Consider the following 135005-nt stretch of genomic DNA (forward strand, 5'->3'; position numbering starts at 1 on the left):
TTCGGCAAGCAGAAGTCGCCTTTCCATGTCGGCACATCTAGACTCCAAAGCTGTGCACTTAGCCCAAAGAAGCTCATTTTGATCACCAATGCGTAGCTCTATATTTCATGTGCCTATTTGTTGCCCCTCTTCCCACAACTTGTTATCTAAGATGGGGGCCACGAAATTGGAAGCTTATTTAGGTAAGTAAGAGGTGGATGCTGAGGTGAACCTCCCCGCCACCCGAGTGTACGGAAACTCTTCGCTCACCCATGGCTTTGCACCTGTGAGCATGAGCTCTCAATGGCTCTGCTAAAAAAGACGGCTTTTAGTATGGAAGTTATGTGTAAAACAAAGGTGCGGAATAGACCAACTGATGCATGCCGTAGTCATACATAGAGTGCCATGGGAATCGTGAAAGCAGGTTATTCTCAAATATTGCATTCGAGAAGCTGACCGAGTTCATTCCTCTATCCGTGATAGCTGGCTTCTCTCTGATTGCTAATGAATCTGTAGCCCTCTGAACTGGGGTATAGTGGTTAGTTTTCTTTTTTTTTCAAAGTAGCATAAAGTCAAGGTTATGTCGCTGGGCATTGAACCCAGATGGCTTACTCAATAGAACCGATAAAAAGAAATCACTATTTAGAAAATGCATAGGTCATGAATTCGAATATTTATTCAAGTGTTGCGCTAGAATATATGCTTCAGTGCCTACACAATTTTCTCCTTATCTTTTTCAGGTTTTAAATACAGCAGCGGTGTGACCCCGACGGTGCTACAAGGGACCCTATCATCAGTGCAAAATGCATCGGTGTAGGCATTAGAAAGCGTATTAGACTGACATTAGACAGTTTGTTGATTGTGATGTAGAACGACAAAAGACTGAATATAAAAGCACATTATTTTTTTCATGTAGGATGGTACTTACGTATTTTGGCTGCGGAGTGTGCTTGGCGACGATCGTCTTTTGCATAGCTTGCACAGCTATAGTATTGCCATGGGGTCGCGACGTAACGAAGGCAGTATGCAGTCGGCCGGTAAACGGAATATCAGAATATAGCAATACACACTGGCACCACCGAATACAGCATCGACCACGGAAAAGATGACCATCGCTGGGATGCCCCGTCTTCTATACCTCACGCATCAAACTTTCCAGCCACCCCGCCGTGGTGGTCTAGTGGCTAAGGTACTCGGCTGCTGACCCGCACGGCGTGGGTTCAATTCCCGGCTGCGGCGGCTGCATTTCCGATGGAGGCGGAAATGTTGTAGGCCCGTGTGCTCAGATTTGGGTGCACGTTAAAGAACCGCAGGTGGTCTAAATTTCCGGAGCCCTCCACTACGGCGTCTCTCATAATCATAGAGTGGTATTGGGACGTTAAACCCTACATATCAATCAAATCAAACTTTCCAGCCGTATCACCTGTGGTCATGCAAGCTCTGAAATTAGCTTGACTCTACACGTGTTGCGCATAATCTTAACAAAATGATCAACTACAATCGTGAAGCTTCTCGAACTGTGAGGTGCGGTCTGCGCTGACTATTGCTGACCGTTTTTGTGGGCGTAAAACGAATACAGAAAAACTGAAACTAGACACGCGTGTGGCAGTATTGTGCCGCAACTATTGTCTAACCACTCTATATTGTGCCTGCACCAGAGTTTTGATACTGTCAACAAGTGCCGTAGCCCGAAATTTCTTTCGAGAGGAAGAGCGGGAAGGGGACACTTGTTGAAACTTTGAAAACAACCTATTTTTATTATTTATTCGTGGTAAAACACCCCCATCTGTTTTTCATATGACCCCCCGCCCCCCCCCCCCCTTGGCAACGCACCTGCCAGTGTAAACGTAAACATTTGCGAAGCGCTTACCCGAATATCCTAGACACAGGTATACGCCACAATTTTCGTTTACTACACATGGAACCTACGAAAGGCGGAATAACACTAAGAAATGATTGATTGATATCTGAGGTTTACCGTCTCAAAACCACCATATGATTATGAGAGACACCGTAGTGAAGGGCTCCGGAAATTTAGACTACCTGCGGTTCTTTAACGTGCACCCAAATCTGCGCACACGGGCCTACAACATTTCCGCCTGCATGGGAATTGCAGCCGCCGCAGCCGGGATTCGATCCCGCGACCTGCGGGTCAGCAGCCGAGTAACTGCGGCACTAGATCACCAGAGCGGGGCTTAACACTAAGAAAACCTTCTGAACAGCGTAAAATTTTCTGTGCTGGAGTATATACACAGTACAGCAAAAGTATGCACGCTCAAGGTTTAACTCAAGTGTGCCCATAATGCATGCATACGTTTTTCTAAACACACTAGCCTTGGGAGCAAGAAAAAACCAAAGCTAGAACTCAAATATACGGCCGGACTATACTAGCGCAGTAACACAAATGGGCGGAGGCCCCCCCTCTGTAGCATTCGCCGCGATGTCGTGAGAAATCACTGAGCAACTGTGCTCACTCTCCGTTTTTTGTGTTCTGCAACTAAAGCACAATAAAGCTGCGCTCTACAGTCATGGCATGTGTTCGCTGTCTTCATATAGTCACATACAAAGTAGCCCAGTGCCCATGCTCGATTCGCAATGTGGATTCATGCAGTAAGCCTGCTTTATTAGCTGAAATGTGCAAGTCGCTACACCCTGCCAAAATAATGTAGATTTTCCTAAGTATCGTTATTAGACATCATAGTGCTCAGTAGCTGAAATACATGTAATTTCAATTGCACATAGCAGAGTCACAGTTATTGTGTCTGTGCTAGCCGCTCAGCCCTTAGCCCTCTCACCTCTTCAAAGACTGCTCGCTGATTCTCATTGAGCGTTGTGAGAGGGTCAAAAGATGATGCGCAGCAAAGGTGCTGGTCCGGTGTGTAGCCTGCCGTGGCATTGTAGGTTTCCGTGCAGTTCAAGGCAAACTCTGTGTAAGCACATCAAAAGAACTGCGAAATCGTTGGACGCATAAATTGTAGTTGCAACATAATGAAGCGACTCGACGAACATAAAGCTTACTGCGTGCTTGCAAGCTAAAAGAAAATACGTTTTCACACTAAAACTTGAAAATGATGAGTTACACTTCTTAAGAAGTTAACATGCCTAACTCTATCGAAGTTGTAAAGGGTATGTCTATTTGGACAGATAATAACCGCGGAGCCGAACCACGAGATTGAAGTAACTAGAAGAATAAGAATAGGTTGGAGCAAACTTGGTAGGCACTCTCAAATCATGACAGGTAAGATTGCCACTATTCCTTAGGAGGAAGGTATATAACAAATGCATCTTGACGCTACTTAGCTACGGAACAGAAACCTGGAGACTTACAAAGTGGGTTCAGCTTTAATTGAGAGAAAGAGAGAGAAACATTTTAATGGGAAGCTGGAGAGGCTTAAATTCAGGACGGCGCAGCAAGCGATGGAAAGGAAACTGTAGGTGTAACCTTAAAAGACAAGAAGAGAACAGAGTGGATTGAGTACCAAACAGGGGCTAAGGATATCGTAGTTGAAACGAACATGAGGCAATCTACATGGGCTGGGCATATTTCACGTAGACAGGATAACCACTGGTCATTAAGGGTAACTAACTAGATTCCTAGAGAAGGCAAGCGAGTTAGGGGGAAACAGAAGGTTAGGTGGGCAGATGAGATTAAGAAGTTTGCGGGTATGAATTGGCAGCAGCAGGAACAGAACCGAGTTGACTGGTAGAACAAGGAAGAGATCATTGTTCTGCAGAGGACCTTGACAGGCTGACGATGAACTATATTGCCCCACCAGTGTTTGTAGCCATAACGTGGTTCTATGAGCGATCTGCTGTTGTTCACATGGTACAAGGCGAGTATCTTAAACCAGCGTGTTATGGATAGCTGTAAAGGAGTGTCCTCCACTGATGTCTCCATTGTGTTCGTTGGATTCTGTGGCATCTGCTTAATTTAGCTAAACAGAAACTCGGAAACACACTTTCTATGTCTTCAAAGAATCACTACTGAAAGCTATATGTGGCTAAATTGTACAATATTTAAGTAAACATGCTTCTCTATACTATACACCAATCTGGTCAGGCATGCATATATCAGGTGAATATGTCACTATGGCGTAACATATCCTTTAAGACGTCCGTTTTTCCTGTAGTTTCTTCAGTTTCCGCTTGGAAGCCACCCTATCGTGGTGGCCTAACAAGAAGCAATATAACCGCTTGCGTTATTAACTACTTAACATAGCGGCGACCTCCAAAAACTTGGCAGATCCCACGTACAGTGGGAATCGATTAATGCAAAGCACAAAATGAGGAAGGTTGATAGGTCAATTTAAAATCAGCATGTTGTTACGACGTGGCGGTAAATTATGCCGCTCACGACTTCCGTGTCATGATATCGTGTTTGATTATGGCGGTTACCTTTGTCATCTGTTCACGTCACGTGAGGCTAAACTTAGTACGTGTGAAGCTAGCGAAACAATAGCGAGCCCAGTATTAACGTGATATGTTGTCATGTTCATGCATCAGACGCGTGTCACGATTACGATGTTTGCACACGGGATATAGCTTCGTCATTCATTGACATCACGTAACACCAAATTCTGTATATGCGAAGCTGTCGAAGTGGCCGTGAGTGAATCATGAAGACACAATATACTTCATCGTGACGTTGACGTGTGCGCTCGCTGAGCACAGCGACGTCATACGTTAGCAAAACGCGAGAACTCTATAGTTTCAAGCCAGGCGCAACCAGCGTTCATCGGCGCGGCCCGATGGCAACAGGTGCGAAACGCGACATGCTGCATTTCGCGCCCATGCGTTGCCCATACAGCACTGCGTATCCCTCTTTTCGTGCCGAATAGTGCGCCGGACGTGCTGAAACGGGCAGGCGTCAAAGCAACGCAGCGCGGCGCACACCTGCGTGTATACGGCAGGACCGGTGTCGGGCGTGGCAACGCCGGTGCGACGCAAGAAAACGAATGCCAGCGCGCACGCACGCCGTGTCACGTCGAAGTATATCGGTGCCTTTTTTTGGCATGTAGTCATGTTGTCACAAGACACCCTTCTCATGATTATCACGTTTGCACCAGTCGCATACCTTCGTCATCTATTGACTTCACAAAATAGCGAATTTCGCATCTATGAAGCTACCGAAATTGTCGTGAGCGCATCATGAGTGTGCCATGTAATCATAATGTTACATGACACGCATGTCGCGATTACCATGTTAGCACCATCCATTCATGTACCGTAATAGCAAATTTTGTATATGTGACGCTAGCAAAATGGCCACGAGTGCATCCTGAGCGTGGCATGTGGTCATGTTGTTGAAGGACACGCATCTTATCTTTATCATGGTTGCACCAGTCTCATACCTTTGTCATTTATTGACGTCTCGTAATACCAAATTTGGTATAAGAAAAGCTTGTGAAACGGCCACCAGCGCATCATGAGCGCGGCATGTAGTCATGTTGTTTCATGACACGCATCTCATGATTATCATGTTCGCACCGTTTATTAACGTACCATAATAACAAATTTTGTATATGTGGCACTAGCGAAATGGCCGTGAGCGCATAATCAGCGTGGATTGTAGTCATGTTGTTACATGGCACGGTTGTCATAATTTTCATGTAGATGTGTGTCACTTGTGTTCACCATGCAATCAATTCATACCATGCCAGTTATCAGATTATGTCCTGTGAACGACACCACCGCAACAACACCAAGACCATGAAATGTAAATCATTACATTCATGACATATATGTCGTAACCACCTTATGACTAGACGAATATGCTGTTCATACTGTCATGCTATGCCAGACTAAGTTTGGTATCGATACCTTTATGCAACGGCCAGGAAAGCTAAATGCCGTTGGTGGCTAGATAGATAGATAGTTAAGGAAATAGATCGATCGACCGATAGATAGATAGATAGATAGATAGATAGATAGATAGATAGATAGATAGATAGATAGATAGATAGATAGATAGATAGATAGATAGATAGATAGATAGATAGATAGATAGATAGATAGATAGATACGCTCAAACTCGCCGAAGTTCGCTAAGAAATGCTTCGCATTTAAAAACAGGGAGTGCCCACAGCCAACCACACGGTCCCACCTGGCATCTTGCCGCCTAGCCCCGACAGCTTGCCACCGGCGGTCACGCTGCATTTCCCACACTATATTAGTGAGTTTACTGCTATATAAAAACGCAAAAACTGCAACATGTGGCACTGAATCATTTATTTTACGTGACAAAACCTTAGTGGCGGCAAGTATATGAAAAAAAAATAAACTGAATGAGGCATCCGCTAAATCAGATAACTTAGGTGCATTCTAACGAATTTTGTAGCGCGGCCGCCGAGCGATGCTCGACATTTCTGGGTACCGCAATTTTTAAAAACTATGGAATAAACTTTTCCTTACGTTGTAGCATCTGACATCATGGCAGCGTCCTTTTTAAATTGGCCGATTAATTCGTTCCAGAATCACCACGATCCTGTCACATCATTGGTCGCAGGCCCCATGTATTTCAGCATTGTCACCACTGTGAGCACTATAGTACCTCCTAGCTCCAAGATAGGCTTTGCCAGAGTTGGGTGGCCCTAAAGAAATGCAACTAAAGCCTCTTTTTGAAGGAGGGAAACATGCCGGCCTGACTGAGCCTTTTTGACAGGAGGTTCTGTGGGTTCGAGGTCATCAATATCAAAATTAGCGAAGTTAGGGCGTTGGATTCATTTATATCTAGTACGCGTGCGTATCCTGAAGAGTAGTGCGCATGTCCTAACACCGCTGTATTTATCAACCGGTACGAAGTGCGAGGAGATAGAGGGTGTTAATTGGGATATAATAGGGCTCAGTGAGGTTAGGATGACAAATGAGGCCTAGACGGTGCTACAGAATGAACACGTCCTTTACTATCGGAGCTTGGCTGACAGAAGAGAACTGTGAGTGGGGTTCCTAATTCACAGAAACATAGCTGGCAACGTAGAGTAATGCTATAGCTAAAATAAAAGTGTTGTAGGTATCGTAATTAAGCTAAATAAGAGATACAAGACAAAGGTGCTACAGGCTTACGCACCCACATCCAGCCTTGATGACGCCTGTGTTGAAAGCTTTTATGAAGACATGGACTTATCAAAGAGTAAGATGAAAACACTGCATACTGTACTGATGGGAGACTTTAATGCAAAGGTAGGGAAGAAGCAGGCTGGAAACCAGGCATTTGGATATTATGACATCATTACTAGAAATGCGAGAGGAGAGCTACTTGTAGAATTCGCAGAACGCAATATTTACGAATTTCGAATGCCTTCTACCGAAAACAGGGAAACTATAAGTGGACATGGAGGAGCCCTAATGGCGAAAGTAAGAACAAAATAGACTTTATAATGAGTGTACACCCAGATATCGTGCAGGATGTGGAAGTGGTTTGACAAGGTACGATGCAGTGACCATAAAATGGTACGGTCTCAAATTCGCCTATACATGAAGAAGGAACAACAGAGACTGATACGCAAGAAGCCAATCAAAGAGGTAGCACTTAGAGGAAAAGTACAGAAATTCAGAGTCTCACTTCGGAACAGGTACTCGGCTATTATTGAGGAAACCACCCTTAGCGTAAATACAATGAATGATAATCTGGCGAATATCATTACGGAGTGTGCAGTCGAAGTTGGAGGCATGGTAGTTAGACAGGACACTTGCAAGCATTCCCAGGAAACAAAGAATCTCATTAGGAAGCGTCAAAGCATGAAAGTCTCAAGTACGACAGACAAAATAGAACTGGTAGAGCATTCGAAGTTGGTTAATAAGCGTAAGGTATCCGATGTAAGAAGCTATAACATGGAGAGCACTGAACTTGCTTTGAAAAACGGAGAACGCGTCAAAGCACTGAAGAAGACACTTTGGGTAGGCAAAAATCGGATGTATGCACTAAGGGACAAAGAAGGCAAAATAAGTACCAATATGAATAAGATAGGTAATGTAGCGGAGGAGTTTTACAGAAATCTGTGCAGTAGCCGGGATAACCACGAGATGTATTACTATAAGAAATAGCAGTAACCGAGACGATACCCCACCAGTAATAATAAAAGCAGTCAAAAAAGCCTTGGAGAGCAAGCAAAGAGGCAAAGCTGCTGGTGAGGATAAGGTAACATCAGATCTGCTGAAAGATGGAGGACAGATTGTGTTTGAAAAACTAGTCACCCTGCTGAAACGTTCTTTATGCGAGTCCAATAATTCCATGTTTACATACAGAATTCATATGTTTTTCCTTATACTTTCTATATATTTTTCGTATATTTCCACAGGATTCTTGAAGAAACATACGAAATTATTAGACATCGCATAGGCAACGTTTTAATAGGGCACCCTGTTTCCGAGTTGTCTTCTGGCGGGAAGAGTACCAGAGTCTCGGAAGACTGCTAGCATGATCTCAGTACGTAAGAAAGTAGATGACAAGAAATTGAAGAATTAAAGGCTGATCAGCTTGCTCTCCGTAGTATACAAGCTATTCGCAAAGACAAATGGTAACAGAGTTAAGAAAACTTTATAATTCAATCAACCAAAAGAACAAGCAGGATTTCAAACAGGCTACTCAACAATTTACCACACTCATACTATCAATTAGGTAATAGAGAAATGCTAAAAATATAGCCAACCACTATATATAGCCTTTATAGATTACGAGAAGGCGTTTGATTCAGTAGAAATATCAGCAGTTATGCAGACACTGCGGAATCAGGGCGTCGATGAAGCATATATAAACATCGTGGAAGAAATCTACTGGGGATCATTTGCTACCATAATGCTTCATAAAAAAAGCAACATAATGCCAATCAAGAAGGGTGTAAGGAAGGGGGATACAATCTTCTCAATGCTATTTACCGCATGCTTACAGGAGGTTTTCAGAGGCCTAGAACGGAAACAGTTAGGGATAATAGTTTACTGAGAGTACTTTAGTAACCTGCGCTTCGCGGATGACATTCAATTGCTGAGTAACTCAGGAAATCAATTGCAACTCATGAATATGAATTTAGACAAGGAGACCTGAAAGATGGGTCTTAAAATTAATCTGAAAAAACGAAAGTAATGTACAACAGCCTAACAAGAGAGCAGTGCTTCGAGATTGGTAATAGTCCACTTCAAGTTATAAAAGGCAATGTTTACTTGGGCAGGTAATAACCACGAAGCCGAACTAAGAGATTCAAGTAGCTAGAAGCATAAGAGTGGAATGGAGCGCACTTGGCAAGAACTCTCAAATTATGATAGGTAGATTGCCACTATCTCTCAAGTAGAAGATATATAACAGCTATATCTTGGCGGTAATTAGCTACGGAGCAGTAACCTGAAGACTCACAAAGAGGGTGTAGCTTAAATTGGGGATTACGCAGCGAGCAATTGAAATAAAAATGGTAGGTACGTGTAACCTTAAGAGACGAGAATAGAGCAGAGTGGATTAGAGAAGAAATGAGGTTTAAGGATATCATAGTTGAAATCAAGAAGAAATGGACATGGGCCGGGCATGTAGCGCGTAGACAGGATAACCACTGGTCATTAAGGGTAACTAACTGGATTCTCATAGAAGGCAGGCTGATCACGGGGAGAAAGAATGTTGGGTGGGCAGATGAGATTAAGAAATTCGCGGGTATAAATTGGCAACAGCTAGCACAGGACCGGGTTAACTGGGGGAACATGCGAGAAGCCTTTGTCCTGAAGTAGGCATAGTCAGGCTGATGATGATGATGATGATGATGATGATGATGATGATGACGAAAGGCATTGAAAGCGCTATACTAAGTAAATAGGCGCCTACATCGACGACATACATAGAAAAGATTACTTATCTTTGCAGATGTCGGCTGCCACAGCTGTGTGTTCAGTTGCAGCAGATTAGGTCCTCACAGTCATGCATTGCCTTACAAAACTCATTTTTCTTCGTACAGAGTTTGGGCAGGACGCATGTTATCATGCTTATTTTTAAGTGAATAACGGCCGCGCGAACACAACACTTATGCATGTTTTGCTTGTAAAACGCACGCGGAGTCGTTAAGCGAAAGTACGCTGCGTCATCTGTGTATGCAACCAGCGCATTTCTTAACGGAACATATTCTAAAGTCACGAACTTACGCTTTTTCCAAACTTAATCACCATGCATATAAACCTTAAAGGAATACCTTACAGACTTTCATTGTGCGTAATAAATACTGACAATAATGTTTCGCTATGTAAACAACAATACACCACGTCGTGCATTCATGCACTTGGTGGAACTACAAAGAAAATAGACGCCACTGAGTTGAGCATGGCCACGGGGGCACGCCAGCCCAGCCTCGTCCATTCCTCACAAGATGACGCCGCCTTCCATCACAACCAAGTGAACACAACGCGTGCTGAAAGCCGAAGGATCTATATTTTAGCCTTTAATCCTGTTAGTCCTTCCGAAAGGGGGTCTAGCGAGAGCTCGTAAACATCCCAAGTTTCGCGAAACTCGGCCGATCATGCATATCACCACTGGTATATTTAAGTCACTGTTAGAGCTAATTTTTTTGTGACTTGTGCTATTTAGGTGTTCACGAAACATCTTTTTGAAAGCCTTGTTGTTTTATAGACGGTAGTCTTTCTGGGTACCTTCGACGCAAAAATTTGGCGCGTCTCTTTGTTCACTTGTCTGTTTGCCCCCCTTAAATGGTACCAGGCACTTGAACGGCAACAGCGTATATTCCAAACGGCCGACCCCATCCGCAGAGCCCACCGATGTTGCTGAAGATTCAGTTTTCATAGTTGTGCGATCGTCAATTAAAAAAAATAATCGCGCATATCTGAGGCACAATAACAACACGTATATGTTCTGTATGTGCGTCTTTTACTAGAAAAGGCATATTTAAGTTATTCTAAGAACCGTAGCGTTTATCACGGGGCGCTGACCATGCAACGCTTGCACGAAAAGGAAAGTGTTTCCAACGCTTTGCTAAGACGACATGGCGGCGCCTACTCGTCGTCTTGCGTTCTACACCCTATCACCTCTGAGACAGGCGCGCACGACCGTCTCAGGGTCGCGCATTTTATTTTCCCAGATAACTGCCAAATAGCGTTCATGTCTCACGTGTGACGTGACTTGTTGCGCTCGTTCGCCTCCATTGCACGTTCGAGGCACTGTAACGAAGCGCCTCCAAAATACCATTCATTAATTTTCTTGCTCAGAACATCACATAAACCTTTTTGTCATGCGTATTGCGTGTCTTATAGCTTAGCGGATCGGAACTGGCACTTCTTTTTTCATTTTTGCGACGTTTTAGTGGGGCGTTAAACCCCGGGGTTGTTGACCGTATGGTGAAAGTGATAGTGGGAACAGAATCTTTCATAAGGCGCAGTAGTTTGATTTTAAATAGGTGCTAGTTTGATTTGAACAGTAGGCAAGAAAAAGTCGATTAAGAAGTATTCAGAGCAAGCATCTAGTCCATCGTTCAAAGCCACGTAGATGCCCTTATCGTATATCGTTTTTCGTTCACCATTTTTTTTCAAGATTAGGTAAATAGCAATGAAAGGTTGTGCGAAAAGCTGAATGGTCGTAAATGCAAAATAAATATAACGCTGTACTAAAATTATCTGTGTTAGACGTTAGAAATAGGTCTAGAATTCAAGATGAGTGTTCAATTTGTCACGTCAGTTTAGAGAAGAGTTGCGAGAGCCCCAATGTTCATGAATCGTTTAGGAAGTCACTTTTGGTGTTGTGTGTTGATGCATTAGTGCTACAATGGACCATGTTATACCGCCAAAATCGATATTCTTGAATAAGATAAGCGAAGCGTTCTGAAACGCTGTTTGACAGAATAAATATCACAAATCAGTTCGAAAGGCGTATCATAATCAGGTGGGCGGTAACACACTCTGATTAGAACAGTTTGATTAGACGATTGGTATTGTACAAGAAAAAACATTGCAAGGTAGAGGACACATCAACTATGTGGTAGTGTATGCTGTTACAGGCGACTATCGATTCGGCGCCAGAGTTTCTCAAAAGGTAAATAGATGTCAGATTCTGGAGGAACTGGAAGGAATTCAGTATAACATGGATGACATACTGAGCATGGGAGTGACTCATGAACACCTCTTTGCCAAGTGAAAGACTGGGGTTCACTTTTAACGGAAAGGAAAGGTTGAATTTTTTTTTTTGCATTTTTCAGAATCGTTTCATCGGGACAACGTTTTTTTTTCGTCACAACTAACGAAGCTTCTAAGTATACAAACATTTCTGCGAAACAAGTTTTTTTATGCTTCTGTGCTTTAAATGTGAGGATAACATTGAATTTAGTTCTATTATTCAACACAAGAGCTGGCCACTATTATCAACTTGAAAATTCTGACACGTCAACACTTTCACAAAACGCCAACTTTTTTGTGAAACTGCCTCTTGCACTTCAACACGTTGCTCTCACACATGTGGTCACCTCACCACCTAGGACCTCTGCCGAGAGGCACACTCTTTCATGCACACCACCAACCAAAGAAGGCAGCCCTGTTGTTGTGTCAAGTCTACACTTTTGCATTTATACTAAGGGCAGCAGATGTTTCCAACACACCAAATGCGAAGCTGATTTCTTAGAGCAAGGAACACAACGGGTTCAAGAACGTAAAGAGAGTAACTTTTCATATTTCGCAGAAACTGCTTTAATAGTTTTACTCGAAATGCCTTTCTTTACAAACGGCGCTGTCAAAGTGAACAGCTTTATGCGTTAACTTTCTGATCCTGCTCGTGCAACATATATACATTACGAGGATGTCTAGTCTGAAATGTCTGTATTTTGAGCTCATAATTATCACACCATAAGCGAACAATTAAGTCTTTTCCCCGTACAGGCTTGTTCGAAGTCGCTCTTTGCAGCGCTGTTTATTTTTAAGTAGAACTTCTGTTATTTTTATGCGTATTGCTATGTAGCGCTTTTGTATTTTGTATACGCTCAAAATAGAAGAGAGTCTTTTTTGCGTTGAAAGACGTCATTTGAAGGGCTGTAAACGAATCTGCCTTTTTGTGTGGCGTACGCTTTTATGAATGTTTCTAGTCTTCTCAAAGATCATATAATACGCTACACTCATAATATCAGTGGCCTCCTCATAAAATACAAAGTCGTGCGCAAACATATAGTCCATATGGTATGCCTTTGAGCCTTTTGGAGGTCACCTGCTGATGATTCAAGTAGAGAGCAAGGCATCAGTTACGCCATGTCCTCTGCGGGTGCTTGGGCCATCGTTGTCATCGTACTAGCAGACGCAGCGTGCAATGTACTATCCTGTAAGTAGTGTACATTCCACAGAGAGTGCACCGTGCAAGAACAAATAGATAGCTTGAAAACACAGAACAACAACAAAAAAAAATTGTCTGAAGCTCTCATTTTAGAATGTCTCACCCCGTTTTGAAGTGTTTCAAGAAAAATATACCCCTGTAGGTTCTTTTTTTCAATACGTGCAAATGCATTCGAGTACGTTGATTATGAAATAATTGTGTAATTTATTGTTAAAATATAGGTGATCGTATAATGCTGTGCTACGAAAACTCTAACGGACATATGGCGAATCTTTTAGGCGCGGTTTACGTCATTTCTTGCTGCGAAGTCAATCACCACCGTTAGTAAATAACCGATCCATTGTTTTTCTATTCTGGGGCTAGCAGTAAGCGGTAAACGGTCATTCTTCGGCACTGGAGTGGTACACAGAAGTGAAAAATAAGTAAAGCGTTATAGTCACTCACTTCAAAAGCATATTAAAATATAAAATAATTCTTCTTTGTGCATGAAATAAAATACGGCCATTGAGTAGCCGATAGCCTTTTGGTTACGCTACTCCTCAGCTATAATAATGTCGCAGAAATATGGCATTCATACAGCTCCATGCCTGAGCTATTACATGGTGCCAGGAAAGTCTTTGTTGTCGTACGTGACGGAATTTCCACATCAATCATGTCATGACCAGACACTCATACATCGTCAAACCATCTTACCCTCCCGTACTCATTTGCCTGCTTAAAACTAAGAAAGTGATCGAGAGAGAGTCCCGACATAGCGGCTTGACATACATACATACATACATACATACATACATACATACATACATACATACATACATACATACATACAAATAGATAGATAGATAGGTAGATAGGTAAATAGATAGATAAATAGATAGAGAGATAGATAGATAGATAGATAGCTACATAAATAGATAGATACATAGATATATAGATAGATAGATAGAGTGATGGATAGATAGATGGATAGATAGATAGATAGATAGATAGATAGATAGATAGATAAATAAATAAATAGATGAATAGATAGATAGATAGATAGATAGATAGATAGATAGATAGATAGATAGATAGATAGATAGATAGATAGATAGATAGATAGATAGATAGATAGATGCTCAGCGTCAGGAGTACGCAAAGAAATGCCTTGCATTTTAAAACATATATTTGAATGTGACGTGGTGCAAGATGGTGGTGCGCCGAAATAGTGTGGCGTGATGGCAAGTGTCAAAATATTTGCATTGCGCGACGAGCGCCTATTTTGAAGGCCCACTCTTTACAAAGCACTTGCACATATATGAGTCTCATCAGCTGCTGAAGCTTCAACAAAGTCAGTGGCTGTGTACCTTTGCGCGTTGCTTTCAAGGGGTACTAAAGAGAAACAACGACTTGGTTTTGATTGATAAAGTGCATTCTCAAATTTTAGTGCCATGAGTTTCCCCGTCATAAATTAAGTATCAGTGGAGAGAATGAAAACTGTTATTTCATTTTTAAATTTCTCGCTCAAGTTCCCCACGTGACGTCGCACAATAAAGGTGAATTGTTTATAATTTTCTGAGATTGACGCAATGATTGAAATTTCTAGATAACTTGTTTTCCATGGGTGCCCTAAAATAAGCTTGTGCTGTGCCTAATCTTAATCGAGTAGAAGCTATGTTGGACCCAGTAGACACCCACAAGATTTACTAGGTCTTCACGTTTTGAGCGAGAATGTCACAGTGGCATCTCCACTTGCATTTTCTTTTTGCCCGTTTTATAGTCACCGGTGTGCACCAGCCTTTACCGCGACATGACGCTTGGTTAGTGAGCACTCTCAGCCAAAACGGAGCAACAGGGGTATAGGGGTTGCTCCTTTCAGGGAGCAATTGCATTGCCACTCCCATTACTCTCCTGAAAGGAGTAACTGCAGAGGGAGGAACCGTTGCTCTCCTTTCAGTTCCTCCTTCGGGGGATTAACAGTTACTCCCTCCAGTTCCTCCCTGCAGACCAACAGTTACTCCCACCAGTTGCTCCCTGCCGACCAACCATTACTCCCACCAGTAGCTCTTCTAAGAGCAACAGTTACTCTTTACCGTTCCTCCCACGTGTTCGCAGTTACTCTCTGAAAACCAACTGCACATGCTTCCAGTTAATCCTTGGGGAAATGAGTATTTATCTTGAGTATGCTTGTCACATGCTTAGCACTTGGCGAGAGCTCCTTGGAAAAGCACTGCTTGGGTGCTTCTAACACAAAAAGTGGACAATATTGAAAGGAAAATAAATGCTTTATTGTTCTTTTTATGAGGCGACGTGTGACCACACGTAAAAGTAGACTTCGCCACACCACAGCCAGCACTATACAAACACCATAATACATCAAAGGTTCTCTGCGTCATCCGTGGAAAAACAATCTTGAATTTCTAGCATAGGGCAGTCTGTGTCATCATTGGTGAGAGAAGGGCAACTTCTCCAATTCTGAAGAACTCAAGTTTCGCAGCTGGTGTTTCCATCAGGCTAGCGCAGCAGAACGTCACCGCAGGCATATGTGAAGCATCTCATTGCTGCAAGAAAAAAAATAGAAGTGTGAGGTGAAACATGCCAGAATCAATTCATAACAATGAGTCACACACACTGCAGCAGCGCTTACATTCTAGGATGTCTACTGCAAAACGAAATGTGAAAAAAAGAAAGGTTCGGCCAAACGTTACTTGGCAAGCCATATAAATGCTGATGTGGTAGACGCTCTTCACATGATGTCTCAGACAGCAATATTCTGGAAGAAAATGTGCAGCACCTCAACAAGGCATATTTGTAGCAGTTAAAGATACCCTTAGGTTCAGTAAACTTGTTTCCTATACACAGCTGAGTGACATTTCTAGGAGCCCATTCACCAATGGGCATTCTAAATGAGGTCATGTGTGTGGCAAATAACACGTCCTGTCCGCTCATGTTAAAATACATGTTAAAAGCTCGTGCACATAGTTGCTCTTGATTCTACTGTTCTATCATACGCTGCTGCTTCTTGAATTGTGCAATACCTGTAGGCACAAGCCAAGCATGCAAAGCCTGCTTGAAAGCAACCATTTGCAGAGGCTACATGATAATCTTCAGTATATTTCTTTGTACCTAACGCAAACGGCTGGACAAAACTATAGACAAATAAATGTAGACCGTGCTACCTTCAAAAAATGCTTTAGATTTAGAAAACTAGGGTGCATTTGTTCACTCGGTTGACGAGTCACAGCCACGAGATATGTAAATGAAGCAATATATCTTAAGGCATGCACAGATATTCTGATTCTTTGTTTGACAGTGTCACAGATAGCTTGCCAATACATATATATTTGAGAGCAACAAGATGTGAAGCTTTTATTAGTTCAACGTCTTGTTGGTTCACAGCCAAACAGGTTACTGCTTGTTAGACAAATTGGAATAAGCACACCATGGTTTCCAAAAAAAAGCATTATTAGAAGTTAGCTCCCGGTGTGAATGTCTGCCTATTTATTTTGTACTGCCTTCTACATGTGCCACAAAGACATTTGTTGAGGATGTGCTACCAGTCAAGCCAAGATCGCGTACTTGGTCAATGTGATGGAAATACAAACATTAGAAACACTGCCACCTCTAGTAAGAGCATAACACTTCAGTATCTTGGACTAGCAAAGAGGTGCACAAGAAAGTTAAGCCCACTCTTGCGGAACTTTGAACGCGAATATTTCAGAGTGGGGGAGGTCAACATGCTGTGGCACTTTTAAACCCACGAAACATCTGCAGAAAACAGGGTAAAGGCAAGTCAAGAAACGCTGTTATGAAGGCCTGCGCATGGACAGCTTTGTGAATCTAGGCCCAAGTGTTATGCTTTGTGCAAGCCAAAATCCATGTAAATAGGGAAAGCATACTTTTAGGAGTACCAGCGTAAACAAATCTTGGCAGTTGGCTTTTTAGTACAAACAGCAATCCCTGCAATGAAAACATAAACATTTTATCTTAACGGTAACAGTGTGAGCACACACATGGGCCAGCGGAGCCATGTCGAATTGTCAGTGCCAGTGTAACCATGTGGCATAATGAACTATTCTCTGGCCAACACATGCACAGTTTGCCCCTAAAAGCGATGCTTTCATATACGTAGTACAAAAAGCCTGCACTTACCAAAATTCACTTGCTTTCTGTACTTTAGCATCGTTGGGAGCATCTTTATCTGCAGTATAACCAAATTTGTGTCATATCCCTGAAAAAAAAGTAACAGACATGCATCAAATATTGTTTCATTTGGTAACAGTGAAGTCAGGTTAAGAACAGCCAAGTGGGAATCAGCCTAATTATGTGCATGCGGCAAATCCCAAACGGCGTTATTGAGGTTGTCGAAATTTTCGTCGATTGGTATTAACGTCGATATGTGACTTCAACGGCAAGCCAAGTTTTCACAGCGCATAAAGATTTCATGATGCAGAATAATGACAGCGCTAACAAGAACATACAGCGTTTATGATTGTCTTTTACAATATTCAGTTTTGCTAAGGTTTTGCATCACTAAAGAAATCTGAAAGATTTGGGTCATTCCTCCTCCAATTGTTCTGTCAATATGTAAACTGCTCGCTTGATGGTGCGCTTATAAAATAGTACGTTCAGCGCAGAGGTGAAGCAAGTGACGCAGTGATGTGGGCAGATTTTTTTTTTTCAGGCGTGCGGGGAGGGGGGGGGGGGGGGTCCGCTTATCTGAATAGGCCGGGCAAGCGAATATGGTCGTCAATTTGGGCTCCCTACGCCCGGCCTAAAAAAATTCTGTGCGCAACCGCCTGGCTATGCCAGTGAAGTTATGCGACAATGATTTGTTCACTTACTGATCTACATACACTTTACATCTCTAAAAAATGCGGCCCAAGGCCCCAACACTCAGCCGTTAACACTACATAAAGCCAATGGTAGAAAAGTGCCAGTATGAATGCAGCTACAACCCCGCCCCAATGTTTTTTCAAGCGAGGTAGTGTTGCGGAAATGAACTTTTAACTGCAAAAGTACACTGGCACTGCAGTGGTGACAGGGGAAGCAAGAGGGTATGCAGGCGGTAATAGAGGTAATTTAGTCCGATACGGCTAGCAATGGATACGGTGAATAAGAGCAAATCATTTCTCTTTCAATAGCGCAACCACTCAACAATGTATTGTAAGAGCATTAAATGTTGCTGGAAATGCCACTCACCTGCACGCTGATGCATGCACAGTCCTTTGTCCGACGAGCGAACAGGCTTGCAGATAGCTGAAGACGTGTTTACGATGTGTTTGTTCCACCCAGCAGCAAAATCCACAACTACTTCGCGCTCCATAAAGATAAATATACACTAACCTTCATCACGAATAAGTAGAAACGCAAATCTGCGACACACACACACGATCAAAATATAGCTAACAAGCTCGCACGTCCATGTGCTCGCCAACCACAGACCATATGAAAATGAGTAAGTAGTGCGAACGCGAACCTAGTTGCGCCGAAAAAAAAAACGTCGAGCAGTGGCAGCACAGGCGTCAACGCAATAATTTCAGTGTGTTCTCCTAATACAATTATAAAAAAAACTGAGGTACACTAAAACTCATAAATAAATATAAAAAGTTGAGTGTAATTTCTATTTAGTGCTAGTCAACATAAACACTGAATAAAAATTACTTTGTAACTTACATCGTTTGCTACACTGGCGCCACACTTGTCGTGCGGGCGCAGATGGCGCAGATTTGTCATTCTGCCCTCAAACTACACGGTGAAGCGTGCTACTAAGTGTATGGCTGATGAGAAGCGCGTCTGGGTTCCGCTTTTTTTTTTCTTCTCCGATATATCTGGGCGGGGGGGAAGGGGGGCTCCTTATGCACGTGTTTCGGTGCTTGATCGACTTTGACGCCCTTACTTCGCGGACGAACGGCGTGTCTAGGCTTTTTTTATCGTTGTTTTGCACGTGTTTCGGCGTTCGGTCCGCTTCGGCGTGCCAACTCTCCATTCTGCTGCTGCGTGTGTTAAGTATTTGCCGTACTGTATTCTCAGGCCTTCTGTGTTCAGCCAGCGCTGCTATCTTATTATCTACGGATGCTAAAATAAATCACTGTTTTGGTTTGGTGAAGTTTGGCACACAGAACAATTAATAATCTGGCCCATGAACATCAATGTGGGCGGCATGCATATTTGTGTGCGGTGTCCTGCCGGGGAGTAACCGTTGCGTGACGAGAGCATTTACAGCGGTTCCTCCTTCCGTTGCTCCCTTACAAACTTAAGATGAATACAGTTGCTCCCACATTCTCAAACAAGTCGGCCATCTTGTTCCGCTTGGTCTTTTCGGAGAGTAACAGTCGGTCTGAAGGAGTAAGAACAGCCGTTGCTCCCATTTTGACCATTTTTGGCTTAGAGTGTAGCTGTGGTCGCACGACCGTTTGCGACTGGCGACCGAAAAGCGCCTGATGTCAAAGGGGCTGCAAGTGAGCGAACGGAAGTCACAAAACCGGAAAGTCACGTCCGCATCTCGTTATCAGCGAGAACTCTGGAGACCGGCGCCGATCAGTTGATCACCGCCAGCTGAGTGAGCGAAGCAAACCGAGCGCGCCCAATTTGTTGTTTTTGTCCGTTCTGGCACAGCGTTCTCAGCAGCGTCAAGGAGTTCGATTCAAGCAAAGAATAAGAGATTATCATGGCGCTGATGCGCTATGCCATGGTGCTGGTGCTGGCAGCACAGAATTCTCCAAAGAAGAAAAAATGGCCCGAATCTACAACTTACACTGTAAATGTCGTCGCAAGACGATAGTCATGCGTCTGGAGAGAGTGAACAAAACATTTATTTGATGTTCTGCGCAAGAAAATCGGTGATTGGTATTCTGAAGATGCTGCGTTAGAGTGCCTCGAGCGTGTAGCGGAGGCGAACAAGCGCATCTAGAATGAATTGGTGGATTGGATGGATTGATATGAATGTACCCTTCAATCGTGTGGCGGCTAACGCCATCAAGCCATAATACTTATTGAACCAAAAAATAGATTTCTTTTTTTTTCCTTTAAATACTGAGGTTGAGGACTCTGACTTTGCAGTGAAGGGTTTTATTTTAACTCGTGCCTTGACTTTAGCCACCAATCGGATAACCCCATTCGAGTTCATTCTACCCGCTTAAAGTCTATATTTCCCTCGCTGTCTCAAAACCCCGGTGCTTTTAAAACTCTGCACCATCATCTTGAACTATAGGGTGAAGTATTTACAGAACAATATCAAGTGTTCGGCAGTTTCTTCCTACTCTCCACACGTACTGCATACCGTGTCTACCCCTTCGTATTTGTCCCGATATACTTTCGTTCGCAATACTCCCGTCCTGGTCTCAAACAGCACAGAACTACCCCGAATATTATCATAGATTCTTTCCTTGTCAATTTCCTGCTTAAAAGTTCGATAGATCTCCAGTGCGGACTTCCTAATTATGCCAATTCTCGACATATCAGTCTCAACTTCCTTCACCTTCTTCTTAACCGATAATTTTTTTTTTGGTTTAGCTCCCTGCTGTTTTTTAAGTATTTACCAGTCAGTTTTCCGGTTTGCTTCCTCCAAGTTGTATCGATATTCTTCAAGTACAAGTAGCTGAATACCTTCCTTGCCCAACGCTCCTCCCCCATTTCCGTAAATTGCTTCTCAAGTTTTATCTTGTTGCTAGCTCCCCTGCCCTCAATTGATGTCCATCCAATATCACCTTGTACTCCCTGATTGAGTGTATTCCCGTGAGCTCCTAAGGCAAACCTACCCAGTACACATCGCTCAATTTCTAATCTTGCTTGAACTTTTGGCCTCATGCACAAGACCGCATTGCCGAACGTCAGGCCAGGAACCATGTTCCCTTTTCATATTCCTCTCACAGCCTCATACCTATTGTGATTCCAAGTGCCCTGTTTATCATCACTGCTGCATTCCTGTTAGCTTTAGTCGTCACGTATATTTCTTGTTCCCTTAGGTATTCGGCCCCATTGCTTATTCATACGCCAAGACATTTGTATTTATCCTTTATCTCTAGCGTTACCTCCTGCATTCTAAGCTCACTAGATTCATTATCATTAAAATCATGACTGCTGATTTTTTCTGACTGAATCTGAAATCTAACCTATCTCCCTCATTACCGTGAATGTCCATTGATGACTGCAAATCTTCCTTGTTGTCAGCCATTAGCACTATATCATCTGCGTACATCATTGCTGGTAGTGCCTGTTCAATGAATTTTCCTTGTTTGACGAAAAAGAGGTTGAAGCCCAGTCCACTTCCCTCTAATTCTGCCTCTAATCCTTGTAGGTACATCAAGAATAACAAGGGTGACAGAGGCCACCCAAGCCAAGCCCCCGTGTTACTTCTGTAGGCTTGGATACTTGTTTTTTTTGATTTTGTAACTGCCTTGTTACCTTTATAGATATCTTTTAAAAGATTAGTGACTCTATCTTCTACACCTAGTGTGTCCAGTATTCCCTACAAGTACTCTTGAACCACGCTATCGTAGCTCCCGTGATATCCAAAACTGCTAGCCACAGGTGCCAGTGTTTCTTTTCTGCTATTTCAATGCACTGCGTCGGTGAGAACAGATTGCCTTCCAACCTCCTGTGTTTCCGAAACCGATTCGGAAGTTCCCCCAGCACCGCCTCATCCTCTATTCATGCCTGCAGTCTTTCGTTTATAATATGCATCGCTAGCCTGTAGACCACTGATGTCACTGTTATAGGAGGGTAGTTCTTTATGTCAGCTTTGTCCCCGTTTCCTTTATAGATCATGCTCATCCTGTTAAGTTTCCATCCATCAGGGACTTCACCATCGATTATTATCTTGTTCACTGCTTCTCTGATAGCCTGCTTAGACTTCGGACCTAATGTCTTTATCAGCATAATGAAATACCATCTGGGCCTGTTGATGTATTCTCGGCACTCTCTTCTCAGCCCTTTCCTACTCTCGGTGTGAAATTGGAGCCATTGCGCCACTTGATCCATCCTTGTCTATTGTGGAGCATAAAGCATTTCTTTAGTGAAATTTTTCTGTCGCCCTTGTTCTAATATATTCAATAGCTTCTTCCCCTTCTAGCCTGGCACATTGAGCTGTATTTATAAACCTCTGCTCTAGGCTCTATCATTTCTTAGGGAGTTTATATGGTTCCAAAATTTCGCAGCTACCTTTCTATCTTTTTTTTGTACTTCTGCCAGACACTGAGCTCCTTTCCTTCAAATCTTTTCATTAATCAGAAGGGATGCATCCCTTCTACAGCTTAGAAAGCTTTTCCGTTTTCTTTCGACATCATCTGTCGGTTCACCCTGTTGTCTGTGTCTGTTGGCATGTCTGTGTTCCGTAGAGGCTTTCTGAGGTTTTGCCATGGCTCTCTTAACTTCCTCATCTTACCAACTTCTGGGTTTGTGTCTTCTTTTCCGGTGTGACTTGTCGCATGCCTTCGCAAGCTTTAGCTCAAACAGTCTAATTAGATTCGTGTATGTCCACACTGTTTTATTATCCTCAGTGATTACTTCCTGAATTTGTTTAGTAGCTATCTCTATTTGACTTTCAGAATAAAACTTTTTCTGTATTTGCTCATTTTCTCTCCTTCACGCTTTCACTGCTGTTCCAAAAGTTAGCTTGATACGTTTGTGATCACTACCCAGACTTCTGGAGCAACCTTCATCTATTTGCATTCCCCTGAGCTTATCATACATCGTATGAAACATCAGTGCGTAATCTATCGTGGACTGTAGCGTTCCTACCTTCCATGTTATTTGCCCGTCACACTTCTCAATACTGTTGCAAACGGGCAGGTGCCTTCACCGTGTCGTCGTAGCAAAACGTCGGAAACACTTTCTTTAGCATCGCGTTGCACTGTCAGCGCAGCGCAATAAACGCTACAGTCCTTATTGTTACTTGTGTGGGCCCCTTCTAGTATAAAGGCAGACATATAAAACATAGACATGTTTTTATGGTGCCTCAAATATGCGCGATATTTGCTTTTTTATATGACAATTGCACAACCATGAACGCTAAACCTTGAGCAATATTGGTGGGCGCTGCGGATGTGGTTGGCTGGTTTGTGCCGTTTGAGGTATCGTTAGGGTGGACAATCAAACAAACGTACAGACAGACAGACAAAAAATTTTCCGTCGAAGGTCCCGAAAAAAGACTATCGTATATAAAAAAAGCCACTCGTGGGTGTGACCATCCGTTGGCTCGCCAGAGTAGGCCGGCCATGCAAGTCGCCAGCCTCCCGAGCTGCGCTGAGATGGCGAAAAGTATTTCCTAGAGTAGTGCATATACAGAAAGGCTCTTCGAATTAATCTTGACTTGCCACAGCCTCCAATGCAGCACAAGTACGTCTCAAACGCGTTGCTTTAGTCGGTGCCAAAGCATGAAGCACAAACACATTCTGAACGCGCTGCATTGTAGGCGGTGGCAAGTTCAGTTCAAGATAAAAACGATTCTGAATACGGGTGAAGGTAGTGAACGATCCATTTTCTTTTTATTTCTGACGGTGTTTAGTTTTATGCGAATACTGCCACAAAAATGCGGCACTTTGCTGGAGCTGTTGCGCCCCAACATCTCCAAGCCAAGTACTCGATGGTAGCCATAGTGCCACAAACCCAGAGACACGCACTGGTTCGTATCTGGCGACAAGCGGCTATCGCAATGAAGAAACCCCCCAAAAAAAAGGACGAGAAAATGAGACTGCATGTAAATAAATGCTGGTGTAACTTCTGGGCATCGCTTATTGGTTCCACCAGTTTTGCGACTGCAGTCACGCGACTGAAAACTGAGCGAAAAGTGACTAGCCAGAGCAGTCGCTTAACGACCGCTTGCCGCCGTTCCCGACTGTTTGCGACAAGTCGCAAATCGTTTAGCGACTGCTGCTACTCGCTGTTGTGCACCACTCTTACGAGTGCTCTTTTCAAGATTGTGAAATTGTACTTTAATGATAGGCGAAAATTTGTTTTGTTTTTTAGTGTTCCTTCAAGGAAGTATAGGGAAACGCTGAAACCTACGCGTCTCTTCGCTGATTCTCATAAAAGGAAGAATTAAGGCATAGTGGGCAGTGTATACTTGCACTAGGTATTCTAGAGTACCTTGAAGTCAGAGTTATTCAGTCATATGAGTTAAAACTCGCCATGGATCCATGCATCAAATATCAGACACGTCAGTGCCCCCTCCTCTCTCCTGTCGGCAGTCAGCACACTGTCGCACCACCTGTTGATCCACATGCCCACTATTAAGCGCATTAATTGTGTTCTGTGTTGCTGCTCCCAGGTGACGCGACAGTCAGCTCCAAAAGATCGGGCCTACTGCGTGTGTGGATTTTAGAACGCAGTTTTGATGCTGGTATGATTGCACAACTCTGCTTTGAAGCAGACAATGTTATGCGTACTGTCATTCGTTTCCAAAATGCCTGTATTAAGCTTGTCACGAGGACAGACGCAAGGCTAGCAGTTGAGACGGTGACGTGCGCGGAGCCCATTTACGGTATCGCGTTCTGCATGAAGGCGAAGCTCAAGTGTCTTCCACATTTTTTTTCAAGTTATTGTTGTATTTTGCCTGATCTGTTGTACAGGAATATTATAGCATTGTTTGTTATGACTCACATTAGGTAGAAATCATATTTTGCAGGCCAGAAATCCGTTTTCAATGCCGACCTTTCCTCCTTTTTCTTAATAAACACCTTCCTCTCCTTCTTCTTTATGCAAGAGCCAAAAACAAACTAAGGGAACATTTACGCTTCGACTTCACGAGTTGAATGCAACAGTATTATGTGGACGTACGCACGCACAAAAAAACAACTACACAAGCAAAAACACATACACACAGACACAACATATTAAAGTATTAGAATATACAGCAGCACAACACCTAGCCCGCCAATGCGTTTTAATCGTAATAAAGGTAAACAGATTTGGCGGTAAAACAAAACTTCCTCATGGCTTGACGATATGTAATGAAAAGTAACGCAGGATTGAAAAAACAAAAGAAAGGCTATGTTGGGTGTGCGATAAGGTGCAGAAATTCAGGTTGCGCCTTGATAAAGTTGTTTTTTTTTTGCTGAATGCCACCCTTAATTTCACTTGACAAGATTCACTTGTTATGTAATAATTATTAACACGATGAAAATCGCAAGCTTACCAAACTCTTCCCGATGGGGTGGTCACCCCAGGTAACCACCTTTCTTTTTGTGTTCCTCTTAAAACACGTCAGTTCCTCGCGTCATTTTTTAAATAGCGTATATGTAATCTGATGAAGGTGACAATACTTCGTTTGGGCTTCAATGTGACAAGTATTGTTTGCTTTCGTCCGGTTGTCGTCATTCTCAAGCCGCACTAGATGGTGGGCCCTAGATATTTTATAGATATTGGTGTGTGCGTGTGCTGTTGCTGTTATATATGTTTATTGTAGTCAAGCATGTTGTATGAGTACCTAATGCTAAGGTCTATAGAAATTAAAACATGTTTTACCGAAAGTGACTAGTACACTTTTACTTTATGGTGGTAACTTCCGGTGACGACCACATATTTTTAACGAAATTTTTGGTTGTTTCTTCCGAGAAAATAATTCCCTGCAAACAATTTTTACCATTGTATAAAACACCTCGGTTTCCCTCCCAAAGGGACTTCTGTGCATGCAAGAGTCAAGAAGAGGTTTATCTATTCATATTTAGCAAAAAATGGGAAAGTAAGCTACGTTAGAGAAGGCTATTTCAACATCAAGGTAGTAATGTACAAATTAAATAAAAAATACAAAAATAAAAAAAATGTTAAAAGAAGATGTATAGTGCGTCCTATGTACTGATGTACAATATAGGGCGTGTAACAGTTGAAGCAGAGGTCAGCACCCAGTTATAAATACGATGCTTTTTCATCAGTAGATAAATTTAATACTTGCGTCGGAAAAACTCGTATGGCCCACGGTGCCATCGAGTTTCTTGAATAAACACTAGAGTGTACACTGCCGCTAGCGTCTGTGGAAGCTGCAACGCATGGTGCTTCAGTGAGCATGAGATTGTTCGGTAGTCCACAGATTTGTCCAATCTTCGTACTTCTGACTCCGTGTGTATTAGTGCGCCTTGAAGCAGTTATGTCGCGATAGAAAAATCAGCAAGTGTTCAGTTGTTGCGCTTCACCACCGTAATCTTTCCGGCTTGTCATTCCAAATCGGGTCATGAAGCTCAAAAGAGTACTTTCTTTCTTTCGAAAGAAAACCACAACATAGCAATAAACACAGCAACAAGTGCGATTCATCGCCGGCAAGTACTCCATGCGCTACCCATTATTCCATTTACTACCCATTTTTCCCATGGTCGCTGAACGGTCACAGCACCAGAGTCCTCTCCAGGTAATTTTTGGAAACACCATGGTTGGTGCAGCCTTGTAAGATGACAAGATTTCGAACACTATTTTTTTGTTCTTCATCCTCGCTTTCGATTGTTTTCATGTACCCTGCCTAGAAAGAATTCTGCTCCTCAGTGTTCTGCACCTCAGTGGTTTTGCATGGCCTCAGTGATCAGAAACGTAGCCACCTCTCTGCACCTCACTTGCCCACGGGTTCCCTTAAGCTATGACCAAACGACAATTTACTGTGATGAAGTCACGTCATAACATTGTCTCATATTTTTTTGCAATCTGTGAAGCCATGATGACAACCTGAGGTAACATGTTAGATTATGTAGATTTTTTAATCGCTCGAGCTCATGCTGATCTTAAATTTCATGTTCAATGAGGCATCTATGGTTATCGCCTTATGAACTGAAACCACCTCAGATCGCAAAACTTAAACGCCCTTACAGACTACACATAAATGGGAGGAGAGAGGGATAAAAAATAAACGGCCATGAGAAAAACCCACAATGGAAGCATAGGGCGGGTATCACAAAATATTACTTTTTAACGCGATAGCGTTATTAAGCTCGTGTTGCAGAAATTCCACCATTAGCGTCGGCACCGTTGGTTGTGAGCGAAAATTCGTTCATGAGAGAAATATTCAGAAAAAATAAAATAAAATTAGGAATACAGTTTTCGGCCCCATTCAAGATAGAACCTGGGCCGTTTGCGGGTCAAGCAAGAGTTCTAACGCAAAGTTACAATATTACTTGCAGCCACTAGGAGGGGAAAAACATTACACAAATGCCTTGTAGTGAAAGAAGTCTTTCACTTTCTTGCACTTGCACATTCTTCGACAGGTGTCCCAAAGAAAACGAGCCGATTCGGTGATTTGTGGGCATGTTTGAGAGGCCATCAAACTACGCCTAAAAAGGCCGGGATAGTGCAGCCATTGCCGCTAAAAAAACCCACAGAAACTTTATTACAGCTATAAAAATGGACGACTATGTCTATCTATCGGAAAATATAGCATGCCCTTCCCGAGTCGTTGATCAAGCAATCAGCAAACACTAGATATTGCTCTGTCATCTACAAAGTATTATGAGACTCTTTTTAAGCTACAAGATGGCAAGCGTGTGGCGTGTATTTTGAAGGTCATGCGACTCTTGCTTTATAACAAAAACCTGTATGTACCATTCATGCGCGCGCGTGTGTGTTTGTGTGTGTTTGCGTGTGTGCGTGGGTGTGTGTCATCTGCAAGACATTGTGAAAAACGTGTCTCGACTACAGAAGAGCGCCGTTCTAGCAGAGGGAAGTGGCCACACTGCACAGTCACTGCTTTACTATAGATACGTCGCGTTTGCGGGCGCTTGCTTGCATGTGTATGTAACAAAAATATTAATAAGTATGCACTTAGTCGTTGAAGGACGCACAAGAGGCCGGATTTCGCTATGGCGTTGAACTCTACAAAACGAAACTTAAGGGTTCCCTATTTTTTGTCTCTGCCCTATGCTGGTGACATGTGATCGAAGACAGTTCAAAATTCAATGTATGATAATTTTTGATTATCTTCTAAACAGCAGCCCTTTGAAATTCCAAGTGGATCTGATCGTCGACTTTTTTTATCTACTCCACGACGAGCAAAGTGTTACTGTTACAGTACGTTTTCTAAAAAAATTGACAGTACTTTCCTATTACCTTATAATAGGCTTGAAAGTATTAAAGTTACTTTAGAGGTCGGGTAAATATGATATCGTTGCCACTGTTGTGCCTCTGCTATTCTGCGTTCTTACGCGGAAAATTCACTTCCTGCACACGCACTCGCTGGCCTCTTAACTAGTAGCAGTCGAAGTTATTGCATCAGAACTGTCTCTCACAAAAGAGTCAGCAGCCTCAGTGGCTCTGGGGAACATATAGCGTGGAATAAATTTTTTTCAAGGTATCAATATCTTCCTACGTGTGTGAAAAAGAATGCATTCGCGTATGTGAGTGCGCTTTGGTTTTAACTAGCAAAACATCAACCAAGTGTTTTTAAGGGAAAATACTAGCGCGGCGTGGTCACACGATTTCTCGGAACAGGCCTTTGTATGGATGAGTGTATGCTATGAGCATTTTATTTATAGCGAGGTAGTCACGTGTGTGACACCAGCCTCTAAAAAATGAAAAGTTTTTTTTCTGACTAGGTCTTTTCCCAGTCACAACAGTGCTTTCAGCGGGAGCAGACAAAAACAAAAGTGGTTGTTCGTTGCCTTCGTGTTCTACGAGGGCAGGCTGGTTACAAATCACAAAAGCTATTGTTGCATTTATGTGTACACTCGCCGCCTGCAACGGCAGGTGTCGCCCTTCTCGTCGCGCCTTGTGAAACCCTTCGGCTACATCTGCAGCCTCCGCTGTGTGCGCGCTCTTTGTTGCATTATCTATGTCTATTATTGTTGTATAATATATGGAAGTTTTACTGGCAGTCTATGCACCATATGTTTTTGCTGGACGAGTTGTGGTGGCGCTATGACTACGGAGAGTCATGGACGACCAACCCAACTTATGTGACCTGTCTCGCCAAACGTGCCACGGATGACCTCTTCAGTAGCTTACTTTATCAGAAAAAGAAAAAAGTGGGCCTCTAAAAAAGAGCGGTACATACGCCCCATTGCATTCAAAGTACACCATCACCCCTGCAGCTGCAAGTGGTTTTTCATACGCAGCATATGCTTATATCCTATGAAGTCCGGACACTACCAACAGATCGTTGCGAAGCAGGAGCTGATTCGCACTTCTCGAAAGAATACTGCGACTCCATTGCTGGGTGAGTAGCTGGTTCTGTCATGTGAAGTATGTGCGGCAAAGCACCGTCCAGTAAATTGACCACTTATTTCAATATCTGCTCAGCTGTAACTCTTCGTCAGTGTTTAAGGGGCCTGTTTCGGTGAACGTTCCTGCTACTTACTGTGAGGGCGTTCAGTATCTTAAGTTTTGCAGATGTTCAGTGGCGATTCCTAATGAAGCACATTCTGAAGTGAACGCTAACGTTTCTTGCAACATCATTGGGAAGCCTTTAGCGATAATTCGATAGTACCGATATTTAGTAACACTCTGCGACCCCCGACACTTCAACACCGAAGTGCTTTTATGAGGGTCGTCGATCTCACAGAAAGCGGGGAAAGAAATGACAAATACCTGCTAATCTTCAATAGCTAGGTATAACAGTATTTTTTTGCTATGTATCGTGCTTCGATTGCTTTAGCATGCTTTCCAAGTGAAGGAAGCAGTCGTGAGGTGGTGAAAAAGGTCAAATTATGATAGCGTTACCATTTGAATGAGGTCTTACTCTCACTGATCACGTGAAAAATAAATCCAGTTCTGAACAAAAAATTCTTTGTGCTTGTTAGACAGTTTTCCTAAGTCGTGAATGGAAAGTGTGTGGATTCAAGTATAACTTTTTTTGCAGGCGGAGCGAGAGGTGCCACCATGTTGATACCTTGATGTTTGCCCTCATCAATGTAAAGTCACCCTCATGAACTGATATGCCGGGGAAATGGATGGCACCGAGTCAAGTTAACTCCTTGTCATCGCAAGCTACAATGAAAATATATTTTGACAAACACTGAAGAATACAAGTTATCACTATGAGTGTGCTGGATATTATGCTCAAAGAGGTTCAGCTGCTGCCCGTATTTGTGCAGCAGCTGAACAATTTAAGAGGCCTGATACGTTATTGCTGCGAATCTTTCAGAAAAAAATGTGCATGTAGGATGTCCAGCTCACGTTGCAAATTAAACAGACAAAACCCATACGACAGAGCACGTTGCATAAAGCTGCGTTTTGTAACTGGGTCATTTCGGCCTATGAATAAAAAATTGTGAGAGCAGCGCAGTTAAGGCTTTAGTATATATTTCCCATGTATGTGCATTGTTTATAAAATCAATCCAGCGTATATTGTTTTTTATTCTATAATGATATTTTTCATTGCACATGGACAGTCGTGATGCCTCAACCACAATATAGGATGTTGACGCTTTGAGAAAATCAATGGAAACTAAGGTAGTTGGAGTAAATATTAAAAAAAAAGCTATACTCGTGCAGCTGTTCATTTTGTTTCACTGTGTTCATTGACTGCTGTTTTGACTTCACCATAAAATGCTTGAACTCTAAAAGCAACACCATTTTCATTTACCTTGAGGTAAGAACTTTTTGCTGTAACACCCATTTCTGATATAAATTTCACGAAAAATGTAATAAATAGTGTTTCGTGCAAGGTGAAGCGTCGCCTTTAACACGCCTTTCCACTCAATGGAGCAGACGCAGACTGACAGTTTTCGTCTGATATCAAAAAGACTGTGCCAAATATATTATTTATTAGATACAGCACAGAATCTCCGCCACTCCTTCACAATGAAGGCGCCCTGCAAGACAGAAAAAACTTGCACTCTGAAAGGTGCATAGAAAGGTTACATTCATATGTGCAACAGCAGGCAGTGCTGTTGCCAGCAGAAGCAGCGGGAATATGCAAGACAACATTTCGTCAAGCTGAGAAACCGGAGTGTATAAAGGAAACAACTGCCCAACTGACAGCGTCCAACTTTTGAATGCGGAACATCTCTTAGCGAAGTTCGGCGACTTTGAGCGTATCTATCTATCTATCTATCTATCTATCTATCTATCTATCTATCTATCTATCTATCTATCTATCTATCTATCTATCTATCTATCTATCTATCTATCTATCTATCTATCTATCTATCTATCTATCTATCTATCTATCTGTTACAACCGGCCCCGCGGCTGGGCCGCGCCCCGAAATGCACGAACAGAGTGGCCAGGGCAAAAAGAGAGCGTTTATTGTCCGGCTTGGGTTTTTATAAGAACGAAAGGTAAGGGAACGGGAAGAGGGAGGTAAGGTAGAAGGCGCGCGCAGCGTAGACTGGCAGCGCTTGTTTAGCGGTGGCCAACAGTTCGTGGCATTCCTTCTTCCTTAGAATCCATAACGCTCCACTGGCTTCTTGATACGTGTGGAACGTCTTAGCTCTGGGGGCGGGTGGCCCGGAATACCGGGGCCAGTAGCCGTTGTAGCTTCGCAGTCTTGTACTGGAGGGTCCTGGCTTATCTGGGGGCTAGTGAGAGCCTCTGGACTTGACGGTTCTTCGATGCTTCTCCGCCTGAGCTAGTCCATGTGCTGGTGAAAAGCTTGTTCTCCGTGTCGACAGACATGATGCGTGCACCAGAGGTTGACCGGACCTTCCCGGGTGTCCACTTGTCGCCACGGCCGTAATTGCGAAGGTACACAGGATCTCCCGGCGCGAAGTTCCGCCCGGCGCTGTCAGCAGAGTGGACTTCCCCTGTTGCTCGGCTCCTGGGAGGAAAACACATGTCTAATCGTGTACGGAGCTGGTAACCCAACAACATTTCTGATGGTGAGCACCCGGACGGAAGCGGCGTGTTTCTATAGCGGCACAGTGCTCTAGCCAGCGTCTTTGAGAAGTCTGCGTCCCCACACTTTTTATTCCGTCTTTGATGGTTCGCACCGCACGTTCGGCGAGTCCATTACTCTGTGGATGGTAGGGGGGTGCCCGCACGTGAAGTACCCCGTTCTGTTGCAAGAACTCGTTGAACTTCCATCCGGTGAATGGCGTGCCATTATCAGACACTACTGTGTGTGGCAGACCAAATCTACTGAACAGCGTTCGCAGGTCATCGACTGTGTTGCGCGAGGTCGCGTGAGCCAGGGAATGGCCTCAACCCATTTACTGTGAGAGTCCACGACGACAAGAAGCATCTTGTTTTGGATCGGACCCGTGAAGTCGACATGGAGTCGCGACCATTTTTCCTGCGTCTCTGGCCAGCGAATGGGTGCTTGCGCGGGTGGCATGGGCAACGCCAGTACGCAGTGCTGACACACAGCGGCTAAGCGCTCAATATCGTGGTCCAAGCCAGGCCACCAAAATTTCGACCATGCAACTGCCTTCATTGCAGAAACTCCTTGATGAGCTTTATGTAATAACTTCAGTAGCTTCTTCCTGGCTTTCGCCGGAACCACAACACGATGACCCCAGTGAAGCAATTATGCTGCACGGACAGCTCGTTCCGCCTTTTTTGATACTCCCGCATCTCTGTGCCTTCCTCCGCAGTGCGTTGTGGCCAACCTTGGATGACGTACCTGCACACACTTGACAGTACGCCGTCCGACTGCGTGAGGGATGAAAGCTCTTTCATGGGCACCACCGGCTCGTCCCACTGGTCCACGACGAGGACGTACTCAGCCGCATCCTTGTCGTCCTGCAGCTCCTGTTCAAGAGATTGGGGTAACCGGCTTAATGCATCCACGTTGAGCATAAATTTTCCCGGCTTGTACTGCAGTTTATACTTGTATGCACCGAGTAGTAGCGCCCATCTTTGTATTCTGGCTGCGGCCATGACGGGGGTCTGACGGTCGTGCCTTGACAGGCCCAGCAACGGCTGGTGATTCGTAACCAGAGTGAACTCTCGTCCCAACAGGTAGTTCCTAAACCTAGTAACACCAAATATCAAGGCTAACGCCTCGCGCTCAATCTGAGAGTACTTTCTTTCGGCAGTTGTCAGCGTTCTCGATCGAAAGCCTACGGGTCGCTTCTCGCCTTCGGTGTGATGAAAAAGTGCAGCACCAACTCCGTATGGGGACGCATCACACTCCAAGAAGAGCTCACGGTTCGGCTCAAAATGAGTGAGTACGGTTGCCGCGCACAACGCATTTTTCACCTGGACAAAGGCTTTCTTTTCTTTGGTGCTCCACGTCCACTTAGCGCCCTTTTCAGCAGTTTGTAGAACGGTGTTAGAATGGTAGACAAGTCGGGCATAAACTTGTTATAAAAGTTTACCATGCCCAGAAATGAGCGTAGCTCGCAGACGTTCTGTGAAGAGGGGGCTAGCCTGATAGCATCCACGTTCTTTTCTATGGGACGCAGTCCGTTCGCGTCAACACGGTGACCTAGATGTGTAACAGAGGGCTCGCTAACGCGGCACTTATCAGCACGAAGCTGAATGCCATGTTCACGGAAGCGTTCGAGCACAGCCATCATATTGCGGTTTTGGCTGTAACCCTCTTCCGCTATCAACACGTCAACCAGGTACACTTGCACCCCAGGCAAGCCCTGTAGGATTGATTCAATCCGCCTCTGAAATATCGCCGGTGCCGAAGCAATCGCAAATGGGAGGCGGTTGAAGCAAAAGAGGCCCTTGTGGGTGTTTATCACGGCCAATTTGCGAGACTCTTCCTCTAGCGAGATCTGGTTGTAGGCGTCGCGCAAATCCAAAATGCTGAACCGCTCCCCACCACCTAATCGCGCAAAAATATCCTGAATACGAGGCAGCGGGTATTGTTCCAGCTCGTAAACTAAGTTCAAAGTAATCTTGAAGTCACCGCAAATGTGAACTGTGCCGTCTTTCTTTAAGACTGGAACAATGGGCGTAGCCCATTCCGAGTGCGTCACTGGTGATATAATGCCAGCTGCCACAAGTCGATCTAATGCCTCTGAAACTTTATCCAACAGAGCGCAGGGTACCTTTCTTGCCTTGAACAACTTTGGCGTCATTCTAGGCTTGATGTGAAGGAGCACCGGTGGGCCTTTCATGAGTCCTACGCCCTGCGTGCACAGGTCGGAGTGGCGGTCCAACACAGCAGGCGTGGGCGGAGACTCCCCGAGTGGTGGCGCAGCTACGTGAAGTACTGCTGCGCCCTGCTCTTGTAGTTTCTGCAGCAAATCACGACCGCACAGGAGAGGACCTTCGCAGTTCAAGACGATTAGGTTACAATCAACCTCTGCCGATTTGTGGCATACCCGCATTGACAGTACTCCGAGTACGGGTAGCTTCCCCAAATAGCACGCCAGCTTTATCTTCGGCTCCCGCAACTTCGGCCATTGAGAACGGTGGGCTTTGTAGGTTGCTCTAGGAATGACGCATACGGGCGAGCCGGTGTCAACGTCCACCTTCAGCTTTACGCCGTTCCACGTGAACGTTTCCTGAATCGGTGGCACCGATGAATTCTTCGAAGTTACAGACCAAAGTTGCGACGCGCTGCTATCACTGTCGTTGGCTTGGGCTGTTACATTCAACGCGTTGTCGATCCTTTGGCACATGCGTGCCAAATGCCCTTGTTTTCACACATTTGTAACAGTGCCTCCCACGCATTGCACAGGTCGCGCGCTTATGAATACGCTTTCCGCAGCCCTCACATGGCTTTCCGCCTTCGTTTTTCTTCTGGTCTCGCGGCACCCAGCGTTGCTTCTTCATTGCCGACACTGTTACCGGGGGCGTTTCTCGATTTATGTTCTCCGCATCTAACTCTGCACTTTCTGCTGCCAACTCAAGTGCCTCTGCTTCTTGTAACGTCAACTCAGGTTTCGCGAGCAGCTGCTTTGGCAAATTTCTTGAACGTACCCCGCACACAATACGGTTCCTTAACATCCTATCCAGCATGGACGACAAGTTGCAGTTATGCGCTAGGCGCCGTATTTCCACAATGAAAGCGTGAACAGACTCTCTTTCCTGCTGGTTTCGGTGGAAAAACTTGAAGCTTTCTGAAATTTCGTTTGGTCGTGGGTCATAATACTCGCTTAGAACTTTCACTACCCCATCGTAGCCGAGTGCGTTGGGCTTCTGCGGTGCCACTCTACCGCATAGCACATCAATCGTTCGCGGCCCAAGTGCGGCTACCAACAGGGCTCTTTTCCTGGCATCGTCAGTGACTTCGTTTGCTTCAAAATATGCCTCAACCTTCATGAGGTACGCTTGCCACTTATCTGTGTCGTCGTTGAATTCCGGGAGGCGGTGACTCATGCCTGTCGATGGGGTGGCTGCTTGCCCACCTTCAGGAAGCAGCTGGGTCTCATTCTTTGTTGAAATACTCGTCGCCACTGTTACAACCGGCCCCGCGGCTGGGCCGCGCCCCGAAATGCACGAACAGAGTGGCCAGGGCAAAAAGTGAGCGTTTATTGTCCGGCTTGGGTTTTTATAAGAACGAAAGGTAAGGGAAGGGGAAGAGGGAGCTAAGATAGAAGGTGCGCGCAGCGTAGACTGGCAGCGCTTGTTTAGCGGTGGCCAACAGTTCGGGGCACTATCTATCTATCTATCTATCTATCTATCTATCTATCTATCTATCTATCTATCTATCTATCTATCTATCTATCTATCTATCTATCTATCTATCTATCTATCTATCTATCTATCTATCTATCTACCTATCTGTCTATCTATCTATCTATCTATCTATCTATCTATCTATCTATCTATCTATCTATCTATCTATCTGTCTATCTATCTATCTATCTATCTGGTTATCTAACTATCTATCAATCAATCTATCTATTTATCTATCTGTCTATCTATTTATCTACCGCCTGCGACCTTTAGCTCTCCTGGGCGTTTCGATAATGGTATCGATACCAAACTTAGTATGGCATAACATAACTCTATGAAAAACATATTTGACTAGTCATGACAAAAAATCATGAATGTATGTCATAAATGTCATGATTTACATTTACGGTCCTGCAGTTCTTCTGGTGCTTTCTTTCACGTGGCATCTTGCAAAATTGATATGGTATGACATTATGGCATGGCGAACACAAGCGACAGACCTTAACATGAAAATCTTAACATGCGTGTCATGTAACAACCTGACTATATGCCACGCTCATAATGCGCTCGGGGCCGTTTCGCTAGCGTCACATAAACCAAATTTGGTATTACAATACGCGAAAGGTTGACGAAGATATGTGAGTGCTGCAAACCTGATAATCAAATAATTCATGTCATAAAACAACACGACTACTTGCCACGCTCATGATGCGCTGGCGGCCATTTTGCTAACTTCACTTATATCAAATTTGGTATTAGGGACGTGAATAAATGATGAAGTTATGATAATAGTGCAAACATGATAAACGTGAGACTGGAACCATGTAACAACATGGTATATGATACGCTCATATTGCACTCGCTGCCGTTTCACTAGATTCACATGTACCAAACTCGGTATTACGCGACGTGAACGGACGGCATAGGTAAGTGAAAAATCCAGACATGAAAATCACGACATGCGTGTCATGTAACAACCTGGTTTCATACTACACTCTTGATGCGCTCGCGGCCATTTCTCTAGCCTCTCATATGCCAAATTTGGTATTATGTGACCTCCGTGGATGACGAAGGTATGTGACTAGTGCAAACATGATAATCATAAGGTGTGTGTCATTTGAGAACATGACTACATGCCACAGTGAAGGAGCCACTACATTTCGACAAGAAGCGGTGCGCGTGCTCTTTGGCGTTGCCACGCCGGGCACTGGTTCTGCCATATACTCGCAGGCGCACGCCGCCCAGCGTTGCTTTGACGCACGCGTGTTTGAGCGCATCCAGCGTCCCTCCGTCAAGAAAAGAGGAAGACGCATTGTTGTCTAGGTAACGCATCGGTGCCAATTTTGCGCAGGTTGCCGTCGGCTTGCGCCGACAGACGCTGGTCGGGTCTGTCGCGCCTCGTGTCAGTTTATAGAGTGCTTCTGTTTTGCTAATGTCACGTCGCTGTGCCAAACGTGCGCGTGCGTCAACACTACATTTGACACTACAGTATATTGTCGCGGTACAATGCGAAGAAAAGGCAGATAGACGTTGATACAGCGATTCTCAGCAGCCGAACAGCACGATCACCTTCTTTGTCTTCGATCAGCCAGAGCTTCACTACTTGGTGTCCGTCAAATCCCCTTAACGTCGTTTTGTCCACCAGTACCCACGCGTCATTTGTCCCCCTCTTAAAGAGCATCGTCCCGATGCTAGATCAGTAGTGAAGTTTTTTTAAGGGAATGTCTTGAGCAGTCACTACGTGGCATAAGGCTTCATGCGTACAACGTGAACTTGTTCAGGGCGGTGCTGGCGAAGCCTCGTACTACACGAGCTGTCAGGGACGACCGCGTAAGTAACATCACTCAGTCGTCGCAGTACTAGCTATGGTGTGATAAGTGATGTGCGCGTTTCGTGAAGTGCGCGAGTGCAACCAGTGTTCGGTTTAAAATGTGCGCGAGTGCACCGGCATAGGAAAGAAGACGACGACGACCGATGGTGTGGACGCGTGCTTTTACGATGTATTCGGTGAGGAAGACGATGGGCAGACGAGGCGCGTGAAGCTCGGACCAATGAGAGGCTCCCACGCTGGTTTGGAAGAAGCCCGAACGAAGAACGGGGAACGTGGCCGGGACGCGACGGAGGCAAGCAGGCTACCAGGGCGCGGGGGTGGCGGCCGAGTTCCTGAGGCAAGGCTGCTGCGGGCTCCCACCTGGTCGGGCACCCGAGCATCATCTATCGTCTGGCGTTGGCCAGGCCGCTCGTCGTCTGGCGTTGGCCAGGCTGCTCGTCATCTGCCGTTGGCCAGGCTGCTCGTCGTTTGGCGTTGGCCAGGCTTCTAACCATCTGGCTTTGGCCAGGCTCGTCCCGTTTCCAGGGCTACGTCCCAGCGTCGCAGGACGAATGCTGAGAGGTCACTGACCTTGGTGCGCCCGGAGCTACCTTCAACCCGAGCAACGCTTCGACTAGCCTCGTGACAATTGGGGTCCACGGCAGGACGTGAATTTTCACTTGAATTGTCACGGAACCACGTGAATTGTCACGAGGCTAGTCAACTCACAAGTTCTCGTGTAGGTTCTTGTGCATACAAACCGATGAGAAAACCCACATCGGTAAAGAGAACACGAGACCGTTTATGCACGCAAGAAAAACAACTAAATATACTTTCAATAAACTAGATAAAGAGAAAGAAATAAGAGGAAAAACAAACAAAGCACTCAAAGTCGAGGAGAAATTAACCTAGTGACCGCGAAATGCTAAGGATGCGTAAGCTCCGCAATAGCAAAAGCGACTGTCACCGTTCGGTCGCGGCACTCTTGTAGACGGCGCGGTGATGCGATGGGGTGCAGACAAAGTAGATCAGAAGTGCAAGCGTTGCTCGGGTTGAAGGTAGCTCCGGGCGCACCAAGGTCAGTGACCTCTCAGCGTACGTCCTCCGACGCTGGGACGTAGCCCTGGAAACGGGACCAGCCTGGCCAAAGCCAGATGGTTAGAAGCCTGGCCAACGCCAAACGACGAGCAGCCTGGCCAACGCCAGACGACGAGCGGCCTGGCCAACGCCAGACGATAGATGATGCTCGAGAGCCCGACCAGGTGGGAGCCCGCAGCAGCCTTGCCTCTGGAACTCGGCCGCCACCCCCGCGCCCTGGTAGCCTGCTTGCCTCTGTCGCGTCCCGGCCACGTCTGCTCGTTCTTCGTTCGGGCTTCTTCCAAACCAGCGTGGGAGCCTCTCATTGGTCCGAACTTCACGCGCCTCGTCTGCCCATCGTCTTCCTCACCGAATACATCGCGAAAGCGCGCGTCCACACCATCGGTCGTCGTCGTCTTCTTTCCTATGCCGGTGCACTCGCGCACATTTTAAACCGAACACTGGTTGCACTTGCGCACTTCACGAAACGCGCACTTCACTTATCTCAACATGCCCCTTTTTCGAAAAGCTTTTCCCAACAGAAAAAACTGCCGGATGCGTGTTTCACCACACAGGATACGTTCTTGGAGTTCGCATGAACACATGCACACTAGTATCACTGCAACAAGTCTTAAGGAGCACACTTACAGTGTCACGGACGGCTATTTTTGGCGACACCGCGTCACGGCAATTAACGGGCGCCGTACTCCCCGACTGACCGTGAGAAACGGCGGCACATGAAAGGAAACCGATAAGTGCAAAATGGGGTGCTCTCCTTAGAACGTCGCCGCCGACGGTTAATTCTTTTGTAACTGTGGCGGAGTCTGCAAGGTCGTAGAAGGCCGCGGTATACCCCGTACAAGGATTAGACTACAAGACGCCCGGCTGAGAGCTAAGTGGTTGACCGTTCCCCCGGAGAAAAGCGTGGGAAACGCTCTGGTGGCCAAGCCGTATGACAACAACCTGACAGGTTGTCACTCTCGCTAATTGTGGGCCCTCTCCCTATTAAAAAGGGGTGGTGTCAAAATATTTTTGGGGCGGAGTTTCTCCTTAATTAAACGCGCATGATTAGACCCAGGTAGAGGTCTCTTGTCCCCAAGGAAGAGAGCGAGGAGACACGAGGGGGATTTAAGCGCAGGATTTTGCCCTGCTAGGCAGACTAGTCGCTGACCAAGATGGTGTAGAAACAGATCAACAAGCATCTTTTCTAGAAGTTTTAGTGTGGCTCTGTATCGGCTGGCCACCTAAACTTAGCCGTTCGTCTAGCTGTGACGCGAGATTAACGTCTGCAACGTAGACATCGGGACTTCGCCTCGAGTTAGCTCAACCTGCTCGAAGTCACCTGCAAGCACTCGCCTCCCTGAACCACCAGCGTTGCAACACCGCCGACATCGCAGTCGTGCCAGAACTCTCTTCGACTTCTCGCATCCGATCGTCGGGGACACAACGCTGCCGGTCATCACACGTATGCCTTCACCTGTTTATATCTTCGAACTTTCTACTCCGTAGTCTATTGGTGTTAGTTTGTGTAGTTTGTAATAGTTCTCTCTCGTAAGCTGATTTATTGTTTCTGTTATATAGTTCTTTAGTTGTATCAAGTGTCGATGTATTTTGTTAGTTCTATTGAAGTGTTGTATTAGATCCCGTGTGCTGCAATATCACTAGAGTAAAGTTTGTTTTGTTTTCCCACGTCTCTGATCTCTTCACTGTCTCTGCTTGCGTACGGAACGAACCAACCTGCGGTCATTCCCGTCGCCGACTTCGCGCTGGCGACGCTAGAGTGGCAGCTTGTAACAAAACTGGCGTCCACGAGACAAGACGTTCCGTACAAAGAGTAAGACAGTGAGGGGTGAACGAGAACCGTGCAGACAGCGTGGTGATAGAGCCGCACAGTTGAAGCGGTTGCATCCTGCATATGATTGCGCTGGTTCTTTAGTGGCGTTATAGCGACAGTTGCAGTATGCAGTGTATGGATTTCGATAAGTGGATCCCGCAAGGTAAACAGTTAGGCCTTGAGGGCGCCGAACTGAGACAATGGGTTAAGGAGCAGCAGGAACAGGCGCAGGCGTTAGCCAGAGAAGAGCGGCCATGGGCCCGGGAAGAAAGGGCGAAAGAACGAGAAGCGGCAAGGAAGCCGGAGAACGGGAAGTGCAGTTACTGCAATTAAAGATTCGCCTCAGTGAGGGTAGCAGGGTGAGCCGATCCAGCAATGAGCACGGCGATGCCGGCGAGGAACTGTCAGTTGAGCGAGACACATGGTGTCAAGGGCTACTCACGGTTCTGCCTTGCGAGGCAAATGAAGCTGTTGCGTGACTCGGTCAGCAGAACGCGAACAACTACGAGGTAGTTAAGGCAGAGATGCTCCGGATGTTCGGAACTTCTGTCTGGACTAAAGAAGAGCAGCTCAGACAAGAGTCTGAAAGAGAGCGCGAAGCAGAAAGACAAGAGTCTGAAAGCAAGGCGCGTCGGAAAGCGTTGGACATTGAAGCGCGTCATGAAACGCCAGAACCAGAAATCGCGCTAGAAAAGGGCCCGCATATTCTCGAATGCATCCATATAAATGATGTAGAGAACGAGGCCTTGGCTGGTCTCGAGGTAGAGACAGTATCAAAAAACGGTCCTAGCGAGGATGAGGTGTGTGCAAGCAGCCCTAATGGACTCAGTAAGAAGCTGAAAACCATCTTCATGCCTCGAGAGGACGTCTCGAGATCGTCACATGCAGATAGGGTTAGCACAGTGGCTAAACACAGCGAGAACGCGACGCTTCAGGAGTGCAGCAATGCCACCGCAGAGGGCCCAGTTAAAGGTTTCATCAGCATTAACAAAGATAATTTGGCCTGGCAGTCCGTCGTGACACCGAGTTCAAAATGTTTGAGCGTGGGGCAAAATGTAGCACAAGCTCCAACGAGCTTCCCAACCACTCAGTTCCCGACGCGACATGATGATGACATTGAGAGAAAGGAGGCAAGCAAACATCGCAGAAAAAGGAAGAAGCGGAGGCGTTCGGCACTTCGTGAGCCTAGGGCAGGTCCCACTCCTTCCCAACAAATACGACAGGCTAGGCCATGCATCCGTTTCAAGAAATGTCAATGGTGGCGTTCATGGAGACACAAGCGGTGAGCCAGGTGTAGAGGGGGAAAAGGAGGTGCGTCACCCGAACGAAAGGCGCGGTTCATTTCGACGACTTCAGGAAAGCGGCCTTCCCCGAAGGGTCAACGTCGAAAGATCACAAAAGCTAAAAACCGCGTCGGGGTGAACACAAAGGGACAGTGGCCCCAGTTTTCCCCCTGTTTCTGGCGTTCCTTGCACATTCCTGAGGGGAGCCGGACGAAATGCAGAATGAGGCGTGACAGCAGGACACAGCCTGGCGTTCGTGATTCTTGTAACCTCTGGCGTGCTCGAATGGTTCCGGGAAAGCGAACCCATCGTGTGCGATTTAAGCGAATCTAATTGAAAAAAAGGGGGACGGTCAGTTTGAAGAATTGTTGCACGTGCGTGCTGAGTATGGTTACTTAGTGTTGCTTTGCAGATGCAGACTTCAGTCATAATTTTTGCAAGTTACGTGAGGTGGTGTAAATTGTTCAGAAGAAAAACCGCCGAGCCAAAGGCTGAAAGTTAGCATCGAATTAGTTTAATCATGAGTGCGAAAATTTGCAGAAGGTAAAAAAACCGAGAAAATGTGTCATTTTTCTAGTTTTTTCAAATGTTCATCGTACGCGTCCACTGTCATGGGGATGTGGCATGAATGAGCATTTGAGGAAAATGTTAGCATAAACCGAATGATTTCGTAAATTGATTAAGATTGGCATGACCCGGTACAGTTGTCGTTGCGCGCATTGAGACTTGAGGTCTATGAGCATGTTTTTTTTTGTCGGTTGTTTTCTGTTTGTATGTACATATTTCATTGTATAAGAAGTGTATTTTGAGTTATTTTCTTTTTGCTTGCTGCATTGGCTGTTTTTACTTGCTGCAATGCACATTGAAAGGATTGCACTTCAGTAGAGGAGCGCCCCGGTTCCGTTTTTTTTGTAGTATACATTCGTGCAGTGTATTCTGTATTGATGGCTGCCGTACACGGCTATTTCCTCTTCTTGTTTGTATGGCGCATTGATATTGTTGCGTGTAAATGAAGCTGGTACTCTAACCATTCTTTGTTTTTCCTTTTGTTGTTACTTTGATGCACTCTGCCTATTTATGTTGTGTATGAGAGGGACAGTCCTCATGCCTCCCTTGTTGTTGGTGTTTTGTTCCTTGTTGTCGAAAAAAATTCCCCTCCGTGCGAACAAATGTTATGAATAACATTCTGAATGTGGGGGGCAATGTCGCGGACGGCTATTTTTGGCGACACCGCGTCACGGCAATTAACGGGCGCCGTACTCCCCGACTGACCGTGAGAAACGGCGGCACATGAAAGGGAACCGATAAGTGCGAAATAGGGTGCTCTCCTTAGAACGTCGCCGCCGACGGTTAGTCCTTTTGTAACTGTGGCGGCGTCTGCAAGGTCGTAGAAGGCCGCGGTATACCCCGTACAAGGATTAGACTACAAGACGCCCGGCTGAGAGCTAAGTGGTTGACCGTTCCGACGGAGAAAAGCGTGGGAAACGCTCTGGTGGCCAAGCCGTATGACAACAACCCGACAGGTTGTCACTCTCGCTAGTTGCGGGCCCTCTCCCTATTAAAAAGGGGTGGGGCAAAATATTTTTGGGGCGGAGTTTTCCCTCAATTAAACGCGCATGATTGGACCCAGGTAGAGGTCTCTTGTCCCCAAGGAAGAGAGCGAGGAGACACGAGGGGGATTTAAGCGCAGGATTTTGCCCTGCTAGGCAGACTAGTCGCTGACCAAGATGGTGAAGAAACAGATCAACAAGCATCTTTCTAAAAGTTTTTAGTGTGGCTCTGTATCGGCTGGCCACCTAAACTTAGCCGTTCGTCTAGTTGTGACGCGAGATTAACGTCTGCAACGTAGACATCGGGAATTCGCCTCGAGTTAGCTCAACCTGCTCGAAGTCACCTGCAAGCACTAGCCTCCCGGAACCACCAGCGTTGCATTACCGCCGACATCGCAGTCGTGCCAAAACTCTCTTCGACTTCTCGCATCCGATCGTCGGGGACACAACGCTGCCGGTCATCACACGTATGCCTTCACCTGTTTATGTCTTCGAACTTTCTACTCCGTAGTCTATTGGTGTTAGTTTGTGTAGTTCTCTCTCGTAAGCTGATTTATTGTTTCTGTTATATAGTTCTTTAGTGTTATCAAGTGTCGATGTATTTTGTTAGTTCTATTGAAGTGTTGTGTTAGATCCCGTGTGCTGCAATATCACTAGAGTAAAGTTTGTTTTGTTTTCCCACGTCTCTGATCTCTTCACTGTCTCTGCTTGCGTACGGAACGAACCAACCTGCGGTCATTCCCGTCGCCGACTTCGCGCTGGCGACGCTAGAGTGGCAGCTTCTAACATACAGGAAAAAAAATATGGTAAACAATATTCCGATGGTTGTTTGAAATGCTTTGCCTCCCATCTTTATCAACACCTGAATTCGTATCTATGGCCGTAACTTGCTCATGAAGTTGGCACTTGCGTTTTCAGAACCTTTGATATGTTGAATATGAAAAGTGTACTCTTGTAGTACTAGACTCCACCTTAGCAACCTACTGTTCAGGTGTTTTGCCTTCGCTAAGTATTGTAGCGGTTGATGATCTGTCTGTATGATAAACTGTACTCCGTACAAAAAAATATGAAATTTTTCTACCGCCCATACTAGCACTAAGCATTCTCGTTCGATAGTCGAGTAATTCTGCTCCCGAGGCAACAGCTGGCGGCTGGCATTCGACACTGGGTGCAACATCCCCTCGTGTTCTTGCATGAGGACTGCACCGATGCATGTGTCGGATGCGTCTGTACGGAGTATGAACACACGTTTTGGGTCTAGTGCCATCACGATCGGCCCAGAAGCAAGGGCTTGCTTCAGCGTTTGAAATGCTCCTTCTGTTTCAGGAGTCCAACAAATCTTGTTTTTCTCCATTTTTCTGGTTAGCTGAGTTGAAGGCTGTGCTTTCTCCGCATAGCGAGGTATTAAATCTCGGTAATACCCAGCTAGTCCCAGAAAAGATCGGAGTTGCTTCTTGGTGTCAGGTAGAGGTGCACTAGCTATCTTCAGAACCGTAGTTTCCACAGGTTGAATAGTCCCGCCTCCTAGACGATGTCCCAAGAATACTATCGACTCCACAGCAATTTCGCACTTCTGAGGCTTGATGGTTAAGCCAGACTCCCGTACTTTCTGCAACAAGCGTTGCAAGGTGTCTATGTGCTCTTCCCAAGTGTTCGTGGCTATGAGAACGTCATCGATGTAGTGGACTACATTTTCAAGGCCCTGTAGGAGTGTTCTCATTAGACGCGTAAACACCGTAGAAGCTGTCTTTATGCCAAACAGCATGTATATAAATTGGAAATGACCAGATTGCGTTGAGAATGCCGTTACTGGCCTCGATGTCCGGTCAAGTGGGATTTGCCAATACCCCTTTGTGAGATTAAACTTTGAGAAATATCTCTTTGTGCCCACCTCTGTAAACATTAGGTCGGTCCTAGGTATGGGTACAGCGTCGGAAACGAGTATCTCGTTGATGCGACGGAAGTCGACGCATGTGCGATAGGTGTTATCCGGCTCCTTATTAAGTACCAAGGGCGAATTGTAGGGCGAATGGGATCGCTCAATCACACTCAGTCTTAACATACCCTGAACTTCTTGTTCTACTACTTCCTTCATGGCCAACTACAAAGGATACTGCGGTGTGTTGATCGGGTCAGAGGTCGTCAATTGAAGTCGGCATTCCATCAGATTTGTCTTTCCCGGTATCTCAGAGAATACATCTTGGTAGGTGGTTAGAATCTTCTGAAGTTCTGTACGTTTGTCTTCTTCTAAGCTACTGCCGATCGGAATCGCTTCTACACCAACAGTCGGCTTAACTGTGCAAGCTGGTAGAGGGGTATCTGTCTCCTCCTCTTTCATAACCACAAAAGATGCTGTTTGTGGAATTGTGTCTTGTTGCCGGTCTTCATATCGTTTTAACATATTAATATGGAAAAGTTTGGCATCATGCCCCAAGTCCAGCCAATAGTCGTAGTCGCCCTTTTTCCCAATGACCGGAAACGGCCCTTTCCATTCCATCAACAACTTATTCGCTGTTGTAGGAAGCAAAATAAGAGCTCGGTCTCCAACTTACAGCTGACGGCTCTTGCTCTTCCGATCATAGTGATATTTTTGAGTCGTTTTCGCTCGTACCAGGTTCTCATGGGCTAATTTTAGTGTTCATTCCAGACGATCCCGGAGATCGAGGACATATCCATAGGTCATTTTCACCTCATCTTCGATCTTTTATCCAGTCCACAGCTCCTTTAACAAGTTGAGTGGTCCTCGGACGTATCTCCCGTAAATGAGTTCAAAAGGAGAGAACCCCATGCTGGCCTGAGGAACTTCTCGATATGCAAATAGAAGTGGTGCAAGCAATCGGTTCCATGATTTTGGATCCTCTTGGCGTAGCTTGCGCAGCATTTGTTTCAAAGTCCCATTAAATCGCTCTACAAAACCATTGCACATGGGATGATAGGGCGTCGAACTCAGATGTTTGATTGCCAACAGATCGTTTACTTCTCTCATCAAGTCCGACGTGAAGCACGACGCCTGATCGCACAGGATTTGGCGGGGAAATCCAACGCGGGAAAACATTTCGGCCAACCCGTCTGTCACAGTCGCGGAGTCAATCGCCGGCAAAGCAATGGCGTCAGGATAGCGCGTAGCGAAATCGACCATGGTCAGTATGTATCTGTTTCCCCTATTTGAGACCGGCTTTAAGGGTCAAATAATGTCCACGGCCACGCGCTCAAAAGGAGTGTCAATCAGGAGCATTTTCCCAAGAGGAGCCTTTCCTACTTTATGCTTTGGATACATTCTTTGGCACGTGTCACAGGACCGCACGTATCTTTTAATCTCTTCCTGGACCCCTGGCCAATAGAATGAACCTAACACCCGACCAATCGTTCTTGTTACTCCTTGATGCCCGAACATCAAACTCTCATGGGCCATCTTCAACACTTGACTTCGCAGCTTGAGAGGAACTACGACCTGCTGTATCAATTTGCCAGAGGATAGTCGGTAATTTCGATACAACAATGACTTCTCCATGACAAAGGAATACTGGGTCGATCCTCTGCCATAAAAAACCTGCCCTACTTTGTCCCTGCAAGCTTCCAGGGTCTTGTCTTCTGCTTGGGCCCTCTCGAGCTCATTCCTGTTCATCTTCAAACTTCTGACGCTAACTGCAGCTGAATCCGGCCGGACGCTTGTGCTCTCCTTACTACCAAGTGATGCCTTTAAACGATGGTCTTCTTTCTTCTTATACAAGGTGTCGGTTACGCCGTTCGGAGTGAAGTTCCCTTCAGCCAGTTTTTCTCTCCATTTCTTGTCAGGGTCATCAGCAGCACGAGATCCTGGCACATTGCCAACGATGATGTCATATAGCGGGGAGGACATGCATTTCACGATACACGTGCCTGAAAAATATGGCGAAAAAATCTCCACCTTCGCCTCTGGTACCGTGATCCGGCTCCCGTGTGCTAAGAACAAGGCCGTCGTGGCTCCTGTCAGTGCTTCATCTGGCACCAAAGATCGCCGAACCACCATTGTATTGCTTCCTGTAACCCGTAGGACGGAAGCAGCTTGGCCGAATATAATGCCCTGCAGCACTGGCATCTGATGTTTTTCTGACTTTGGCTGCGTATTTACCGCACTGGTGATATTCTCCCCCTGCTTGTCCGCAGGTATATCATTCACTACTTCTGCCTTTTCCTCTGGCGACAAGATACAAGAAGCCCTCTTCGTGGCGTTCTGCTTTCTGGTACATACATTTATATCATGCCCCATTTTACGACAGTAGTCACAGTATGGTCCTGTCCGAGCACGACATTCTGCTGCCCTGTGACCTGTTTTATCACAGACAAAACATCGAGTGGGAGACTTCCCCGCTGTACTTCCCCATTTCCTTCGGCGCCGTTCTCCGTTTTGTCGCGAAAAACCAACAAATTTGACTGTCGTTGGGCCTCTAAAAAATTGTCCGCAGCCTCGGCCATTTCATCTAGCTTACGACATTTTTTCTCACGTAGGAAAAGCGCCACGCGGTTATGGCATTGATTGATAAACTGTTCAGCTACTATGAGATCTCGAACAGACGAATATTCTTTTGCTGTCTTGGACATCTCCACCCATCTGTCGAAAAAACTTGCCAACCTGGTTGCATACTGCTTGCCTGTTTCTCCATCTTGAGGTCTGCTATGCCGGAACTTCTCCCGGTAGCCCTCCGCCGTGAAACGAAAACGCTGCAGTAATGCTAACTTGGCTTTCTCGTAGTCAAGTGCCTCTTCTAGAGACAAGCGACCAAATACTTTGAGAACTTCTCTGCTCAGACACAGACTCAGTGCCGTGGCCCACTTATCCTTAGGCCATTCCTGACCGGTGGCCACATTCTCAAATCTCTTGAGATAAGCATCAAGGTCATCCCGGTTTTCATTAAATCCGGGTATGAAATTGTGCGGGTTAACATTACACGGTTCTCGCACCTGTCGACAATGGTCCGACGCCGCTGATACCCTGGCCCCTTCCACCTGAGCAAGTTGAAGACGCAGTTGAATCGTCTTTTGGCATTCGGCCTCAAGTTTTCGTTCCAACTCCGCCTGTTCCATCCTCTCCTTTTTTGCCTCTCGCTCAGCTGCCCTTTCTTCGCGAGCTCGTGCCTGATGCTCATCAAGCCATGCCTTCAACTCATCGCCCTTCAGCCCCATGCGTATCGCTAACGCCGTTAAATCAGACGTAGTCATTTTCTCTCCTTCTGTAAAAACCTTAATTGTATAAACAATCTTATCATGTCGTAGCGGACGCCAATTGTCACGAGGCTAGTCAACCCACAAGCTCTCGTGTAGGTTCTTGTGCATCCAAACCGATAAGAAAACCCACATCGGAAAGAGAACACGAGACCGTTTATGCACACAAGAAAAACAACTAAATATATTTTTAATAAACTAGATAAAGAGAAAGAAATAAGAGGAAAAACAAACAAAGCACACTAATTCGAGGAGAAATTAACCTAGTGACCGCGAAATGCTAAGGATGCGTAAGCTCCGCAATAGCAAAGGCGACTGTCACCGTTCGGTCGCGGCACTCTTGCAGACGGCGAGGGTTGATGCGATGGGGTGCAGACAAGGTAGATCAGAAGTCCAAGCGTTGCTCGGGTTGAAGGTAGCTCCGGGTGCACCGAGGTCAGTGACCTCTCAGCGTTCATCCTCCGACGCTGGGACGTAGCCCGGGAAACGGGACGAGCCTGGCCAAAGCCAGATGGTTAGAAGCCTGGCCAACGCCAAACGACGAGCAGCCTGGCCAACGCCAGACGACGAGCAGCCTGGCCAACGCCAGACGATAGATGATGCTCGGGTGCCCAACCAGGTGAGAGCCCGCAGCAGCCTTGCCTAAAGAACTCGGCCGCCACCCCCGCGCCTTGGTAGCCTGCTTGCCTCCGTCGCGTCCCGGCCACGTCTGCCCCGTTCTTCGTTCGGGCTTCTTCCAAACCAGCGTGGGAGCCTCTCATTGGTCCGAAGTTCACGCGCCTCGTCTGCCCATCGTCTTCCTCACCGAATACATCGCGAAAGCGCGCATCCACACCATCAGTCGTCGTCGTCTTCTTTCCTATGCCGGTGCACTCGCGCACATTTTAAACCAAACACTGGTTGCACTCGTGCACTTCACGAAACGCGCACTTCACTTATCACATATGGCCTAAAGAATCTCCTTAGGAGCTTTTCAGAGAGTCCTCGTTTCCGTATGGGCATCCAAACGCATACTCTGTCACCGGTCGGGTAAACGACTGTTCTGCGGCGAGAAGTGTAGCGGCTTGTGTCGTGCTCTTGCTGCTGCTGCTGGATTCGCAAGCGTGCTAGTTACCTTGGTTCTTCCGCTCGTTCTGTAAAAATCTCAGCATCCGGGTTAACGCCTTCACATTCGTGCGCTAGCATCGCATCTAACATGGTTCATACTTTCCTTCCGTGAATGAGGCTGAACGGGGTCATCCGAGTTGTTTTTGCTTGGCCGTGTTGTATGCAAACATGATATATGGTGAGATTTCGTCCCAAATTTTGTGTTAGACGTCTACCTACATCGAAACCATGTCTTCAACTGTTTTGTTGAGATGCTCTCTAAGCCCGTTCGTTTGCGGGTGGTAGGCGGTGGTCTTACGATGGGTTGTTGCACTCAGCACGAGGACTTCATCCAAAAGAGCTGCCGTAAATGTGGTTCCTCAGTCTGTGATTACGGCGCTTGGTGCACCATGCCGGAGGACAACATTCTCGATGAAAAGTTGTGCCACTTCCGCTGCTGTAGCTATTCGGATAGCCTTTGTTTCAGCATAACGGGTAAGGTAATCAGTCGCGACAATAACCCAGTGGTTCCGGCAGTAGAAGTAGAAAGTGGGCTCAAAATATACATGCCAGTCTGGACAATTGGTGTTCTTGGGACCTGCACGGGCTACAACAGGACAGCTGGTTCAGTCAGGGATGACTTCCGTCGCTGGCAGTCGAGGCAAGTATGAACAAGGCGCTTTGCAGCTATGGTCAGTCTTGCCCTGTACTAGCGTCGCCGTACTCTGGCCAACGTTCTCGTGTAACCTAAGTGGCCTGAAGTCACCTTGTTCTGGCATGCTTCGAGTATTTTGGAGCAAAGGGCTGCTGGTATGACGAGCAATTAGACAGATCCTGTCGAAGAGAAGTTTCTTTTGTAAAAAAAATTCACCCCGTAAGCAAAATGACATATTCTGAGATTTTCTGAGAACTTCTGTCCGGGTAATTAATTAGGGCATGTAACTCAATGTCGTCACGTTGTTGCTGCGCAATGGTGGTCGTGTCAAGCAACCCGAGGAATGCTGTTTCCTCCTCATCGGATAGAGTTACCGATTCAATGGGTGAGCGGGACAGAGAGTCAGCGTCCATGTGGCGGTTCCCTGACTTGTGTACGACCGTCATGTCGTACTCCTGCAGCCTGAGACTCCAACGCACTAATTGCCTGGTAAGATCGTTAAGATTCGTCAACCAACACAGTGAATGGTGGTCGCTGATAACTTAGAAAGGGCGGCATTATAAATACGGGTGAAATTTTGTGACCGCCCATACCATGGCGAGGCATTCTTTCTCCGTCTGGGAGTGATTATTCTCGGTGCGTGTTAGTGTTCGACTTGCATGAGTGATTACTCTTTCTGTACGTCCTTGCAGCTGCACAAGCACAGCTCCCAGACCAACATTGCTGGCATCAATGTGTAGCATCGTTGGGGATTTCTCATCAAATTGGGCAAGCACTGGAGGCGTCTGTAGTCGCTGGCGCAGGTTCTTAAAGCAGCTTTCTGTTCGTTGCTCCATTGGAAGGGAACGTCTTCTCTCGTGAGGCGGGTTAATGGTGATGCGATGCGTGCGAAGTCCACGATGAATCGCCTATAATACGCACATGGGCCGAGGAATCGTCGGACAGCCTTCTTATCAGTCTGCACCAGGAACTATACAACAACTACGATTTTTTCAGGATCAGGACGAACGCCTGCGTGACTGACAAGGTGGCAAAAATTGCAGTTCTTCATAGCGAAAGTGGTACGTACCTTTCAGCTTTAACGTCAAGCCCGCGGACTGTAAGGCTTGTAAAACATCCTCAAGTCTTTGAAGGAGCTAGTAAAATGTTGCGGCAAGAACTACGACATCATCAAGGTAGACCAAGCAGGTTTTCCACTTTACCCCAGAAAGTATGGTATCCTTGAGTCTTTGAAAGGTAGCAGACGCTGAGCATAAACCAAAGGGCAAGACTTTACATTCACATAAACCATCTGGTGTCACAAAAGCAATCTTCTCGCGGTCCCTCGGGTGTACCTCGATTTGCCGATATCCACTCCTCAAGTCCATCGATGAAAAGTAACTGGCATGTCGAAGTCTGTCGAGAAAGTCATCTATACGAGGAAGTAAATACACATCTCTCTTTGTCATCTGATTGAGTTTTCTGTAATCTACACAGAAGCACAGGCTGCCCTCTTTTCTTATAACAAGGACTACAGGTTAAGCCCTGGGGCTTTTTAAGGGCTGAATGACGTCATCTTCTAGCAATTTGTCGACGTGCTCTTGTATCACTTCGCAATCCTTTGGAGCCACGCGATAGGGGTTTCGGTGAATTGGTCTCGCCATGTCCTCGGTAATTATCCGACGCTTGGTTAGAGGCGTGCCGACAACTCTTGATGTTGTCGAAAAGCAGTCTTTGAATTCGGCCAGTAGCTCAAAAAGCCTCTTTGGCTCGTTCTTAGGCAAAGTAGTGCTAACGTCGAGAACTGGTGTTGAATCAAGTTTAGGCACCTAGTCGACTATTGCCAAGCATCCTTCTGAGTCTTTGATATCGTCAAAAAAAGCGACGGACATGCCTTTTGGAACGTGCCGGTGCTCACCGCTAAAGATTGTCAAAAGCAAGTCCATGCGTCCAGAGGCGACATTGGCGACACCTCTTGCGACGGAAATGCCGTATGTGAGTAGGAGTGAGCTTATTTGGTCTGCAACTCCTTCGCCGTCAAAGTTGACAGCGGCTGCCACAGAAACAAGCGCGCATGACCGAGGAGGAAGAACCACATCGTCAACAGTTTGACGCAATTGGTTTGGTCGCGCCTGTGTACAATCAAGTGCGCCCGAACTGTTGCGGAACGTAGTCAAACTGTCTGGGATATTGATGACGGCGCCGTACTCTCGTAAGAAGTCCATACCAATAATTAGATCCTTGCAGCATGCGGCGAGAACGACGAACGACGCAACGAAGGAAGAACCTCCAATGTCAAATCTCGCTGTGCATCATTCAGAGGGCATCAAAAACTGACCACCTGCCGTCCATTTTTGTGAGCCTGTCACCGGCGTCTTTACTTTCTTGAGGCGGATGGCGAGGTCCTGACTGATAATAGAAAAGTCGGAACCGGTGTCGATTAAGGCTGTTACTTTCTGGCCGTCAAGAAAAAAACTGAGGTCAGCGGTCACAATGTCGTCGCTCCCACGTCTTGTCGGATTTACAGCGTGGTGTATTGAGGGCTTTTCATCGTCATCTTCATGGCCTGCAACCTTACCCCCGGAGGTCGCCGCCCTCACTTTCCTCGTCGCGGGCTGGGTGATCTTCTTGCGTTAAGGCCCGCGGGGGTACGTCGGTGGGACGAAGTTGAATGAGCGGAAGAAGGAGAGTGGGATTGACGCCCCAAACCTTGCTGGCTGGTAGGTATTGCCTCCTCGTGAGATGTACGATAGTCATAAAAGTGAGAACGGGCTCCATGGAAAGAGGCGTCCTCCCGGCGTGGTATGTATTCTTCGTTCGCAAGGCGATTGTGAGACCATGTTTGAACAGGGCGGAACGAATCACTGCGGTGCCAGCAATGACGGGCAATATGACCTGCACCTCCGCAGTTAAAGCATAGTGGACGTCGATTGATTGTGCGCCATGCATCTGTTCTTTGGAGCGGTGGACGTCTGAGCCTCCCATCTTGCGACGATGTCCATCGTGTTGCTGTGGACGGCTTGTGGTACGTTGGTTGGCTTGGTGGTCGGCTCAGGGTCTGCTCTTGCGGCGGTGACCAAGGGGCCGTCGGCACTGGGCGCTATGGCGGCGATGTAGCAGATGGTGAACGTCGGAGAGCGTCGGCGTAGCTCGTCATCAGGACCAGCGGTAGCAAATGCGTGGCGGATTTCATCGCGTACAAGTTCAATGACGGACGCGACGGGGGTTTGAGCAACCGGAGTCTGGAACATCTGTAGTTCTTCGCGAACTATCTCTCAAATGGGGTCTCACAGGCAGCTCTGATTTTTAGGTATGGCGGCAGCATTGATTGGGGCACTGCTAGACATTCGATCATATTGCCGGCATCGTTTATGGAGGGCCTGCTCAACAGCCGTAGCCTCCTTGATAAAGTCGACTACGGTACTGCGAGGCTGGCGAAGTAGCCCGGCAAAAAGTTGCTCTTTAACACCGCGCATGAGGTAGCTCAACTTCCTATCTTCACTCATGTTCGGGTCATCTCGACGAAAAAGACGAGTCATATCTTCAGCGAACATAGCAATGCTTTCAGTGGGCCTTTGAACCCGTAGCTCCAACAGCTGCTGCGCACGGTCGCGTCGAACGCCACTGGCAAACGTTTCGAGAAGCTGTTGTTGGAAGTCGCCCCAAGTTACCAAACTGGCTTCTCTGTTTCCATACGAAATTTTCGCACCGCCATCAAGGTAGAAATAGGCGCGTGAGAGCTCTTCTTGTTCAGGCCACAGATTAATCTTGGCAACTCGCTGAACGCGCTCAAGCCAGACATTAACGTCTTCATGGGCGCCGCCACTATAGTGATCGGGAACCAGCGATTGAAAGATGGTTACCTGTGAAGGCTGTGTCGGTGGGGGGCCTTGGGGAGCTGGTTCCTGACTGGCGTTGTCCATTTGCTGAGGTAATCGGCACCTGCGAGGTTCCGTGGAAGTAGTGAACTCTGGCGCGAGGCCTATTAGTCACTGACTGAACCGGTGTACGGGAGTTGCAATAGGTGGCAATGCGTCTGGGCTAGATGAACGGCTCCCAGCGGAAGTATGGGCATAGGCAGGGTTGCGGCCCAGCACTTCCACCAGTGTCGCGGTACGACGCGAAGAAAAAGCAGATATACGTTGACACTGTGATTCTCAGCAACCGAGCAGCAAGATCCCCTTCTTCGATCATCCAGAGCTCCACTACCCGTTGTCTGCCTAATCCTCTTATCGTCCTTTTTGTCCACCAGCACACACGCGTCAATATAATTGGGCTCTTCAAGATGCGCTCGCTGCTGTTTTGCTAACTCCACATATACGAAATTTAGTGTTACGTGACGTCGATGGATGACGAAATATCTGAGCGGTTCAAACGTGATACTCCTGAAACGGGTGTTATGTAAGAAAATGACAACATACCACGCTAATAGCGTGCTCACTCCTGTTTCGCTAGCTCCTCATAAACTAAATTTGATACCACGTGATGTGAATAGATGACAAAGGGGAACGACACATCCAAACATAATAGTCATGACACAGAAGTCACATACGGCATCATTTACCTCCACCTCGTAACGTTGTGCGGATTTTAATGGGGCATATCAACCTTATTCCTGCTTCGCCAATCACCGAGTACACTGTACGTGGGATCTTCCAATATTTTTCACGATGAATCAGTGCTTAAAACCTGAAGTTCTAATCGAAGGCATTCTTTATCTGAAGAAGACTTCACCTAAATTTCATGACCCGAGGCTGTACGTTCGGGAAAATGAAGTAATAGTTCTAGAGGCATACAGAGCATTAATAAACCTGTATGACCAAGGCGTCGAAACTTTCGAAACAAGACTTCCCGTCCTGAAAGTATACCCTTTTTGGCAGCCTCCCCTGACTGCTTCATCAGCGATGACCATGAAGTTGGACAGTTTACATTGAAATTTCTAGCATCGAAAGCAGAAAAAGCATTGCGTGATGCATGCCAAGATAAAAAATTCTGTGCGGAACTTGTAAACGAAATGGGGAAGTGCAACTCAAGAGGACGCATTTTGTATTATATTGTTACGAGGAATTGTGCTTATTTACAGATTAGCTAAATTGCCGTTGGGAAAGAGCAGAGTACTTCTGAGACAGGCCCAGTCCGGTTCACCCAACCACACAGTCCCAGCACCGGCTCCATTACTCTTTTTCTTACGGACTCCATATGCTCCCCTACTGAAACGTTCCGTAAGGTGCGGAGGCCTCAAGTACAGAATTATTGGAATATGGAAGACGTATGATGCGGACTCCGCATAAGACAATGATACGGACTCCGCATAAGACGTATGTTGCGGACTCCGCATTTTATGGAAAGACGTATTATGCGGAAATTACTGAAATGTGTGCATGTCACGTCTGAATCTAGTGCAAAGCAATATAATGTGTAAATTGAATAGACGTCCACATCTTGAGTACATGCCATACTGTGTACAAATCACAATATTTCTTAAATGTGCATGATGAGGGATTGAATCATCGGCAACTTACTAATTGTCGTGATGCGGAAGCAAAACTACCTTTTAAATAAAATACATTACAAAACTACTAAATTAGCATGCTAGCGATCAAAACGGTGGTTACATTGCAACACATTAATGCAGTGTTCTATGCAAGACTTAAAGAACTTATAAAGTTATTATTATCAATAGAGAAGCATTAATATACACAACAGCCCTGCTACAATCAATACATTTTTTTATTTGTCTGTATGCTCCAGCTGTGAATAGTGACATTGCAGTGTTGATCGTACACAAATAAAGTGACTGCACCGTAATTTCACGAGCTCCATCTCAGCCACAGAATGGTGGCACATTGTAACAGCAATTTTATATCGAAATATTTAAACATAAATAATAATCACAGCACTGTGAAAGTGTGGCGCCGTGTTTATCTTATGAATGCCTTGTGGAGATCGGCGAAACGCTGCTTGAGGCTCCGGCATCAATGTAAATTTCGAAGGTCACTGCCATAGAACTATGTGTCTTTCATAGGCACCTGGAAATGAAAAGAATTGGCACAAATAATGTCAGAGACACATGTTAGCACAAAAGTTTACATGCACAAGAAATATAACACACAGAATGAAACTGAAAATGTAAGGCACACAATCCTTCATGTTATGCATATGTGAATAATAGAAGGAATGAGTGTATAAATTAGTTCTGCCACATCAAAAAAAAACAGCATGCTTATCACAGTGAAAATAACTTGGTTGTCACGATTTTCAATGGTAGAGATAATCGATAAATATGTCCTTATGAAGTTATGATTTAAATGCTTCCTGCACAGTAAAACTTTTGAAACTGCAAGTGAAAGCTCTCAATGTACATTTAATAGTGTGTGCATGTACATCTGCTGCCTTTATACTATACAGTTTGTGCACAAAATTGGCATCTTGAACAATTTCGAGAGTTAAACCTATGCAACTTATGAAGGTTAAATCACCATGAAATCAAGCAGGACTAGGCAGGTACCATTAAAAATCTGTGCAAGCCAGATAACTATAAACGAACTGCACACATATAGGGGAGCAAGAGTAACAGAAATTCGGCTGCTGACCCGCATGTCGCGGTATCAAACCTCGGCTCCATTTCCGATGGAGGCAGAAATGCTGTAGGCACGTGTGCTCAGATTTGGGTGTACGTTAAAGAACCTCAAGTGGTCGAAGTTTCCAGTGCCCTCCACTACGGCGTCTCTCATAATCATATAGTAGTTTTCGGACGTGAAACCCCAAATATAAATAAAAAATAACAGAAATAAACTGCTAACAGAAAAGTTGGGTGCATGTGCTATCTGTAAGTGCTTACACCTTACTACATACAGCATGCTCATTCCATTTTAAATACCGATATTTAAAATAACTGCTCTATTAGGAATGTAAAAGATAAGGCAGAACTGAACGACTCTACAAAAAGTGACCCTATTATGACATCACGTTTTCTTATAACAAAATTGACTAAGACTCTAAAATATCATTATGCAAGGAAAAAATCTTCAAAAGAACAATCAAGTTTGAAGTCATAATTTTTAATATGGCTACTATGACTATAACCAAGAAATCGACCTCAACAAGGCTAATGTTACTTTTTAAGGCCTATGTTCACTAGACAATGAACTATACCACGAAAAGCACAGTGTTCAGGCAAAACACCACACAAAAAAAGAAAGCAGTCCTTTTTGTTATTACCTACAATGTCTTTAAAATGGTATTTTTACCTCTACTTCCCGCTTTTTATCTAAGTAACTGGTGTGAAACAAGTTAGCTGAAAATCCACTGTGCCTCCGAAACCTGTTGGTTAAATCTGAATTTTTAAAAAAATGGTGAAGCTTGCACTAAATTAGGCTCCACAAGCCTTGGAACAGCGAGACTACATGACTCTTAGGACTACTTTGGTTACTTGTGTTTTGTTTCTGGGCCTAAGCATAGAGACAAGGGCTTAACTGAATTGCTGCTAACAAACAAATGCTTTCGAAATTGCCCGAGCGTCAAAGGATGCTCAGGCATTTGTTGTTTTTCGCACTGGGCTATTCTACACCAAACATACAAACCATACTGCCTGGCGACCATCACAGATGTATAGTTTAAAAAATGATGGTAATTTACTCTTCTGAGAATTGTTATTTGCAGAAATGTTTTGAAGAGAAAAAAGTAGTGGTCACGTGGGTACCTTCAGAATTTTGCAGAATGTCGTGCGGGTGTTATTTGTGAGAAAAATTTCAAAGAAAATTTCAAAGTACCGCTTTTTCTTGCCATATCAAATTTGATCTACATACTAAGTAAAGATGCTTCTTAAAGTATTTGAAGCCAAGTAACATTAGTGCAATTTTTTCGCTACATAGGCTTTGAAGAATCCAGCCAAACTGTTTATCGTTTGCATTTCTTGTATGGCAATAGTGCAACTTGTAAGAATATTTGAGCCACAAATACTCACTGCACAGAAGTTATATTTCGCGAAAAAAATAATGTTAGGTCCAGATTACAAATATCACTATATAATCGTTTTTGTCCACATTGAGATGCAATTTGAGCTGTGTGTTTGTCTAATTGAAAATTACTTTTATGCGTAAGTTGAAAGAAAATAAACAGTTCTTGTTACATGGCAAGTGCTATCATTACCATTTTTGTTTAAATGAGGAAGATGATTTTTGAAGTCTCCTATTGACGGCCATGGGGAACTTCGGAACGGAAGCTGTCGTATATCAAATGCAGAAAACAGCCATCATAAGAAAACTTCAAAAATTCATTTCTACTTTAAGACAAAGTTTAATCATATAACTTGCCAAATAAAGATAACTGCTTCCTTGCTTTTAATGTGGAAAAAAAATTGCACTAATATTACTGAGCTTCATGCACTACACACAATCACCTTTACTTAATACCTAGACCGAATTTGCTGTAGAAGAGGCAGTATTTTTGAAACACTTTTTACTTTATACAAACAACACCCAGGCGACATCCTGGGAAGTCGAGAAGGCACCAACGTGGCCTAATATTTTGTTCTCTGCGATATACTTTAGCATTTTGCTGTTTTCAGAAAAATACAGTAAACGAGCACAATATTTTTTTCTCAAAACACATTTAGGACGGTTGGCAAAATGGCTGGGATGTTTGATGCGTAATTGCCTCACTGTCAGCATTTATTCTTCCGAAGCTCAAGCTATCACCTCTGTTACTGCCTCCCTAACATACAATGCCTGCATAGGAAAGAAAAAGAAAGGCAGGTCGGACAAAGTTCACAAGGCAAGATATTTTCATCTTGGATAAATTCATTACCATAAACAGCAGCAAAATAACATTCATTTTGAGTAGTCCAAGACACAATCTATATACCAGCATACTAAGAGCCAAGCAAAAACTTTTCATTTGAACATGTGTGGTGATAAACAGGAAGCAGTTATTGCAAGACTGATCAGTCTGTAATAAACTAAATGAAGTACAATGCACTGTTCAATCCAACACCACATAGGCATCTTTGCTATAGCAAACCCATGTGTCATTGATTCATGCACTAGATGGGACAATGCAAATGTAACAAAAAGGTGAAAAAAGAAAACAAGAGAAAAAAAAGAAGAAAAGGGGGATGCAAAGTAGGAGCAGTGTAGCACTACTTTTACTTTGCATTCCCGTTTTCTTTCTTCTTTTTTCTTCTTTTCTATCATTTATTTTTTTTGCTTCCCTTACCCCCAACCTCCGACAGGAGAACACTTTGTATCAGCGCAACCTAACTTGAAAAGAAGCAAGGGCTGCACTCTTCTGCGTTATAGGTTTTTTTTTCAGACAAACATTTCCAATTGGCGCACACGCCTACACCAAAAGATGATGTCATTACTGACCCCATTTAAACTAACACGCCAAGGATGACAATGTGACTTCTAAAAAATAGGTCCTCCGATCGCAACATCGGCCAGCCTGTATGAAGCATTTCTACTGTTCAGCCTGATTACCCCACTAGATGTTTCCATCCGTCGACTCACACCTTCATTTTGGATAACACTAAGACGAGCTTACATTGATGAATGCGCACGACAGTTTGGTGATGTATTATGTATCAGATTAAGCAACTCTGTTAAAAAATTATTGATAGCTTGCTTCCAGGCTTTTTATACTGTAGCCTGAAACTTCGTAATATCTTCGATGCACATGAACCAGATTGACAACGTAATGCACAACATGCTTAAGAATACTGCGAGGAACAAGATAACGACAAAACGACCAGCCACCCAAAATTTTCGCTGTACATGTTTATAAAATGTTCATGTACCCCAAACGAGGTGCTTATAATACAAGCCGAAAAAACCTACAAGTAGGGCCTTAGAGTCTTCTGGAAGTAGACGTGTTGCATTTTTTCTGTAGAGGGCTTTACACCCTTAAGTGAGGAACAAAACTCCTGTATAATGAAGAATGTTGGCAGCTATCAGTTATAGAAAAACTTAATGCAGCTAATCTTCCCCGACACATCTGTACATTTAGAGAGGTGACGTAGCTTCTGTGATTGTGGCAGTAACTCCAACAGGACCAGTGCGAAAATTGGCACTACTTGGCTAGACAAATGTCCAAACATGCCTGTCCGACTCCCTCTAGCCATCCCGGCTGAATCTGACACATGATTTTTTAACTGCTGGCTGGACGAAACCAAAACCACTGAAGCACTCACAATACACAGCGTGAAGTTCCTCTGGAGTGGTCAACTTCGTCTTCTGCGATGAAAGCGCAGCACAGTCGACTGATAAGGCACTCCTTGCAATGGTTTTCAATGCCACACAGTGACCTTGCCGTTCCTGTCGAAGAGAGCTTCGGGAGCTTGGAGGGTGCTTGCTCTTTTCTGGGGGCTGCTGCCGCTCCTCGTTTTCTGCTCAAGGTCAACCTGCATAAAGTTGTAGACGAGGCTTCAAGAGTTGTATATAATGATATACAAATTTTCACTGAACACACATTTTCTCATGGCACACTGAGGAATTTCTTATAAAACTGAAGGCCTCACATATGCAAACATTTACAATCGATCCGAAGATGCACTCGACTCTAAAGAAGCAAGTTTGTTATGTAGTGTATATAAAGAAAGGTCATTCAGCACAACCACAACTACAGTTGCACACGAAAACGACATTTTACATGATCCTGTTTATTTACATGGTCCATTTTATTTTATATACGCGGTCCATTTTACACGGTCCTGTTTTACACGATCTGGTCTGCATGAACTCTTGAACCGGGCACCATATAGGTTGAAAGACACACACAGAGTTCGAAACAAACCTAGTTTCCCGTGGAGCATGCTCTTGCACTATAACAACACATCTCAATCTAGTTAGTTGGTCAGAACGAGGTGAAAACAGCTCGCAATTGAAAAGCACGCGCAGAAGGAATGACGCCTGCACCCTGTTCTTTCTGTACATTCTCGTTGCGGGTGCAGTTTTCACCTTATCCTTATGCAATTTCGCATTTATAATATTGTTCGCTGCATAATCTTTGTGGCGTTAAAGTGTGTGATACCGTCATGTGTATCCCATGTAATTTATAAAAATAGAATACAAGATAGCTTGACTCAAAAATAACAAAGTGCATCCAGCGGCTTTTCCTGTAGCCATTCTTTAGGCAAGTGGCAGAATGACTCATTTTTCAAAACATATCTTACTTGTAACCACTACAAGAGCTAACTCGTACACTAGCACATTCTGTTTGCCTCTTCAGATTATAAGGTACCTTTTTTACACCAGGAAATCTTCAAGAAGAATAGAAGTGTTGTAATTGTGAAGAAAGAAAAGTAGAAGGAAAAAAAGATAACCTGCCCTGTACAGGGACCAAGCCTGTGAACTTCGAATAACATGTCCGATGCTCTATCAACTGAGCTATCATGTCGGCTATTCCTCTTCGATTTTGTACGGTATATATGTGCATTTATACATGGAAGAGTCCGTCAGCGCTGCCTGTTACCATTATGGCGAGTGTGGGACACCTTTTTTTTGCCTACTGGCAATTACATTACGATTGCAATTACGTTACGATTACTTGCAAAATCCTTATACTTCTTTGGCAGCATTATGCATCTGTCAGTTCTCAGAAAATCTGCTAGTCACAGGAGGAGGCAATAGTTCGCCCTCCCACCAAAATGCATGTACTTGAACACATGCACAGCTGATCAAAAAAAAAACAAGTCACACACCGCTAAGATTACTGAGATTCACTGTTTCAGATTCATGAGTAAAGGAAAGAACTATAAATTTAAGGGTTTGTTGTCTTTGTTGAACACATTATAATGAGAACTAGCAGAAAATGATGCCAAACAAACTATAGGGGATGTTATCAAAAGTAACTTTAACAAAATTGTGAAAAGAAAAGTGAACAAAAACATAACTTGGCAACGTTTTTTGACAATTGAATTGGCAATACTTTTTATAACATCCCTTTATTTTACTGGGTAATGTTGTCGGGTAATTCTCATTATTAGAGTGGTGAGTAGGCTGACAAAGAAAGTATATGGCATTGATACTTCTTTTGAACACCTAAAAGTTTGAGGAACTTAAAAGAGCGGAAGCTACTTTGAGTAGACCAGAATATTTAGTTGGAGCGAAATGAAACGTACACACATTTTTACCAGGCTTTTTAACCTATTTTGAGACATAAAAGTGTATGCTGCCAGTAATGTTAAGTACCATTACTTTTGTCACACTATGCACTGTAGCAGGTGTAGTTAGAGTGGTGATAGTGAAGGATTAATCAAGCACGCCACCAAATGCGTTCACATCAATGGTCGCGTATTTTAAAAATAAACCTGCTGTATAGTACAAAAACTTTAGAGCATTTATTATTTTATCCAAATCAAGTTAAACCGACTGGGTAAGCAAACCATTTGCATAAAATCAAAAGGCATAAAGTGATTCATGTATTATAACTATGTGAACAATTTCAGCAATGCAGGGCAAAGTGACAACAGTTCTATTAAAAACCTCTCTCGTCATGACATGCATGAAAAGCACCACACCAGAATATTTTATAGTGCATGTAATATTGAGACTACTAGGCTGTCTATTGGCCTTTTAGAAGAAGGGTATCCCCTTCACATTCAAGGGGCAACCACTTAGCCTTTTCCTGAGCTTTTCTGTGAATATTTCCTGAATTTCAGATATCATTAGGATTGATTTAGAGTGAACAGATTTTGCTTATGCATTGAAACCTAGTTCTGTATGTAACTGCAGTTATGGGTGCCAAACCATCTCTAATTAATTGTTAACATTTAACTTATTTTTTAACTGCAGCAGCACAACTAGCTATGGGTGCCAAAAAAGTAGCTAGAAACAATACCTTTACCTCTTTAAGCCTTTTGGAAGTGTTCAGCTTCTCAGTGCTCACCTTACAACATTTTTTTTAAATACGTGTTTGTGTGCCCACTGCTCTTGCTCATTGTACAGTGAGGAGGAGCACATGGCAAGAAGAGACAAGAAATAAGCATAGCGAAAAAAAGCGAAATAAGCGAGGACCTCTTTTGTATCGTACAATGTGTGTAACATTACTATTGCGACAACATATAGACAAATTATCACGGCTATGCATCCATTGTAGAGTCATACACAGCTGCAACACCACGACTAAATTTCAACCTTGTGTTGGTTTAGGATCTCTTTATAGTGGCAAGCTAATGATATCTGCATTTGTTTGGCACATACTAAGATGCAGTGAAATGTGATAGGGTAATCTCATTTAGAATGCACGTCATGTGGCTTCATTGTATATGTGGCCACAAGTAACTCTGGTTGCAAAGCAATATGGCAGAGCCTAAACAGACGTCACTGACCACTCCAATCTCAACTAGCCTTTGCTACTTGCCCATTATCATCCCAGCAAAAAATGAATAATTGAATCTGCTACAGATAAGTGCTATCTAATGCTAAGGACCAAGCATGAAGGGTGTTTTGTCATTATTGAGATCAGTTATTTGTTCAAGAACACTTGCTGTCAAACACAAATACATTGCTGTCGAAGCATCAAGACTCAAATATAAAGCAAAAAGAAGTGTCTCTTTAAAAATTACAGGCCACAAGGCAAGATAAATATTTGATATACTTGGGATGTAAGGCACGCACAGGAGGTGCTGCCATATTATACTTTTCCTTGTGTTGAAACCTGCTTGCTTTACTCACCCAACACATCTGTAGAGATGCCGCGAAAACACCAAGGAGCTGGTTCAGCAAGGTTGAACACATGTCCAGGGATTTCACCATTCCTAAGCAGCCCTACAGCCTCCACAGTCCTGCAACCATTTGTAAGATAAATATAGTTCTACCCAAAGTTCTTGGTTTACAGACACAGATACAAGACGCATAACCACTCTATAGGAAGTTTGCATGATAATGCGCTGGGTAGCAAAACGGACGCCAATATCAAGTATCCCAGCCTGACGCTTCTTTCTTACCGTTCTTAATAAATCAATCCATGGTTAATAAATGTTCCCCCAATGTGAAGTGTACTGGCAGTCCGGTGAAGAATTGCAATGTATTTCGAACACAGTCCGATTCATCGCAAGTAAGCATGCAATAGCGTTTTCTCAGCTCTTCGAGAAAAGAGCATGAAGTTTAGCTAAAACCCATGTTTTTATAAACACCATTCAATTTGATATAAAAGTTGTGAGCGTTATGTAAAGGAACATGAATTCACGTTTAATCAATAATTTCTTATAATGTACTGATATGAATGCAACTAACTGAATATGAAATGATAATTTTTGCTCGAGAATTTAGAGTTATGAACACTATCGCACTTGCCAGCTGCATCTTGTCCAAAACAGCGGCAAGATAGGCTAGTTTCTGTAGGTGAGTAGTAATGAGCAGTGCAAAGTAACAACAAGAAACACCAGTAACAACAGTAGGGGGCAAGCACAGACTGCCAACTGTATAATTTATTACACAAAAGTTCGCCTGAATATCAGTCAGACAACTTGTGCAAATGAAGGTCCATTTGGGCATGAACAAGTTAGGAAATCAACAATGCCTGCTTTCACTAACAGGACCCTCATTCACATGAAGTATGCAGCGATAGGCCCCTACCAAGGTACGTCACAGCATGATGTCACTGGCACATGTAAAAGGTGTGGCTGGAAAACACTCCCGCTAGTGGCTCAGCCCGGTACAGTCGTGGGGTGTTTGGGGCAAGTTTTAATTTTTCAAAGCTTACACTTCACGTTACAATGTCGACATTAGCTGTAGTATGTGTCAGCAAACATCCAGCTGTGTGGTAAACTGTGTGGTAAAATATTTGCCACGCTGTCTGTTTATCTTGAAGAAGTGAACACACGTGGTGGCCTGTGCGAGCAACAGCGGCATAGTCTTTAAAAATGTGCACTGTTGATTGCGGCATGTAGTGTGCATTGAAACGTATTGAGAATATCGGTTCAACTGAGAATACTGTGTGTGGTGTGTGCAGGGTCAATAACAATGTGTCTTGTTTGCGAAAACGTTAGCACTCATGGCAGGGTCCGGTCGATGAAAAAACTTGTTTCGACATTTTAGTCAAGGTAAATATGCACTTAACGCGACCATCTGCGAGTGGGTACATCTCGGTGTTTGCGCTGTGTGCAGAAAAAAATTGCAAGGTCACCGGGCTGGAAGTTACCATTTGCTGAAGCTGCATGTATCAATCGCCCCGACGAGTACGCAAGCTCAATAAAGGTATAACTCGTTTTATCGAAGGCCTCTTATTTATTCATGTAATAAGCAGAGATTCTTGTTTCACATATACTCAGTACCTTTACCGCTCGATATTCATGAAGTGACAATGCAAACAACAAGTTTGTGTGTTAGGTCCTAAGGCAGCAATGTAAATGTGCAAATAAGTTGTAGGTGTCAGATGCAGCGATTTAACTGCACAAAAGATTACGTATATATTAGGCTACAGGTTTAGAATCGCATACATCTCAGTGGTCTATCAGGAACGTCCCAAACAACTTCCTTGCCAACCAGCCCTAGCACAGAGGGAGGGAATGGCTGGCATGGTGCTCGAAGTGACGTCACACTATTTGCAAACATAGAGAGGTTTCTTACTTAGGCAAAATTTTGCACAATATCTTTGTTAGATGCTTGACTGTACTCATCCACATTGATCATACTAATGTCTTTTGTTGTTACTTTGTGCTGTGAGTTACTAGGCATTAGGTAACCATGATCTTTAAAAGCTAATTTCAGTGTTCTCTCTCATTTTGCTGACAACTGTGTTGTTGCAAAAATTGGACAAAAAAGCAACACAGAAAGGCTGTCACAATAAATACACCAACATGGATATTCTCCTGCAAACAAAAGTCGGCACTGGCCCTGTCATTACCCGTCTTCCTTCTCTCTCTGCCTTGTTTGTGCTGAAACAGCCAAACACCTGATGAGTTAGATGAGAAATATTAACGCATCAAAACTATAAGTGCTTGCATCAGCAACTACACAACAGCATGATAACCGCACCCCTGCCACACAGCAGCGAAACATATTTTGAACATGCTGGCAGTGTATTACTTTATAAAAAGCAACTCTGGCAGATTATAAAATCACACATTGTGCATGCAAGTTTTCTTCAAAGCCAGGCGTACAATGTAGGTGCTGGCCGGTACATTATTAGTTACAAGCAAAGGCGTCTTGCAGGTACACATGCAGATTGCACGAACACCTCTCTCTCTCTCTACACTAGGCACACACATTATATCTTTCAAAAGCACACGCCACTGTTTAGGGGCATAATAACGCTCTACCGTGAACGTATGCTAATCAACCCACTTAGGCGGTTGGTTAGGTGAATCGAGCCAAGTTACAAATTGTATCGCCCGCGAACGTGAACAAAATGCTGCTTTGCATCAAATGGCACTGCAGGCTTCGTTTAATCAACAACGTAGCAAGCGCCATGTGCGTCTTCCTCACTACACTGCGCATATGAAAAAATCAATCACCATACACATGCATGTTGCCGCAGTTGTCTCGAATTAGCTCCAGTAAGGCCGCGCCAATGCGCCATGGCTCAGCTGGCGTTAGCGTTGTCAAAGCGAATCGGCAACCGCACTCGCAAAGGCGCGTAAGGTTGCCGTTTCACGACGCCTTGTTCGAGTGCAGCAACACACACTTGCACTGAGTGGCATACTTGGTCTACATAAAAAAGTGTGCCCCTTACCTTTAGTTTCTTTCACACTGTCCTGAGAAAAGCGACCACAGGCGTCAGCCGTCACCTCGGAGTCCTTCAAGCGCCCGCCCCACCCACCGATTCCTTGGACGACTCGCACTTGATCCGCACTCGGACAACCGCGGGAATAGGGCGCAATCTTAGCACATCACACGAACGAGGAACGGCGCTTCCTTGCGTAAATTTAACATTTCGTGCTCTCGTGTGTAACAGCGCGAACACATGAGAGACGCATGCCAAACGGCATGCCCACAGAAACAAAAAAGACAAACAACAAGTGGCTTTAGCTGTGAATAGATTTGACTTGGATATCTGTGTGAGGAAAATAAAAAAAAAACATCTGTCGCTGCTATAAACTGAAAAAAATATGTTATCTGGCAAAATAACTTTAAAAGTAATAAACAGTTATTCAAAAAACAAGTTACAACTTATAAATATTTTCGCAAGTCTTTGCTTTGTTTTTGTTCTAGCAGACGACAGCCTCCTACTGCTTCTACGACAGACGTAGTGCGGTTTCACGTTTGGTGCGTGTCGCCGATGCAAAGCTCTACAGTAGCGATATCAGAGTTATCAATTCTCAATGAATCATAGGATGGCTACAAAGCAGTAACATTTTGACATAGTGCAGTACGCAATCTTTCAAGGTATGACATTTCTTTGCTCTGAAGCAAATCGAAGCAAGCCGGCCGGCGCAATCAGCTGATGTCACCACTACGCGAGGCATGGTGGTGCGCAATAGCGTTGCGCCCCACGCTCGATTTGTCATCAAGCGATAGAGCTACTAAGTGGAATACAGCCAGATGCAGGGATTAATAGCGCATCACTCTAATTCCCTGTGGTGGCCGACTCAATTGCAAGAGAGCCCCGGGAAACAACCTTCAACTGCTCAACCTTGTGTGTGAGTGTAAAAATACTTGTTTTCATCCGCGGCGGGGCAGCAATCTATAGTTGAAAGACATGCGAAAAGCATGTGACGTATGTACAATCCCAAAACATATGCACACAACAATAGATACGATCGCATATCGTACATAAATATGCCAACGCATAGCGTGTGAAAAGCAAATTTATATACATAACTTGAACTCATGTGCTACCTTTAGCGCGAATAGCATAGCAGGCTAACGCACTCAGTTCACGTACGCGAGTACAACTGAGTGGCGCAGGTTTGAGTCCCGCAAAGTTTAGTTTTTTTGTTCTTTTTTTAACGTTTTTATTGTACTGCTATCTTTTCTAATGCCTTAGGTTCTAAAACAAAATAAAAGCAATATTGCGTTCAAGTACGTATGTGGGACTGTGTTTTTTGCGCAACAGTTATTAGTATTTATATTTTCATTAATAATTTTTTATTTATTTCTTAATATAACAAAATTAAGAAATAAGGGGAACATTGGGTCTGCTTGATTGTGAAGGGACTCGAGAAGTGAGAAGACTCAAACCAAAAAATTTATTTCAGAAAAAACTGAGCATTTCACAGCCGGACCAGTTTCTTCAAGGGTAGGCCCTAGGTATGCACGAGACTTGCTATGACTCATCTCAAGCTGTGGCAGTTGAGGGAAGGCAATATCACCGAGAAGCAGTTCCAAAATATATTTTGGTTGATGTTTTTTGATTTCTCCAAAATAAGGGCTGCACAATTGTGATCCAGCCAAACCAAGAATTGCGGGCACGAAATCATGAGACAGAAAATGAATAATGTTGATTGTTTGAAAAATTGCCCTTAATAAAAGGAAGAGTTTAGGAGTGCTACGTAGCTTAACTCACAGTAGGAATTTTATATATACATATAGATAGTTTAAAATGGACAATGTTGCACACACAGACATTGGTTAAATTTCTTTGCAGCACAGTTGAAGCATCTATGTAGAACTGAAGCATCAAGAGAAGCTCATGCGTCCTCACTTTATTGCGCTTTACATAGCTTGTATGCGTCCATGCAGCCATGATATGATATATTTTAAAGCATTTGTTTAACCTATAATCTTCTTATTCATTAAAGCTGGCCCATAAGTTGTGTCTTATGTAGCACTGCAATTGAAGCGTAATCTGCATGGTGGTCTGAAACAATGCTTTTGAAAATCTCAAAACGACCCAGCTCTATACACGACCATCCGTGCATCAATGATAAGCACCATTATGTGTTTGTACATATCTGTTGTGCTCTCATACTTAATTATTTTTCTGACCACTCCCTCTGCCCCTACCTCGTTTCTGTCGTGAAGCTGTGGCAAGTTGTGTATAGCTGTATTTATATTGTAGGAGCACATACTATCAATAAAAAATTATTTTTAGGCTAAATGCAATTAGTTTTCATAGATTTTCATTTCTTTTGTCGGTGCTCAGGAGAGCTAAGCTCATGGTTGATATTTTAAAATGACATTTCTCTTTGCCATTGTAATGAGAACAATTTCAATAATGTTGGCAAGTTCATTCACATTGAATTTAGTTCTCATTATTATTGTTTCTACCAAAAAACGAGCCCTTGAAGTTATGCGTTTTGCTTGATTTATTTTCTTGTGACAGCATGCAAGTAAAATGACAGTTATTGTCATTCCTTGGGAATGACACATTTTCCGTGTGACAGACTTTAGCACCTGGTCATCTGCAGAAGTTGTATTCATTATGGAAAAGGGCGAACAGCGGTGACTGACAACACAGACTAGCCTGCATTATTCTTTTGTACTATATATGTCACTGTGCATTCATTTATAACTTTATAGAGCTCGGATTTCCTGCTGAAAATGTGACAACAACTGTAGAGTTTCCACATTTTTGCAACAATCCACATGCCTTTCATACACTATTGCACGTTTTCGTAAGCACCTTATAAAATCTGTATATTTTCGTAAGACCTTACATTCTGCATTTTCCCTATGAAAGCTTCTGTACACTCCATACACTTTCCTTATCCTTCCATATCTTCCATCATGAACTCTCCGTATGCTCCATAAGTTTCCTTATCGTTCCTTATCCTTCAGTATACTCCATAAAAAGCATACCATATATGCCATACATTTTCCTTATCTTTCCGTATACTTCATAAAAAGCTTTCAGTATACACCATACAATTTCCTTATCCTTCCTTATACTCCGTAAGAAGCTTTCCGTAAATGCCATACAACTTCCGTATATTTCCATAAAACTCCATATTTTTTCCGTATGTAGCATAAGGAAATGTTACGGAGTCCATATATTTTCCGTAAGATTTCATACGGAACGTTTCAGAAGGGTCCTGCATCTTCGTTGCATTTCCCCCGGCAGTAGACCAAGCCCGCCGACCGAGTTAAATATTCCTATTACGGTACTGTTTGAGGCGGGCTACATGAACAATTTGCGTAATGCGGGAACGCCAGTTATAGGCGGTGACTAGGGTGACAATGTAATTCACATCACTCAGACGATTGACTGTCATGAATGAGCCGGAAGAGTTTGCTAGAAACTTCCAGTACACTCAATTTCTACGAACAGGAGTCCACACTCATACTCAGTTGCCAGAAGAAAACTGTACGGGAATATGCTTGGGATGGTAGCGACTCTTGCTGTGTTCTTGAAAAAACAGTGTTCGAAGGCGCACTAGACTACGTGCTTATTCAGCACGATACAACGTCTGAGCGGTGGACAGATCCTCTTCATGCGAGAAAGGTAAGAGAGTGTCCGGAAAACTCCGTTGGTTTTGTGCGTAAAACAGAAAGTGGGCGAATGTTCAGTAACTTCACGCTTGGCTGTGGTATATGTGTAAGAAACAAACGGTCAGACGGCGTCCCAGTTCTTGTGGTCAGCATCAACATACATTGATAGTATATTCGTAAGCGTTTGATTCGTTCTCTCAGTGAGAGCGTTAGTTTGCGGATGGCAAGGGGTGGAGTGGTGATAAGAAAAGCCACAGAGGTGCAAACCTTTTCATATACATCGGCGATAATTTGCCGTCCGCGGTCACTGATGACAAACCGTAAAGCACCGTGACGCTGTGTGACCCCTTGTAACAGAAAAGAGAAAACAGCGGCTGCTTTGGCCAATGTCAGTGCGTCCATTTCCGTATAACGAGTAGAATAATCCACGCAGACTATAACATATTGGTGGCTGGATGGGGTCTTAGGAAGGGGTCCAAGCAAGTCGATGCCGAGTTTTTCAAAAGCGGATGTTGGTGGAGAGATTGTCTGCAAGTAACCTGCGAGAGCAGTGGTGAATTGCTTGTGGCGCTCATATATAGCGCAGCTGGTGACGTAGTGTTTTGTGGTCTTATTTTCGCCCAGTAGAACCTCTCACGTAGTCGATGTAGCGTACAGGGGAAACCGAGATGACCGGACGTTATGTCATTGTGCATAGAACGGAGGATGACTTGGCGCAGGCTTTCCGGCACCACCAGAAGCAACGGCAGGCTGTCGGCTGAATAGTTTCTCTTGTACAGGAAGCCATTTGAAATTGTGAAGTGCTTGTCGGCGGAGTTATGTGCAGCTTCGAGCAAGAGTTTCAAAGTAGGGTCACGTTGTTGCTCACGTTTGAAGCTGCTGGTATCTGGAAAGTCGGACGAGTCAGAAACTAAGAAGTCATCAGTTTTATCGTTGTCAGCATTGGTGTGTACTGAAGAAAGGCGGAATAAGCAGTCGGCATCCATGTGACGTCGTCCGCTCTTATAGGTGACAGAAAAGCTGTACACTTTGAAGCGCAACGCCCAAGCCAGCCAACCTGACAAATAGCGAAGCCCCACAATCCAGCATAGTGAGTGATGATCAGTGAGTACTGTGAACTCGCGGCCATGTAGATACGTTTAAAACTTCTGATTGATGAAGACGACTGCTAAGCACTCGAGCTCGGTAATGATGAGCTCTTCTCTGCTCTGGTCTGGGTCCGACTGGCATATGCTATGACGGGCTCTCATATTCTTGTGACGGCTGTTGCAGAGTTCGTCTAGCAGAGCCCCAAAACTTAGCCCACTAGTATCAGTATAAAGTTCAGTCAAAACATCAGGATCAAAATGCTTCAGGGGGGTCCCAAAGTCAATAAAAACTTCAGCTGTTGAAATGCAGCCTCACATTTATCAGCTTACAATTACGGTCTACCGTAATGAAGAAGGGTCGTCAATAGGAAGGCAAGTTGGGCGAAGTTCACCGCCATGGTGGTCTATAGGCTAACGTACTCAGCTGCTGACCCGCACGTGACTAAACCCAATCGCGGCAGTGGCGGCTGCATTTCTGATGGAGGCGGAAATGCTGTAGGCCCATGTGCTCAGATTTACGTGCACGTCAAGGAACCCCAGGTGTTCCGATTTTCCGGAGCCTTTCCCTACGGCATCACTCATAATCTTGTGGTAGCTTTGGGATATCAAGCCCTGCATATTATTCAATAAAGTTCTGTGAAGTTCTTAATAAATCGGCGGATATAAGAGCACAGACCCAGAAAACTTCGCAAGTCCTTCACTGTTCATGGTCGCTGAAAGTTGCAAGCCACTGTGGTCTTCTATGGGTCTGGTCGTACGCCTTCTTTATCCACGACGCAGTCTGATACGAGGACTTGACGTTCTTCAGAATGGAACTTCTCTGAGTTTAAAAGAAGGTCAGCTTCACGTAAGCATTCAAATGCAAGTGACAAGTGAAGGTTAGGCTCTTGAAAAGTCTTTCCGTAGGTAATCACGTCATCTAAATAGCACATGAAAATTTCCATTTAGACCACGGAGTACTGTATTCATAAATCTCTCGAATGTCGCTTGAGCATTGCACAAACCAAAGGGCATAACGTTAAACCCAAAAAAATCGTCTGGTGTTACAAAGGCCATGTTTGATTTATCTGAGGGATGCATAGGAAATTATGAATACAGAGAGCGTAAGTCAACAGAAGAAAAATAGGAGGCAGAATGCAGACATTCCACGGCGTCATCTATACGTGGCAAAGGGAAGACGCCTTAGTTGTGATCGCATTTAGGCGACGATAGTCTACGCGGAATCTCCATGAATTGTCCTTCTTCCTGACTACAATGACCGTAGCTGCCCATGGGCTACATGATTCTTGTATGATGCCCTTCTTGAGGATGTCTTCAACTTGCTCATTGATGACTTCTTTTAGGAAGGCGATACGTGATAGGGCTTCTGGCGTATTGGTGGTGCTTTGCCTGCATAGATGCGGTGTTGTGTACGTGAAGACGGTGGCGCCACGGTAGGCATCTCGTCTTGGGCAAAGTCAAAGACTGAGGCGTATCCTGCGAGCACCTCCTGCAGCAGAGAATGTTCAGCTGAAGGAAGCGACTTTTTGATCATACGATCTATGCTGGCAAAATAGTAGGGGTGCGAATTGGCGACGCGTTTCTTTACGGCCGCTGACAGTTCAAGTGACCATATGGTAAGAGTACTTTGCTTTTGAAAGCTTACCAATTTATGTCCTGTAGGCAGAGATATGGGCTGCGCGGAAGCGTTCACAGTGCACAAATAGGCACAACTGTCCAAGGCGAGCATGAGGGAATAAGGCACAATAACATTTTTGTTAAATGCGTTCCTGAAATTCAGCTCAGATAAACCGTTTTAAGAACTCGCACAAGAACGGTAAACGTTTACGTGCACAAACGTTTCAGTATGATACGGGGCCAAGCAGACTTCTTGAGGCAAGATATCGTCACAGATATCGATCATAAGGCTGCAACTGAACTCTGTATAGAAAGCTTTTGATGATGTGTGTATTAGAAATTGCCTCCAATGTGAGAAAGCACACCTGGCTCCCAATATTTCAACAGATATTGACGTAAGATAGAAACCAAGCACTGCGTAGAATGCTTTTGGGCATTGTCTTTAGTCATAATATGCTCTAACGCAACTAAATAACCGTGAGATTCCATGATGTGAGAAATATTGCTCAGAAGACTACAACTGAATCTTGTATAGAAGAAGTTTGGACGTTGTCTGTAGTCAAGATATTCTCTAAAACACAAATCGCACACAACACTTCATGAGGTCACAATTATCGGTCATAAGATTTTAACTGAACCCTGTGCGGAAGGCTTTTGAACGTTGTCTGCAGCCAAGATGTTCCCAATGCAATAAACCACACCTGGCACTTTTTGAGGCAACAGATTTCAGTCAGGATATTGAAACGGAGCACTGCGTGGTACCAGTTTGGATGATATATTTATTTATTTTCATATACTGTAGCCCAATGCACGGCTACTGCAGAAGTTATGCTTATAACTACAAAATAAAAGCATTGAAACAATAGTATCTTAATAAATGGGCCAACGTAAACAAATATAAGTACATCCTAATAGGATTGCGCTAAAAATAAGAAATATAGAACAACTGCCTATAAAAAGTCAGACGCACTGTTATTACGAACCAAACCATATCAGACCATTCCAGTGTTTGATAACTTCATTTGAACGTGTTAGAAAGCACTACAAGTGACTACAAAGCTGGATGGTGATTGCAGATCAGTGTTGCGTTGAAGGCTTTAGCACTTTGCTGGTAGTTGAAATATCCTCTAACATGTACAAAATGTATCTGGCAGTTCTTGATGAGACAGGTATATGTATTGAGATTTCAGGCAAGCACTGCGTTGTAGGCTTTGACATCACTTTAGTGGTCACAATACACTATAACGCAAAATTTTCTGTGCGACAGGTACCGGTCATTGTATTGCACAAGAGCACTGTACAGAAGTTTTGGCAAGTTTTCTATTATAGCTAAACTGAATATCTTGATATCTTGAATAGCCCCGTCTTGGTGGCCTGGTGGCTAAGGTGCTTGGCTGCTGACCCGCAGGTCGCGGGTTCGAATCCTGGCTGCGGCGGCTGCAACTCCGATGGAGGCGGAAATGCTGTTGGCCCGTGCGCTCAGATTTGGGTGCACATTAAAGAACCCCAGGTGGTCGAAATTTCCGGAGCCCTCCAGTACGGCGTTTCTCATAATCATATGGTGGTTTTGGGACGTTAAACCCCACATATCAATCATAAATTATTGATACTTTGAATATGTTAAAGCGCATGCATATATATAGTCAAAGTTAATGTGTTTACTAAAAAAATTGAACAGAAATGAAGCAGTTCTTTGACACACATAGAAAGATTCAATGTTCGAAACCATCTAATGGTATATTCAGCTCTTTACACTCTGGAGGAAGATATAACTACATGTTCAGTTATGAATGGTCTTGTAAGTCACATGAGGCAGTTATTGCGGTTCTTCTAAACAAAGTGCAGTACAGTACTTGTGCACCTTCATTCATTCTGTGGTCATATGGGGACCTTCTTTTCTTACTGTCGTGTCATTGTGCAGCTGATTTCAAATCAGGTGCTTCTCACTTTCAAGGTTTTGAGTTATCAGCCCGGCTGTAAACAAAATGCATGTTATAATATAGTATTCTGTAAAACGACCTAGAAACGCCATTGTATGCCTACAGCTAAGAGTATCAGAATGAACTAGAAATGAAGAATCTGTGTGTCGGAATGCTGCCAAACAACATATGTGATACTGAGCATGGCAGAGAAGCGCAACAAGCGAGAAGAGGAATAGCAGGCAATACAAGCAGCACTTAATCAAGCAACTTTTTTTTCGATCACCTCAGAAACGTGCGTTCGAGTTTCTATCTTGTACATGAATGGAAATGAGACCGCTGACAGCTGATTATGTCAGCGTCGGTTGTACCCTACACGAAGGCACATCACACTGCTACTAACCAGTGCACTCTTGCTATTAGATTGGCAACACACGAAAACGATTCCCATCGAAGCCAACGAATGTTTCAGCGTCGAACAATCCACGAATACACCTACAATATGTACGTACGTTTTCACATCACCGAAATGTGTTGGGTAGTGCGAGGTTCGCTTTCAGCGATGATGCATACCGGCGTTGAAAACGCAGTGCAGGTAAAAACTCTGTATGCACTACGCGATGTTTTGGGTGCCGTATATGGCGTCTATGTTGAAACGGAAACTACCGTCGATTTTTTTTCAGCTGATGTTCCTCGCATGAGATCGACGGTACAGGCAAGAGGATCTCGAAATTAGAGGCCTATCCTGGATGAAGATAACTCCACTCTGAATATCCTCCGCGGTAGGCGAGGGTTCACGCTGAAAGCTTCGAACCTCCGAAGTCTGTTTACACTCATTTTAACACAGAAAAGCAGAGATCAGAGCACAAGAATCCCGATATGCTCCAGTAATCTGTACGATATTTTCGTTCGGCCAACGATTGCACTTGGGACCGGCGCAAGCACAGCCGGCCAGCATTCGCTGATTTTTTCGGCGTTGCTCGAACTCGGCGCGAAACCACGTCATGCTGGTAGCACTCGCAGTCGTTCGTTGTGCCGCTGTCGTTCTAGATTACGAAGTGATCACTCAGGAACTCTAAGTGATAATGTAAAAGAAAGGAAGAGTGCCGCCCGTAACTGTCTATTACTGGGATGTCACCTCAAGAGGACGGCACAATGGTAGGAGGAGTGGGAATAGAAGTGGATAGGAAAAGGAAAAGCAGAAGTAGCAGAGAGAAAAAAAAAGTGCATTTGAGTCGTGTTTGCGTGCGCGCGCCCAGAATGTCAGAGAACACACCCGTCCAAAAAGGCCACCGAGCAGGTCGGGAGAAGATGATCTGCCCAGTTGTGAGAGCTGTAACGAGCCGTGTTGGCGCGTTTGATGTTGAGTGAGCGCTGAGCGCTTGCCGGGGCTCGTATCCACGGTGCAAAAAGAAAACAAGGTCCGTTGTACTATAGTGGTGAGCTTGCTGGATCTTGGTTTGATGAGGAGAGAAAAAAAAAGGAAGCACACACACACCCTAGAGGTCCACGAAGTCACAGGCGCTCGAAGAGTGCCGTGTCCATGAGATGGAAAAGGGGCGGTATCCCACACACACAGGACACAAAGTCACAGGCACTCGCAGAGCGCCGTGTCCACGAAGAACGCGATGAGCGCTCCAAGCATGCGCCTGTGTACACTGGCGTGCGTCCTTGGAAACAAGAGTTCCTCTATGAGGAAAGTGGGGAGCCCCTGACGATGATAGGCAGCGGTGAGATGGCGGCGCTCATCAGTATAGACCCCGCACCCCAGAAGAATATTATCTAATGTTTCTGGCTGAGGGCAATAGTGGTGGTGGTGGTAGTGGTTAGAAGATGAGAAAAGGCACCTAGTTTCTGCAACTCGGTCGGGAGCACGGCGCAATGCCTTCGGGCAACGCATCACCTAAAGGGAAAGGGAGGCCCGTCCTGCTCGCGGGCAATGCGAGCAGAACGAACCTCCCTTTCTCGTTAGGCAATGCATTTTTCCCGCCATCTTTGGCTGACCAACCCGGAGGTGGAGGAGGAAAGCGCGCTCTCTCCTTGTGAATCCGGTTCTTGGGAGGGGGCGTGGTTGCTTGCCGGCCGCCACGCGCGGACCGGGTGGGAGGAGGTGATAGCAAGGGAAACCCGTCTGCGCGCTATGTCAAAGGGGCTCACCATTATTGTCGTGGGCGTGGTGGCTGCGTGTGTGGCTTTCGCCATCTAATGAACGGTCTCTTTGCCGTGGATTGCGATGTGGGTCGGTATCCACTGTAGCACAAGATCGCAGCTCATGTCCTGCACGGCCTCGAGTCGGTGCCTAATGTGCCTGTCGAAGGGAGGCGCCCTGGTCCCTCTCGCAAGCAGCTGGAGCGCAGCCCTTGAGTCTAATAGCACGGCGGCTAATGGAGCCTGGAGCTGCAGGAGTGCGTCTGCAGCGAGATCAAGCGTGGCGAGCTCCGCGACCGTCGAAGAGGCCTGGCACACATTTTGGCACTGGTTGTGCTCCTCTAAGGAATGCACCACACACGCTGCAGCAGCCGAACCATCCGCCAAGACCGATCCGTTGGTAAACATTCGGAGACGCCCCGCTAGCTTATCCTCGAGGGTGGCAGCTGTTGCCTGACGAAGCGCGCACTCAGGAGTCGCGCGCTTGTTCCTCAGGCCTGTGATAGAAGTACTGATGATCAATGGGCGATGCCAGCAGGGCGAGACCCCGAAAATGCCTACCTTGGGAATGCTCAGCACCAGGGCACCGAACCATGCGGCACACCGGCCAATCCTCGAGTGCTGGAGATCTTGGAGCCGGATGACGAGCTGCCGACCGTGTCACGAGCGACGCATGCACTCGATGTGATTGAGAGCATGCCGGTCGGCATGCAGACACAGCAGCATGTCACCCACCTGTGGGAGTGTGAGGCCGATGCGCGAAAAGCGGGGCAGACCGAAGTACTGCCGGATGAACGTTTGGAGTAGTTTCCCTGCTTGCTTCCAGCACTTGGCCGTGCCATCGAAGCGGTGGCGATTAGGTACAGAATTCGGAGGCATCGCAGCTTCTGGTTGGTTGGCGCGTAGCCTCTGGTTGGTAGGCGCCGCTGTACGCGTAGTGACATGACGTACGCGTGGTGAAAATATCAAGCCCGGCTTGATGCCTCGCGCCTCCTCACGTGTGCCCCTCCGACGCCGACACCGAGAGGCGCATTTGACGCTTTTGACTCGTAGACGCGAGCATACTCGTGCCAGTGGTTGGTACTTTAACATCTGGTTTTCTACACAAAGTAAACAGAACAAACGCCAACTGGGCTGAACGTTTTTTCCTACGCCGAAGAACGTAGAACTCTGATTCCAAGCGAACATTACTTTCGTTTCAAGGCGTAGTTTAAAAGACATGCTCAATATAGGAACTGCAGCACCGGTATCAACTAATGCATCAGTACTCACATTGTCTACATAATCACTCAGTTTGTGGGGTCTTGTGGAAAATGATTTTGTGGCCGCGCCCCTATCTGTCACCCCCGTTAGCTTTCCATTGGTGGTGGCGTCCCCGAGCGGCGAAGCGGGGACGGGGATTGCTGTTGTCAAAGCAAGGCGGATCAGCGCGTGCTGCGTATTGCAGTTGGAAAAAGCTCTCAGATGGTCGGAATCACCAGCAGGCACATACAACGTGTACACATTCAATCGTGGAGCTCGCTGCTGGTGACGGTACACTTCAAAGCAAAAGGGTGTTAAAAGGGTGAGTGGCTTGCCCTTTTGGGGATTAACAGGGCTTCCACAATCACTTATCCCTTTAAGGCCTAACGGCACCAGGTCTAACAGTCCCCACAGATGAACTCAAGGGACTAACATTCAGTCCTCACATTTACACCTTAGTGAGTAACCGTTCATCCCACAATTCACATCAAACGACTAACGTTTCGTCCCCATTATTCAACTTGATAGACCAACTATTAATCTTCACATTTACACCTTACCGGGAAGCCATTAGTCTTCACAGTTACACCTTGTCAGACGAATGGTTGATCCACTCAAATACTCTGATCGGATGGACTTTTTGTCCCCAGTTCAAACATTGATTTTGTTCACTTTCCGCCAGGCCTAATACTTTTTACGCCTGTTTTTCTGCCCAGTGGGCAACAAATTGCACTGAAAAGAACGCGCAAAAAAGTAGTTAGCCACCTATGTGTAACTGCTTTCGCTGTCACGGCAACAACGAAAGACAAAAGTGAGACATCGAAACCTCTTATTTTTTTCTACATACACAAATATTTCCCATTCTTTTAAGTGATCTTGTTAACTCCTTGTGCAGCTCCTCCGACGGAACGATACATGACAGGCATTGCAGACGCCAGCGCACGCAGCCTTCAGCCTGTTGTGTTGCCACAGCTGCTCGTACAATAATATAGTAAAAATAGTTAGACACACGTGCCAGAAGATGAAAATTCACGCATATGACAAGTACGTGCACGTTATTATAAAAACAAGTGTTAAATTATGACACGCAAATTACTTTACCTTCACACCTCGCACAGTTCTTCTGAAGCTGCTCTGACGAAGAGATGGATGACAGGTATCGCAGACGCCAGCGACACAGTCTTCAGCACGATGTGTGCCCACGGCTCCACATAAGTATGTAAAAGAGAGAGTCACACGTGACAGAGGATGAATACAAATGCATATGAGAAGTACTTGCAAGGAGAAATAAAAGCATACGCGATAAAGGACATGCTAATAATTTCACCGTGATGTCACCCATCGTGAAAAACTCATTTGAATCCCCGTAGCGCAACAGTTTGGGAGCAGCAGCCGCAGCCATAACTCCATGAACCACCGTGCCGCTAACAAGTCGGCGACTCCTAAGCGAGCGACGTCGTTCAGCTAGAGCAAGCAAGCACAAGCACGGCGCTGCACGCGGAGTGTCTGCCACCAGCGAACTTCAAACAGGAAAGCGAGCGTACGCTTGGCCACTGCTACGAACAGCGCCGGGCAGGTTTGGAGCTAGCGTCGAAGAAATCGACGGTAATGCGGCTCTTTTTCACAAACTCGAGCAAATGCAGTGCGCAAACGCGAAGCCGCCGCCGCGGCTAACGGATGGTGCCGAGCTGCTTGCGACCGACTGACGGGAAAGCCAACTGTAATGGCGACCAATTTTCAGTAAGTTCCGACGCTAGCGAAAGCCCCGCCAGCACATGCTGGTGCACTTACAGCACATGACATTCTACAACCAAGCTCTTTACGAGAACCCGCAACGTGTTTTTGACGACTCGCAACACCGCGACGAGGTTCCAATATCGTCAGCCCAGAGCTCATCGCAGTGGCGAAGAGAGGCGAGCACTTGATGAGTGAGCGTACGGGAGGCCGACGGCAATGGCGGCCGATTTCCAGGTGGTCGCAATGCACAGGCGAACTGCAGACGCCGAAGCTGACCGTCGCGATGCATTTCTTGCGTGTGAAATAGAACACGGCCGAGCCTGTTGACGGCAAGCGTGATCCGTATCCCACACGCGACAAGTTGAATATAGTAAAGATTGATAACCTACTTGGCTTAGAATCACGCGCTGTGTTCTGCCTTGAGTCAAACTCAAGCATATATCCGAGAGCCCTGTTGTCTTCTCAGCCGCCATAATGGCCTTTCCAACTGATGCTGTCGTGTGTGGGTTGCGACTAACTTGAAGCCAGAGATATAAAGCGCGGCGTGGTGACATGTCAAGACTTGCTCCAGACTTCATGGGTTCAGCGAAACGCAAAAGCAGCAGCCCACGCTCTTCCAAGCGTACAAACAAGCACCACGTCGTAATTCTTAATTCGTCGAATACAGGTGGCCATGGTTGAGCACTCCGAGCGCGACTCAACGCCAACCGTCGCCGGCAAAATACGAGAAAGACTGAGCCAGCAGACGAGGAAAAGGGAGGAGAAGGAAAGCTGGTCACCTTGGCAACGCTTTTCGCGCTGCCTGCAATGCCCGGGTTGTTCATTCCTTGGTTTTGCGCGACACGCTCCCCTCTATGGTTGCTCCTCAACAGTCTATCTGTTAATCGCGCGCGCTTATAGGGCTCAGTTACTCTTTTTTGGGAAATTTGGCCTTAAAGTGTAGCAGTATCTAGCTATGTGTCCAGGTAGCCTGCAGTTGTAGCAAGTACGGGTGTGGCGTCTGGTCTTCTCGAGCGAGGTAGACCTTGTTGGTTGATTGATGCCGGTAGATGGCGGCTGAGGAGTAAATCGCCATGATGCAGCATGCCTGCGTTCCTGGTTTTGAGTGGCTGTTCACTCCTTCGTTCGAACCGATCAGTGTAATTCGGACGAGGCTCAAAGTAGCTGGGACGCATTCGAGGTACTGGTGGTTTCTGGGGACGTTGGTCAAATTTTCACTTATGGCAGACACCGGCAGTGTCCATAGCTTGTATTTGTGTAAGTTCTTCCTTAACTACTTGTTTTATATTCAAAGAGATGGCGTCCTGCGATAGAAGGGTGACACTTGCAATCGTGGACACATTGTCAAGACGCCCAAATTTTGGTAGAATTCTTCTCCTACCGCTTCGAACGCTCGGCAGTGTTTGCTAAGATCGATGGGCGTGTGCAGTGATCAGGTGTGCCTTCAGTGATGAAAGTTCTACACGTCTTTCGCGATTCCTTTGTGGAGGTTACTGACCTTAACTTTGTCAGACATGGTCGCACTCACGATTCCGAAAAGCATCAAGACGGCCTCTATGTAGGGGGTGCATGCTTCCCCAGGTAACTGAGCTGTGCACGAAAGCGTTTGCTTCGCCTGCTTGACGTTAGCAGTCAAGTCACCAAAAGACCTCTTCAGATCATCGACGAAAATGTCGCATGTGATCAATGCACTCTCGTGGTTGTCGAACCAAAGAGACGGGGTGCCAAAGAAAAAAAGCACGACGCTCTCGAGCTGCTTAGCAGTGCTCCAGTGGTTGCTGTGACTCACTCTTTGGTAGCCCTCAAGCCAATCCTATACATTGTCGTCCGGCTGCCCTGAACAGGTCCTTCGTTGACGTTCCGGCGTGCGGCAGCCAGCTTGTCCTGGCAAATAAGCGGGTTGCTAATCAGCGGCGAGGTTGTTATGGCCTGTTCCTGCATCCTGCTTGTCTGGTAGCTGCGGTGCCAAGCTTGCCAAGCGTCGGCTTCATCGTAGAGCTGTGTCGTCCAGGTCGATGTACCCGGCACCTTCCACCAAACTGTCAAGATTGATTGTGTTTATTTACAGATGAGGTGAATGGCGTTGGGAAAGAGCTGCGTACTACTGGAACAGGCTTAGTCCGGTTCACCCAACCACACAAACCAAGCGCCGGCTCCACTACCCTTGTTCTTCCGCGCACCGTACGCTCGCGCATCTGCCACCAGCGAACTTCAAACAGGAGAGCGAGCGTACGCTTGGCCACTGCTACGAACAGCGCCGGGCAGGTTTGGAGCTAGCGTCGAAGAAATCGACGGTAATGCGGCTCTTTTTCACAAACTCGAGCAAATGCAGTGCGCAAACGCGAAGCCGCCGCCGCGGCTAACGGATGGTGCCGAGCTGCTTGCGACCGTACGCTCGCGCATCTTTGTTGCAATAATTCAGTACAAGGCCAACTGGCCATCACAGTGTAAATGGGGTGCGATTTCGTTTTGTGTTCAGGTCACGCAGAACTGCACCTATGTGTTTGTGTTTGGAGCCCGTACTTCGCACAAGTTCTTTGGGACGCGGTTCTTGGGAGCGTGCCGTACTTTTATACAATGACAGTTGTTCCCGTGCTGCTGACTACTCACTCAAAGCGCCTTAGTTTACTTTGCATGACTGGTGCAGGCTACGTATCTGTGAAAAATATAAACATGGCTTTTGCATTCCATAGTGCGAGGAACCATCGAAGCTTAAAATAGGAAAAGTGAAGTTAGCACCTGAAGAGACACAGCAACGCGCTATGTAGGTGCAATATTTCGTTTATTTCATTAGCATGTGGAAATAAAAAAAATTTAGAAAAAAGGGGAGGAAGAAAGAAGAATAGCAACAGAATGTTGCCTTCCATTGTCGTTTTCATATTCTATATATGGGTGATATTGGAAGGGAACTCTGTCAGATGTCAACAGAAATATTGATATTCCTCTTCAGAATCACCCAATTCCTAAAATAGTTTTTGTTCTACGCTGATGTTGCAACACATGTACTGCCTCAGAAGCAGGAGACTTGCTGTCCCGTTGTTTGGGACCCCTGTTGCAAGTGTCAATGTATGTATGACTTCTTTTAAATGAAGTGGAGCTCCACAAGAACAATTTATAGACATCGTAAGCCCAATACCACATATAGTAATGCAAGGTGAATACTTGGATGTGATATGATTTATTTGTCCGACATAGAGCTGCGTGTGTCTTGATGCAACATTTAGAATATTAATTGTCTATGTTTCATTGTGTCACACTGTTGAGTGGGTGTTAGCATGAGCAGTAAAATGCTGCTAGCAACACCGCCAGGTGATATATGGCTGTAATATACTTTATTTTACTGACACAGAGCTGCGTGGTTATATACATAATACTTCAGATGCAAAATGTCCATGTTTTACATTGCAATTCTATTAGGTTGAGTGCGTGCCAGCACCATAAATACAATTACGCTGCCTTGCATACTGCACGGGGCATATTTGGCTGCAATGTAGTTTATTTCACTGATGCACAGCAGCGTGCTTCTTTACACCACGCTGCAGATTTTGAAGGTGAATGTTTCATTGTGCAATACTGGGAAGTCGACACGGTGGCAGCACCGTAAATGTGAAGCTGCCAGGGGCATAAGTTGTTCGCCCTGAAGCAGAACACGTACGAGTTGGCAGCCTTCAGATCAGTTTTTATTGGTACACGTTAGGTTAGCATATCTGTAGCAAGGTTAACCTACTGTTTTGCACTGCGTTTAACACAAATCAACTGATGCTTAAAAGAAAGTCCAACAGTAAAACTTCTGATTAGGCTGCGTACAAAGAAATGGATATAAAGTGCCATATCTATTCTCAGTACGATTTCACATCGTTGCTCTCATGACCAGTTAAAGCTGTTATAAAATTGGAAAAGCAAGCACATGTTGCGAAAATTGCCTTTGCTGGATCTAGCATGTTTTTAGGCTAAGCCCTGCCGAGAATGTGAAACCCTTTTATCTAGTGTACTCCTCGCTCAGGATGCACTCTATCACTTGTGACTCTATTTGTGTCATTTACATGTGCTCTGCTTATCTGAGCAACACCAGAGATCCTAAATGAAGGTATGTTTGCCCCATTCTCTGTTTGCCCCATTCTGATGATAGTTACACATACATTCATTGTACTGCCTAACATCGAATTTTCCTGTTTTGTATTTTTTATTATTTTGATGTTACTATGTTTGCTCTTGGTTATAGTTTTTTTTGTACCCCACTCCCCTCTGTAAAGCTATGTGCGATTGAGGGTAAAATAAATGAAATGAAATGAAAAAATGTAGCGGGAGACACCAAGTGGCAAAAGGTCACCAATTGGGAAGCCTTTGTATAACATAACCGCATCCTCAGGCTCAATGGCGTTCAGAACAGCACACTGCTCGACGATAGCCCTGTCACAGGTCCCCCACTATACAGGCATGAAGCAAAAAAAGTATAACAGTCAGGTGTCACTCCTACAAGACATTTTATGGTATGGGCGTGTTTGTGAGATAAAACGTATGCCTCTGCACCTATAAACCGGGAGGCTTGTGTATTCTTATCTCTGTGATTCCTAGAACGATGCGAGTGTTCGGATACTTGCTAAAATGTAGAGGAATGCACAGCAACACAAGAGCCACTGCGGGAAAGCGTGTTTTTGCACGCAGTTCTTTTTCAAGAATGAACACCCTTTTCGAAAAAATATTACTAAGACGTGCCATAAACAACTGAAACTTTCTACAGATTATTTTGAGGGCCATGCCCGTGCGAAAAGGCACCAAAACCATGAATTGCTTTGTGTTGGCTTGCAAGTCCTCATACTTTGCAAGCTACGGATTTTTTCTAATTGGTGTGAGAATGCCTCTAAATGCAATTTTGTGTGCAAACCAGAGTATTATAGCGTGTCTTATACTTGAACATTTAGAGCATGAGGCGAGCTAGGGTTTTTATTTATTACCTTGCCACTCACAAAGTTGTCATATTTGGTGCTTGAGCTCAAATACATTTTTTTTCGACATTTGGAGCATGAAGGGACCTATGACCATCATTTAAAATCTCGTCACCTATAGAGCAGTCATCTTTTCTAATTGAGATCAAATGCATTTTTCTACAATCGGCGAATGATGGGAGTCATGAACTTCATCTAACACCTCGTTACTCTTAAAGTCAGTTGAGTTGACCTTTGGTAGTTGAGAACAAAGGAACATTATTAACATCAAACGTCATGTGACTCACTACAGTATGATCTGTAGCGGGTGAGATTAAATGTGCCCTTTTTACATCCGGAACATTATGAAAGTTAAATGCAGTTGACTTCGTCCCAAATGGCACAGAAGCAGCAGTTTTCCTAAGGTGTTATTACAATTGAATATGAGATAATCAATACTGTTTCCAGAAAAAAATTATGGTTGTATCATCTGCATAAGTGATAAATGTGGCATTAGTACTATAATAACGATGTCAATGTCATTATTGTAGAGGTTGAAGAGCAAAGGCCCCAGAATTCTGCCCTGTGGAACACCACAGAGCAGTGGCAGAATTAGGGAACGCGAGTTATTTATTTGCACAACTTGTGACCGATGGGACAGGTATGACTGCAGTAATTTTATCCCACAGCAACGAGCACCATAAATATATAACTTGCTTAACAAGGCCTCATGGTTCATCAAGTCAAAGCCTTGCATAAATCAACAAATAACCCAATTACTAATTTATTGCTTTCAAATTCCTTTAAAATATATTCTTTCTCGTGAAGCAACGCTTATTCGGTTGATCTTTCTTTCCGGAAGCCCAACTGTTGGGGTGTTAGTATACTGGAGTTCTCGAAAATATTTTAGAGCCTACAATGAATTAGTTTCTCAAGGGATTTTGAAAAAAAGTTAATATAGACAGAGGGTAGTAATTTTCTTATGCAATCCGATTCCCATTTTTGTAGAGCACTGTTACCTTGGCCAGTTGCATTTTTACTGAGAAAGCTGATGTAGTTATGGAGATATTGATTATATGTGCAAGGACTGGCGCTTTTATGTCTACAACGAATTTCAAATGTTTTATCTGGATTTGATATATATCTGTGTAGCGACACAACGGACCCGAGCTAACGGGGGAGCTTCTACTCCCTCCCACGCCTAGCCGTGCGTGGCTTTGCCGTGTCCGGGGAAAAGGGGATCCTGGGGATTGAGCCGACGCTGGGTGATTGGACCATTAAGGCCCCCCGGCAGAGGCAACACACCCCTTTGGCCCCGGCTTCACGTAAACGGCCTCCTGGGCTGACCCACCCAGGGGAAATCGGCAGTCGCCTTTTCCTATCTCTCTCTTCCTACATCTTAGTCTTTTCTCGTCTTTAAATCTATCCTGTCTTCTTCTCTCTTCCATTTACTTCCGATTTTTCCTGGCGGCAAAGATTAACCTTGTGTAATTACTCAACCTTGAGCAGCTATATTTGGTTATAGTGGCAATTTACGGCTGGCGTCTGCAGCCTTATGCTATTAAGTGCTTCAGCGTCCCCAGGTTGGACTCCATGGTGGGTGGTCGCCATTGCTGCCGAAAAAAAGTACACTACTATGGGATTACCTGCATTTCCCCGTCTACTAGATCATCCTCCACCTAAGAGGGGACGCACCGATGACATCTCAATTTTCAGCCAACCCAGACAATGTTTTCCCATATTCCATGTTGTGCACTGCGAAAACCCAACAAAACAAGCCAGAGCCATATCTCCATTTCTTGTTGCTAAATCTCTGACTGAGGTCTTTGGCCCAGGATACATGGTTACAAAAATGGCTAGCGGAGACCTTCTCCTTGAGCTGCCTGAGAAACACCACTATGAAAAAATTGGCAGTCTCGTAGCATTTGGTAATATACCAGTATCTGTTTCACCTCATAGATCAATGAACACCTCACGTGGAGTTGTTTCAGAAGCAGACCTTCTTGAAATGTCTGAACAGGAACTGCTTGAAGGGTGGAAAGAGCAAAATGTCACAGATGTGAAACGAATCGTCATCAGACGAGGAAACAAAGAAATACCTACCAAACATTTAATACTCACCTTCGCATCTAGCACACTGCCTTCATCTGTAGACACAGGCTACATCAAACTATCTGTCCGTCCCTACATTCCCAATCCAAGACGGTGTTTCAAATGTCAACGATTTCGTCATGGCTCGCAGAACTGCCGGGGTAAGGAAACTTGTGCAAGATGTGGTAGCCACGGCCACCCATCTGATAACTGTGTTAATACGCCTCACTGCGTGAATTGTGACGGGGAACACGCCGCGTATTCGCGTTCGTGTCCTAACTGGAAGAAAGAAAAAGAAAAAATCACTCTTAAAGTCAAAGAAAACATCACATTCAAAGAAGCAACACGAAGAGTGTCGCCATTTTACGGCGCAACATATGCTGATGCGGCGCGTCAGGGGGCACCGCCGCACCAGCCCTCGCCACTCCTTCGGCCCGCGCAGACCGAGCCGGTGGTTGTGGCACCTGCCCCCAAGGCGGCTGTAGCCCAGGCTACACCGCCTACTCCCAAACAGAGACCGGAGACTCCAGAGTCCTCGGGTCTCAAGGCCTCCCCTCACCAGGCGAGGCCCGTAATCCGAACTAACAGTCCGCACGTGCGGGCATCCAGTGCCTCCGAGGAGGCAATGGTTACGTCGGCACCCTTGGTGCCGAAAGAGCGGCGTGGCTCCTTAGAGCGCGCCAAGAAAACAAAAAAACAAATAACAGGGCCTGGTGGTGGCCCTGTTAAGTGAACTCAAACTCCCCCGTCTAAACAGCCACTCGCTTTTCGTACACACAGCATTATTTTACATTCACCATGAACACTCAAATTATACAATGGAACGTCAGGGGCCTTCTCAGAAACCTTGACGACATCCAAGAACTCTTACATGAACACTCACCAAAAGTGCTGTGTGTAAAGAAACACACCCTAATTCAAAACACAAAAATTTCCTTCGTAAATACGTCGAAAGGACCGTGATGATGCCATGACATCATCCGGAGGTGTTGCCATCATAGTGAAACAAGGAACTGCATGCACACACTTACAAATACAAACATTCCTTGAGGCAGTGGCTGTTCGAGCGCTTCTTTTTGATAAACTGATCACAATCTCACTATTTACATTCCTCCTAGCTATCAGCTGCAAAAACGTGATTTACACTCCTTAATTGATACACTTCCGGAACCTTATGTTTTCCTTGGAGACTTCAATGCGCAGAGCAGGCTATGGGGTGACTCTCGGTATGACGCGCGAGGTCGACTGATCGAACAGTTTCTTCTCTCGTCGAGCGCGTGTCTCCTAAATCGAAAAGAACCAACCTATTACAATCTCGCCAATAACACCTATTCCTCCATAGACCTAATCATAGTATCTCCATCTCTTGTGTCTCTACTCCAGTGGAAAGTCGTCAGTAATTTGTACGGAAGTGACCACTTCCCCGTAGTTTTGAGCAAAAATACAGTAACTGAGTCTCCACCACGCGTTCCCAAGTGGCTCATAAACAGAGCCGACTGGGAACAGTTTTATACCATCGCTCGTCTAGGTTGGAATGACATATGTACTTTGAACATTGATGTTGCTGTCAACTTTTTCACAGCGTTTTTAGTTGATGCTACAACAAAATGCATCCCACAAACAAATGGACACCCTGGAAAACGGCGTGTGTCATGGTGGAACTCTGAATGCCGAAATGCGCGCAAACAGCAAAACAGAGCTTGGAGGCTGCTTCGGAACTCACCGACAGCCGAAAATCTTGACACCTTCAAGAAAATAAAGTCTCAAGCTAGGAGAACGCGTCGGCAGGCCAGAAGAGAAAGCTGGCAGAAGTTTTTGTCAGGGATTGATTCTTACACACAAGAGGCCAAAATCTGGAACATGGTCGGTAGGATAGCAGGGAAACAAGTACACACACTTCCACTCATAAACACTCAAGGTGATACCTTGGAAGATCAGGCAAACTTCCTTGGGGCACATTTTGAACGGGTATCCAGCTCGTCTCACTATACTGACACTTTCCAAAAATACAGAACAAGATTAGAAAAGCAGAAACTCGAACACAAATCTACTAGATACGAGACATATAACCAAGCTTTCAGTCTAGCGGAGCTCCGAACATCTCTAAACTCCTGCAGTACTTCTGCCCCAGGTTCTGACCGTGTGATGTATGAAATGTTAAAAAACCTACCAAACGTAACCCGAAAAAGCCTACTTTGTTTGTACAATGCTATTTGGTCTTCTGGCACTATTTCTACCTCCTGGAAAGAGGCTATTGTTATTCCCATTTCGAAAGAGGGCAAGGACCCTTCTTTACCCTCGAGTTATAGGCCTATAGCACTTACAAGCTGCTTGTGCAAAGTCTTCGAAAAAATGATAAACTGCCGACTTGTACATTTTCTTGAAACAAATAATTTGCTCGACCCATTTCAGTGCGGGTTTCGAGAAAGTAGATCCACCACAGACCACCTTGTTCGTATCGAGGCACAGATCAGAGACGCGTTCGTCCATAAACAATATTTTCTCTCTGTGTTCCTCGATATCGAAAAGGCTTATGATACTACATGGCGTTACGGAATTCTAAGAGACCTGTCCCACCTTGGTGTGCGCGGAAGAATGTTTCATATATTCGTAAGTTACCTGTCAAACCGGACATTCCGTGTCCGTCTGGGCAGTGTGCTCTCCCAAACATTTGTCCAGGAAACAGGCGTGCCACAAGGTGGTGTGCTTAGTTGCACACTTTTTATTATTTAAATGAATTCTTTGCACTTGTCCATTCCCCGCAATATGTCCTATTGTACATATGTCGAAGACGTTCAGCTTGGCTTCAAGTCATGCAACTTGGCCATGTGTGAGCGGCAGGTACAGCTGGGTTTAAATAAGATCTCCAAATGGGCAGATGAAAACGGTTTTCGACTTAACCCACAAAAAAGCACGTGTGTCTTGTTCTCTCGAAAGAGAGGCATGCACTCGGAACCCGACATTCAACTGAACGGGCAACAACTGTCCGTCAAAGCCGAGCATAAATTCTTAGGCTTAATCTTGGACAACAAGTTGACCTTCGTACCCCACATAAAGTATTTGAAAACAAAATGTTTAAAAGCCATGAATGTTATAAAAGTGTTGTCACGTACTACGTGGGGTAGTAACAGGAAATGCCTCATGAACCTGTATAGAAGCCTTATTCGCACCCGCTTAGATTATGGGGCCATTGTTTATCAGTCAGCGACTCAAAGTGCTTTGAAGATGCTGGATCCCGTGCACCATTCGGGCATCCGCCTTTCTATGGGTGCTTTTCGCACCAGCCCCGTAGAAAGCCTTTACGTTGAGTCAAATCAGTGGTAGCTTCATCTGCAAAGAACCTACATGTCCTTTGTATATTTCCTTAAGGTGAAAGCAGACAAGAGGCACCCCTCATACTCTACTGTTAATGACTTGTCGAGCTCCATTCTTTTTCAAAACAGGCCTTCAATGAGGCAGCCCTTCTCATTTCGCCTGAAGGGTCTGGCTGAGGACACTGGAGTGTCACTCGAACACAGTTTAATGGCTCCTGTAGCATACCCGCCACCGTGGCAGTGGCAGACTATAGATTGCGATGTGTCTTTTTTAGAAGTTACTAAACATGCGCCTATTGCCCATATTCGAACATACTTCTTGGAGCTTCAACACAAATACACACGTCCTGAGTTTTTTACAGATGCCTCTAAGTCTAACTCCTTTGTGTCCTACGCTGCTGTTGGCCCTTCCTTTTCGGATGCTGGCCCCCTACATCCAGGCACAAGTATCTTCACAGCGGAAGCTTACGCGATACTTGTGGCAGCTAAACACATCAAACAATCACAAATACAAAAAGCAGTAATTTATACAGACTCCCTCTGTGTGGTAACGGCTCTGCACAGCCTTAAAAAACAAAAAAACCCTGTCCTCGTTTCACTTTACTCCATTTTATGCACCCTCTACACACTCAACAGACAAGTATTTGTGTGCTGGGTGCCAGGCCACCGTGAGATTCAAGGCAACGTGATGGCGGATCAGCTTGCTGCATCCGCCCACGAAAGCACCGCCATTACACCGACATCAATCCCGGCCCTTGATCTTATGCCGTCTCTCAAACAAAAACTCAGGGACTACTGGCAGAGCAAGTGGGATACACACACACAAAACAAACTACACGTTATCAAGCCACACCTTGTCCATTGGCCACCAGTATCAATATCACGTCTAACAGAGGTAACACTAACAAGACTCAGGATAGGACACATATACACGACACACACACATCTTTTGTCCGGTGGTGATTCACCATTGTGTGATAAATGTGGTGAGGCATTAACAGTTCTTCACGTTTTAATTCAATGTAAACATTTAGACACTCTAAGAAGACAACACTTCCCACTATCCTACCAACAACATATACCTTTACACCCTGCAATGTTCGTCGGTAGGGAACCGCTTTTTAGCCACAAATCATTATTAGCGTTTTTAAAGGAAATTTATAATTTTCATATCATATACCCGGGCATACCGTAGCACGACCTCTCTAGAGAGGTTTTTGCTGCGGTGGCTACACAGGAAAGCACTTGCCTCACGGCCCTTGCACGCAAGGGTACTAACGTGTGAGGTACTTGTGCTAATGCCATACATGTCCACCATCGTTTTTCATTATCACCAACTTTTGTCACCTATTCACACCGCACACACCTTTCACGGCATGGTCATGATTTTATTACTTGTATGTTTTTACCCGCTTTACTGCGAGGAATATTATGGCCCTTATACAGCCGCTAATCACAACCATTGTCCACATTCCTGTCTGATGAACTGGCGCTCTTTGGCCATCAAATGGCCCTTGCGCCAAAAAACACCATATATCATCATCATCATTTGATATATATCTCTACTGCAGCTGTTCTTTAAATTTGTAGTATTGAGATAACTTTCTGAATTGTGACTGGCCGCTTAGGTAAAGTTTTATTGTTTCTCATATTTATATATTGACATGCATCTGGGGTACCTGAGGTACTCAACTTTGTACAAAAAATTGCTAAATGCGTCAGCCAATTCCACTACATTTATATCTCTTCCTTCAATTGCGAGTTGTGATACGCTGTTGTGGTTATTACCACAATAGAGTAAGACGTTCAATTTGCCCAAAGCAGCTCGCTTGACGAAGTTTTCATATTCATGAAAGACGAGCAGTACTCCTCTCGTGCAATGCGCAGATTCTTAGCTTGTTTCGATATTTTTTGAAAATGGTCAGGTGATCGAGATTGCGAGTTTTTAAGAAACTGTCTAAAGAGCCTATTTTTTGTTCATATTCTTTGGTAGAGAATGTGCGTTACCCATGCTTTCCTAATTTTTCTAATTTTTCGTGTTTTTAAGAAATTGGAACTTTAAACACAATTATATATCTAAAAATGCATTGTATGCAAAGTCAGCATCATCTCAATGGAGTATCGTGAGCCAGTCAGAGTGGAGCAGTTTCTTTTTAAACACGTTAGGAGCCGCATCAGTTATTGGTTGGTAGAAGCTTTCCACAGGCGGGATGTTTCTTGGTATTCCGGCATTATATAAACAAAACCACAGGAAGGTGGTCTCTAATGAAACATGACAATGAACCGGCTTCAATCTGTAATAATAAAAAATTGTTATGAATAGTTTCAACACTGATTTGTTATTTTTGTTGAACCATTTTTAACAGTTTACAATCAAAATGAAATTATTATATTTCTACAGTTAGCAATCTGTTGTAATCAGTTCCACATCATTGATATAACCACCTGAAGCAATCAACAAGCATCTGCTGTCTACAACTTATGAAATAAAACGTTAATAAAATAAAAAGAATGCAGGGATATGTCCACATGGTGGCCGATAAAATTGTGAATAGAGTATATTATCTGTAAATAATGTGAGTACTTAGTAATAGGGTGGCGTAATAATGAACGCATCTACAAGCTCATAGTCAATTTTGTTTTGAGTTATTGTAGCAACACCATCTCCGCGACCAAAAGGCTGGTTTAACTAATGTGTGTTATTGCCTTCCATCCTGAAAACGTCTCATTCGTTCGTGATCCATGTTCCACTTAGCATGATAATGAAAAAGTGAAAACAAAATTGACTAAAAAATTCTTCTAAAAGAAGTCTTTTATTGCTGAGAGACATGGCTTTTAGATTAACACATTTCAGCCCGTGTGATCTTAAATCGGATACCAGATCATTCAAGTCATCCGGCGAATAGAAATTTTGTTCATTCATCTTCACAGCCTTCCACTCAGATAACACTGGTCGTGCACATTATCTGAGCTGAATGTGATCAAGTTCTTCACGGAACCTGACGTGCATTGCACTTGCCCCATCAAACCTTCGCAAAAAAACTTTTCCAAGCGTATACCATGCATATTTAAACCCAGATGCTTTGGACCATATTTTTGTTGATTGAAGTAACTCCCTTTTATGACGAGTCAAGATCTCCTTGTTGAACAAGCGTGGATGAGTTTTGTTTAGTTTTTTTTCTTTTGTTCAACCATGAATACCTGACTGCCTGATTCGTGAAGCGCATGATTATTTGTTGTATGTTATCTTTCTGCGCCGCCAGCCTGTGAACAAAGGCATTGTCTTGTTCGACCAAGTGAGGCTTCTTTAGCATGTCTGCTACTTGATTTAGAACTTTGTGCAAGTTTTCACCTGATGCATAGGAGAGTCCATGAGTTTTTATATTAAGCTGTCTGTTACAAAACTTGAGATCGTTCACTTCTTACAGAATTGAAGCCTGGACTGACTTCTCTCGTTATTTCTTTTTTCCAATTCTTATACCTGGTGTCTGAGTATTTTGATTTCATTTTTTGCTTATCAATTGTTTTTTAGTTCCTCAGAATTAGCAGACAAGCGCTCGACAGACTGTTCGATTGTTCTCACTCGAGCCACCAGAGGTGGCAGGATTTATTGCTTCTGATTCATGGAGATCGGAATTGTTTTTATATCGTAGTATATTTTGGTTTCGTCACCACAGCTGTTACTTTGTACAGAGCTACGGCAGTTTTGGTACCACCATGCTTTCTTTGCAGTTTCGGACTTTCCTTTGAATGACGCTTCGGCTGTCTCAGCACATTTTCCGAAATTATACTCGTGCGTACACTGAGAATAAGATACACGACCCTCATTTCGACGAAGTACTTCATCACAAGTGCAGCAGATATGAAACATTGCTTGAACTCATGTACAAGGTCACAGTGAACTCAGTATTGCGGTTTAACTGCAAACCCTTTGGCAGCAAGAGCAGCAGCAGCAGCAGAGACACCATTGCAATAACTAATAAATGAAAAAAAGACTAACCTGCACAACTGTGATAGCAATGTAAGCGATGTTCGATGGTCGCGGCCACCGCTGCCAAAAGGTTGCGTCCCACGATGCGCGTGAATTTATCCACGGTCAATTCCTTCGCCGTGCGCGCGGGTGCAGTCCGAGCCTGCGACGTTGATTGTCGTGTAAACTACATGGCCAGGTCGGTATCAGGTGGAAACAGGCCTCAGACGTGATGTGCAGCACAGCGTCTCCAGCAGCCGGAAAATGCCGAAACGCCGCAGTCTACGATGGCTTGCTTACCAGTAAACCTCGCGTCGATGCATCTGCACAACTCTGAAAGCCATGTAAGCGATGTTTGCAGGTCTCTGCTGACGCTGCAAAAACATTAACAGAACCCTATTTATCATACACACAGCACTACTTTACTTTCACGATGAACGCAAAAATTATGCAATGAAACGCCAAGTGCCTTCCCTGGAACCGTGACGATGTCCAAGGGCTTCTACACAAACATTCGCCAAAAGTGCTGCGTGTACAAAAAACACACTTGAAATCCAAACACACAAACTTTCTTGTAGGTACAGTATTGTCCGAAAGGACCGCGATGATGCAATGACAACATCTGCAGGGCTAGCCATGGTAAATCAAGGAATTGCACGATTGCAGTTATCGTTTCGATCGCCCCTTGAAGCAGCGGCTGTTCGAGCGGTACTGATAATTAAACTCGTCACAATTTTGCTCCCTATAAACACCTCCACGCCACCAACTGCATAAACACGAATTCCATTCCTTGATAAATGAACTTCCCGAGTCTTATCTTGTTGTAGTGAGCTTTAATACGCGTAATAATATATATTGAGACTTGTTGCGACGCGCGAGGTCGTCTAATCGAGCATTTCTTTTTCTCTTTCAGAGGCTGTCTCCTGAATAGGAAACAGCCTACATATTGCAGCCTCGCTAACACTCCTTACTCTTCCGTGTACCCAAGCAATGTATCTCCGTCGCCTCTACTCCTACTCAATGAAAAATCGTAAAGAATCCTTACGAAATTGAGCGTTTCCGGAAAGTTCTGAGTGCACCAACAATACGTGATTGCACTTCATAGGTAGGCAGATGGCTCACTGAAAACGCCGATTGGGAACTTCTCAACCTAGACTGACTAGTGTGCGTTGAACATAAAGGCGGCTGTGGAATACATAACAGCTTTTTTTATTGACGCGTTGCCACCAAACTTATTTCACATACAAGTGAACTATCTGTCAAATAGCGCGTACCTTCGTAGAATAATGAGTGTTGAAAAGCGCGTAAAAGCAAAACAAAGCATGGAAATTATTTCGACATTCACTGACGGCCAAGCATCTCACGAATGTCAAGAACATAACGTCTGTAGTCAGGAGGACGCGTAGACAGGCCAGGAGTGAAAGTTGGCACAAATTGTCATTAGGTATCACTTTATATACACATGGGGGTAAGGTCTACAACGGAGTGAGAAGGGAGGAAGGACGGATGCATGTGGCTGTACCCTTTAGATCGGGCGCCGGATAATGCCACCTAGCCGTTTTCCTAAGTTAATCAACCACTAGCTTCATCTTTTTTTTCTTTAAAGCCTTCGAAGCTTTTAAAGCTTTTAAAGGATGGATGGATGGATGGATGGATGGATGGATGGATGGATGGATGGATGGATGGATGGATGGATGGATGGATGGATGGATGGATGGATGGATGGATGAATGGATGGATGGATGGATAGATATGGCTGTACCCTTTAGATTGGGAGGTCGCTAGAGCAACCAAGCCGTTATAATTATTGAACCAAAAACTAGATTTTTTTTGTTTTTTTCTTAAATAGTGAGGTTGAGGATTTCTACTTTGCAGCGAAGGGTTCAATTTTCACTAGGGTCTTGACTTGAGCCACCAATCAGATAACCTCCTTTTAGTTAGTTCTACCCGCTTAAAGTCCATTTTGCTCTCACTGTCCCTAAAACCCAGTGCTTTGGAAAACTCTGCGCCATCAATCTGAACTACAGCGTGAAGTCCTTTACAGAACATTATCAAGAGTTCGGCAGTTTCTTCTTTCTCTCCACACGCACTGCATACCGTGTCTACCCCTTCGTATGTGGGCCGATATGTCTTTGTTCGCAATACTCCCGTTCTGGCCTCAAACAGTAGAGAACTACCCCGAGTATTATCACAGATCCTTTCCTTGGCTATTTCCTGCTTGAAAGTTCGAAAGATATGTAGTGCGGACTTCTTAATCATGCCAATTCTCCACATATCGGTCTCAGCTTCCTTCACCTTCTTCTTAACCGATAATTCTCTTTGGTTTGGCCTTCTGCTATTTTCCAAGTATTTACAAGTCAATATTCTGGTTCGCTTTCGCCACTTTGTATTGACATCCTTCATGTACAAGTAGCTTAATACCTTCCTAGCCCAACACCCCTCCCCCATTTCTCTCAATCGCTTCTCAAATTTTATCTTGCTGCTAGCTTCCCTGCACTCAAACGATGTCCATCCCATATAACCTTGTACTCTCTGATTTGGTGTATTCCCGTGAGCTCCTAAGGCAAGCCTACCTATTCCACGTTGCTTAATTTCTAATCTTGCTTGAACTTCTGATCTTATGCACAAGAGCGCATTGCCGAACGTGAGGAAAACAGGCATATGCGCTCTCTCCGGTGGACACACATGGCAACACGTTGGAAGACTGGACAAAACACTAATAGGCACACTTCGAGCAAGTTTCCAGCTCATCACACTACTCACAAGACGTCCAACGGTACAATACCAGAATGAAGAAGGGGAAATTAGATACCAAATGTACAAAATATGAGGCATACAACTAATTTTTCTCCATAGCTGAAAACAAGCAGCTCTAAACTGCTGCAGCAATTCAACTCTTGGGTCTGAACGTGTGGTCTACAAATTGTTGAAAAACCTACCTCACGAGGCGGAAAAGTCTTTAGTTTCTCTATACAATGCCATCTGGTTTTCCGGCGACACCCTTTCCACTTGCAAAAAAAGCCATTGTCATTCCGTTTTGAAAGGAGGCAAAGATACATCCTCCATTACGAGTTTGAGGCCCATAGCTCTGAGGAGATGTTTATGCAAGCTTTTCGAAAAGATGATAAATTGCCGACTCGTACACAACTTTGAAACTAGCGGTCTAATCGATCAGTACCAGTGCGGAGTTCTAGAAAGTAGATCCTTCTTTGACTACCTGGTACATATGGAGGCACATATCCAAGAAGCTTTCCTACATAAGATAGTTTTTCTAATGGCCTTTGTCGATATAGAAAAAAGCCTACGACACCACATGATACTTTCAAATTTTGCTAGACCTCTCACAGTTAGGTGTCCGAGCTTATATGCTGAACAAAATTTGAAGTTATTTGTCCAATTGCAATTTTTCGCGTCCAAGTAGGAAATGTCTTATCTCGAAGTTTTGTCCAGGAGACATGAGTGCCGCAAGGTGGTGTGCTGAGTTGCACGCTTTTTATATAAAAATGAATATCTGCACACCTGTATTCCGCGAGACATGTTCTATTGCACTTACGTCAACTACGTGCAAAAAGGTTACAAATAATGCAGCCTCAACGCTACGTTCAACTTAGCTTGAATAAGATAACGATGTATGAAGACGACAATGGTTCGCCCTTAATCAACAAAAAAACATGCGTTTTATTCACAAGAAACAGATGTCTTCATCCCGATCCGGAAATTGACCTCCACGGTCAAAATTGAAAGCTACCAGGAAATCTGAGCAAAAATTTGTAGACTATATCTCAGAGAAGAAAATAACATTCATTCCACACATTGAACATTCCAAAAACAAGTGCCTGTGAGAAATGAATGTACTCGATGTTTTATCGTCGACATCATGAGACCGTGATAGAAAATGCCTAATAAATCTTCATAAAAGCCTCATGTACACACGTCTAGATTATGGGGCGAACATTTATCACTCTGCAGCACCATGTGCCTTGGAAATGCTTGATCTTGCGCACGCTTTGGGCATCCGACTTCATACGGGTGCTTTTCTCAATAGCCCCGTAAAGAGCCTCTACGTCGAGTCAAAGGAGGGGTCGCTTCATTTGCGGAGAACTTACATGTCCTTTGTATATTTCATCAAGGTGAACGCAGGCAAGGAGCACAACTCATACTCCACTATCAACGATTTGTCGAGCTCCACTCTAATTGAAAACAGGCCATCGGTGAGACAGCCGTATTCAGTTCACCTGAAGGGTCTGGCTGAGGAAATTGGCGTGTCACTTGAACACAGTTTATTGGCTCCTGCAGCACACTCGCAACCATGGCAGTGGCCGACTATACATTGCGATGTGTCTTTCCTTAAGGTTAAAAAACAAGCGCCCAAGGCCCATATTCGCGAATATTTCCTGGAACTTGAACACAAATACACACTTCCTGAGTTTTTTACAGATGCCTCTAAGCCTAACTATTCCGTGTCTTACGCTGCTGTCGGCCCATTCTTTTTGGATGCTGGCCCACTACATCAAGATACAATCATCTTCACAGCAGAAGCTTACGCAATACTAAGGCCGCTGAACACATCAAACAATTACAACTACAAAGAGCAGTAATTTACACGGACTCTCTCAGTGAGGTAAAAGTCCTCAGAACTCCTAAAACAAAAAACACGTTCCTGGTCTCATTTTATTTCATTTTTGCACACTCTACACACTCAAACAACATGTAGTAGTTTGCTGGATGTCAGGGCACCGTGAGATCCAAGGCAACGTGGCGGCGGATCACTTCGCTGCATCCGTCCATGAAAGCACTTCAACTACACCCATCTCAATCCTTACCCTTGACCTTAAACCGTCCTTCAAACGAAAGTTCAGGGCTTACTGGCCGAGCAAGTGGGATAGAGACACACAAAACAAACCACTCGTTATAAAGGCACGTCTTGCTAATTGACCACCAAAATACCAGAATCGAAGTCACGCCGTACAGTGGTAATGCTAACAAGGCTCAGGATGGGGCACTCATACACAACACACTGCCCCCTTTGTATGGTGGCGATCCACCATTGTCTGACAGATCAGGTAAAAAACTTACAGTGCTTTACAATTTATTTCAGTGTCAACAATTAGACACTTTAAGAACACAACACTTTTCTATACCCTACTGACAACAAACACCACTTCACCGTGCGATGTTCGTTGTTATGAAACGACTTTTTACCCGTGAATCTGTGTTAGGTTTTTCAAGAGATATCCACACTTTTCATGCAATATACCCATACATCGCGTACCACGACCCCTCGAGAGAGGTGGCTCCTGCAGCGGCTATATTAGGAACAAATGTCTTGCAGCCCTCGCACACAAGGGTGCAGATGAGGCACTTGTGATAGTGTCGAAATTCTCCACCATGCTTTGTTATCAAAACCTTTCGCCACCAGTTCTCACGAGTCATTTGACGTAACTTTCAGGATTTCAGTACTTTCAAGTTTCACCCGCCTTAGCGCCAGGAGTTTTAAGGCCCTTATACAGCCGCCCAACACATTCATTGTTCATATCTTTTTCCTATGACCTGGCGCTCATTGGCCATCAAAGGGTCCTTGCGGCACAAAACACCACACATCATCATCATCATCTTGAGGAGACCTACCCTTCACAGTAGGTGTCATGTAGTCCGGATGATCGGGTAACCTTGATGGCTCTCTGTGATTTAATAGATTGGAAAATGCGAGCATAGCAGACGACAGTGCCAATTCACCTGGAAGATTACAAGAATGAAGGGGCATTGAAGCGCTCTCAATGAAGAAAGAAGAGACGCTGCTCGCGCACAACCAAGCTGTTCGGACGCCGACAAGACGACGCATGGGAGGCTAGAGCGAACTTGCAACTACGCGCAATGTTTGAAAGGCTGGGTTCCTGTCCTCGAGCCAATGGCGTCCTCGGGGCATGGCGTGTCGGCATGGTCAGGTACGAATTCTGGATGAGTGGTCCTGCGGACAACTCCAGTATGGCGAGCACCCTCGAAAGCCTGGAGCTGCCAACCACGTCCAGCGAGCCAACGTCGCTGACAGTGTGCGGCTACGCCTAGGCCTGGCGATGCTCTCTAAAGAGGGATGCTGACCTGGCACCCAGCGACGACTGCATCCGAGCACGCAACGAGTCCCATTTCAAGGCACCCGGCTACGGCTATGACTGTGAGAATGTTTATTCTTTTCTTATGTTGTGAGCCGCGTGAGTGCACGACGCCTACTACTGCATTTGCAATAGTTTTTTTATCGTACAATATAACTTAATTTTGTTTTCCTCAATGTTTCCATCTTCCTAGCCTGACACGTCTTGGTACGTGACGAACTTTACCACGACATATCTGGCGTCCGCGAGACATGACTACTCTTGTTACATCTAAGAAGAGCATCACATCGCATATGTGTGTGTGTGACGGTCGACAATAGAGGCAGATAAACTGAGGGGAATTGAAAAGGAATTGGGGTTAAATGGTTCAGCACTAAAAGATTGGATGGACCAAGAACGCGCACGCGAAAAAAAGGTACGTGACGCTCGTCTGGCTGAAAGAAATGCCGCGAAAGAAGCCGACGCAGAGGCAGTCGCTGGATTAAAAGCACAGAAGGAAGCTCTTGAGCTGAAGTTAAGGTTGCATCAGTCAGGTGTGACAGCAGGTAGCACAAGTACTGGGCAGCTTACCGGGGGTGCGCCCGTCAGCACCACGCAGAGGTACCAAAGTCCACATAAACTCATCCCAGCCTTTAACGAGGAACGCAATGAGTTGGACGCATATATACAGCAATTTGCACGCGTCGCTACTAGTCAAGGCTTGGTGCAAGACAAATGCGCCCTATCATTATGCCTTTGCTTTACCAGAGAAGCCTTGAATCTAGTTGGTAGGATGGCACCTGAACATGCCACGGACTACGTAACGTGGAAGAAAACGATACTACAACGCTTTAGGTTCACAGAACGAGGCTATCGGAAAAAAATTTGATGAGCAAAACCAGATAATTCTGAAACGGGCACGCAGTTTGCCGATCATCTATTAAGTTGTTTCGACCATTAGCAAGAAATGACCTAGACAGACTAGGCCTACGATGCTCTGCGAGACAAAGCTGTTACGGCGCAGTTTCTCGCGTAATGCCACAAGAAACTCGCATTGTTTTTTAAGGAAAGAAACTGTGAAGGCCTTGAAAAACATGTGTAGGCTACAGACTGCTACTTCGAGGCCCAGGGGTCGATTAACCTTGGCGAATGTAAAGGAGATATTCTGAGCAAGCCCCCAGGTCAAACTCGAACGTCTGAGCGGCAAGACGATAAAGAGATACCGCAGTGCTTCCTTTGCAACAAAAAGGGTCACAGAGCTGCTGATTGCTGGACCAACACCAAGAGTCCAGGTACAAAGCCACCCTTCTGTGGAAAATGTCGCCGCACTGGATATAAAAGAGGTGACTGCCCCAAAATGGCCAACAGCATTGAGACGGCCACATGCTCTTTTCAACAAAGAGATGGAACCAAGATAAATAATTCAAAGTTGCAGGCTCCCTTTGTGTTCCTTTTATCCGGAGTGGGCGGAAACGCACCAAGCTAAGCTGAAGGAAAAATGTATGTCAACGGGCGAAGGTGTACTCGAAGAAAATCCCAAAACAGTAGTGCAAGATACCGGATGCGATTCAATTTTTGTTAAAGGTGTCTTGTGGCAAGCTGACTGGAAAGATTTTCTCAATTTATATCTTGGATGAACGGTTGATGAAGCTGCCCGAAACACACGTGGAAATTGTTTCACCTTTTTCACTGGCAAGACTCGAGCCCTTTGCATGAATCACCCTTGATATGATGTTGTCTTGAGAAAAGTGGAAGGCGGTCATGATGTTCACAATCCTGATAACGACTGGAAGAGCCGTCTTTACACCCGGAACACTGCAGAAGAGTATTCTGGCGTACAAAAAATACCGGTTCTGCACACGGACCCTTGTATGCAAAAACTTTGATGTCGGCTGCAAGGAACACACTTTTCAAGACAAATTTTGCTGCAGTAAACCCGCAGGCAGGAAATCCACATCTACACCTGGCTCGAGTTATTAACCCGTCGGACATCAGCACAGAGGACTTCAAAATCAAACAGGAGGAAGACAGCAGCCTGCAGAAATGCTTCGAAGCCGTTCACAAAGAGGTCAAGAGAAGGTTTGCTAAAATACTGCTCTTCATGAAGGACAGAATCCTCTATCGCAAGTACAACCTTCATTCTAAGAGGCAGGTGAATCAGCTTGAGGTTCGAAGGTGCCTCCGACTTTTAGTGAAGAAAATAACCCACGAAGGCATCCTTCCGTGCCATCAGGGAGTAAATAGAACCACAGACCGGGTACACGAAGACTTCTACTGGCCAGGGGTTGAGTCAGACATCCCACGATTTGTTAAATCGTGTGATATATGCCAAAGAACTACTCCCGAGCACTTGGTGGGTCGTGTAACATTCGGCGACACTATTATACTTGACACCCCGTTCAAGAGAGTAGCCATTGATACCATGGGTTCATTATTACCAATGTCAGAGTGCGGAAACAAATACGTACTGACAATGGCGGACATGACAACGCATTATCCCGATGCTGTAGCACTGCCTCGCATAGAGATGGAGAAAGTCGCTGAGGCGCTTCTGAAGATGTTTTATCGTGTAATGTTTCACGGGAGATAATTAGCGACAGAGGCACGTCAATTTCGTCACGGCTAATGAGGGAGCTAAGCCGATTTCTCTCCTTCAAACAACTGCCAACAACTCCATGTCATCCCATGACTAATGGCCTTGTAGAGAGGTTCAACGGCACCCTGAAATGAATAATAAGAATGTGTCAGGAGAGTCCGAAGAAATGGGACCGGTACCTGGCGCCCTTACTCTTCGCTTATCGCGAAGTTCCCCAGTCGAGCTTAGGCTTCTCCCCGTTCCAGATGCTCTACGGCCGTTACGTCAGAGGTCCTTTGGCTATACTGAAAGAATTAGGAGCCGCTAATCCTCTTGATGTTGATGTAAAAACATCCTATGGGTATGTAGTCGAACTGCGGAATCGTCTTGAAGACACCTGCCAATTAGCCAAGGAGAAGGTTCAAAAAGCGAAGATAGTACAGAAGGAGCTTTATGACCGAAAAACCGGACCACGTCGGTTATCCCCGGTTGACAAGGTTTTGCTACTGCTTCTATCGGATACCAACAAATTGGTTCTGACGTGGAAAGAACACTTTAATGTTCTTGAGAGGCGAAATGATGTCGATTATTTAAATGACTTCGGTACCAGAAGCACGCTATTTCATATAAACCTACTAAAAAAGTATGAGGAATGGTCGCCTGCACCATCGCATGAACTATCAGCTGTTTTCCAGGCAGATAACACCGAAAGTGACGAGCTACTATAAGTTCCACTACAACGAAAGGAATACTGCACCCAGTGTCATATGCAAGCCGTACCTGCAACCATGCGAAGCTACGTACTCTTCAGTAAAGCGAGCTGCCCTGGCTTTTACGTGCGTGGTCCGGAAATTTCATATCTACCTATTTGGACGCACATTCATTCTACAGAGTGACCACAAGCCGCTTGTATACATCAAGTTGGTCAAGCATGTGAACAGCCGCGTGCTACGTTGGAGCCTTATTCTTATGGTATACGACTTTTCGGTCGAGTATATAAAATGCATTGGCAATGTAGACGCAGATTCCATGAGCCATTTGCCAAGCCCATGAGCAACGTCTGCATAAAGAATCGATGCCCAGTGGTATGAATGGTTTGTGATGTGAACCTTACAGCGCGATACAAGTAGCACAACGCTTTAGTTGTGGACTTGTTTCTGTTTTTTTCTGGTGTGAATATTGGAGGTTGATTGAGCCGAGTGTGCCGGGCTAGGAACTGCTATAATTTGTAGTAATGCTTACGTGTGTGTTTCCTTCTGCGAACCAACGTGTCCATAGTGCCCTCAAGTTCTTCTACCTAAAGAACTTTTTTAAGTGGGGGATGTTGTGGTGTAGTACATTGGAAAATGCGAGCATAGCAGACGACAGTGCCATATCACCTGGAAGATAACAAGAATGAAGGGGCATTGAAGCGTGCTCAAAGAAGAAAAAAGAGAAGGTGCTAGCGCAGAACGAAGCTGTTCGGATGCCGACATGATGACGCAAGGGAGCCTAGGGCGAACCCGCAACTACTCGCGAAGTTCGAAAGGCCGTGTGCCTGTCCTCGAGCCAGTGACGTCCTCGGGGCAGGCCGTGTCGGCGTGGCCAGGTACGAATTCCGGATGAGTAGTACTGCGGACATCTTTAGTACGGCGAGCGCCTTCGAAAGACCGGAGCTTCCGACCAGGTCCAGCAAGCTGACGTTGCTGACAGTGTGCGGCTACGCCTAGGCCTGGCGATGCCCTCTAAAGAGGGATGCTGACCTGGCACCCAAGCGATAACTCTAGCCGAGCACGCAACGAATCCCACTTCAAGGCACCTGGCTACTGCTCAGACTGTGAGACTATTTATTTTTTGTGTCTGAACCGCGTGCGTGTACGACGACTACTACTGTATTTGCAATAGTTTCTTTTTTTTTTCTCGTACAATATAACTTAATTTGTTTTCCTCACTGTCTCCATCTTCCTCGCCTCACACGCTTTGCTGCGTGACGAACCTAACCACGACATTCTCCTTCAACAACAACAAAAATATGCGGTCTCATTTCTTTGGCATCCTACTATGTACTTTTGAGTTACAAATGACTACAACATTAAGGCGCACATTGATACGTCAAGCGCAATCAGAAATACACATGGTACGGTAGTGCGTCGGCATCGATCACTATTGCTAACATTGTTGGTGAGTTGAGTTTACGTAAGGCAAAGCAGAACGTTTGCAAACATACGTTCAGTTTATACCATACTCAAACTGGTCAGTGCATGCTCTTTCTTGCCTTGTATAAAGTTGGTCGCTTGTACCTCGACAGCTTGGCGCAACCCACACAGGGGGATAGGCGATGGATCGGACGGTGCCTTTCTTAATAAAATAATTCACTTCTTGAAGGAAAGAGTGCTGTTGATTAGGAATTGCAGGTAATAATAAACTTCAAGAATTTAGAAGAAGACTTTCAAAAAAAGCTGACATAAGAAAAAAAACAAACTCTTTTATCAAAAAGAGCTGAAATAAGCAGCGTTTACCATTCCAGTCTTTTGGACTGTTGTAAAAAATTTGTAACAGCATTGAAAATGCTCCTTTGGGTAAAACTAAGTATGATCGAGCCAAATGAAAGAATCACCGGAAGTAACAAGATTAAGTCCAACTTTCGAAGGGTTGCTTTTATTATAGCGTTTTGACTTTTAAATCTTCGGTACGTCAAAAACAACTGTTCCAAAGATTAACTTTAAGGTGTCCGCCGCACAGACGGGAGTTCACTGCTGGTACCCACGGCGATACATCCGCGTTTACGTGACGTAATGCCTCAATTCACTTGACCTTTCTCGCTTGGTGCAAAGAAGCCACCGAAAATCTTAAGACGCCCATTTCTATGTGCCTGCTCCTGCTTTTCTCGTTGCGACCGACAACACAGCGGTGCGGTGTTGTTCAGCAAGCACAAACTCGCATACGCGTTGAAACTGCACAGAGCACTGAGAGACTATGCGGCGTGGCCTGGTAGCCACCAAAACTCATAGTGTCAGTATACCCTACCTATCACACTTTGCGCTCGCACGCATCCTCAGAAGGGGTACCCGGAAAAGCAACATCGGCAATAAAACCACACACGCTATCGAAACGTCTCTAAGAGATGGTGTGACTACGATGAAGTACGGTCTCTTTCGAAGGCAGCGACAGCAAGTATAGAACATAAAAGTCTAATCTGTCCGTGTTCGTACCGCCTCCTCAATGGCTAGCTGGCCTTCGCTTCTAGGTTAAGAATTCAACCATATCGCACGGAATGCCGAAGTGCGGCACGGTTAAGCTCACACCTTCATTGCGATAGCATTTATAAGTACAGTCTGGCTAGTTTGTTGCCGTCGCAACCACCGTCATTCACCGTATATGTATACGTATTCATGAAAATGACAACTCAAGAAAGAAAAAAAAGCTATCCGTGTTCGGCGCGCAGCTCGTCACAAGGCGCCGACGCGCGCTTATCTCTCACGCGTACTATGCCTCATGAAAGTAGGAGCGGGGGGAGGGTGGGACGGGGGTAGTTATATGCTTGTGCGAGCGCGGTTATCCTTCACTAGAAAAAATTGTATGCCTTCGTCTTTCACCGGAAAGACTGCGCTAGTTTCCGGGCCCACAAAGCCTGCTTCGCTCGCTGCATAGGCCACGTTTGCGAAAAAAGCGCGCTTTTCATACACAGTGGAGTATAACTGGGACAATTGTTAGTTTGCACTCATTTGTACCTGTGATTACGTTTTGTGCATTGTTTCTTTGTTTAAACAACGTGTGAAGTTTGCAGCGGTACATGTTTTTAGTTCGCTTCAGTTTTGTGTATGTTGTTTTCGGGCGTTATTTTTGCGTGAGCAGCGCGATGCATGTTTTGATCTCCTTACCGTTCTCAGCGTTACATTTTAGGTTGTTGGTGCCGCATTCTTTGCTTCAAGCTTGGGGTGAAGCTGTCATGCTTTTTTCATAACATACACTTTGAATTTTTTCTGTCAGCCAACGCTGCTTTTTTTCTCACTATCAAAGATGGTACCCGGTACCGTACACAGCGTAAAACTGCGCAACGAGTGCATTGTCGCTTTCGCGTTAAAATTGCTCCACAGAATTTGATAATTGTAGGGTGTAATACTCACATTCATTCGTGCATTCCTTTTCAAGCTGGCTGGCTGTACTCAACTATAGAGAGTGTTTTAGGATTGCGAATAATATTCTTGAAACAATACTTGGGATTTGAATGCGCTACTTTTTTATTTTCAGCTTATTATTCTCCTTCTAAGGACGAGTGCGTGAAGTGTACTTGCAAATACGCCGAGGAGAGCCTCTGCGAATGGAATGATGAAACAAACTGTTACTGTGTCCATGGCTGCTACAGAGATGGCGTCCACGGCAACCTCTTATCGATTAGGGAGTGCTTTCCTCTACTGAATGACTACGATTAACATTTGTTCTTGCACCTAAGCGTAATGCATTGAAATATCACTATACTTTAGAAGGTTGGACGTTCCATTGAAGAATAAAAAGACGTACCACACAAGATGACACGAGGCATAAATAGTTTCCCTTCAAAAGTTCTGTCTGCTTCGATAGGAATTGCCTATGTTAGTGTGGGTCGAAAAAATAGCAGATCGATAGACCTATCGATTGCTTCCGCATGGCATTCCTCAATAAAGAATATAGACTTTCTTGGGAACCTTCAACGCAAAAAACTTGGTCTGTCTATCTGTCTGCACATTTGTCTGATTGTCTACGCTTAAAGGTACCGGGTACTCAGAACGGACCAGCTGATACACCAAACGGCCAACCCCATCCGCAGCATCCAACAAGGTTGCTCAAGATTTAGCGTCCACACTTGTGCAAATGTCAATCAAAAAGAATTAGTGCGCATATCTGAGGCACCATAACAACACGTATATATTCCGCAGGTGCGTCTTTTACTAGAAGAGGCATACATAAGAGATTCTAAAGACCGTAGCGTTCATCACGCGGCGCTCACGATACAACGCTTGCATGAAAAGGTGATTGTTTTCAACGCTTTCCTAAGACGAAACGAAGGTGGCACCTACCCGTCGCCTCGCGTTCTACGCCCATGCCCGTCTTGGAAGCATGTGCTACGTTTTCTAAGAAAAGTGCCAAATACCGTTCATATCTCACGTGTGACGTGAGTTTATGCGCTCGTTCGCCTCCACAGCTTGCTAAAGGCACTCTATTGCAGCGCCTCTAAAATACCATTCATCAATTTCTTGCACAGAACATCAAATAAATGTTTTGTTCACTCTCTCCCCACGCAAGACTATCGTCTTTCGACGACATTCGCAGATACCATGCACATACGGGGCCAATTTTTGTTACGCTGGTTTTTGGGATGTAAAAATCAAATTATTATTATTATTATTTATAATACTGTTAATACTATTATTATTATTATTATTATTATTATTATTATTAATATTATTATTATTAGGAGGTAAAGATGTAAGGCTTTTAAAAATTAGGCTCAAAAAGTATTCTTCGAGCATTTGGTTATGCTTTCAGCTAAAGCAACGACGTGCTTTTATTTGACAAGAAGGCTTGATTTCAGTTGTGTGTGCATAATTTATTGTTACCAAAGTAGCATACAAATTGCAATACTGTTCCCAGAAGCAGACTAGGTCACTGAAACATGTCGTTTCCTGCTTTTTCACAAGTGAGCTTTGATATTTTTTTTTGGGGGGGGGGGGCAATGAGGCACAGCCAGCAGGCGCAACCTCAGTTGAGCTACAGAATTGTTTGATTGATTTGTGGGTGTACCGTCCCAAAACCATCATGTGATTATGAGAGACGCCGTAGTGACGGACTTCGAAAACTTCGACCACCAGGTGTTCTTTACGCGCACTCGAATTCAGCCACAGAAGACTGGTCACTTTGTTGAATCATCCCGGGATAGGCTTAGAACCTTGACATCTTAATTGCTTCCCGAAATGTAATATTTTCTCTAGCGCAGTTGGCAAGAGGGGGGGGGGGGAATTGAAAGAGTTTAGATCTTTTCCCTCAAACTTAAGTTACACATCAGTATGTCTGGTGTTCCGAAAAATGTGCCCAAAACCCTGTAAAACCAGCAAAATCAGATAGTTCATCGCTAGCATCACGAATGCTATTAATTTAAATAACAGGCACATGAGTAAGGTTAAAGACATCGATTCTGAGCGTGATTAGGAGAGATAAGTAATTATTTTGAGTTGAGTTAGACAGCCAGCTATGTCAAGTGAGCGAATTAAAATTTTTCATGTAAACAACCCATCGCTGCGTAGAGATAGAAAAAGAGTGCTTCATAGTTAACATCTGGCTCGACAAACTTCAAACAAATCCACTAGTGACAGCCATTGAATGATGCATGACACGATGCATGTTGGTTCACTGAAAATTCACGTATCTCGACGAAGTCACTCACGATGGATGGGCGAGGCTAGGTGAGATCGTCCGTGATGTGTACTATAAAGTCAACGACTATTATAAAAGGTTTGTGATTGCAGGTACTTTATATTGGTCCGTCCCAGTTATTAATTATAATTTTCACCTATTAAACTATATTTGTGCCTCATATAAGTATAATTTTAATGGGACACCAAAAACAGGTTCTATGCGCTTGGCACCTGAAGGTGGCAGTCCCAACGACTTTCTGTATCATTAGAGAGTGTCCGTGCAAGAGAGGACAGAGTCGTTTGGTCCTCGTGTTATTTTGTAATCTTCCCACTTGCTTCTGATCGTCCGCCGCGCCCAGGGTGAAGAAAAAAAGAGTAGAGAGGGCAATGGCACCTATCTGAGGTCACCTTTTTTTGCTGCGAACGCTCGAGCAAGAGTTCACGGAGCATGTCAACTGGCAGGTACCTAGAGATGGCGACCGCAGTGACGTCAATGCAGAATGTTCCTGCAATAAAACTTTGTGATCGTCTGGCTAATTTTGGCCCCACTAGATGGCGTCACCTGTAGGGCCTGTCGAAGCTCACAGGCGTACGGCTACAATGTTACAGCCCATTGTAACTTTGGTAATCAGGCCTAACAGTGTAATTCCTTTTAGCACTAGCACATTGGCTTATTTTGACTCAATAGCTGGAGTCTTCACAATGCGGATATCGCGATATTCTACAAACGAAGACGAATTTGCGAGAAAAGACCGCAAACGTGAAGCCCAACTTGAGGGTAGTTTACGTTCCCAAAAGCTTTACAGTTCCTAAAGAACCGCACATGCGCAGATTCTGCCGGTATGTGTTGACATGGTAACGTGAAGATTTATGCGTACATGCGAAAAGGCATAAACAAGCTCATCATCTACCCAGCCCGCAGCAGCTGGCTGTGTGTGATTTGATTTTGACTCATTTTGACTCATTTTTTGCGTATTTTAAATAATTAGGGGTCTCAGCAAAATGAAGCACCCTTAGTGGTTAGTTGACTTTTATTGGTATTCGAAAACCGCATTTGTTCAATATGGTCGAAGGTGTGCCGCACTTCCCTTTTGTGTCGGTTCGCTTCTATAACGTTTGTACCTAAACTCTTCGGGTTGTGGCGCAACTAATACAAACACATTGTACACTTGAGTAGGGAGACTCGATGACTAAGGCCCATTAAACTATTGGCACAAACTGAACCATGAGATTTCGGTTCACCCACGCTAGAGACCTTTAAACCGACGGTGCCTCGGTATGCCTATATCTCCGCTAGTTATAAATCGTAACGTTACACACAGTAAAGGAAGCAGCTCACTGTTTTGGACCTAACTGTACAAAACGCCTTTATGTCGTAATGAAGTCACCTAAAGAGAGAAATGCTTTTTTTATTTGCCCTCTGTCATCTCAATGTAAACGCAGATGAAACTCAGCACGTACGAGGGTATGCGAGCCGTTTTCTGACACATACTTGACAACGGACGCATCGGCAATCACGAGAGAAGTTTCCAAATGAAGTTGACAAAGCACAAATTTTACAAATATTCAAAGTTCACAGCTGATGCTCAAGCAACACCACACCTCAACTCCAACCTTGCATTCCTTTTCTTGCATCGCTTGAAGCTCATTTAAATCAGGCAGGGTGTTTCCCATCTGCTCGTTTCGCCTCTGCTTTTGGAGCAATCAACACCAGGCCACGCACGCTGGGCCATGTTATCACATGTCCTCCGTAAAACGGAGATGATCAACCAGTTTCAGTGGCAGTGACGGTAAAGCAAAAGCCACACCAGAATATCTATATTATTGCTGCGACCAAAGGAAGTATCAGCAGACATAAAAAAAGTGGCAGATCCCACATAGAGTGGGAATGGATGATATTCGAAGCACGATTGAGGAAGGTTGATATGTCACACTAAAATTGGCACAAAGTTACTAGGGGTCGTCAATTATGCCGTACATGACTTCCATGTTATGATTATCAAGTTTAGGCGTGTTTTTTATCTTCGTCATCCATTTACGTCGCGTAAACACAAATTTGGCAAATGTGAAGCTAGCGAAAGGCCGCTAGCGCATCATAAGCTTGCTATAAGTTGGTTTTCTTAAATGACACGCATGTCATGTATATTATGTTTGAACCAGTCATATACGAGTGATCTGGCTTTTCGAAGTAGATCACTTAGACGGAATTCTTTGCGTCATTCACCACAACGCCCGTAAGAAAGCCGGCAAGGCTGTTTTTGGTTCCCTTTGCTTTATCAATAAAAACAACAAATTAGATACATGACTAAGATGCTATAGAGAAACAGAATGCGATGCCACACAGAAAAAAACCCCGAAAAGCAGCGCAAATACTGAGCCTTTGGTACAGATGACTGAGGGGCAGAAAACATGTGAAAATTGGGAAGAGCAGAAGAAAGAAAAAACCAGAACCAAAATGACATCGTTCTTTTGTTCTTCTCTCCTCGTTTCACGAAATCTTTTTTTTTGCGCCTCAGTCGCCTGCACCAGATAAGCACCCACTCGCCAAAAACAAGCCCTTTTGTAATACTGCTTTCTATCTCGAGAGCGTCTCACTAGTGAGTGCTTGAAACTGGTGTGTGGCTCGTCATATACTACAGGTAAAAGATGTGTAACTGTAGGGAATCTTGGCAGGCATTTTGTGAAGAGCAGGGTGACGCTCAAGTTTATGCACCGAAGGAGCAGGTAAGTGTCAAAGACATGGGGAATGAAGTCAGGCAGTGTTTTCTTCAGGCGCGTGGACGGGACCACCGCCAAGCACTCAGACCTATACGTCACCCCTTGGACTTTGTGTCTGCGGTAGCTTCGCCCTGGCTCCGTAGACCTCCGAAGCTTGAGGTCAAGAGAAGCAGGCAGCTCCTACTCTTGAGCTCTGCCAGGCGTTCAGGGCAAAGAACGCCATGACGCTAACGAACTGCCTCCATATTCCTTCCACACGCATGAGTGTGATGAGTGAAGAAAAGGACAACGACGGAAGTGCGGGGCAAGGCGCGTGTAATGTGCGCGTGAATGACAGCGAATCAGCTGATGACCTGTGGTGGCCCATAGAGGTGGCATGCCACGATTGGGCCACGTGTGACCATTACGTGGCGGTAAGCTTTGTGGCTGGTGACGAGCCGGAGCAGCGGCAGACGGAAGACAGCGGGCCGAAGCGTTGGACGCAGGCGATCCAGGTTCTGGCCACGGAACGCGGCCGTCCACGCTGCGGCCGTCCAACCACCAGCTGGGGCGGCGTTGCCGGCACGAGTACTGCATCTCGGGGCGCGACCTGGCCTGCTGTTCTCTTCCTTGCCGACGGCATCGCGGATCTCGGCGAGGCGTCTCCGTGGTCAGCCGTTCGGCACAGCGATGAACGTGGCCTGGCTAATGGTCACGGTTGCACCGAGCATCGCGACTCGACGCAAGCTGTTCTCTGGATGGGCTGGCCCATTCCCCGCATGGAGCATCGTGTCTCCGATGCGGGTTAACTGCTCCGAAGCCACACCCATGCCATCAAGCGCTGGTGTAACCAGAGCGTCGCACATCGGCAAGGGGTGAGCAAGACGTTCTGCCGGGCGAGACGCGGGCGAGTGTACGGAGGACCACGGAGCCGGGCGAGGTTCAGTGTGGCCGAGGATCCAGGTGCCGGGGGAGTTCTGACTGATGGGAGGATCGCCGAGCGGTGCCGAGCCGTACCGAGCGAAGCGCCAGACTCGGGCGTAGGCTGCGAGCTCATGAGCTGCAGTGTGCACCCGAGGGTACCTGGCGGTGCCTTGGCCAAGAAGAAGGAACGTGGGAAAAAGAGCTCGAGGATTGAGGCCACGAAGGCAGACGAAGCGGTGCGCCGCTCGAGAGGACGAGTTCCTGGCAGCGTTCCTGAGCCAGACGTGGGACCCGTACGTGTCGGCCAGGTCGAACCCCGTTGTGTCTGTTCGAGGTCGAGTCCGTCGGCCTGTACAAGGTCCAAAGACGGGTTCTGCAGAACAGCTCCTGCTTGGGTGCAGTGGCCGGGAGCAGGTTCGTGGGCGAGACCTACCGGGTGTGGTCCTCGTGAGCCGTGGCCTGATCCTGGACCTCCGGAGTGGCGACCCTGACTGCTGGGTTGACGGCGACGTCCGACTCAACGGCGCTACACACGGTAGCGTATCCGTGCGCCGTCAGCCGTTCCACCCGTGCCATCAAATAAATTGTTCATGTTAATTCTTTCTCGTCCGCTATAAGCAAACACAGTGACGAACGTCCTTAACCATCACAATGAGCACCACCTTGCTAACCTGCGTGTCACTCTTTTCCCCGCACCCTACTCCCTGCCACTTCTCCTCACACACTGGCCCACTTGTTTTGTCCTAGTTGGTGATGGTCAAGGATCTTGGTGCCCAGCTAGTGGCCTCTGTAAGTTCCGTGGCTAAGTCTTACTGGACCACTATACCTTGGATACCTTGCGCTGAGTGGTCTCGTGCTCGACATTACTTTGACATCGTCATCTTTGTTTGGGACGCCGTTCACACAGAAACTTCTAATGATGTATCAACTTCAAAGGTGCACACTTTAGGCACGCACCACACACCACAGTAACTTTGTCCTCTATTGACGTCACGTAACACCAAAGTTGGTAAATGTGAAGCTAGTGAAACGACCACGAGCGCATGATTAGCGTGGCATGTAGCAACACTCCTACCTTACTACATGCCCAAATTTTAATAAAATATTTTGCAAAAAATTTCAATTTGTTGTAATTTGGTTTTTAACATATAAATAATTGTTTACAAACTTCGTAAAATAAACGCTTTTATAGGTTCCTTATAATGTTTTTGTCTTTTTTTCCATAGTCGTGCTAGATATGCCAAAACATACGGAAGACGTAATACATAACGAACAACAAAGAAGCGTTCCGTTCATCATCACAACCGGTAGTAAAATCTGTAGATCTTATTTGAGAAGGTAGTATTGCGCGATGTCAAAGAAACTGAAAACATATGGCTGATTCCTCTGTCATAAGAATCGGTATAAAACGAAATTGAAACGTGTCTACGCCAAAGTAGTTGCGCGTTTATTGATTGACTTGTGAGGTTTAACGTCCCAAAACCACCATATGATTATGAGAGACGCCGTAGTGGAGGGCACCGGAAATTTAGACCACCTGGGGTTCTTTAACGTGCGCCCAAATCTGAGTACACGGGCCTACAAAATTTCCGCCTCCATCGGAAATGCAGCCGCCACAGCCGGCATTTGAACCCGCGACCTGCGGGTCAGCAGCCGAGTACCTTAGCCACTAGACCACCATGGCGGGGTGGATGCGCGTTTATTGAGCAGTGTTTTGCCACTAGGCCAAAGGAATCAAAACTAAAGCAAAAAATTATATTGTGACAAAGCACGAGACCTACAAACCGCCCCGTCACCTGCAGCAAGCAATAAACACGTGTCGGAAGTGACTACAACCAGGAGACTAAAACTCTGACCCTGATTGAACGGGATAAAACTCTGCACATAGATTGCTGCGGAGAACGACAATCCGCAATTCATTGAGTCCTGCACTGAAAAAATTAAAGGTGGCCTCCAGATATCTGATAACAATATTAGAAGCATGCGGAGTGCACCGCATGTTTACCTACATCTCGTTCATCTGGGGGAGGCTCGAAGGCCTTGATAAACGACGGTAAGAGTCACCTTTGGAAGTAGCTTGCATATAACAAAGAGTCAAGATGATCAACCTGTAACTCTTCCTGACCTTGTCGTCCCCTTGCTAATCAATATGATTGATGTTAGCAGTCTCCCACGATTCTTATACGCTCCGCTTCAGGAGACACTTGGTAAGCACGATGGCGAGATTTCTAACAAGATCTAGCTGTGTTCCATCTTCCAGCAGATCTGATGCTGCTTGATCCTTGCCAGCTGCTTTCTTTCTTTGCATTCCGTCCAAGGTTTTCCTGATTACTTGTTTGATTACTGGTGCAAATACATTACTAGTCTAGTATTTCGTGCGGTCGTTACAGACATTATAGGACTCATAAAAACCTTCACATTCCTCACCCTCCTTGCCGTGGATCCAAACGCACTTTTTGTAGCTCCCTCTGATTCAGTCGAAAACTTTGTTGCACATGTCTGCGAAGAGTGAGTAGCTGCGCAGTGACCGTCTTGCTTTCCCGGTGCAGTGGTGCCTTAAGTGCGGCAAACGCAATGAGACGGCAGACGCTACACCCTCTAATAAAAATGGACGACCCTCGCTCCATTAAGACTGAAACGGCTCGTTTGTCTTTAATTGTAGTAACATTCCTTTCTTCTGTTACGCAGAAATGATTTGTCCTACTCAAAATTGAGATTTCGGACGACGGTTTAGCGAAGCGACTAGGTCTAACGAATGCGTCTATTCTCGTCTGATAAGGAGCACAGGGCTCTGATAGTCACAGAAAACAGTCCCGCTGCGCTTAATACTGAACGACATGGCAATGAAATCAAGCAGACAAACCTGCGGTGATGAAAACTTCGCGAAGCAGAAGGACAGAGCGCGGCCAGCGAGACACTGTTAACTTTGAAACAGACAGATACTATGGAGTTCTCACCAAACACGGCCTACTAGGCTTGCTGTCTTTATTTTTTAATATTCATTCAGTGTAGCGACGTTATCCACGCTTTTACGTGGCAATAGACCATAAGTTGTGCCTTCAAAACGTGCAATCAATCGCAGCAAAACGATTTCCGCGCAGCAGTGAATAGATGTTCTACATTATGTAAGTAGGTGGAGGTGTAAGTGTGCCATAGCCATGATGTAGGCAGTATCTGGCGCTATCTGGTGAAATGTAAGGATACTAAAAAAAGAAAGTGGCTGCAGTGAACATTGCAGTCACACTGCGCAGCTCTTATCAACAGGTACCTGTGCTAAGGCCTCCTGTATGAACTTACGACCTACTCATGCCGCCACTCCCGATGTCACTAGGTCTTATTTTGACTGTTTGTTTTTTTAGTGCGCAAGAGTGCCATAGCACGCCATTCTGCCTTAACTTACCTCCATCGCCTGAGCCACCAAAGCGCTTTCCTATGTGGTGCGTGCATTGGCTCGGTTTCGTGCCATTTGAAGGTCAGAGCTTATCACCACCACCAGTCGAAGCAGTAAGCAGACTTGGTCAGGACTCGGGAGTGTTAAGGTACAAGTGGTACAGCACCATTCACACAATGGTGTACTGCTGCGTTCTTTTCTGGAAGTAGAGCAGCAAGTACTCAACTGGGACATCGCTTAACGAGTTTCCCGTCACTCAGATTCTACAGTAGTGGTTGAAAAAATCTCTCAAGGCAGGCTAAACGTAAGGCACTGAAAGTGCTGCATTCCATACATTGTAACATCTGCCTAGTTTATCCTTTCAAAACAATTTTCGTGCGCTATATGTGCTGCTCAACGTTGTTGACTGGCGGCTGAAAACGCAATCGCCGTTTTTGGGATTCTTAGACTCCGATGGCGCCTATGTCTACACAGCCCATACACTACATTTTTCGCTGTGTTCTCTTCTCTGTATGAACTCATGACCGTTGCTTTGGCACAGATAAGGTACTTGCTTTCAACTATTCCGCATAAACATTTGTTATTGTTAAGATCTAGAATGATATTCCGTACCAAATAAAGAAAACAAAAGTTTTCCCTGTGCGCTAAAACGTTCTTTCTTCAAAAATCAAAGCTGAAAGTTACACTAGCAAGCACATTTCCTGCAATAGCTTATTGGTTGTATAGTGCACTGGACGTTCTTTCTACCACTATGCATTTATATTTCATTTAAATAATGGAAATATTATGTTGCATGCTTATATCCACGCCATGTGGCGTAGTATTTCTATTTTCCTGGGAGCGTGCTCTTAGGGTAATGACAATATGATTCCTGTTTTATGTTTTGCCTAATTATTTTTCTTTTCGTGACTGAAGTGCGCTTTTAACTGTTGGTTTCTTTGAACAACCTGTTTGTTTAAGTGCATATTTCAATAGACTCATTTCTAATCAATGGCTATGGCTCTAAGAAGGGTTGTGTATTTTTATGTACTAATAAGAATTTGAACCAACGAAGAATTTGAACTTGAAAGCAAAACAGGTCAGCTTTTTTGTGTATCTATTCTTTTTTTAGCCACCCCCATTTTTTTCTAATGTATACTTTGTAATGCAACTCGTTTCTTATCTCAAGTGTGTAAATGTTCCAGGCCAGATATCCCCGCTAATGATTGGTCCCTATCTGTGATGACTGATTTGCAAGCAGAAAAAAATTGTGACTGACAACGTTATCACACATCAGGAGGAGCAAAGGCTGGCGGAACTCCTTAGTGATAAACCTTTCTCTGGAGCCTCCCCTCAGCTTTAGATTCTCCCTTCACCTTGATCTTGCTGCTCTCTTAAAATGTATAAGATGCCCAAAGGTGGCCAATCTCTGCAGTGCCAGAAGTTCATTAAAGGCAAAGAAGCCACGGAAAATAATGACTAGACTTTCACTGTCAGGAATAAAAATATGCTTAGTAAACTCAAAATACGTACACTGGAATGTCAGAGGTTTCAGAAAGAAAAAAGCATATACAGCTGAAGAAAGAGCTCTTCACTCTAAGGCAGAAGGTGAAAATGGCCTCACCATTGATAAAAAAAAAACCTGCAATTCTCAACCTAAGATTGACTCCTCTTTGAACATTGAAAAAATGTTCTTACCTGCTTATATCATATTTGCAGGAAAATGTGAAAAGAAATATAAAAAAGCTCTGCTCTTGCAAGAGCAACTTGTTTTTCTAAGCATGAATAAAATGCGATGGCGTGACGAGAGAGAGCGCAAGTGCATTATTTGACATCAGCTGGCTACCGCTGTCTGTGGCAAACGGGCGTCTTGACCTTTCCAAGTCACTGCACCTTGAAGCAACATATGGCTGTATGTTCAGGAGAAATAGTACTCTTTCTAATAAAGCAACGTCTTCATGTGGATGTACAACTAAAACTTAATGAGGTACTGTATTTACTCTTTGCCATAATTTTTTGCCATGAGTGAAGTTATTTAACCCACACACTCTTTGTTTCTTGAAGCAGGCTGTGGTTCCTTGGTGATAAATGAAATGTCAGTAAAGCAATTCAAACGCATCGAAAGCAGCCCCGCGTTATTCATGGATTCTCATATCCAGGACGTGGCGAACTGACTGGGGTGTGGAGGATCAGCTAGTTACCCATTTCTTCTACTTCGTGTTTGTAGGGCTGTCCACCTACTACAGGTATGTGAAATATCCGGCTACTTTTCGTTCTTGTCATGCGAACTGACGCAGATCATTTTTTTCATTCCTTAAGGTGGTTATCATGTCTTTATTTAATGCATCGTCTTTGACGATTGCAGACTATAATGTAGGCTATTATTTTACAAAACGATTGACAGGAGAGCAACTTGAGCAACTTACATCAGAGTTAAGGCAGTCTGTGGAATAGTCTGGGTTTAAGGTTGTTAGGTTAGTTGCCCACAATCAGAGCACTAACTTTTGCCAGCTTGCCTGGAGGCGAAATACGCCCTGTTGTCACGTGAGTGATTTCTAACTCACAAATTTGCTTCGTTTTTTTGCGCACAAGTGTACAGACTAGTAAACTGTTCAAGCACATACGTTCTGAGGCAAAGTTGGCAGACGGTACTAACACCATTCATTGATCTTCCTTCGTTCAGCGAACTGGGAGCGCAGAGAAAACACAAAGGACGAAGCGAGGAACCACACAACACGAGCGCTCAACTAACAACTGATTTATTTTCCACATCGGAAGGACATATATAAACACAAAATGCGCATGTCAAAAAAAGATTATGACGAAATCAAGGGCAGCAAGCGAAGCGTGTAATCAAGGCACATGTCTAAGGGTTATCTAGGTAGCTGAATTCACAGTCAAGTAGTGAGAGGGAAGGATGACTTATACATTGGTCCGTATTCCTGGAAATGTGATAGGCTTCAGAAATTTCGCGCGTAGTTTGATGAGGATGCCGGAACAGAACAATTGTATTCTCAAACAGAGGTTGGCACTTGCACGAAACGCAATGTGACGCTAAATGGGAGTAAGGTGTACTTTTCAACGAGCTTCTGTGTTCCCTGAGACGCACGTTCACACATCGGCCGGTCTGGCCAATGTACATCCGTCCGCAAGAAAGGGGTATCTTACATACTACTCCGGTGATGCACTTAACAAACTTAGTTACGTGCTTCTGGAGGCATCCTCTACCTTTAGATGCATTATGTGCCCTCCTGTGCACCATTGAACATATACTGGCCAATTTATTGGGTGCCGAGAAAACCACGCGCACACCGAACCGGTTTCCCACGTTTTTTAACCCATGGGCCATTTTATGAATGTAGGGGATTACTGCCGCGCGCTTCTTATTCCCTTCCTTGTTCTCTGAAGAAGTACATGTGCGTTTTTCATTATTTTTGACCGTACGCAAGAGCTTTTCACAGACTGAGGCTATTACGTAGGAAGGGTATCCCGCACCTATCAGCCGTTCCAACTGTGCTACGAAACCACTTTGCAAGGTATGCAGGCAACATTTTCCGAGGGCTGAACGTAAGCATGACATTACGATTCCGCGTTTAATAAGCTTGGAATGTCCGGAAGAGTAGTCTAGAACGGGTTTTGCAGAACGAGGATTATATCGCCAGCAAAGGTGCTTATCACCAAAAAACAGGGAAAGGTCTAGGAACTGCAATTTGTTATCTTTTGGAAGCTCGGAGGTGAACCGGAGGCCCATGCCTTCCTTCTCGAAGCATGCCTTCATACTTTCAACGTCCACTGCTGAACACTTTTTGATGATAATCAGATAATCGTCAACATAACGGAATACTTTTGTGCCAGGTTGAAGTTTAGTGCTTAAGGCTGCATCCACCTTCCCAAGAAAGATTTGGCTTAAAACAGGGGCCACACTTGAACCTATACACACACCTGATTTTTGCATGTACAGGTTCCCAAGCCATACAACGAAGGTGGACTTCAAATAGAACGTCAAAATTTCTAGAAAAGACTGAGTCGAAATTCCCGTGCTATTCCTGAACGATATCTCATCATTGTCTTCGACAATGCACTGCTCTACGCTGTTTAACAGTTGATCATGCGGCAAAGAATAATATAAGTCGACTACATCAAGACTAAAAGCTGTAACACCGGAGCATTCACATGTGTTGAGGTATTCAACCACGACACCAGAGTTTTTTGCGTGAAAAGGGTCATTTACGCGCAACGCAGAAAGATGTGCTTGCAGATACTGAGATACAACCAACTGCCACGTATCCCTTTCTGAAACAATCGCGCGCAGCGGCATTTCCGGTTTGTGTGTTTTAATGGAGTAAAAAAGTTCTAGCTCTACACCTTTCGCCTTTTCTACTGAAGAGCCGAGTTTTTCCAGGTTAAGCCTTTTCAGCAGCGATATCGCTCTAGTCTTTACTTCCTTGCTTTTTACAGAGAGTGGTTTAAAATTTCTTTCTAAGGCTTCCTCAGCCTTCTTGAGAAAATCTAGTTCATTAATGATAACGAAGAACCCTTCTTTGTCAGAAATGAGTACCCTTAGCTGATTGTTCAAACAAAACTTAACAACTGGATGAACGCGCAGTCTTCTACTCACATCGCTAACATTGCTCGAAACTGCTTGAACACATTCTGTTACACACCTATACCGCTCTTCCTCCTTGGCCAGCTTGGAGACAGTCCTTGCTGTGGCAATCTTTTCTTCAGGTCGAAGGGTAGGTTCTACGGAGAACTTCGGGTCTTTTTGCAGAACCTGCTGAATTTTTTCCGGCACAGACACATCACTTAGGTTTAGGAAACGTCCCTCACTTGAAGCTTGTTTTTTCCTGGCAGGTAGTTGTGGTCTGCTCCAATTCCACAAAGTTTCCGTGACGGATTTCGAAGTTTTGCACCAGTCGCGATACGAATCGCGGTTGTTACGTCTGTGAACGTCTTGGTCACACATGACCATTGCCAGTCCTTATAACACCGGACTTGTCTGTACCATTCCGAACGAAGGATTCGGCACATCCTTTTGGTATGCCCAAACGACGGACTCATCATTCCAAAAAGCGTTTGTACCTCTGCCGGACAAGTTCCTTGACGAAGGTGCCACGATGCTACTCTTGCCCGACATGTTGAGACAGCAATCCACGATGCCAAATTGGCAGGGTCTTGAAAAGAGGGACTAAAACAGTTAAAGGAGCCCTGTGTACTAGAAATACATTGCAAAAGGATCAAAATGTGGGCCAGTTGGTAATTCATTTTTTTCGTTCAGCGAACTGGGAGCGCAGAGAAAACACAAAGGACGAAGCGAGGAACCACACAACACGAGCGCTCAACTAACAACTGATTTATTTTCCACATCGGAAGGACATATATAAACACAAAATGCGCATGTCAAAAAAAGATTATGACGAAATCAAGGGCAGCAAGCGAAGCGTGTAATCAAGGCACATGTCTAAGGGTTATCTAGGTAGCTGAATTCACAGTCAAGTAGTGAGAGGGAAGGATGACTTATACATTGGTCCGTAATCCTGGAAATGTGACAGGCTTCAGAAATTTCGCGCGTAGTTTGATGAGGATGCCGGAAAAGAACAATTGTATTCTCAAACAGAGGTTGGCACTTGCACAAAACGCAATGTGACGCTAAATGGGAGTAAGGTGTACTTTTCAACGAGCTTCTGTGTTCCCTGAGACGTACGTTCACACATCGGCCGGTCTGGCCAATGTACATCCGTCCGCAAGAAAGGGGTATCTTATATACTACTCCGGTGATGCACTTAACAAACTTAGTTACGTGCTTCTGGAGGCATCCTCTACCTTTAGATGCATTATGTGCCCTCCTGTGCACCATTGAACATATACTGGCCAACCCGTTCTGCAAAACCCGTTCTAGACTACTCTTCCGGACATTCCAAGCTTATTAAATGCGGAATCGTAATGTCATGCTTACGTTCAGCCCTCGGAAAATGTTGCCTGCATACCTTGCAAAGTGGTTTCGTAGCACAGTTGGAACGGCTGATAGGTGCGGGATACCCTTCCTACGTAATAGCCTCAGTCTGTGAAAAGCTCTTGCGTACGGTCAAAAATAATGAAAAACGCACATGTACTTCTTCAGAGAACAAGGAAGGAAATAAGAAGCGCGCGGCAGTAATCCCCTACATTCATAAAATGGCCCATGGGTTAAAAAACGTGGGAAACCGGTTCGGTGTGCGCGTGGTTTTCTCGGCACCCAATAAATTGGCCAGTATATGTTCAATGGTGCACAGGAGGGCACATAATGCATCTAAAGGTAGAGGATGCCTCCAGAAGCACGTAACTAAGTTTGTTAAGTGCATGACCGGAGTAGTATATAAGATACCCCTTTCTTGCGGACGGATGTACATTGGCCAGACCGGCCGATGTGTGAACGTGCGTCTCAGGGAACACAGAAGCTCGTTGAAAAGTACACCTTACTCCCATTTAGCGTCACATTGCGTTTCGTGCAAGTGCCAACCTCTGTTTGAGAATACAATTGTTCTGTTCCGGCATCCTCATCAAACTACGCGCGAAATTTCTGAAGCCTATCACATTTCCAGGAATACGGACCAATGTATAAGTCATCCTTCCCTCTCACTACTTGACTGTGAATTCAGCTACCTAGATAACCCTTAGACATGTGCCTTGATTACACGCTTCGCTTGCTGCCCTTGATTTCGTCATAATCTTTTTTTGACATGCGCATTTTGTGTTTATATATGTCCTTCCGATGTGAAAAATAAATCAGTTGTTAGTTGAGCGCTCGTGTTGTGTGGTTCCTCGCTTCGTCCTTTGTGTTTTCTCTGCGCTCCCAGTTCGCTGAACGAAGAAAATGAATTACCAACTGGCCCACATTTTGATCCTTTTGCAATGTATTTCTAGTACACAGGGCTCTTTTAACTGTTTTAGTCCCTCTTTTCAAGACCCTGCCATTTTGGCATCGTGGATTGCTGTCTCAACATGTCGGGCAAAAGTAGCATCGTGGCACCTTCGTCAAGGAACTTGTCCGGCAGAGGTACAAACGCTTTTTGGAATGATGAGTCCGTCGTTTGGGCATACCAAAAGGATGTGCCGAATCCTTCGTTCGGAATGGTACAGACAAGTCCGGTGTTATAAGGACTGGCTGAGGGTCATGTGTGACCAAGACGTTCATAGACGTAACAACCGCGATTCGTATCGCGACTGGTGCAAAACTTCGAAATCCGTCACGGAAACTTTGTGGAATTGGATCAGACCACAACTACCTGCCAGGAAAAAACAAGCTTCAAGTGAGGGACGTTTCCTGAACCTAAGTGATGTGTCTGTGCCGGAAAAAATTCAGCAGGTTCTGCAAAAAGGCCCGAAGTTCTCCGTAGAACCTACCCTTCGACCTGAAGAAAAGATTGCCACAGCAAGGACTGTCTCCAAGCTGGCCAAGGAGGAAGAGCGGTATAGGTGTGTAACAGAATGTGTTCAAGCAGTTTCGAGCAATGTTAGCGATGTGAGTAGAAGACTGCGCGTTCATCCAGTTGTTAAGTTTTGTTTGAACAATCAGCTAAGGGTACTCATTTCTGACAAAGAAGGGTTCTTCGTTATCATAATGAACTAGATTTTCTCAAGAAGGCTGAGCAAGCCTTAGAAAGAAATTTTAAACCACTCTCTGTAAAAAGCAAGGAAGTAAAGACTAGAGCGATATCGCTGCTGAAAAGGCTTAACCTGGAAAAACTCGGCTCTTCAGTAGAAAAGGCGAAAGGTGTAGAGCTAGAACTTTTTTACTCCATTAAAACACACAAACCGGAAATGCCGCTGCGCGCGATTGTTTCAGAAAGGGATACGTGGCAGTTGGTTGTATCTCAGTATCTGCAAGCACATCTTTCTGCGTTGCGCGTAAATGACCCTTTTCACGCAAAAAACTCTGGTGTCGTGGTTGAATACCTCAACACATGTGAATGCTCCGGTGTTACAGCTTTTAGTCTTGATGTAGTCGACTTATATTATTCTTTGCCGCATGATCAACTGTTAAACAGCGTAGAGCAGTGCATTGTGGAAGACAATGATGAGATATCGTTCAGGAATAGCACGGGAATTTCGACTCAGTCTTTTCTAGAAATTTTGACGTTCTATTTGAAGTCCACCTTCATTGTATGGCTTGGGAACCTGTACATGCAAAAATCAGGTGTGTGTATAGGTTCAAGTGTGGCCCCTGTTTTAAGCCAAATCTTTCTTGGGAAGGTGGATGCAGCCTTAAGCACTAAACTTCAACCTGGCACAAAAGTATTCCGTTATGTTGACGATTATCTGATTATCATCAAAGAGTGTTCAGCAGTGGACGTTGAAAGTATGAAGGCATGCTTCGAGAAGGAAGGCATGGGCCTCCGGTTCACCTCCGAGCTTCCAAAAGATAACAAATTGCAGTTCCTAGACCTTTCCCTGTTTTTTGGTGATAAGCACCTTTGCTGGCGATATAATCCTCGTTCTGCAAAACCCGTTCTAGACTACTCTTCCGGACATTCCAAGCTTATTAAACGCGGAATCGTAATGTCATGCTTACGTTCAGCCCTCGGAAAATGTTGCCTGCATACCTTGCAAAGTGGTTTCGTAGCACAGTTGGAACGGCTGATAGGTGCGGGATACCCTTCCTACGTAATAGCCTCAGTCTGTGAAAAGCTCTTGCGTACGGTCAAAAATAATGAAAAACGCACATGTACTTCTTCAGAGAACAAGGAAGGGAATAAGAAGCGCGCGGCAGTAATCCCCTACATTCATAAAATGGTCCATGGGTTAAAAAACGTGGGAAACCGGTTCGGTGTGCGCGTGGTTTTCTCGGCACCCAATAAATTGGCCAGTATATGTTCAATGGTGCACAGGAGGGCACATAATGCATCTAAAGGTAGAGGATGCCTCCAGAAGCACGTAACTAAGTTTGTTAAGTGCATCACCGGAGTAGTATATAAGATACCCCTTTCTTGCGGACGGATGTACATTGGCCAGACCGGCCGATGTGTGAACGTGCGTCTCAGGGAACACAGAAGCTCGTTGAAAAGTACACCTTACTCCCATTTAGCGTCACATTGCGTTTCGTGCAAGTGCCAACCTCTGTTTGAGAATACAATTGTTCTGTTCCGGCATCCTCATCAAACTACGCGCGAAATTTCTGAAGCCTATCACATTTCCAGGAATACGGACCAATGTATAAGTCATCCTTCCCTCTCACTACTTGACTGTGAATTCAGCTACCTAGATAACCCTTAGACATGTGCCTTGATTACACGCTTCGCTTGCTGCCCTTGATTTCGTCATAATCTTTTTTTGACATGCGCATTTTGTGTTTATATATGTCCTTCCGATGTGAAAAATAAATCAGTTGTTAGTTGAGCGCTCGTGTTGTGTGGTTCCTCGCTTCGTCCTTTGTGTTTTCTCTGCGCTCCCAGTTCGCTGAACGAAGAAAATGAATTACCAACTGGCCCACATTTTGATCCTTTTGCATTCATTGATCCTTTCCAGGCACTCCCTAGATTCAGAGAGGCAACTATACTTGGCGTTTGATTACTGTCATGTCACAACAAACATTTCGAATCAGTTATCTGATGCTAAAAGGATTTTCAAGAATGCTGGAGTGCTCCTTGTTCCAGATGAGCTGCGGTATATTATAGTAGCTTTTCCCATTCTTTGTAGATTTATAATTAAACGTTGCATTTTATCACGAAAACTTGCACAAAATTCAAGAAAAGCAGGGGGGTGCTCTCAAGCGTGTTCGCTGCTTGACCAAAAAATACCTGTAGCCAAGCAACATTCTGAAAATGTCCTGTGCCAGGGCCACTCCGATGTTTTCACCTAAGGTAAAGCGTGCATAATTGATTGACCAGAAAAAAAAACTTGAAGAAAAATAGTCCTCCCCAAGCATGCAATGATTGTCATCATTCCGCTAATAATCTGCTGCAATATAATTTTATTATGGACTATACCTGTACTCAGCTTTCACTAAAACATACACAGCAGCTCTGTTTCCGTGGGTTCGACGACTACCTGCGAACCATTGAATTCATAAAACATGTGTACAAATGGTTTACCCTGCACAGCATCAAGGGCACCACATTGTTTTTGATGAGCAGAGATGCCCTGCAAATGCTCCTCTATGGTCCAGAAGACGAGAGGTATTCATCAACTACTCCTAACAATCAATTATCTTCTATTTGTGTGGAAACATTAATGCCTCTATAAACCAAGTGTTTCTTTTAATTTGATTTTATGGAACATACTTTTTTATTATACAGGTTTCTCTAGCTTGAAGATCAGTGCCTCGTATACTTCGACTTGTGGAAAGAACCTACAGCCCAGAATCTCAAGTTTCTGTCGGAAGAAACTAATCCGGCCCTGAAAGTGACAACGACATCAACTGTACTGTGCGACAGGTATTTTCTTAAGCGATAATTTCATCATGTTCTTACTGAAGGATTATCCAGGAATGATGTGGAATCCCTGTTTTCTATGATTTTAAAGCTCAACGGGTCCGTAGAGGAAATGGGTTCCTATGCAGCAATGTCGTTGCTGTAAAATTGTTGTACGTACAGACAAACTTTGCACAGTCGCGTACGTTTGATATAACCAGTTGTTTACTGTTGCAAAAGGTTGACAACTGCAGCGGGTTGTCATATATTGCTTCCACCTACCTTGAATTAAGACCATGGCCCTTTTGACTTCACTCAGACAGTCAGTCAGTCAAGATCTTTATTAAATGACCCTGAAGAGTTTAAGTCACCAGGGTGTCTACGAGGGACAATCTAGCAGCCGCTACTGTAGGTGACGCCCGAGTTGGGGCGGGAATCTGGTGGCGTTCCGCCAGTTCTTGGGCCCTCTGGACTGCCTTTTGTTGGTATCTGAGACTGGGGCTCCTGAGTGCCGCCTGCTATTCAGATTCACTGGTGAGAGGTTCTCGAGGTAACGCGGGACATTGCCAGAGCATGTGTTTGAGTTAACAGTACACTTCCGAGCAGTCTGGGCATTTTGAATCTATTTCAGTTGTAACGACTGAGTCGGCCGCGTGATGGGTACGATTTCGTTTGTAGCTTGCGAAAAGCTTCCTCTTGCGCGCGTTCGAGCTTTGCAGGTGGTAAAGGGCATTGCCTTCTATCGTTTCGGTAATAAAAGATAATTTCGTTAAAGGTGAGGAAAGGATCATAAAACTGTACCTCTGGGTCCAGCTCTTCGGTGGCTCAATAATCGTCGCAGCGGGTCAGTTCTCGCACTCGATCATGAGCCATTTCGTTAGGGCTGGGTTGCTGTGCGTGGACCTCTTTGCCTTTGCGGCCAGGAAACCAAGAGAAGTAGTGCAAGCTTATGTATTTGCGTGTTTGTAGAATGTGGGCAGCTTCTCGAGTGATGTTGCAGCTTTGGTAAGCCCGAATGGTGGTGCGGAGTCTGTGAAGACATGGGTGTGTAAAGGGTCGACCATTGCTAAAGTTATAGCAACCTGCTCGGCTAAGGCACTCACCCCTAGCCTAAGCGAGGTGGCTGAGCGTAGGGCTCTGGCGCCATCTAATACCACTCGGGTGAAGGTGGAGGAGTTATTTTATTCCGCCGCATCGACGAAGACGGCAGAGCTGCGATTCGCAGCGGTGTATGGTTGAGGATCGCACGAGCGCGGGCCAGGCGTCCGCCTTTGTTGTGTTGCGGGGGAACGTTTCACGAAATTGGGTTTACTATGTATGTAGCGCGGACAGCTTTGGGGAGGGTTACTGCACGTTCAAGGTAGCGATGTGGGGACATGCTAGCCTAGCTTAGAATTTGGCGATCTCCCTTGGAGGAGGAGGGGTGGATCACTTGGGCCGTGGTCGGGGCCTCGATCACTTCATCGATGTTGTTGTGCATGCCTAGTTGTTCGAGACGGGAAGTACTCGTGTTTTGAGGTAAACCAAGGACTTGTTTAATGATTTTGTGCACGAGCGTGTTCAGTTTTATCTTTTACACCTTCGACCAGTTGTGGGCTGTGGCGACGTAATTGATGTGGCTCAGCAGGAATGCGTGGTATATGCGCAAAAGGTTGGCCTCTCCAAGGCCTCGTCTGCGACCCGACACTCGCTGAATCAGTCGGAGCATGTTTTCTGTTTTTGCTGTGATGTGTAATATTGTTAGTGCATAGCATCCAGTGGCCTTAATTGGGAGGCCGAGATTGCTTATGGAGTCCACGCGCGGTATTCGTTGCCCATCTTTGGCGTGTAGCGCTATGGTAGTTCATATAAGGGCGTTAAACTATGAACGCCTTGGTGAGATGGTCGGCATATTAGCAACTCTGCATTCGCGGGCGACAGTCGCAGTCCAGTCTTTTTGAGGTAGGTGTCTGTGGTATCGAGAGCAGTTTAAAGATCTTGCTCTAACTCCGCCAAGGAGCCGCCCGGGCACCAGATGGTGGTGTCATCTGCGCATATAGCATCGTTTTTGCTAGGAATGTCACGGAGTTTGTCACAGTCCCTTCATAACTATGTTAAAAATGAGTGGAGAAATGACTGCCCTCTGGGGTGTCCCGTCGGAACCTAATGTATAGGTCTTGGATATAAGTTGTGATATTTGAGCCTTGGCCTTTCGGTCTTGTCGGAAAGAATGAATGTATGCCTGGCATATTTTACCGAGACCGAGGCTGGCAATGGATTCCCGTATAAAGCGGTGGGAGACGCTGTAAAATGGTACAGTGAGGTCTAGAGCGAGGTTGCCACGTACATCTCTCGTTTTTCAGTCGAATATCTGTTTCGTTAGTAATAGCATGACGTCTTGTGTTGATAAGTGCGGACGGAATCCAACCATGTTCAATGGGAAAATTTCGTGATCCTCTATGTAACGCAATACACGATTTAGCGTGGTATGTTTAGCTGCTTTTTCTGTACATGTGGTTTAGAAGATAGGGCGTAGATAGTCAAAATTTCGTGGTTTGCGTGGCTTTGAGCAAAATATTACCATGGCCGTGCGCCATTGTTTTGGTACCTGGCCAGTTTGCAACATGTGGTTAATGTATTTTCTCAGTAGTGTGATGTAGTGATCGTCTAAACTCCGCAACAGGCGGTTGGTTACTTTGCAAGGATCAGGGGCCGATCGACTGTTCAGGTTGTGTAATGCTTCTCGAACTTCAGACTCCTTGAAGTGGTCGTCGAGTTTGGATGTTTCGCATTCTATTTGTGGGTAGTCGGCGGGTTGTGCAGTTTTCAGGGGGAGGTGTCACTTTGTGATTTCTTCAAGAAAGGACAATTCTGTTTCTTCAGTCTTTTTGTGCGAGTGCAGGAGACAGTCTATAACATGGCTCTGGTTGTATTTTGTTTGGCTGTCGTCAAGCATGTATTTTAGAAAATTCTATTTACCTCAGTTCATATGCGGCCGTCGAGCACCGATGAGAGTTCATGTCATTGGAGTCGTGTGAGCTCCATGAAATATTTTGTGGTGTCTTAGTTTAGTGCTTATACGCGTTTTCGCAAGCGTCTGTATATTTGTTGTGTATTCCAGCGCGCAAGTATTGATGTTTTTGCCTCGAGCAAATGTGCGAGGTGTGGGTCCATTCTCATGACCTCTAGTTCTGTTTGTATTTATTTAGTTGTTTTGTCTATGTCTCCCTGAATTCAGGCGAGTAGCTCAGTGAATGTATGGTATTCATTTGTGCTGTTTTTGCGGAGAGTGCGGAAGGCATCCTAGACTGTTAGTGTGAATGTACGTAGTGGGCATGATGTGTTCGGTAGTTCGGGATGTATGGTGCAGTGATCACTGCCCAGATTCTCTTGCGTATTGGTCCAGGCGTTGCCTGTGGCGTTACAGATAAATACCATGTCCGGCGTAGCGTCGCGTTGTACCGATGTTCAAAGTCTCGTAGGAATCGGTGATTAGTTATGAGTGTGAGGGACAGGTCGTCTATTGCTTGCGTGAGGTTAGTGCCTTTTGTGGTTGCCTGGGGATAACCCCATGCTGGGCGTTGGGCATTGAAGTCACCTGCTATAACAAGTGGAGAATTTCGCGTGAGGATTGTGGCTTTAGCTAAGAGCGCGGAGAAAGACTGTCTATAGTCTGAAGGAGGCAGTAAACGTTAAGGATAAAAACGCTTTGTTTTAGACAACAGCTTGGTAAAGTTCTATGAACATCGCCTCCAGGCGGCTGTGGGTAGGTAGCACTTCATGAGCAATGTGAGCGAATTTTTTACTGATGAGCATGGCTATACATTGCTTGTTCTCCCCTGGTTGTGAAATGGGATGGTAACCCGATAGTGTGAGCGTCCTACAAACGTTCTCCTGTAATAATATTACATGAGGCTTCTTGAGTTGCGCTTTGAGGTACTGCTGCAGTGGGCTTTTACAGTTCGTGAAGCTAGCGCAATTCCACTGCCAAATTTATAACGTGTTTTGGTTTGTGGAAGTCATGATGAAGACATTGGATTTGCTGGTCAAGGCAGCTGTGCCGTTGGATCCATAGAAAGTACTTTGCTGGGTTTGGTTTTAGCTTTTATGGTGACTTTTTGCTCTAGTGCTTCTACCCGGCGTGACAGAGTGTCGATATTCTTGTGGGTTTTACGCGTGAGACGTGAAATTTTGTTTAGATTGTCTTTTGGTGAGTCACTCTCACCAATTAAGTGTCGCAGTGCACTTAGTTATCTCTATTATATATATATATATAATATATATATATATATATATATATATATATATATATATATATATATATATATATATATATATATATATATATATATATATATATATGTGTGTGTGTGTGTGTCAAGTAGATTGTTCTTGAGCAGTCACAACGTGGTTTATTTTGACGTTTCAGACAGAGTGCGCCTATCATGAAGAATAAGGGTACATTTTGTTGGTGTTCAGCTGTATGCAATCCTAAATGAGAGAGGGCACGCGAAAAAAAAGAAAAAAAGAAAAAAATCAAATGGAACATGAGGTACACCCCCCCCATATCCTGGGGCACCCCTTTTCATCTTTTTTTTTCTACGATCACCTTGAGATGTCCATGGTCTGCAAATCCTTCCTTCCACTATAACGTATTGTTCCCGACTAGATGGCGCCGCTTGGCTCTGGCGGTTCGGTGTAGGAAAAAACAGTTTTTTTAAGAAGTTTAAGCTTCTAACTACTATTGCCTCGAGGACATCTCGTCGTTGAAAGAGGGTCACCGCGCATTGCCGCGGAGGCTGGCAAGCGGTTGCAATGTTAAATCTGGCCCGCTCCTGGATTACGCAGGAGGGTTGTCCTGATTGTGCAGAGGGTTGCTGTGGGACATGTCACGCTTGGCGCAATTGATTGGACAGTAAAGTAGAAACATAAACAGACGGCAGCTGCATTTAGGAAAAGCAGTTGCACTTAGAAGTATGTTCATTTGTCCAGTGCCCATCGCAGCTGCAGTGCCGCAAACCTAGTTATTATTGTCAATATTGCCGTCATTGTTTCCTAATGCTCTAATTGGTGCAAGTGTACCCAGATTTCCATTTATTCCTTTATTGAGAATGCTGAATGGGTGGATAAAGTATGACTCTCATTGTTAACGTTCTCGGTTTGATTTAAATCCCGTTTCTAAGAATGTTACTGATAAATTGTCGAATGAATGGTCGGCGAGGTTGAAATGCTTTGATATAAATATACTTGGGGCTTATTTCGCATGGGTTCTGTCATTATTGAAACGAATTCTAAATGGTGTTTTTGTTTGTCTGATGTACTGCATACTGCGCACGTCGCATTACAGTAGGGAATACTGCATTAGAGGAATTGAGAGTTAGCATTCCTCATATGTTAATCAAAAACTTCGGTTGTTGTGCTGGTTGCCTTGTCTGTTTCTAGCGTCGCTTTGCATACAACACATCGTGACTTCAAACAAGGTCGGAATGATTTATTAGGGGGTGAAGTTTTGATTTGAGAGGGGACAAGTGTGTCTTTGAGGTTACGTGGTCGTCGGTAAATGACGCACGGAGCGGTTGGGAATGCGTGTTTCAGACGTTCACTTCGATCAAGAATGTTGTAATGTCGTTCAGAAATGTTGTTAAAATTGGGGAAGTCTGTGCTGTAAGTTAAGTAGAAGTACGTTTGTTGCGGGTCTTCTTGCGGTGATTGCTTCATAAGTAAGCCATCACGCTTGTTTTCTAGAAAACAATAGAAAACGCCCAGGGCCAGGCACTCAGAGTTTGTCTTGGATTACCACGCTGTACATCAACAGCGGAAACCATCGCAATCGCCAAAGATCATCCGGCCACAGTGCACATTACTTTGGAGGTGCTTAGAGCTCATATTAGACACCTTGCTCGCGCCCCTGCCCACCACCTAGCTTCGCTTCCAGAAGATCGACCGAGTGCCTCCTTCTGTAAGAGAGTATTGACTTTCCGTGAGTGCCTTCCAACAGTCTACACACCTCCGGAACGGATACTAACACCTCCTTGGTGCTTGGACCGACCAAAACTGCGCTTGACAGTGCCGGGGATTCGCAAGAAGGCGGAGCTCTCGGCGCCAGCTTTAAAGCAGATGATTCTACTCATGCTACACGAAGAATACAAAGATCATGTCAAACTTTACACGGATGGCTCGACAACTGTTGGAGGATCTGCAGGAGCTGTGATCTTCCCAGCAAGAGCCGAAACCATCCAGTTCAGAACGTCACACAAGACGACATCGACAGCCGTGGAGCTCGCGGCACTCCGCAGCGCACTCCGCAGGATTGACCAAGAGACACCACAAAAATGGAGCATTTTTACTGATTCGAAACCAGCTCTCCAATGTCTACACAATACTCTACGTCGTGGACCTCAAGATCAATTGGCGCTCGAAATACGACAACTGTACCATCACCTAATAGACGAAGGACATGACATATCTTTTCAGTGGTTACCAGGCCATTGCGGCATCATCGGTAACGAGCATGCCGACAATGCAGCTAAGAATGCTCACGAAAATGGAGTGATGGAACCTATTCCACTATCAAGAAGCGACGCAGCAGCAAAGATTAATACGCTTGCGCAGGATGTCGCAAGGTCTATGCGGAATACGCCCGGTTTTCTCCACACCCGTCTTCACCGCCTGGACCCATGCCTACGACTTACTATTCCATCTGGCCTACCCCGATCCGAGACGACCCTTCTCTGCCGTATGTGGCTTGGGGTGTCTTTCACGAACGCTTTTGCCTGCCGCATCGGAATGAGAGACAGCGCTACATGCGACCATTGCGACAATGACGAAACAATTGAACATATTTTGTGTCAGTGCCCCCAGTACAGCTCTCAGCGACAGTCCCTCTCAGCAGTGTTTGCTCGCCTCGACGACCAGCCATTTTCTGAGCAGTCAATCTTGGAATGTCGGAAAGATCGAGCTTCACGCCAGAAAGCAACGAAGGCGCTGATGAAGTTTCTGCGAGCGACCCGCCTCGTAGAACGATTGTGACACTACTGTGTGCGAGTGTGTGTATGTGTGTTTGTGCTTCTCTTCCTCCCTTTCCCCTTACCCTTTCCCCAGTGCAGGGTAGCAAACCGGATATGTTTTCTGGTTAACCTCCCTGCCTTTCCGCATTAAAATTTTCTCTCTCTCTCTCTTCTGAAAGGCGTCATCAATTTCAATTACATGTGGTGGCTATTTTTGTTTATCAAGCATAAGTTTTAGCTTCTGTGAGGTCATGTTGAAATCTGCTATATATATATATATATATATATATATATATATATATATATATATATATATATTGTACTCGTGATGAGCTTGTGCAAGGGGTTGCTTTTCTTTCTACGTTCGCTTTTAAAGCACTGTCACAAACTTTCGTTTTCATTACCGCTGTATATTGACGCAATCATATCGTGACTGTATTTTATTGAGTATTGCAACTGCAACTTGTTTTTACTGCTGCTCAATTTTTTTACTGTTATTTCGCAAAGTTGTGTTAATACGCGTGCTTGAGGAACAGTATTGCACTGTATGCCCTTTTCGCCTTATGCCTTTTCCGGAACCTGTGATGTTATAATAATTAACAATACTATTATGCCTTTTAGCAGCACGAGCAGTGGTAAGCTGACAAAAAGTACGTTTGGTGGCAATGATGGTAGCACTTCACACTGCTATACAAATAAACTTCCATGAATGACAGTTCACTACAATTTACGGTAACCGCAGTTGGCGGCTGTATTAAGAGATTGTATATATAATGGTAATAAAATAAATAGCCTCCAATGTAATGACGATTGAGCTTTCGGAAACGTTGGGGTCTTTTTGAAAAGTATCTTCATTTCTTGGCGTGGCTTTGAGCTATATTACTTGACTACCACGCACAATTCTTAGCTACGAATCTTTCTGCAACCCTGGCATTTATTTTTTTGCATTCCTCAGGTCAACGCGTCCATTGTCAGTAACTTTCTAATGCATTCACGTTAGAATTCTTAATATCCGCTCTCACCGTTCTTGGTTCAATATGAAATGTCAACTCTGCCATTGTCAGTAACTTTCTAATATGGTCT

The 135005-nt window shown here is 45.0% G+C and overlaps 2 long non-coding RNA genes across 2 annotated transcripts; both read left to right on the forward strand.

Moving 5' to 3' along the window:
- Nucleotides 1-13131: 13131 nt before the first annotated feature.
- LOC119180092 (uncharacterized) lies at nucleotides 13132-107727 on the forward strand. The gene is made up of 2 exons (XR_005110969.2): nucleotides 13132-13258; nucleotides 107417-107727. It is a non-coding gene; the product is annotated as an uncharacterized LOC119180092 (long non-coding RNA).
- Nucleotides 28941-30662, forward strand: LOC119180093 (uncharacterized). Its single transcript, XR_005110970.2, has 2 exons — nucleotides 28941-29378; nucleotides 30021-30662. It is a non-coding gene; the product is annotated as an uncharacterized LOC119180093 (long non-coding RNA).
- Nucleotides 107728-135005: the final 27278 nt, after the last annotated feature.

The sequence above is a fragment of the Rhipicephalus microplus genome, chromosome 7 (assembly GCF_043290135.1).
Source record: "Rhipicephalus microplus isolate Deutch F79 chromosome 7, USDA_Rmic, whole genome shotgun sequence".
Classification (NCBI taxonomy): domain Eukaryota; kingdom Metazoa; phylum Arthropoda; class Arachnida; order Ixodida; family Ixodidae; genus Rhipicephalus; species Rhipicephalus microplus.